The sequence below is a fragment of the Lactuca serriola genome, chromosome 3, assembly GCF_051521515.1.
Source record: "Lactuca serriola cultivar US96UC23 chromosome 3, Lser_US96UC23_V15, whole genome shotgun sequence".
Taxonomy (NCBI): Eukaryota; Viridiplantae; Streptophyta; class Magnoliopsida; order Asterales; family Asteraceae; genus Lactuca; species Lactuca serriola.
Window position 1 is genome coordinate 81343630 of NC_136410.1, and position 144179 is coordinate 81487808.

A 144179-nucleotide genomic window follows, 5' to 3' on the forward strand; every position below is an offset into this window, starting at 1 on the left:
TTTTTCATAAAAGGGGTTTTTGATCGAGTTTTGGAGCTTCAAAGTCGAAAAATCGTTGTTTTTCACGTAATCTTAAAGGGTTTTCGGCCGGAGCTTACTGCCGGAAACAGTTCACGGCCGGAGCTTACTGCTGGAAACAGTACACGGCCGGCGGCGGGATTCGGGTTTACGGCTAGGGTTTCCGGAGTTTGCGGCTCGGCTCGGCGGCTTGCGGATCGAACGCTTTCGGCTCGGCTTGGCTCAGTGGTTTGCGGCTCCTGCAAGGGCTTCAATAAAAATTAAAGTCGCGAAGGTGCAGGTGCCGGGTTTCGAACCCGCGACCTCCAGATCAAGAGCACATACACCTTACCAACTCGGCTAGCTGATCATCTGTTACAACCTCTCAAAATTTAAACTATAACCCGTTTTTCTCGGTTTCTTTTTCACATTTTTTACACTTTTAACCCCAAAACTCAATTTCTTTTAATTTTAAACTCCTTTTTCATCCAAAAATAAAAAATAAAAATAAAAAAAGGGCATTTTAAGTTTGACTTTTAAATTTTATTTTAGCTTCTAGTTTTTTTTAATCGATTTTAAGGTCTACGAGAGAATTTGAAAACATGAAAGAGAGTCGTCAGGAGACACTAAGACAAAATTTCAACTTTTTCAATTTTATCCCTGGAGAAACCCTCGAAACTCAGTTGCAGCGATTCACCAGACTCACTACTGAGATGAATATAGCCGGGATCTTCTTGACTAAGTCCGAGATAAACAAAAAGCTACTAAATTCACTTCCAAAATCGTGGGATATGAATGTAGCTATCATCAAGAAGACAAAAGATCTCAATCGTCTTAGTATTGCTGAAGTTATTGAAGAGCTTGACGCTTTAAAGAGTTCTGTAAACCTTCCGGTCAATGAAGTGTCATGTTCTCATTCATGTGAAGTTTCATGTTCTCAATCATGTGAAGATGCGATTAAGTTTCTTCGAGAACAAATTAAGTTATTTAAAAGAGAAGTTGAGGACCTGAGATATGAAGGATATCAACTCAGGAAAGAACAGAAACCCCTAAAGGCTGAGTTGGAAGCAAAAACCAAGGACTTTAGGAAACTTCAGGAAGTGTATAGCAACAAGTGTGAAAATTATGATTATGTTAAGAGTCAACTTGCTGCTGTAACTGAAGAACTTGACGCTTTAAAAATTAAGTGTGGAAAAACTGATGTCAGTTTCAAAAATTATACTGCGTCAAGTCAGACAGTCGAGTCCTTATATGAGACCCAGTTAAAATTCAAAGAAAATCAAAGCAAGGGTCTAGGGTATGGTAGTGTACCTCCTCCTTACAATCATAACTACACATCCATCCCTATGAAACAAGAAGAAATTGACAGGGAGGCACATCTTAAATACGGAAAACCAGCTGGATTTGTGTCAGGAGGAGTTATTAATGTTGAAAATATTGATGTTTCTGTTACATGTGCAGGTAAAGTAGCAAAGGATGAGAACAAGGAGAGTTCTTCTAAACAAACCAATGACTCCTTGAACTCTAAATTTGTTGCTTCGAACTCGGCTGCTTCTAACAAACCTGCAGTTGAAAAATACAGGCCACCAATTCCAACGCAACAGAGTTCTTGTGGCAAGTGTGCATGTGGGAACAACAAGAAATGAGGCAAGGATACGCCACCAGGGGCAGGAAGAGACAACTCCCCAGTGAAGAAAAGGACATGTTTTCACTGTGGAACACCTAGACACATTGCCAGAAATTGTCCTAATCGCGCGTATGTTCCCTACTACGCACAAGGCTGGCAGAACGCGTCAAGAGGGAGACACTCCAAAAGATACCCCTCAAGATCACGATCAGACATTGACGACTGCAATGCCAAGAAGACCAAGAATTCAACTCCCAAGGCTAAGCATCCAACCCACAAGGCAAAGAATTTAAATCCCAAGGGCAAGAAGGGAATGCCGGCCAAGAAGCCCATTCCAAGAGATGCTCCTGTGAAGTCAAGACCGGTTAGGTCAAAGTTATCTCGGCAGCCGGCTTCAAGTTCCAAATCAAGTGCCGAGCCATCCATCGGATCGAAAAAGAAATGGGTTAAACCCAACTACAAATGGGTTCCGAAGGCTCAAACTCCCAAAATTCCTAATGCTTCTAACGTTTCTACATCTTATGTTTGTGACAAGCAGGATATGTCATGGGAGAGGGTATCGTGCAAGGATGACAAAGGTCGACCCAGTTTCAAAATGGACTGGGTTCCAAAAACTAACTAATCCCGCTCTGTGTCGGAGCAGCTATGGAGGCATATCATTAGACTTCGGTTTGTTGGTAGTGGCTGCTCCTGGCATATGATTGGGGACATCTCTCAACTGTACAACACTCAGAACATTGTTTGAGAGTATGTGTCTTTTTGCGGGAAAGGAAGAAAAGAAGGGATCAAACGGGGTTAGTGCTTAATGATATGAAGAATTTTCGGATCTGTTCTGAGATTATGCTTGTTGTTCTCAGACCTTCTGAATGCAGATTCAATCGGTGACTTACGGTTTGCGTTTTCTTCTCTATACTCCTGAGTTTTTCTTAAGCTGATTCACTTTAAAGACTAATTTTTGTTTAGCATAGTTTAAATTTGCACATTTACTTTCATTTCTCTCCTATGCACAAATTTAGGGGGAGAAATAAAAACAAAACAAAAATTAAAAAAAATCCAAAAACATTAGAAAATCAGAAAATAAAAAAATATGGTGTTAATAGAATGTGCTTACAAGAGATGTTTTGGGAAGTGATATGATAATGTGATAACAGGCAACCTGAGTATGCGTAACGTACCCGAAGTTGAAGGGTCTATGCTCTGACTTGATGTGTCGGTAGGCACGAAAATTTTTAAAATGGACTTGACTAGGTAGAGTTGAACTTAGGAAATTCATAGACTTGACAAATCTTGACCTAGTTAGATCCGTTCAGCCTGACAATACGACGCTCGGATAGGTTGAGCAGGGAGATATATATGAGAATCTACTCGTCACATTAATTGAACCCGTACTTGGAACCGTGGTTTAACTTTTCCTCAATGTGCGGATTCTGTCCTTAATTCCGGTTGGATGGGCCGACTGGTAAATTCCGATAAATTAGGTCTGTAGAATATCATTTTCTTTCTTTCCGTCTGTTGGTCATATGTTGTCTCCTTTGCGTGACTTCCAATCCGACCTGATACACAACATATGCAACTCTATTTCTCTGCAGGATATATATATGTGTGAAATACTTCTTATCTGTTAGCCATATGTTGTCTCCTTTGCGCAACTTCTAATCTGACCTGGTACACAACATATGCAACCTTCTTCTTCTCAACCCCTCTGAAGTAGTTAGCAATAGAATTCTGAATCTCTTCTCTCTCTGAATGGTTGTCTGCTCACCCGGTGTAAGGAGTACTCTGGAAGTTCTTGATGGCTGGGGCATATCAGGAAGCGGGAAACATGTTCCAGTACAATTAAAATTGAACTCATACAGATTGTCTGTAGATCTCGTTGCTCAATTTAGGTGGACAACAATATCCCTGGTCGTCGTCAGCTGAATGGTCCTTAAGATATAGTATCTAGGAACTTAGGATCAGATATAATATCTAGGAACTTAAGTTCACCTGTCTTGTAACAAATAGTATGTCCTAAATTTGTCACAATTTTTCGTGTTTAAGTGGACAACAATACCGACGATCGACCAGACAAAGATGTGAATATGGAAGGTACCGACAAGTGGATAAAGGCTGTCTAAAAACTTTGATCCCAAATCACTCTTAAAGTTAGATATCAATTTTATTTTTGTTAAATTTGTCATAGTTTCTTCTAATTTAAATATTAGGGGAGAATTAAAAATTAAAAATAATAAAAAAAATCAAAAATCAAAGAAAAATTAAAAATCCAATAATAGTGTTATTTCTGTTTTATTTCTTGCTCAGAAAAATCAAAAATCCAAAAATATTTTTGTTTCTATTTTAATTTGTGTGCTAAGTTTTCTTTTAGTTTTGTTTTTGTCTTGAATAGTGATTTCAGGTATAGATAAGACTCATGGACTTTGTGTTGAAGATTTTTGAGCCAAAGCCTCGTCTAAGAGCATCGAAGAATTCGCATTCGAAGGAGCAAGAAATGAAGATTATTCTTTCAACATTCAATCCTTCGACCCCAGAAGCAAGGTGAAGTTGCAATTGAAGATTATGTGATGGATTGCATTGAAGCCTCCTCAATCAGTCTGCTGCTATCTTTGTACCTGCTGAAGTGATCCAGAAGATTTGTTCTCTCTGATGTTCTCTCTGAAGATTCTCAAGCTGAAAGCATTATTTTTCAAGAATCAGTACAAGAAGCCTCCTCACCCAATGTGCGTTCAATGCGAAATTCTGAAGAAAACCTCAAGTGCTCAAGATGAAGTCATTCATTGAAGATTCATATGTTCATCCTGATGCTGTGAAGAAATTGAAGATAAATGTTGAAGCCAAGCTCTCATTAAAGATTGACAAGAAGAGTCAGCTACCTTTTAGGGGGAGCTTGTTGGGTCATTAAGAAAAGAAAGCTATAAACCAAGGGAGAGATTGTTGGGTCAAAATAGGGTTTATACTTTACTTTTCTAGGCAATTGTATTTTACTGTAATATTTATGAATTTTCGGTCTAGTTTACGGCTGAGTTTACGGCCGTAAACACCTTACGGCCGTAAACACCTTACGGCCGTAAACTCATTTACGGCCCATGTGTGTCTGGCCCATATTCAAGTATAAATACAGGTGTTAGGGTGAGGAGTAGAGATTGATGATTTGATGAACACGAAGGAGTTTACGGCCTAGAGAGAAGAGAGAAACTAGAGAGCATTTTGTGTGAATCTTTTGTATCCGGAACTTTAATTCATATCAATTCATACGAAGATTCATATTATTCTTCTTCTCCTCTTCTATTTGATCTGACATCATCCGTTTGATTGGGATTCCGCACCATCAAACGGATCTGATTGATACACAGGCAAATTAGGGACTTACACTGTCACACGTCAATCAACTCAGGAACCGATTCGTTTTTTAAGAAGATTTGGGGGCGGATTTTTCTCTCTCTTCTACACACAGTATAAAGGGTAAACCCTAAGTTCTTTTACCTCTTTACTGCACCCAATTTTCTGAGAGCAAACAAAGACACTTTTCTACCACTGTTCATCTCCTTCTTCAAAGCACTCATCAATGGCGGATTCCTCCTCTGTTCATGAAACCTCCCACATTCTCCCGATCCAACCCCAGCAAAGCTTGGTCATTGATCTCAACCCATATTCCTACGATGCCTTCATGTACCCTATAGTGGAGTGTCTTAAACACTCTCCACTGGTTCTCGCACTAACCAAGGTCGAAATCGTTCCTATGGAGTGTTTATCCCAAATTTTCTCTACTGCCTACTACGACAAGTCTGTTGATCGCATTTTCTTCGACATTCTTGATACCAAAACCTCCATCTCCAAACAACGATTCTGCTCACTTCTAGGGTTTGAACCTGATGAGTCGAGGGTTAACCCTGAATCGATTTCTGTAGGACAGTTGTTCTCCATGTTTTACAACATGGGTTACATTGAGATTCTGATCACCGTCATGAAGTTCAAGAAATCATGTCTTCCTCCTCAGTGGAATGGCTTCTTCATGATACTGTTCAAGGGTCTATCAGAGAGAAGTGCAGGTTCTAATGGGGCTAGTCGTCTGTTCATGACGATTCTCTACGGGCTATACACTGGTGTCAATCTCGATTATGGCTCAGTTTTATGGCAGCAGTTAATCCAAAGCCTTGCCTCTACATCTCGCCATTCTGAAATTTCATATGCAAGGTTTTGGACGCTCGTCACCAAATGGGATATGGACAAGTACCATGTCCCCATTGTGGCTACATCTCCACTCTCCTCTATTGGCGTCTTCCACACTACGAAGATCATTGTGACAGATCCTTCCAAGTTTCAGTTTGTTGGTTCTATTCCAGAATCAATGTATGCGTGTGTTTCAGGGGAGAGTCGCATTATCAAGACCTACAAGGAGTTTCTTTCTTCGGGTCCCAGAGAGCTCACTCCAGAGATTATTCAATCTATCCATGACGCTGACAAGCTTGCTCCCAGGGGCAAGAAACCAGAAAAGGGGAAAGACAAGAAGGTGGTCAAAGGGGCAAAAGGTCCTTCTCCTAAGAAGCGAAAACCATCGAAGGCAGCCCAATCACCTCCACCAAAGAAGAGAAAAACCCAACCCAGGCGAAAACTCATTCTTGCCTCTTCCTCCATTGAATCTAAGGATGAGGGTTCAGACTCAGAGGATTCGTTTTGTGGTGACACTCCTCCCCGTTCGCCTTCACCTGAGGTACCAGTTTCAACCAAACCTGTCTCTCATCCCCAATCACTATCTCTATTTCCATTCCCCCCATAACCTCCACTACTCAAATTCCACCCACCTCTATTCCTGTACCACCTCCCATTTTCTCAGACACTACAACAACAACAACCTCTGGAGTTCGAACCAACGTATCTGATACGGGGGCTCATACTTCAGCACCCAAACCTACACCTGCAACCGAACATACCTCTACACCCGAACCTACTACCACAACCGAACCTCCACCTTCGCCTTCATCTCCCAATCACTCCGCAGATACCGAGACTTTTCTTGGAGGGGAAGACATGACATTTGATTCTGTCTACTACAGTCCATACCAGGTTCAGAGCGATGATGACGATGATGCTCCTGTCACTAAAAATCACATCAAGGAACTTCATGAGAAAATTGATAGTCTCATCGCTTCCTCCTCCTCCTCTCGGTCCAATATCTCAGAGGCTTCCATTCAGGGGCTAGTTGATTCTTTCACCAAGACACATGAAGCCTCCATCAACTCTGCCACTGCTGCTATAGAGGCATCTACAAAGGCCTGTGATGTTGCGACCGAAAAAGTCGAAAAACTATTTCATGATGCTAACAGTCTTTTACAGTCTTTATAGGGGGCTGCTGAATCCAATGCAGCGAAGGTCGATTCCATTGTTGAGAAGATAGCTACTTCTTTTGCATCCGAACAGCAACTCTTTGCCGGTCTTCGTCAGACTCTTGAAGCTGACAATAAATCTTTTCAGGCAGTCGGTGAGGAGCGATTGACCAAGCTCCAAGAAGACCTTGCTTCGGAGAACTCTGTGATGGATGCGCTTGCTCACAAAACCACTCCTCTTAAGGTCAAGAGTCTTCAGCTTTCCCAATCAGAAAAGGAAGTTGTGTCTCTTCGATCTGAGCGAGCGGTCATTTCAACTTGTGTTTCCGATGTCTACGGCGCCCTCTCCAACATATTGAAGCACACGACCCAATCCTGAACTACTCAATAAGGCGAACTCTAGCCGAGAAGCTTGCTCCTGCCCTTGACCTGCTCAACAAAATTGAGGGGCTTCCTGAGTTCGTGGCACATCCAAAACAAGGGGGAGAAGGAGTTTCAAAGGGCGAAAATCAATCTCAACCGCCTCCTACCTCTACATCAGCTTCAGCTAAAGCAATCAAACCTCCAACAACTGGTCAGGCTTCAGGTTCGGGTGCTCAAGATAAAGGGAAAAAGGTTCTTGGTGACAGTGATGGTGATGATGAAAAAGAGACCATTGCTGATCTCTTGAAGAAATATGCCAGGGATAAAGATTCAGACATGAGTGCTCGGATTGCTAGAGAGGCAGAAGCGAACAAAAGGAAGATGAAGGAGGCTCATGATCTCCTTGAAAGTCGAAAAACCCTATTCCCTCCATGGACTCTCGAGAAGCTTATCAAAGAAGCTATCGATACCCCAAGCATCCTCTGGCTTGAACCGGTGATTTCCTTGGACAGGGTTAATTTTGTCGACTCTCAGTTTGACATGCCCTTGACCAGAAAGGTCTTCATATTTCATGCATTTTCCCACGTTGCTGATGTCCCTCATCCTCACCCGAAGGTTGATAGGGAGCTTGTTGAATTCTATCTGAGGTCTGCTCAGCCTCAGTATCAAACGTGGAGTGCGCATAAGATCATCAACGTTCGGGTCCTCAAACCCTTTCGGGAGGGTAACTTCACAAATGTCAAGTTCAAAGTGTTGAGGGGGTCAGCTAGAAATGAACACGACATTTCTCTCGCTGATCTTCCTAACCTGAATCCACATGATTGGATCATCCTGCATAACATCCTCCTTACAATTGAAGCTGAATATGGGCCGATCATAGATCACTTCAAGAGGATGTTGGTTTGCTACATCATGGAGGTTGCCAAGATGGATCAGGAGATTGCAAGTGTCTTCAAGAAGAAGCCCACCATCTCCCCAGTTGGTTCTGCAAGCGATTTGAATAAAATGCAGATGGGGAGGATCGATCCAAAGCGGAACTCAGTCATGTTCACCAGGAATGAAGGCCAAAAATGCATGTTCGCCTTGGCAGACAAGCATCTATATACCACTTCGTGCTTAGAACATGTTCTGGGGATCATCAATCGATGCAAGCAGAATTCTGAAGATGACAAGAAGTATTTCGATGATATGATCCAGTGGTACATTTGTTTCAGACAAACCATCCTTGCCATCATTCCTCGTCTGTTTGACACCACGAAGAAAGTTCCTGCAGCTGGACCCAGCAAGTCGAAGTAGAGTCTCGCTCCAATTGACGCAAAGGGGGAGATTGTAGGGTCCATTAGGTGTTGCGTCTTGGGCTCGGTTCATAGTCCAATTTTGTATCCGGATTGGGCCTGTCCACCCGTGATTTATTTATTAGGGTTTAGTATTTATAGATGCCTGCATGCATCTTTGTACGTAAGATTTTGGAGTCGATTATTCACAGCTAATATCTTTTATCGAGTGTAACCCTAAACAACCTCTACAGCGGAAGTTCTTTATCGAGCTCTGCTGAGGCGTGAATCTATTGAATCATTCAGCATATTTTGATTCATTCTCTTGTTTGATATTTCTGTGTTGCATTATTGTGATTAACCTGTTTAAAGATCTAAACGATCAAAGAGTTTTTCAACTCATCAATGCTAGTGGTAGGCGGGGATTCACAAGATTGCATAAATGTGTTACAGTAATTCGGTTAATGGCTTACAAGGAGTCACCATTTTGTTGACAATTATCTGAAAATTTCGGAAAGAATTGGAATAAAAAGTTTCTATAGATTGCCAAAATATGTTTTTGAAATATTTCGTGATGTTTATTTGTGGAAACCTTCGTTGAATAATATGCAATAATTATTTGTGGCACATGAAGAGAGACATTGATTTCCTGATATGCTTGGAAGCATTGATTGCATACATTAGGATCATAGAAATTATCCACAGGGGTGGAGAAGTGAGTTTGCAAGTGGTCATCAAAGAACACCCTCGTTGGTATTAGGGTTTGTTGCTTCCCAAAATTTATGGTTTTGATGTCTTTTGGTTTTTGGCTCCAACAGCGATATCAACGTTCTTGATCAATCATTAATATTCAACGATATTTTATAAAGAAAGAGACTGAATGTTTCTTTTATAGTGAATGCAAACGAATATAACTTTGGGTATTACCTTATGGATGGAATATGTCCTACATATTCCACATTGTTGAAAGCATTCAGAGACCAAATGGAACAAATAGAAAAACTTCAAGAAAAGACATGAAGCAAAACGCAAAGATATGGAACATGTTTTTGGAGTTATAAAGTCAAAGTGACAAATAGCAGAACATGTGACACGTCCATATGAGATAGAAACTTTTACGATATATTATGTATGCATATATCATAACGTATAATATGGTAATGGAAGATAAAAGGGAAAATGACACAATTGCCCAATTAAGTTTCTAGGGTTTACCCATTTAGCCACTTAACTTATTTTGTGGTTTTATGAGGGAACAAACTCGTTTTTGTCGGGTCGATTACGTCCTTTTTAAAGTATTGAAGGAGTAAGTTGGTCACAATTTTTCCGCATCATTTATTAATGCCACGTAACTATACCCCACACCCCATGGTTGTCTTCTTCCCCTCCTTATTTCTCAAATAGATACCTGCAACATTAAAACTCATTATCAACACTATCTCCTTCTTTCAATTCTTCCACTCAACCAAATCACTGGATTTACCACCACCACACACACCCCGCAACCCCAAAACACTCTTCCTTCTAAACCTAAAACCCCTCTCTCCCTTCACGATCCCCTCGTCCTTTCGCCTTCCCCTGCCAAGAGATCAAAAACCAGACTTGATGTTTCTGGGGAGGTCACCGACCTATATGGGTCTCGTCACCGCTACAACAACCGATTTTCTAATATCGGTTCACCCAGAAACACTAGAAGACACATGTGACAGATAGAAGAGATTTGAGAGGATAAAGATCTGGTTGTTGTTGATGAGTCCATCGTTGTTAACAACAAACCAAGGAAAAGGAGACATAGTGGTAGATCGAAGAAGGAGAAATCAATTTCTTTCTGTTTCATTCCATCCCGAAGTAAGAATAAACAAATTTATCTTGCTTCACTTCTAGTTCTGATCTAGGGTTCTATTGATTTACTTTTCATCTTGATTGTATTGTTATTTCAAGAGAAAAAGATGAGGATTACGAGTACACTTTCGATCAAATTAGATTCTTGATAAATGATTTGATAACGTGGAATGATGTTGCAAAATCAATCCTCTGGTTTGGGTTCGGTTCACTCTGTTTTTTTCTTCATATTTCACAACATACATTAGCTTTAGGTAAGCCAAGCACTTTTACCCCTTTTGAATTTTACAAACTTCAACACCACTCAAAGATTTGATTTTCGTTTTAAGCATGCTTTCTTCGATATCTCCTCTGAGTCTACACCTTTTGAATTTCTCAAATTACATTATCTAAAGGTCATAAAGCAATAGAAAACTTAAGCTTAAAGAAGATGGCATTCTAAAAGCTGATGTGCCAAATACCGTGATCAAACTATATTTATTGGAGCTAGTAAGTGTGCATATGGTTTATTTGCCGATGTCGGAGGAGCTAGTACAGTGGCAAGTTGAATTGAAACATGTGTTGACTTTCAAAATAGTTAACCAGTGAAATTAAGGTCCAAGTTTGAATGTTGACTTGAATGATGTGGCAAATAATGTAGATGTGGCAAGGATACCGATTAAAACAAGTCTAGGGGACTAAATTGACAGGTTGCCCACAAGTTCGTTCCCTCATAAAGCCAGAAAATAAATTAAGTGGCTAAATGGATAAACCCTAGAAACTTAATAGGGCATATATGTCATTTTCCCAAGATAAAATGCATAATATTGCACAATATATGTCTGCATGCAATTTGTATAATGTTCAGCGAAACAGTTGCATAAAATCGTTGACATTCAAGATGTACAAAAACACGAGTGGCTTCGACAAGATTTAACGAATTATATCTATGACACTAACGATGATGACGGATAGTGTTTTTAGAAAGAAAAAACAATTATGTAATTTATTTTAATTTTATGTTTTATAAGAGTGTTTTGTATAAATTATGCAATTTATTTTTAAAATTATCTAAATATGAAAAATGAAATAAAAAAAATTAAAACTGAAAAAGTATATAACATGAAAATTAGTTTGATGTGGTGATCATACGTAGCTAAAATGATATGGGGGTGGAAAGTAAAAATATTATATGAAATGGTAAAAATTTAATATGGATGAGAAAACCATACTCACCAACTACCAAGAAGATATTTCTATCTAAACCTCAATAAACCTTCTGTTTGGGCGGGTTGTGTAGTCCGGTAGTCCCTATCCTTCTTAATCTTATTGGCCAAAATTGGAAGGAACGCAAGGGTTAGGTTCGTGATATGATATCATAATATGTGGTCTTTAACAAAAACTTAAAGAAAGCCACCAATTTCTCAACTACTACCTCCAATAACTTTCAATATCTGAAAACAACATAAATCATATATAAACATATAAACATAAACAAATAATAATAATACCAAATTCTTTTTGTTTTATGAAGAATACGTAAGGTTACAATCATGTAGAGACGTATAATAATATTACGTTGGTTTTTAATAAAGACAAACTGTTTTTCTTTAGAAAAGAAACTTGATGTCTTATTGTTTGGGCTAACTTCTTGCTGGTTTATTTATTTTATTTAATAAAATTCAATGGTTCTAAAAAAACAAACACTCATTGATCAAATCAGTACTTTTTTTTAAAACGACTACCTCATACATGCCCTGATATGTTCCTAGATATATACGTTTCGTCCAAATCAAAAGAATTAAAGCCTCATACACACTTCCAGAAACTCTTTCATACTATGTGTTATACCTTCATTTCTCGTATGTGTTGTCTAATGTGGCCAACGGTGCCAGTTGGGAACGCAACGCCAGCCAAGGTGGCACATGCAAATTGGAATCAAGCCGAGACAGTTCTTTTTCCTATGTTTCTACTTATATGACCGTTGAACGATCATAAATCGGAAAAAAAAAATCCCTTATTTATATATATTAACCTTAATTTATTTTAGCAAAACTCATTTCTAAACATCTATCAAAATAATATAGATTTTTAAGAGATGGAATGTGTTTTTGTCATCGGATGAGGCGAAAAATGTTTTCATAACTATCAAAGTAACAAACAAAGTTTTGTCAATACACATTGCAAGTTCGTATCCCTGAACAAGAAAAATTGCCTTTAACATAAATCATCAAGTTACACACCATCGACCATTAGACTATTTTGTCGAGGACCCTACATATGATGCTCACAAAACTAAACAGTTCTTATTTGAATTATATATATATATATATATATATATATATATATATATATATATATATATATATATATATATATATATATATATATATATATATATATATATATATATATATATATATATATATATATATAGGTTCAGGTTCATTTGAGACCATTCTAATTTTGTGAGACCGTGAGACCAAATCTAAAAATAATTTTAAAATCCAAAATAAATGGAAAAATCCAAAAATTCTTTTTTTAAATGTTATTTTCGGAACTTGAATTAACTAAAAAAAATATAAAAAAAATCCGTTTTTTTTTTAAAAATACGTGAAATATTCTAAATAGAATATTTCACTGACATATTCTAAAAAATAATTTTAAAATGCAAAATAAATGGAAAAATCTAAAAATTCTTTTTTTAAATATTATTTTCGGAACTTGAATTAACTAAAAAAAATAAAAAAAAATTAAAAAAAATAAAAAAAAAATTCTATTTTTTTTTAAAAATACGTGAAATATTCTAAATAGAATATTACACTGTACATATTCTAAAAATAATTTTAAAATGCAAAATAAATGGAAAAATCAAAAAATTCTTTTTTTAAATATTATTTTCGGAACATGAATTAACTAAAAAAAATAAAAATAAATAAACAAATGTGTCTCACGGTCTCACAAAATATAAGTGGTCTCAAATGAACCTAACCCTATATATATATATATATATATATATATATATATATATATATATAGAGAGAGAGAGAGAGAGAGAGAGTGAAGGAAGGGTTATATGGAAAATAAATTATTAGAGCAACACATATTTGAATCAATGAAAACATGACAACACATCACTTTAGGGTAACTACATAAATAACTCCACAATGCATTACTTGTGAACAAAGAAACGGACACATGCCATTTGATTATTGTTTTCACCATATGTTGCCCTAACTATTAGTTTTCCATAGAACTAATTTCTATCTCTCTCTCTCTCTCTCTCTATATATATATATATATATATATATATATATATATATATATATATATAGGGAAGAATTATATGGAAAATAAATGATTAGGGCAACACATATTTGAACCAATGAAAACATGACAACACATCACTTCCACAATAACTTCCACAATACATTACTTGTGAAGAAAGAAATGAATATGTGTCATTTGATTATTGGTTCCGGTAGATGTTGCCCTAGTTATTTGTTTTCCATAGAACTCATTCCTATATAAGGTTAGGTTATTATGTTTTAACTATATATTGTGTGCATGTAGAATTTATTCTAAACCAATCAATTTAGGTATTTTAATAAATTAAAGTAATTAATGCATATTACATGTTAAAGATATAATGAATATTAATTAAATCATAAACATTTATTATAAATTATTTACTTTCTTAAAATAACTAAAATAATTTGTCCAGAATCAATCTTAGATGCATACAATAGATAGTAGAAACATTTGAACCTAACTAACTAACTAACTAACTATATATATATATATATATATATATATATATATATATATATAAACTTTTATATTTATATTTTTTTAATTAACTCATTTAATACATAGGTCTTACACCTAATGTGTGTGTGTATATATATATATATATACACACACACACACACTAGGTGTAATAAACCCATGTATTACATGAGTTAATTAAAAATATTTAAATATAAATGTTTAAATATTTAAGAACTTTGGATTTATAAGAAAATAAGAAAAATAATGAATTACTAAAATTGATTTTTTATCTTTTAAATTTAAATAAATAAACAAAACAAACTAATTAGTTTTAATTTGAGAATTTTGAAATAAGAAGGTAAGTTCATTAATGAAATTGATATTCATTTATTACTATATTTATTATAATTATTACATTAAATGATTATTTGGAACTTATTAAAATAGAAAAACCCATAAAAGTGCTTGTGAAAAAGAAATTAATTCAAAATAACCACAAACTGACATTTGGCAAATTGAATGAGTGTGTAACATGTGACAAAAAACCTTCATTTATTAGAGTATATATATATATATATATATATATATATATATATATATATATATATATATATATATATATATATATATATATAAGAAACCATTTTAAGCCATGAAGCCAAAGAATCATTATTTTTTCAAGTTTTAGATCTTATTATTTATCGAAAAAAATTCTAAAAATATAGAAATTCATAACCTTTTATCTTCTTTCCAGTGATATCAAATTTGATAAAAAAAAATTACTTTTTTTATCTATTCAGATTCACATTGTGAATCTGCACTATAAATCATTAATTTTGTATAAATTCACTGTATGAATTTGCATAGATTCACAGTGTGAATCTGCACAGATTCACAGTGTGAATCTGCACATATTTCACATGGTGAATCTATTCAGATTCACAATGTGAATCTCAATGTAAATCTGAACAAATTCACAGTGTGAATCTAAACAGATCAATTTTATTTATTTATTTATTTATTTATTTATTTTGTTTTTATCAATTAGATATCAAAGGATGGAGGATAAAAAGTTATGAATATCTATATTTTTAGTTTTTTTTATGCAAAATTTGCTCTAAAAGTTGAGAAAATATTGGTTCCTTGGTTCTAAGGTTTAAAACGGTTTCATATATATATATATATATATATATATATATATATATATAGGATCGACTGAGGACTTATTTTAAAGTGAGGACTCGTGAGGATACCTTAAAACAATTTTAAAAAATCTTAAAATAATACAAATCATAAAATCGAGCATAGATCTATGTCCGGGAGAAAAAATATTGGAAAAAGATTTGGATCATTAAAATTGAATCATAGATGATAATGATGCAAAATAAAAAATTAAAATTGAATCATGGATCTATTTTAATGATGCAAATTTTTTTCCAATTTTTTTTCTCCCGTACGTATATCTGTAACGCCTGTGTTTCCGGGCTTGCCATTTTTAGCAATATAATAGTCTAGGTTAACCTTTGTAACCCGTTTTGAAATAATAAGATTGTATTATTTAAGTATTGTGTGTTTTGTGCTTAATTGCTTAATTATGTGGTTTGATTAATTAAGAATAAAAATAAGCGTCAAAAATAAACTTAATATCTTTGAATAATGTTGTAGTAGTTGAAACGAGGTTTCCGAATATATATAGAACGCCCAAATCTGACTTCGTATGAAGAAGTTATGATTTATCGAAGTTTCGGCTTAGCGGTGTGCAGCCCGAAATACTCGATTTGAGATCGAGCGGTTTTTAGCCGAAGCAATCTAAACAAGGATCGAAGGTCTCGTTGTTGGTATCAAAGCGATAAAAAGTTAGGCGAGAACGGACGTCAAACGAAGAAGTTATGAATTTATAACGAAGTTTTTCTGTCGCGGCCTATTAAAAATAAATAATAAAAATAAAGTCGAAATTAGCCGACGGAGTCTAAACGAAAGTTGTAGAGCGTAGTCTCACCTTCGCGTGGATATAAAGAACGTCGAAAACGGAGTTTGTATGCGAAAGTTATGAATTTCCGAAGTTTATTAAATATTTTGTAATTAAAATTAATCTTTTAATCCGACATTATCCGAAGACGAGTCACCGGTCCGATCCGACGTACGCCCCGCGTACTCCGAAGAGTGTCGACATTTCGGATGACGCATGTAGTGACGATTTCGGAAGCAGTACGCGCTGCGTACTACAGTACGCCCCGCGTACTCCGAGGCTCCAGCCTCCTATAAATAGGAACCGAAGGCAGCCGAGTCTTTTGCCAATTTCCTCTCTTCTCTCTCCCGTTTTGCATCGTTTTGCGTGCCAGAAATATCCCGAAGCCCCGGTATCATACTCAAGCCCAGAGGCAAGTCCCGAGATCCCGAAGATCCTGAGAAGTGCGGTTCCCGAGCCGAAGCTCTGCCCGCGAGAAGTTCGATTTTCATGAAGATCTTTCAGATCTGTTGAGGATTACTACTTCTGCAAGTCGTAGTGCTGTCCGATCATCTTCTGATCAAGTCAGTGTGTAGTTACCTTCTTCCAAATACAATAATATGAAGTATTTTATATAAAATACGTGTTATGTGTATATATTTGGTTGTGTTATGTGTGAATGTGTATTCACTCTCTTCTATCTTATAGATCTGATTATTTCTCTATGAAATACATGTTGTGTGTGTGTGTGCCTCATCTGTTATGTGGAAAATGTATTGATCGAGCATGCTATACAGGTTTTGAAACTATGTATAAAAATGTATATTTTTATCTACTAATATGTTGGGTAGAACATGGGTAGATAGTTGGTGTGTAATAAACAGATGAGAGGCCTCGTTGTTGTTTGGTTTAGTCATCTAGCGGAGTTTAGATGACGACCACGGACTTTTCTAGACAGTCTTGTGGAACACTAGCAGGCTCACCACCTGTAGGTGTTAATGAACTCGGGTGTTCATTTGTTGTACTGCATCCCCCTCATGGTTGCCTTATTTGACTTATATTGCTGAGGTACCCCCGAAGCATGTGTTGTCGCCCCGATGAAATATTCTTAGACTAGGTCCCTTGTGTTAGTTGTTTTAGGGACATAAAGTGAGAATAACGGGAATGGGTAATTGGGTTATTGTTGGTTGGTGAAAATTAAATATGATTATTTATTGTGGGTTGAAAACCCTCTATGCTCACCAGGCTCCCAAGCCTGACCCACTCAGTTTTATTTGTATTACAGGAAGTGGCGGGAGGGCATGAGATGGATGAACCATCAGTTGTTTTGTTTACAAGTCTGTATATGTATATATTTGTTGAATGACTTGTAATGTTATCGTTTATGCTTATTGGTCTGTATCAGAACATGACACCCCGAGTTTTGATTATATAATGAAAAATACATTTCTTTTATGAAATGCTTTGGTAAACATTGTTTTATCATGTTTTGTTTTTGGGAACAAATTCCGCAACTCTTTCAAATCAAAAGGATTTACTCTGAAAATATTTTAAAAGCATAAATGAGAAACGGTCTTTTCTGGCCGAGATTTTGGGGATGTCACAATATCTATGCTCGATTTTATGATTTGTATTTTTTTAGATTTTTTAAGGTGTCCTCATGAGTCCTCACTTTAAAATGAGTCCTCACAGGAACCGAATCATATATATATATATATATATATATATATATATATATATATATATATATCTATATATATATATATATATATAGAAAGAAAGAAAGAGAGAGAGAGAGAGAGGAACGATTATTTGAAAACCTATAGTTTTCCGAGAATGTGAGAAGTAAATTGGAATGTTAGATCAAAACTTTTAATGGCCTAGATCAAAAATGACATATTTGTAAATATGATTAACTTTAATGGTATATTAGTATTTTAGAAATTTATCATAGGGGAAAATCGGGTATATGAAAATTTTATCCTAAAAGTCATTTAAAACACTCTTTCTCTCTCTCTCTCTCTCTCTCTCTCTCTCTCTCTCTCTCTTCTTCTTCTTCTTCTTCTTCTTCTTCTTCTTCTTCTTTTCTCACTACACAAACGCTAGATCAGTTTCACACATCTTATTCACCTACGATCAACGAGCACCTCCTCTATCCTCCATCAATCGCCTCCCTCTTCCTTTCGTCAGTCGCCTCTACCTCTCTCCGACGACTTTATTCTCTCCGTCTCACATCAACATCACTGCCTTACAGCATTACAACATCGCATCTCTATCGTCTGCTCTCACGTCGACTCCTTCCACACTCGTCGTCGTATGTTGGCGTCACCCCTGTGAAGCGACCAGAGGGGACTCCAAATAATTATTCTTCTTCCTCAATATCCCCTATTTCATCTCCTTCTTCCGTCCTCTATGTCGATTTATATGGAAAACACCGTCAGCTTGCCAAAGTTCAAGTACTCGAGCAAGAATTAGCTTGCTATAGGTTATATAAATCCAACATTACTCTTTTCAATATGATTCTCTGTTTGCAACTTTAATTTGTGCATGTTATTGGATGATTTCGATTCAATTTTAGCATAAAATGTGATTTAACCGATAACTATTGCGAATTAGTTAAAAAATGTGATTATGGACTCAACATCTGCCTCTAATTATCCAGGGTTTCATAATTTTGATCATTATAGTTATATTATTATAAACAGGAGGAGATAAAATCAATTACAACTTACTTCTTCATAGGAATGGATTATGTTATCTGACTCTTTATTGATTGGTGCCTAAAAAAGATAGTTTAACAATGACATTTGAAATTTTCTGTAGGCACTTCTTGTTCCTAATTGATTTTAGTAGACCTATTGTGTAACATCCATGGAATTTCAAAAATTTTGAAACTTTTACATAAAATCAAAAAACATCATTTATTAAATATTGTTTTCAAAATAGGTTTCACATCAGTTTTTTCCCAGAAATCATGACACAAATACGAGGAGGTGCACGATCAAGCCTTCGCCTTTTCGCGATCATCTGAAGTACCTGAAACATAACCAAAAACTGTAAGCCCAGAGCTTAGTGAGTCTTCCCGAAAATACCATCACATAACATAACATACAACATCAAGCATTAATGAGGCTTCAGCAAGACTGGACCGCCTCGGTTGTGGTCTCGGAGGCCAAAGGGTAGGGGCGATTCGGTCTTTTATGGGTCTCGGGTTTATTTGGAAGGTTTTAGACTTAGAGGTGTGGCTAGGAGTGCAGGGTTTCCCGCCACCTTTTCGTGGATATAAAGTTCGTCGAAAGCGAACTTAGAACGAGGAAGTTATAGTACTTTGAAGTTGTTGGCAGAATTGGTCCTTGAATGGAAATGTTTGGCAAGTAAGTACCATGCATGCAAGGTGGTAGGCGTGAGGGTACGCCCAATGTAAGTTGGGTTACTCCCAGTGTATAAGGGCGAATGGACGCGGGTGCAGAGAGGCGTACGCCAAACGTACGCTCAGAGTCCCTAAACCCTAATTTTTAGGGTATCTCCTTATATAAAGAACATAACACCCTATATAACAGCGTCCCTCTCATCTTTAGACAACCACCATGAAACCCTAATCCTCCCTTGAGAGTTCTTGGAGCTTTGGAGGCCATTAGAGAGCATTTTGGTGTTGTGAAGCCATTTTTCAAGCAAGTGAAGAGTATAGCAAGGTGGTGGATCAAAGGGGAAGCGGTAGATCCAAGATTGTGGTTCCATTTCAGATCATTTTGAGGTATAAAGTCTGAAACTTTCCTCAAGTATGCTTAGATCTATGTTAATGGAGTTTTTAGACCTTTTAGGTCCCAAGAATGGACCTTTATGACTCAACTCGTTTCCTAGGTTTAGGGTTGCCACCATTAGTGTCATATGAGCCCCATAAGCAGTAAAGTTTCAATCTTTACGGTTCACTTGTGACCATGCATGAGATCTAGCCCTTTCCATGGAAGTTGGTTGTCACATTTCAATTTTGGACTCTTTTGGTGGGTTGCAAGCCACCAAGTAATCAACTTTATGGATTGAGACGTTGAAGAGGACTTGGATCTGTAATTGTAGCTTTTGGAATATAGTATTAAACACTTAATGGGAAAAGTAGCTTAACAGAGGAGTACGTTGGTCGTACATGCAGGTGCGCGTAGTGTACACCACCTTCAGCCAGTACGCTTAGCGTACAGAGGAGTACACCCTGCGTACTCATCAATTATGGCTCCTGGCACATTGTATGCTGATTAGCTAAGTAGAGTTGTATGTATGCTAGCTGTCTTTATGATGCTTGCATGGAAGACCAGGAGGTGGCTCTTGGCACTTGTCTGTAAGACCGAGGGGGTGGCCCCAGGCTTGGCAAGAAAGACCACGTGCGGCCCATGGCATAATGGCAAGACTATGTTTGCCACATAGCACCTTACTTGTTTATGGATATGCTTGATATGTATGGCTCACAGTATATATGGCCCAGTTCGTATGTATGGTATGTGGTATTTGGGGAACTCACTAAGCTTCGTGCTTACGGTTTACAGTTTTCGTTTCAGGTATCTTCGGTTTTCAAGAAAAAGGAGCTCGGGATGATCGCAGCACATTCACCCATGTTATTCCGCATTATGTGATCTTTGGGATTAGACGCTGATATTTTTTTTAATTGAAATGTTTTCAATGTCTGGAACAAAGTTATTAAAGGTTTTCTTATATTAAAAATGAAATTTTTAGCCTAAAATTTTGGGATGTTACACCCAAAGAGGCTACAAAACATCCAGATCTAAAGTGGCAACTTTTAGAAATGCCCAATCCCAAGAATGACTCTAAAATGAACCAAAAATGACAATAAAATTCCAAGGAGAAGATCTAAGCAATAAATGATCAAGGTATCGACTTTATACCTCAAATGGCTGCAACAACAGAGAAGATCTCGGATCTATTGCCTTCCTCTCAATCAAACCTCTTCAAACTCCAAGCTCCTGCAAAATAACACTAAGAATCACTCTACAAGCTCTCACACACACACACAAATGGGAGAGGATGCACGAATTAGGGTTTTCAGAATAGAAGGGGCGGGTAAGGAGACCATCCAAAAGCCATAAGGCCTTTAAATAGGGTGCAACACCCTAACAATTAGGGTTTCATATTCAGTCACCAACTCATCGAGTTGGTCCAAAAGATCCGCGGCCCAAAGATTTTCAATACACTGAGTTGAGGCCATCAACTCGATGAGTTCTAAGGAAAAATTGTATGTAACGCCTCAAATTTCAAGACATTTTTTTTTTCATTTTTAACTCTCAAGATATTACTCATAAGTTCAAGTCATCACATATATTATAAGTTATTATCAAAACAATATCAGAGTGTCCCAAAATCCTCAAATCTCCATAAGTCGACAGATGTGTACAATCATGCTTCTGCCTTCCCGGAATCCACAGAAGTACTTGAAACACATTTTACACGAACACTGTAAGCACGAAGCTTAGTCAGTTCCCCAAAATACCACATACACAAATAATAAGCCTCTCATGGCTATGTCTCAATATGGATCCTCTGGTTATGTGTCTCAGTGAAGACCCTCTGGTCTCACGGCTCGATATGGACCATCCGGTCATGTGTCTTAGTGAAGACCCTCCGGTCTCACGACTCGGTATGGACCCTCCGGTCATAGCTCAACATATATACAAAATAACATAACATAAGTCACAAAGACAATTTGCATAATAACACATAAAGCAGATAAGACCCTCCGATCAGTAATACAAATAAGACCCTCCGGTTAATAATATAAATAAGACCCTCCGGTCAACAACATAAATAAGACCCTTCGTTCACTCATGCATTACCACATAGGTAAGTATAGTGAGAAGACTCACGTCTATGCATCGCAATTAATCCCACATTGTCGCTGCTGCTAACCACTCCTCGATCTAAGCCAAACACCCAACACCATAATCAATAACTGAACAAGGCTAGATTCTAGCCCTAGGCCCAAAAATAGCCCAGATAAGCAAGCCCACTAATAAGCCAAACCCTTTGGGCCTACCAAGGACCAAAACCAAAGGATACACAATGGCTCACTAATGGCCCAATTTTCCAAATTGGGCCCAACCCTATATGGATCTAAACCTAAGCCTAATAATCCTTAGTCCCAAAAAGTTGATCTCAGATGGCCCAAAAAGGCCCAACTCAACAAAGTGGCCCAAGAACGCAAAGCCCAAAACACCTTAAGCCTAAGCCTAGCTGAACAACGTACGTTGGGTGCATGTTCAGCTACGATGGGCGTACACGGCGAACCAGATCGTGATTCATACACGGTACGCTGGGCGTACTAACTCTTACATGGGGCGTAACTCGACTTAACTAAAATTGATTTCTTGACTTAACCACTTAAGCTCTTTGCACCCAAACCTTAGGGAATCTTAAAAATTCACTCTTAATTGATAAAGTTGGAAACTTTATCCGTTTGCATGTCTTAAAGAGGCCCAACAATGCAAATTAATCCTTAAGTCCCATAAAAACCACCTTAACACATGCATGGTCCATCCATAAGCATCAAGCAAACACCTTTATGAACTAATGACCTCAGAGATACTAATAGTAGCAACTCAAAGCCCTGGAGTGGTGGCAAACCACTAGATCTCGCCCATGAGACCAAAATGGGACCAAAACTCATATAATAATATATCTAAGTTTCAAATGAGCAAGGTTGGAGCTTTATACCTCTAATGAGCTGGAAATGAAAAAGAGAGTTCAGATCTACACGCCTCCCCTTTGATCCACCAACTTGCATCAAGTCCCAAATCTTAAATGAACACCAAAACCCATTAAAAATGCACACAAGGAGCTCACAATACTCTTGGGGAAGGCTAGGGTTCATAATTAGGGTTTTAGAACCATGGAGGCTGATACATAAGGGAGTCTTGAGGTTATAATGATCTTTATATAGTGCCTAAACCCGAAAAAATAAGGGTTGGTATCCTAATCATTACGCAAGGCGTACCTTTAGGTATTTTGGGCGTACCAAGTTCATCCACGTGTCCCTTTGTTCGGCACATGGGACTAATCTGCCAAATTATTCCAACAAGGGCCAAACTTCCCAAAACTTCAAACTATCATAACTCCTTCATTATAAGTCAGTTTCCAATGAACCTTATATCCACGGAAAGGTGGCGAGAATCCCTACGCTTCTAGCAACACATCATAGACTTAAAACTCCTCTAACAAAAACCCAAGATTCATAAAATACCGAGCCAATGCCTTCACCGATACTCTTGGGCTCTAAAGCACAACCCGAACCATTTCATCACACAACCTACCTTATCCATATCCCAAAAAGGGCCTAAACCTTTATCCTTTAAAGCCTCAAAACCTTCTCATACTCGGATTACGGGCCACGAGCCTTGAATCGCAAAAACGATCCAAAATAGGAGTTTACATTGCCCTTTTTAATAAAGTTCTCATACATGGGAATCGGGATGTTACAAATCTCCCCCACTTGAACTAGGCTTCATCCTCGAAGCCTGTTGCGGTGAACAAATCTGGATAATGCTCCCGCATCTCTGCCTCTAGCTCCCAAGCCCACTCGGATCCCCTCTGATGCTGCCACTATACCTTTACTAAAGGTACCTCCTTGTTATGCAAAACCTTTACCTTCCTTTCCAGAACAGCCACCGGCCTCTGAACATAGTTCAGGCGCTCATCAACCAATATATCATCCAATGATACCATTGCATCCTCGCCCAAAATGCACTTCCGCAACTGCGAAACGTGGAAAGTACTATGAATCTGACTAAGCTCCTCCAGAAGATCCAGTCTGTAAGAAACCTTGCCAAACCTCGCAATAATCCAGAATGGTCTGATATATCGAGGGCCCAACTTCCCCCTCTTCCTGAAGCAAATCACACCCTTCTAGGGTGAGACCTTCAGCAACACCATGTCACTGACCTGAAACTCCAACTCAAAACGACGCCGATCGGCATAACTCTTATGCCTACTCTGAGCATACTGTAATCACTGTCGGATCTGTTGAATCATCTCTGTAGTCTACAGAACCACCTCAGTCCAACCCATGACCCTGTGACCAACCTCGACCCAACAAACTGGGCTACGACACCTCCGCCCATACAATAGCTCAAAAGGCGGAGCACCATTACTGGAGTGGAAACTATTGTTGTAGGAGAACTCTGCAAGAGGTAGGTGGGAGTCCCAACTCCCACCAAAATCAATGACGCAGGCTCGCAACATATCCTCGAGAGTCTGAATGGTCTACTCGTTCTGTTCATCGGTCTCCGGATGATAAGTTGTGCTGAAATACAGCCTTGTGCCCAGTTCCTCATGGAACTTCTACCAGAAACAGGAGGTGAAACGAACATTACGGTCTGAAACAATAGAGACCGGAACCCCATGGCGAGCAACGATCTCGCGAGTATATACACCAGCCAACTTCTTGGCTGACGAGCTCTCCCAAATTGCCAGAAAATGGGCACACTTGGTCAATCGATCCACGATAACCCAAATAGCATCAAAACCCTTTGCCGTCTTCGGAAACTTGGTTATAAAATCCATTGAAATATGCTCCAATTTCCACATGGTAACGTCCATAGGTTGCATCTTGTCATGTGGCCTCTGATGTTCGGCCTTGACCATCCTGCATGTCAAGCACCTCTCAACATACCAAACGATCTCTCTCTTCATGCACGGACACCAATAACTCAATCTCAGATCCCGATACATCTTGGTGGCCCCTGGATGGATAGAAAAGCGAGACTTATGAGCCTCCTCCAACACAATCTATCTGACCCCACCAGACACATGAACCCACACCCGACCGACGGGTCAACAAACCCTAAATGTACGAAAAAAATCTGGTAATCTCACTCCTGATCCTCTCAATCTTCCGGTTCACCTCTCAAACACCCTCAGTCTGAACCTCCTTAATAAAACCCACAAGTAGAGAATCCTCATATATCCTCATACATGTCACTGGAACAGAAGATCCAACCGACCTGCGGCTCAAGGAATCTACCACCACATTCGCTCTACCCGTATGGTAAAGGACCTCCCAGTCATAATCCTTGACTATGTCCAGCCACCTGCGCTGTCTCATGTTCAGGTTCGGCTAATCCATAATATGCCTTAAACTCTTGTGATCCGTGTAGATGGTACAATGGACCCCATAAAGGTAATGCATCCAAATCTTGAGAGTGAAAACCACCGCTCCCAACTCAAGATCATGTATGGGATATCTCGTCCCATGCGGCTTCAGCTGCTGCGAAGCATAAGTTATCACTCGTCCCCTCTACATGAGGACTGCTCCCAAGTTGGTGATAGATGCATCACGAAAAACCAAAAAATCATCAATTCCCTCCGGGAGGGCTAAGACTGGGGCCTCGAAAAGTCTCTGCCGAAGGGTATCAAATGTCGATTGCTGCTTAGGGCCCCACCGGAAATCCACCCCTTTCCTCGTCAGACGAGTGAGGGGTACTGCAATCTTGGAGAAATCATGAATAAATCTCAGGTAGTACCCTGCCAGACCCAGAAAACTCCTGATATTCGAGGGAGATTTCGGAATCTCACACTACATCACCGCCTCGGGAGTGAGCTGAAAAGCACGACCTCGAGCCCTCGGGGGCTCCATCCTGCCCTGTCTCCCGTCAATGATCCTCAATGTAGTTAGCGCTGGAGCTTTTTCCGACTTGGCGGTGAGCAACGAACAGTTGACCTTCACATGGACAACCTGATCACAATGATAGAAAATCCTCATACATGGAACCGGGGTAAACTGCCGACAGTGCCTCGCAAAATTCCCCTCCTTTCCACATTTATGGCACCCACTACCAGATTGAAATGCTCTAACATGAACCTTCCTGCACATCCCACAAGTGCGGCCACACTGACCCCCAGACCTAGAATTGGCGACCTTTAACCGCTTCAGCGCCGGCTGCGACTATGTCGGTGCCTGCCGCTGCTCTCTCAACTGAAACTCTATCTCAAGCTCACGCCGCCTGACGGCCTCCTGTAACTCCAAAAAGGTATCACATTGTTGAGTAGAAACAAACTTTTTGATGTCTATATTAAGAATGCTCAGATAACGGGTCATCTGAGCCTGCTCTGAATCAAACTCAAAGCAAACCATTGCGCTCTCAGTAAACATCTGGGTGATCTCCGTCACCGACTCCGATCCTTGCCTCAGGTCTAAAAACTCCTGAGCCAACCTCTCCCATCTAGGTCCGAGGAATGTAGCGAGTACGAAACATCTCTCTAAACTGATCCCAAGATACTGCAGCCCTCTGCTCATCAGAGTACAATCCTGTAACAATTCTCCACCAATCCTTCGCTCCAGACCTCCAAAGGTTCAGAGTGCACTTGACCTTCTGGTCAGCAGGGCATGAACACGTGAAGAAACACCATTCCATATCAAATAGCCACCTCATGGCCACAATTCAGTCATGGACTCCATCGAAATTCGGGGGCTTAATATTATCAAAGTCTCGATACTGAAAGGTGTAGGATAAGGTGTCTAAGTCCATAACTATTTCTGGTATGTAATTGACCCGGTTGGCATGGTCCATTTGGGTTGCATGGCATCATGCATTTGGATAGACTAAAATGAGAGAAATAACACTTATGGCTTATTAATATATTATAAGTTCTAATATATTAATAATATTATTTAATTAATATTGATCAAGAATTAATCTATAATTAATTAAGTGATCAAAAGATAACTAATTAAATATATGGATAGATTATGTAAATTATCCATAACTTGTATAGTGGGCTAAAGGATCCATGGATTATCAAGTTGGGCTAACACCCATAGGATGCTCCATGGATGCTCCGTGGAGTTTAAACCCATGGGTCATGGAAAAGAAGAGCCATGTTACGTTAGGGTTTACATGGTGTAACCCTAATTGTAACACATTATATAAACAACATCATACTCCCCATTTTTGGCTACACTTGTAATACAAGAGGGCAAGGTCAAAAATAGAAGTGTTCTTATTTCTCTCAAGTTTACTCCAAAAGCATTTGGTGTTGTGTGAAGCATTTGAGGCATCACACTTGGGGTGCTAGGTTCTCAAGGTTTTCAAGGAATCAAATCATCAACAAGGTATGTTATTCTAGCCATCTTTTAAGTTAAAAGTTCCCCATGTATGCTAGATATGATTATGAACCTTGGAAATCATATTTTGCATGAATTTTAGACAAACATAGATCCAAGGTTTATTAGGGTTGCACGTACACTTAGGATTGTTAGAATGCTCAAAACACAACAATGGTATTAGAGCTAGGTTTGTTTGTTTGTTATTTGTGCAAAATCGTGTTCAAAACTGAACTTGGTTGCTGTCTGGACAGTGGACTTGCCGACTCCATGGGGGGACTCTACGAGTCCAAGGCAAAATTCATCCTACTCATCGAGTAGGTTCATGCACTCGACGAGTAGGAGGCTCTAACAGTAGATTTTCGACTTTTGCTGCTGGAAATGGACTAGAAACACTACCCTAAACTGTTTTGGTGTTTTAAAACTTGTTTTAGTTGGTGTAATGGTTGTTCTAATCCATTTACAATGGCTAATATCAAAATTCCATGATTTTATGTGTTCTTGAAGTTTTATTATTCATATTCATGTTCTTATGAGATAAGATGATCATAAGAATTATTTGTAACTTCTTGTTAGTTTTAATTCTTGATCATTATGTGTTTTAATGGAATCCATTATTTGTCCTCAAGTTATGGATTACCAAAAGTCTTTATCTTTTAAAGTTCATTAAAATCACACAGGTTACATAAAATGAAGAGACACTCATTTTAATAAACCCATTAATCTCATAAGTTATGAATTGAAGAGTTTTGTAAAGTTACAAAACTTGCCCTCAAGTTTTGGAACATGTAAAGTCATCATAAAAAACTTTAGTTCCAACCCTTAGAATTTTAAAAGTTAAAATTCAACCCTTATACTTTATAATATTACAAGTTAATAATATATATATATATATATATATATATATATATATATATATATAAGATCAAGTCGTCTTACCATTAGTAGGCCTCATTCACGAAGCCGGTTTATAAGGGGGGTATAAGGTTGTTGCCTATAAAATGGCAGCTTAATGGGTGTCCACTCTCACCCACCGCTTCTTTGATTGGTAGAGGGTCGTTAGCCGAACGGGTAGGACACGGACTTATAAAATTCTCAATTAAAGTATAATGATTATTATAAAGTAACTAAATATTTTATTAAATTCCCAATCTTAGTTACTTTAGGAAAATGTGAATAAGGTGCTATCCCATGATATTACACTATGCACTTTGTCAAAGTCGTTAGTGGAGCATGTGTAGTTAACCGGTACACTAACCTGGACTTAACAAGGTAGGTAAAGGGTGACTTAAGGTTTATCATAGGTCGGTGGAGCGTGTGTGGTTAACCGACGCATCGATTGAGTGATAAACCTTAAGGGTACCAAGTAATTTGCATTGTTACTTCACACCTCGTTTTGTGATCCTCGGTATCCCAGTCACAAAACTTGGAGGGCACACTCGAGATTGAAACATGCCTTTGAAAATTTCATTGAATCTCAAAAAGAATCTAGGAATTTCTAAAGACCAATTAAAACCTAATAGTTTATATTTCGTTTTTATGGTGGAAATTGGTGAATCGTCATTCGCCTACCTTCAAATATTCTATAGCTTGGATTACGGCATCCCTCTTCCAAGTTATTAAATATTGTGTTGGGTCCTAGCCTTAATATTTCAAATTGGGTGTTATATTAAGGATTTTAATCGACTAACTTGAATTTCTCCCATTGTAGATGTCTGGTTCAGACAACAATGATTTTCCCAAATCTTATGAAACAAACTTTCCTAATGAAGATGACTTCCTGAGTTTGGCTCATGGAAATCATACTTCTCTTCCTCTTCCTCCTCCTCCAATTGTTCTCCCTGACCCACAAGCTTAAAGACTTGAAAAATTCAAGGTCACTCAAGCCCTACTAGCAATGAAACATGAAGATGGAAGACCGGTGTGAACTCATGTCTTAGAAATGAAGTCACGCATTGACAGGTTGAGAATGTTGGGTGTCATTGTCCCAAGGAAGTTGGCTATTGACTGGGTCCTTTAGTCACTTCCTGAGTCATATAGTAAGTTTATTAAAGACTACTATGTGTCAGATCTCGACATGACCCTAATAGATCTTTCTTAGTTGCTTATTGCTGCTGAATCAGAAATGATTTGGCGCAATAGTTAAGCAAATATGGGTGGAAGGTCTACTTCTCAAACTTTCATGGACATGGACAATGGTAACATTGGAAGTCCAGAAAAACTTTCTCTTCCCAATGGAAAGGGATCAGCCTTGGTCAACCTAGTTGACCGGAAGGTAAAGAGAAAGTTTAAATCTGGAATAGCCTATTGTACCATTCCCGAAGAGTCTATATGTTTTCATTGTGAAGGAAAAGGGCATTGGAAGCAAAACCTCCCTAGCTACCTGAAGGATCTGGATGAAAAGAAGAATCAAAAAGTTTGACTCTGATTCAGGTAAGTCCACTATCTAACTCTGTTAACTTCCTAATTGCTGATTGTTATTACATGATGTGACTAAGTTACATTTTGATGTTTGGCAGGATCAAGCAAAGGGAAGGAAACTTAAAGTAAAAGCATGTTGAATCTGATCGTGAAGATGGATTTCTATCGCATGGTTGAAGATCAGATTTTTGAGCTACTACTTAGGGGTATGATAGATTGCTAGAAAACATGTAATAGCGTAGTTTTTTTAAGTTGCATTGTAAGGAAAAGTTTTTCCGCATCTTTATAAATAAATAAAAATTTTGATTTTATTTTAGTTTATATCTCCTTGTAATGACTTTAATTGGAAAAAAATGATCTTTATATGTTTCTAGCAATAGTGGAAATGTAAATTTGATTCTTTTCGTTTGTGGTAGGGTCTAAATTTACCAAATAAGGAAAGCTTCTCATCACCCAAGTTTTCAGTTGGATAGAAACTTGGAATCATACAAGTTGTACAGTATGATGAATGAGAACTTTCATCTTTGGAAAATTAAGACTAGTTACTTGTTCACATGTATATGTGAGTCAAGTGAAGGACTAAGGGATCGAGTACACATTCGTATGCATTGATCAAGGTCCACCACAAAAGGTTGATAAGACTATTCGTCATGATTTACTAAGGTTTAGTAAATATGGCTATACTTACAAGGTTAAGTAAAATTATGAATCATTGGAAAAATAATTTTTAGTGTATGGCAGGACGAATGAGAAGAATCAAATTAGGCAGAAGGATAAAAGTTTCTCAAATCTGAAAAGATGGGAGAGTACTTAAGTATCATGTTATGTGTTCATCTTAATGATTAAGAAATCATGTCACAATTGGTCCTCTAAAGACATCTTAGTTCATTCATATGGCTAAGAAGAGGAATCAAGAATTGCTGAAATGGTTTAATCAAGAAGATGAGTCAAACTTCGTTCCAAAAACAAATCTTAGAGTCATACTCTAAGATTGTAACTTGAGTGACATATCTTAAAGAAAGGTTTATAACACTAATCAAATGTAAGAGTAAAGTGTGTCCCACTCTTGTACGTTTGAAATTGGTAAGTTTTGATGTTTTGGGTAAAACAGAGACCAACTTAAGGCCAATTGTGTGAAGTGTTTGTCTTGATAGAGAATCTGCACTATCTCTTGAAAAATTGGCAAGTGAGTCTTATATGTCAAGAGGGCAGTGGGAGTCTTAAAGATCTTGGAAATACTTCCAGATCTAATCAAGAAGGAAAAACCTATAGTTTATCACTAGCACACGACTTGAGGTTTATAGCCTATCGTGTTGACATATTCCTATTTCTGTGCCCATTCCAGTTAGAGTTGGCTTTGTATATGAGTTCTAAGAGTTCTCAACTAGTTGCATAACAACTTGGAAGCAAAGGCAGGCCCTTGAGCTGCTAGGTGGCAAGAAGTTAAGACTACACAAGTTCAATCCATAAGAGTTTGGATTTGTCACTAACCTTGTCTTGTAATTATGGTTTCGAATCCCTAAACTTTCAAAGAAGTGGCATAAAACACCCACTTTCTACATGGGGGTCAAAAACTATGAAGAATGCTGAGTTTTCATTTTGAATACCTGCAGTTTATGCAAGTTGGCAGAATTTACCCAGTTACGACATTAGGCTAAAATTTCTGTGAAATGAGAAAATTTTCGAATCAGGTCCCTGCAGTTGATGTGAATTAACACTTTATGCCCAGTTTCGCATTTAGGGTAAAGTTTCACATTTGAGGTTTTTTAGGCACAAAGGGTCCCTGTGTAATTTTAAAATTGACAGTTTCTAACAAGATTTTTGAATTTTAAGCCAAGGCGGTCCGTGAAGTATCGAATTCAAAAATTGAGATATTTTTAGATTTTCTAGATTTATGCAAAACGTTTATGCCATGTGTTAAGTGGGAGTTTTGTATGGAAAATTCTGAATTGAGCTCTTTCTCATTCCTTTTCGGTTTTATAATCATTTTCTGATTATAAAAATAGGGAGAGATTTAAATATGAGAATTCGAAAGTTGTGAATTTTTCATATTACCTAGACTGGAAGAACGATGTGACCTTGAGAAATCAAAGTTTATGAAGTGATTCGATTTGAAATTTTGAAGTGATTTGGATTTTCCAAGTTCATAATGGGTTTGGATTTAATGAAGATTTTTTGGGGTGTGCTTTTATGCTCAAATTTGGGTAATCTGTTATGGATGTTTGGATACTCAAAATTACCTTTTGATGCTCTGTTTGTAAGGTCTCACACTCTAGAACCCATATTGGAAATTCATTGAAGAATAAAAGATTTGATGTTCATTTCTACATTTGTCATGCTTGAGGCTTAGTTTGTGGAGTTCCTCATTTTGGAAGATTGAAGCGGGTCATCCATTCTTAACTTTGAGGGGTAGAATGTTGGGGTGCAAATTTATTCATGGAGTGAATTTGTAATGCTTTGACTTGAAGACCCACTTGCATATGGGATTGATGCCTTGTGACATGAGAGAGAGAGAGAGAGAGATGTTAGCACCTCTATATATAGTGGGTTGCATACCACTTGTAGAGTGTGCTTGAGAGATGTAGTTCATTGTGATTAGTGATTAGGATTTTATGTAGAACTCAATCTAGATCCCTTTTGTACTCATTCTTATTATTGAATACATCTTTTAGCACCCAAATCACTATGTTCTTTGTGTTCTTACAATTCTGCATGCCAAATCAAATGCTCATATTTAACTATAGATAATGATGCTTATATATGGGCAAAACCCTAAAAATTAGGGTTTGGAGTTTCTCCACGTATGTCATGCGTACGTGGTGTACACCCAACATACTAGGGTCCGCCCCAGTACGCCTAGCATACACAACGTACGATCAACGTACTAACTTCCTTGCCAAAATTACCATAATGCTACTATGGGCCATTATTGCAACCTTCCTCAACCCAATGGTCAAAATGCAACATTCTTTCATACTTATGGCTGAAATTGAAAATACCTCATCATCGGGATGTTACTATAAAAAGTCATTACTAATTAATACCCATTAGTTAAAAAAACTTATAAGTTGTAATGATTAATTACTTTAAACTTAAAATTATAAGTACATATATATTAGAAAACTTTTAAGTTGTAGTGAGAGTTTCAAATGAATAAGATTAAAATATTTTCGCATATATATATATATATATATATATATATATATATATATATATATATATATATGATAGTTCAAATAAAAACAATAAATAGTGTGAGAACGTAAAAACACTATTTTTATGTTATTATTCTGCAATGAATTTTGTATCTACAATTTTATGTCATTATTCAGCAATGAATAACAGATTAGTCACAGGTTAAAACTAAAATTAGAATTTATGAAACATAAATTTATAATAGAATAATAACATTATAATGAATATATGAATAATCAAACATTAATATTCTTATTAGAATTACTTCAACAATACACATATACAACATTCAATACAGAATAATAACATAAACATAGTGTTTTTACGTTCTCACACTATTTACTGTTTTTATTTGAACTGAGTTCTATATATATATATATATATATATATATATATATATATATATATATATATATATATATATATATATATATATATATATATATAACATCATTATAGAACCAAAACAAATTCATATAACCATAAAACTAACATTTTATGTTTTAGATTTAGCTATCAATGGATTAATTTAGAAGGGTGCACAATAAAATTGTACACCCTTTACTCATGGAATCAAATCATAAACAAGGGTATAATAGGGATTTTTAATATTACATTTAAATATAATAGCTATCTTTTAGGGTTTTCTAATAAACTGATATGGGTAAATTTAAGATAAAATAAATCACGTTCCTACAAGTTTGTCAAAGTGGACTTGGTATTAACTTTCTTTTTAACCCAACGACCAATAATCTCCCTCACACATAATCATCGAATTCTCCCTGCCGTCATCCCTTGATCAATTTCTTGTTACTGGAAATCACCACAACCTTACATCGCCTGGTTCTTCGACTTACACATTCTCTTCTTCTCTCATCCCCTGTATACCCACCTCCATAGATAGACTCATCCTCGTCGTATCTCCTGCTCGCCGTCGTCGGACGACCGTCACCATTGGATCGTCCGATGTTGCATCGTTCGCATGAATTAACAATAAAAACTATAATAGAGTGAATCATTTGTTGTGATGCCCAGGTTCTATGGAATTCTTTCCCACTGGTTCCGATTTGGATAAAATTGGATATGTTATAACATATATTACAAATTCCCAATTGAAAGTCAGAGCAAATCATGGTGGGACCGAAGCTTTCCACAAAAAGTGCACGAAATCATAGGATTGTTAAGATTTTTGGTGATCCCTCTTAATGATTGTGATTATAACCCAGGTAATTATTATGGTTTATCAATTTTGGTAATTGTTTCTTGAATCATTGTTTTATATCTTGTGACCATCTGCCAAGTAGTGTCGTCAATTGGATGCTAGATTCTATAAACCTTTGACCTGTAAACACTGGATTGAAATAAAACTAAATTTATGGGTTTTTTATTTCATTTACATTTGTGTTTCAGGTGATTCTACTACCAGTGAGTATTTTTTGGTTTCAAGGATGTATTCAATTCAGTACTGCAACATTAGAATCACGATGAAGAATTTTGGTAATGTAACACTATTTATTACATTAGTTGTTGATAAGTTTTTCAAAATACATGTAGTTGTGTATGCTTGTTAGAGTCCACATTTGCCTAAACAAAGTGTAGTGTTTCTAAATAATAGCGATTTGTTCTTACTTTATTTGTATTTTTTTTGTAGACCCTCATTACTATCCCAAAGGTTAAAGGGTTAAAAAGTAAAAGTTTTATTGGACGAGTCTATTGTTTTTTAGAAAGGTGAATGATTAATCTGTGATTTCGGTTTGCATCCAAGAATTCTGATTGTTGCTCACTCTAGTGTGATTTTTCTTGTTGATTTTTTATCAACACATATGATTTTGTATAATTTTGTAGTAAAATGTATAATTTTGTATAAATATTCAATTATGGACATGTGTTATTTAGTATAAATGTTCATAATATAACAATATGGAAATTGCAATATTTTGCTTCCTTTCTAAATTATATTTCATATTCTTGTTTGAATGTTATATGTTCATGTATGAACATTAAATCTATTATGAATATTAATGTTCATCTATGAACATGTATGAACATGTAATATTCGTTCATGAAGATATGTTCATCTATGAATATATATTTACAAGTAAACATGAGAAAATGCATGTAGTTGATATTTTGATCATATTTTTTCATACATGATAATATTTTCATATATGTTCAACTACGAATATGATCAATTTTTGAGTTTTTATAAATAAAAAAAATCTTCATTTATGAACATTTCTAATTTCTAGAAAATTTATTCATATTTGATCATAGTTTCATATAAGTTGAGTTATGAACTTCTAGACATTAATGGTATTTATTTCAGATAAATATTATAATTTAGGAAAAATCATTAATAACTATTATTTCTTTTTTATAATTTAGGAAAAATCTTTAATAACTATTATTTCTTTTTTCAATCAAAATTATTAGTTTACCATCATACACTTTTGTTCATAAAGTGATTTAATGGTAAAAAATGGTTCTATGGTTCTATGAAAAAATTAGGTTTTATGTTGAATCCACCCCTATATATATATATATATATATATATATATATATATATATATATATATATATATATATATATATATATATATATATATATATATATATATATATATTTTCTAATTATAAAATTTATATATACCTTAACAAAAATCAATATGTCTAATTATAAAAGTGACAAAAAAAATTTATTGATGATGATTAATTGATTCATTGAAATATAATAATTATAAAGATTACATGTGTAGCATCCCATTTTCACAACCAAAATTTATTTTGTAATTAAAGTACAAAGTCATTTTTGTATAAAACCCACATTAAAAAAACTCATTTGTTCAAAGTACAGCTATATGAAAAGTAAGAGTGATATAATAAATGCGGAGCTCCAGTGCAATTGATGAGTGTGTATAGTCACGCCTTCGCCTTCTCACCATCATTAACATTACCTGAAAAATATTTAATCCATAATTATAAGTCAAATCTTAGTGAGTTTTCCCAAAATACCACAAACAAAAATATACATAGAAGCATACATGCATCAGCCTTCAGTCCATGACTTGCTCGCCTCCCATGCCTATAGCATACAGATGGTTCGCACCTGGCCTATAGCATACCGTTGACCCACCTAGGTATCTTGGCCTACCGCACAAAGCAGGACCGATAACTAACGAATGCACATCTATATATAATCAGAGGTGAGATAGAAAGCCAAATAGCTTATCCCACTCTAGAGCCATAACTAAACACGGAACATACAAGAAAGCCTAGATCAAGAGTTCTCAATCTATCCTACATGACTACATACAAACCCTAGGGCACTCAACTAGACGATCCCTGAATCACTACCCCTTATAGCCTACCATACAAGGATATACATCGTAATATATAGTATACTAAGGAAACTCACCTTAATCGAAGACACGGATAAGTACAACAACACTCTCAATTCCTCACACTGATCGAACTCGTGAACCAGCTAATCATTGAATAAAGATCAAACATCAATCAACAATCCAAATCCTTCAAGTTTAACCCAGGGTCAAATTGGTCAAAAGTCAATGGTCAATGGTCAACGGTCAACAAAAGTCAATGATCAACAAAACAACAACCACCACGTTACACCAAGGTCTTACACAAGTTGTGGCAAATTCAGGACAAAACAGTCGAGAAGCTAAGCACCACTACATCATGGCAAGCCCTTGGCCACGTCATGATTTCTGGTAGAATGACATATTCTTCATTAAGTGCTTAATCCTTACTAATCTAAACCCATACTTAAGATCTAGCACTTTTCAATGACTTAATGGATAAAGTTTCCAATTTTATCCTTTAGGACTTCATCACAAGGCTAGATCTACAACCCTAAGTCCACTAAGTCCATAATGTGACCAAAAGTTGTGCATGGACACAAGGTGACTCGAAACATGACTCTTTTCTCAATCATTAGAAGCCTACTGACCATTAAAGAGCCATAAAAAGCTCTGGAGTTCCTCAAACTCCAAGAACATCCATGGAAAGGACCAAAACCATCCAAAAATGAGCTCAAACTTTCATCTAGAAAAAGAAATGTTAAGGTATGAACTTTATATATACCTTAAATAGATCAGAAGTATGAATAAGATGTTGGATCCAAGCTTTATCCTTGCTTCCTTGCAACAATATGGACCCCCTCCTTTCTCAAGCTTCACCAAAGTTTAAAGAACAAGCCCAAAATCAAGCAACCAAGCTCTCAATCATGCATGGAGGCTAGGGTTTCGTGTTGGAGGGTTGGAGGATGAAGATGATGCCCTAATCTAGGAGTTAAAGCCTTTCAATATGGAAAAAAAAAAACCCTACATTTCATTGGCTTCGGTTGAAGCTTTCACCACGTCATGGAACCTATCTTGCCACATCGTGGTGACAAATAAAACACATTCTTCATTAACCATGCACCATGTCGTAGCCATCACTCTACCACGTCATGTTTCTCCTAGGCCAACAATCCCAAAATTTAATTCAAGCTCAATGCCTCTCACAGCTTAAAGTCTTAACACAAAGCCTACAAACCTTATTCATCAAGGTCTAAACTTCGTCCGACTCGTGACCTTCACCAGGTCAATTTCCACCCGAGCCCACAAGTTAAGGCGATCACGAAACAGGATGTCACAACATGAGTTTATCTTTAAATATAAAACTTAGATTGAAAAGCTAAAGTTAAAAAAAAAATTATATACTAATGAAAATTTTCAACAAAAAAGGTAACTTTTTAATTAATTAAAATAATAAAAGTTTAAACATGAAATCAAAATCAAAATTATATCAATTATAAAAAAATGCATTTTTTCCTTGAACCTTATATGTATTTGAAATTTTTATAACTTTTCACCTTACTACTACAATTCAAAAAAATATTAATAATCAATTGATTCATTGAAATTTAATTTAATGTTAGTTTTAATGATTGGTTAATCTTTAAATATAAAACTTAACTTTAAATGTCAAATTAAAAAAAATTATCAAAAAATATTGTTATAATAATAAATTTTTTCTGAGAAAGATAGTTTATTGAATATTTAACAATAATAAAAAATTAAAATATAATATTAAATATCAATACTGAATCCAAATATCAAAATGCACACACTTACAAATAGATTACATTTAATTGATATAATTACAAAAAGATATATACCTAAATTGATTAATTAATGATGGTTAAGAATTGTTATAAATCGAATAGTAAATTTATTTTTATTTGTAACTTATGGGCAGCGACTATTAAGATCATGGTTTTAATATGTACATATTTTATCACATTATATAAAATAATTAGAATGTGTTATAATAAATTAATGTAAACAATTATTAACTTATTTTTAATATCATACATCTATCATCTTTTAATTATAATATCTTACTTTGAGGATTTTCATGGAAAACATCACGCCATTACTCCCTATGGTTTGAAAATTTTTCGGAATGGTCCTCCTGGTCATTAAATCTAACTTTTCAACTGTTAGATATTTATGAAAAAGACTATTTTACCCTTGTACCAAATTTACAATATACTACAAACGTCAAGGACCATTTGCATAATTTTTTAAACATGTAAATTATAAATATAAGTTTATATATATATATATATATATATATATGTATATATATATAGTTTTTCTAATATTTTTATTTATTTTGATTCAAATAAATGAAAAAAAAAACTTCAATTTAAAATATTTAAGATATTGTAACAATTTTTTTGTAGAGTCTGACTATTATTATTAATTTTATTCTTTATTTTAGTCTATTATCGAATTGAAAACTATTATCCTGAATTTAAACTATTGATATCTCATATAGAATAGGATTAAATTTGCAAGCTACATTTCAAAAATATTAGCTAGTTTTCATATTTTAATAATTATAAATCACAAATACCACATATTGAAACATTAATTCTCAATAGACAAACCGTTTGATTTTTTTAATTTTAGTTTGTCATAACATATATAAAATAACCACTTAAGAAGAAAAAAAATATAAAGAAAAAAAGTGAACCGAAATTAAAAATATAAATATAAATTATTTATTTACTTGGATCAATATAAAAAAAGTTACAAAAACCATAAATAATCAAAATTATAAAAAATATATATATAAAACCAAAAAAACTCAAACACCAAAATTGTAATATACTCTAATACATTCATACAGTTTACACTTTTTGAAAAATGTCACCAAAAAGTTATCAAATTGATGAAAAATAAAACAAAACAACGAAAATAATTAGGAAAAAATAATACGAATTTTTTTAAAAAAATAATACGAAAAAAATTAAAAAAATACAAAAAAACCAAAAATAGGTGAAAAGTGTAAAATGTATTAATATATTAGAGTATATTACCATTTTTGTGTTTGAGTTTTTGTTTTTTGTTTTTCTATTTTTCTTTACTTGAATCAAAATAAATAAAAATAATAGAAGAATAATAAATAACTAAAATTATAAATAAAAAATAGAAAAAAAAGTGAAATAATGATAATGATAAATGCAAACATAAATTTGCTAACGATATTAACTATGGAGCATCCAAGTAAAAAAAATATAAATTGTAACGGTATTAAAAAAACATTAGCACTTCAATTCAAAAATAAGAAAAATTAAAGAAAAACGGTTTCGATATGGTTTATCGAATTTAAGTTTATTTATTTGAATCAAAATAAATAAAAACAGTAAAAAAAACCATAAGGACCGATGGCTTGACGTTTTCGTAAAAGTCTTCAAAATGAGATATTTTGCACACCAAAGGGACCATTTATGAAATTTTGTCTAAAAACTATAAGACTATTAAAGAATAAAACATTGTAGGTTGATAATCACCATTAGAATGGTTATGAATAGATCTAGTACTTTCGATTCTTTACTTTATAATCTTCATGAGAATGGTATTGATCTTCGCGTTACAACCGATTTTCCATCACATATGTGCTTTGTTGTTTACCTTCTATTTTGCAACCCAAGTCATCTCTGATTTTAGACTTGCAATTTAATTTTTGGTATTGCTCTGGTTCGATTAAGGTAAAGAAGAAACTGAAATCAATTTTAGGAAAGAGATCACAATACCTTAGGTTAATAACCATATTTTTTTAATAACAGGTAAGTAGATATTCTTATATAATGAAAAAAGCCCGACCAAAATGACAAAAACGTTATGACATAATACAAACTATAACATGTTTGAATACCAACAAATTAAAATTATTATCATATTATATTATATTATAAGACCTAAGAATCTTATTCTTAGAGAATATAAAACCATTACTATATAAACAAATTTGTATTTGCATAACCATTTACAATAATGCTATTTATTGTAACGAATTCTTACAACATTTTATTTCAATTTGTGTCATTTTAACTTTACTAACCACAAAATTTGAGAATGAAATAAATTCATATTCTTATAGAATCACATACCAAATCATAGTTGTAATAATCACGTCAAGTTATAACAAATAAAGTCATATTCTTATAGAATTTGAAACACTTACCATATAAGAATATGTATTTGCATAACCATTTACATGTCTTTTTTTTATTGGAAAACCACACTCAAACACCATCAATTCTTATTGAAAAAATAAAACCCCTTCATTCATCATGCCACAATTAATGGAAAAAATAAAATCCTCATTTAGAAAACGATACTATTTTGTTCACATGAATACTTTAAGAATTTGTACTTGCAGTTTGCTTTATTTAAACACCCAAATACTAAAATAATGAAGAAACCAAAAAAAACACAAAATTGACATTTACATTAACATGGGTTGCATAAAATCACCATCATGGTCAAGCAACAACCATGAGTAACGTATTCGTCAACCTATTTTTGGGTTTTTCTCAAAACTTTAAACTTGATCTTCATTCTTCCATGATTCTCTTCAATTCTAAAAAAATGAAGTTGATTCTTGATCCCATGATGTCGATTTATATTCACATTAACCTATTAAAAACTCAAATTGATATTTAATTTTAAAAAAAAACACAAAAAAAAACAAAAAAATATAGAAAAACACTAGCATCTTCAAGTATGTAGTAAAGATAATAAAAAATAAAAAAACGAAAAAAATACAAAAAATATATATAAAAAAAATAAAAAAAATGTTAAAATTGAGTATATATCTGTTTAATTTTTTTGAATTTAAAATAATAAAAAAAATAAAATAAACCAAAATATCCAAAAACAAATAATAAAACTCACTTAAATGACGTTCCATTGACGTTCGTCACACGTGATTAAATCATCGAGTCCATATTAATTACTACGAACGTGGGTCATCTAGGTATTGAGTTTGATGTTTGTGCTCTTGACGAAATGGATGGTGGAGAATTGTTCTCGCAGTCCTCATCATTTTTTGAGTTCTTACCAGAATCGGACTATATATATATATATATATATATATATATATATATATATATATATATATATATATATATATATGTATATATATATATATATATATAGAGAGAGAGAGAGAGAGAGAGAGAGATGTTCAACTATTCTAACTAATTATTGTGTGGGTGTAGGATTGATTGTGAGTCAATCATTCCAAAAGGGTATTTGTGTAATATTACATTTTAATTAATATTTTTAATTTAATTAATTTAATCTTAAATATAGTTAATTAGGATAAAAAAAAATAACTTCCATACTTAATTCCCTATAATTATGCTAAAAAATTGACTCCTTAAAAAACCTTGCTATTTGGCCTTTTATGTGATCAGCCACACAACGCATCCACGGATACTGTCATCGCCTTCTTCTTTGATACCACATGCCTTCTCAGATGCTTCTCGATTCTCTATGCTTCGTGCCTCTGATGTTATATGCCGCTCGGTTAATATTAAGATGCATGGACTTAAGGAATAGTGTCAAGTTTTGAAAATGTGGTTTTCGATTTTCACTGTTTGTGGCTAGGTTTCGGTGGTCGTCAGTTGGATTCAACCCGACTGCTTATTCTTATGTTGTTTGTTGGTGATGTGGTTCCCTCTCTTGCATCTTCGTCTGCTCCAATTGATTTCTTCCACTGTATCTATGCACCTTCTTATGTACCTTTCACTGAACCCTCCTATTCTCGATCATCATTCATCAAAGGCGAGATCTACTTTATACCATGTGAAACACACACACACACACACTCTCGAATGGTTCGACATAGAGCGATCATATATGACAGTGTTGACGAACACAAGTCTAGGCGGAGGTGCCAAAGAATTTGACTTATCCTGACCACCTGAGCACACCGAAGAACAGTGTCAAATGTTGTCCTGGCACACCTAAAAGGTGAAATCTCTAACATTCATGTGCACTTAGCATACTAGTATTTTCCAAAAGTTCATACACGTAAGCTTTGACATATGCTGGAGAGCTTGAATCTGGATTCATGTAGAATTGGGGATAAATGCCTTGTTCACTTAGCAGGTAATTACACCATATTAAAAATTCTTTCAAGTTTATAATAAATTGTGTACTTGTCTAAAATGTGTACTTGTCTAGAATACATAAAGTGTCATTGTTACCTTCTACTAGTTCCATTTTCGCCACCAGGTAGGGTTTTGATTTAGGGAACGGGGCGATGGTAAATGGGTTCCACTTTACGTTTAGTGTTCTTCTTGATGAACCACATGTAAGTTTCCTCTTTCTAGCTCTACAATTTTCTCAACTTATTTGTTCCTTCTCTACTAAACAACTTTTGAATTCTATAAAAAAAATTGAGTTGGCAGATTATATTTAACATTGTGTCAGTATGAATTGGAAGTGGAGATGCTATTGGAAAGTGGAACATGTATACCCATTATGGCATTATTTCAATCTTCTATTGTTGGATAAATTACAAATATTTTTCATATGATATCGGGTATCCCAAAAGTTTACTTGGATATTTGTTGACTGATTTATGCATATTCTACCGATTTACTGATTTATGCATTTTTTTTACTTGGATATATTTCCAACAGAATGCATACGGTAATTGAATCTTGAATTCCAATTCTATCAAAATGAAATCACGAATTCTAGTTCTGTTGGAATGGAATATAGATATTTTCTCACTGATTTATGCATGTTCTACAATTCTTGGTTATTGGTTTTGGTGCAAGTCACAAGTCTGCATATTTTTCCAAAGAAATTTAGTTTTTTATTTTTCATTTGCTAATGCGTTATTAGATTTTAAACTACAATTGGATTTGTTTTCACAGAAGTTGATGCTTGAAGAACGGACCATAAAATTGAAAATGATTCTTAGTAACATTATTATGTTAGAATGTATTAGTGTATTTGTTAGATTTTGATGTTTTTTTTTTCCGATTTGAAAGTTTTTTAGTTTTATTCTTTAACAATAAATATAATTCTTAGCAATTGTTACTCGTATTCTATAAGAATTAATTTAATTTTTGTTTTTATTCTTGAATCGATGGTTCGAGAATTTGTTATTCTACAAGAAGTTTGTAAAGTCATGATCAAGAAATAGGTTCAAGAATATTTTTATTATTTTATGGTTAAACATATTATGTTAGAATGTTTGAATTAAAAGAATTATAATTCGTAAAATCGGATTTTTTAAATTAATAAAATTTATGATCCCTTAAAATATGCAGTTTTCCTTTATTAAATCTATATTAAGTGACCAAAATACCCTTATAATTAAATTAGATGATATTTTTCAATTATATTTAATTCAATAATATGTATTTTAATCATTTTCTTAAAATAAGTAAAATGATTATTCCTACGTTTATATGGTGAGGTTCAATAGAAAACTATTATTAGCAACGAAACAAGGAGCCAATCACGAGCATCAAAAATCATAATGATTAAGAGTGAAAGGAATGAATGTACATTTATGAATTGGACGCACATACACCGAATTATACTAAACTCAACTCTTTACAAAAAAAACCCACATTTTTTTTGTTTAAAATTTTTTAAGCCATGTTTTTTATATCGGAAAAAAACCAAATATACCGTTCTTCACGATTTTCCGCCCTCTTTCCATAGAGATCTATGTTGATATATAAATAACAAACTTTTTTTCGAAAAAAACCACTTCGTTTTGTTTTTTTTTTCAATATTTAAGTTTATTTTTATAAAAAAAACTAATTATACAAAAATTCCCATTTTTTTGACATTTATTAATAGATATCAACATCGATTTAAAAAAAAATATCGATCAGCTCAAATTTACACTATGAATCAAAATTCTAAACTATAAATATTTCAATTTTAACATTTAGAATATGAATCTGAGTACCTCACTAGCTATTTCAACTATTTGATCATTCACAAATTAAGTGAAATTTACAATTGAACCGAAATATATTTCCATATAGTTTTATAATATTATAATGTTTTAATTACTCTTAAAATAATTTTTTTAATCAACAAATGAAGTTATTTACATTGTGAATCTAAATTTTGTATAATTTAGTTTTCAAAATTCATAATGTGAATTTGACTTACTATTATTCATACCGTGAATCTGAACTGAAATTTTGATTTTTTATTTTAAACATCAATATGAATCTATTTTTAAAAGTACAAAAAAATGAATTTTGATATATTTATTAAGTTTTTTTTCAATAAAAAATAAAACTTAACTTTTCAAAAAACAAAGAAAATAAAGTGGGTTTTTTTTTTTGAAAAAAAAAGTTTACTTTTTATATATAAATATGGATTTCTATGGAAAGATGATGGAAAACCATGAACAACGGTATATTCGGTTTTTTTATATATAAAAACATGGCCTAAAAAAATTAAACTAAAAAAAGAAACTGAGTTTTGTTATAATCCGGTGCATGTGAGTCAACTTTAAAAGTCTACAATCTTTCAATTTGTTGTTGATCGTTTTAAATTCTGACATTTTTGATTGGTTCCTTAGTTACTTGATTAATAATGCTATTGTATTATATATGGTTAGATTCATTTGAGACGAGTCTAATTTTGTAAGGTCGTGAGACCATTTTTTTAGTGAAATATTTTAATATTCTGTTATTCAAAAAATTATAATACATGTAATATTATGATATTCTAAAACAATATTTTTAACATATATTATATTAAAATATTCTAAAAATATATAATGTTAAAATACTATACATATTATATTTTTACGAAAACTAGAATATTAGAATATTTCATTAAAAAAATTGGTTTTACGGTCTTACAAAATTATGTCCGTCTCAAATGAAACTTTACCGTATTATATATATATATATATATATATATATATATATATATATATATATATATATATATATATATATATATATATATATATAATATTTTGGGTTTAATATTTAAATGAAACTTTTATATCAAGCACTTTTAAATACTGTTATGGGATCATATTTATCATAAAGATGCTCTATCGTCTCAAAATTAAAAGCCAAAGCCCATATATAGAAAATTAAAGAAAGCATTCGTGTTTTTATTTTCATGAAGACTATACAATAATGATATTTTATTGCACCATAAAATAATATAAGATATCTTCCGATAAAAAAAAATATTGTAATTCAAAAAAACAATAACTCTGAATATTATAATAGCCATCATTGATAAGCATCACAGGTGTCAAAATTGAAGATTCGAGATAGATCATAGAAGGTCTAAAACAATTTGATTTCTGGATGTCGGGATATGTCGACGTGCTGTTTTTTCTATTTATTTTTCATGTTCCAATAATAATTAATAAATTAATTTTGATTATAAAATGTATTTAATAAAATAGCTCTCCAAATCTTAAATAATGTATTTTGAAAGCTTAAAAACACTAGTATATACATATCGAAACACTTCTAGACTGCTCCACATATATACTTTATTTTATTTTTAATCATTTTTCTATTATATTAATTCTTAATCAATTAACAATAAGATATAACATTGGATCCATCTCACATCATATGAAAAGATAAAGCTAAACTGAGAATATTGATTGGATCACACAAGGCCCAAAAAAACAAGTTTATTAGTGGACTAAGTTTTATTCAATTTGGGCCACAGTTATCTGCATAGAGCCCAGTATATGTTTCATGTATATGGGCCTGGCCCAATAATCGCGTGTAATCACTATAGATATCTGGCGCGTGGCCATGGCAACTCAACCTTTTCCCCTTGCCTTGAGAAAGGGGGTATACCACCGTATACGCCCCACACCCTTCTCGCACACACACAGACGCACAGAAGACGAAATCGGTGAGTATGCTTTTAATTTGTTTTTCGCATTATCAAGTTTCCGATTGCTTGTTGGCTTATATAATCTCTGATTCTCTCATCTTTGGTTTTCGTCACGTAATTCGATAGCTTATTTGATTCGAGTTGTGACTGTAGACGACAAATTGAAAGATGAAGGTTTTTGTGAAAACATTGAAGGGGACTCACTTCGAAATCGAAGTAAAATCCGAGGACACGGTTCGTCTCGTTTCAATTCTGCTTCTTTTGTTTCTTTTTTTAACGAATCGTGATGGTTCTATGTGTAATCGATTGGAAGCTAGGGTTTTATGCGTTGTTTGATCTGAAGTTTTACTCGATAATGTTTATAGCATGATTTTTGCCTTTTGGATTATGAAATTGATTCCTTAGGGTTTAAGTTGCGGTATTCCGTATTAGTAATTATATTGTGTTTTTTTTTTCGTTCATGTCAATTGATCAGTTTCAGTGAAAATATTAAGTAATCATAATCGAAATACTCCAACGCATCTAACTCTGTGTACTTTTGTTTTATTCATCTAACAGGGAGTTATATGAATTGTGAATCGCTATGAATTATTAGAATTGATATGTGAAATTGTTGGATGAAGCATGTTTCATGCTTACATGATTGTTTATTTGTTTTCAAGAATAGTAAATCACTGCTCCTTTGAACTGGAATGGGAAGTATGTGGTTGAAGCTGCCACCTTGTTAGAGAAATCAGCTGCTCTTATATTCAGTATAGTCTATGAACTCATTAAATTGATCTAGTTACTATCCACAAAGTGATTACTTATTTACTTTAGAAAACAGCGACAAACGAGTAAATGGCATTTGACTTTTTTCAGGTTTAACAATTTAATGCTGGAAATCAATTAGTTGAATGTTTCACATAGCTATATAAAGCTATTTTACGTAAATACAATCTATATATAAGGCAATCATTTAAACTGTGGATTTCTTGAAACGGTTTTTATATTGGAGTTCTGAATAAAGATATGATGATTGTTGATTCAGGTTGCTGATGTGAAGAAAAATATAGAAAGTGTTCAGGGAGATGTTTATCCTGCTGCACAACAAATGCTTATCCATCAAGGCAAAGTGCTTAAAGATGCCACCACCTTAGAAGAAAACAAAGTGGCTGAAAATTCTTTCATTGTCATCATGTTATCCAAGGTAAAAAACAAAAAAAAAGTAACCCCATACAACATTTTCACATCATCATATCCAATATTCAAACACAATCTAATTTATAATTAATTACAGACTAAGCCAACCTCTGGTGAAGCTTCAACAGCAGCATCCGCCCCAAAGGTAGTACTTTCTTTAAAAAAAAGTTTATATCTTTTTTTATCCAACTTTTAATGTTTATTGTCATATTGTCATGCAATGAAGGCACCTCAGACAAGCGCAACTCCCCCTGCACAAGCAGCCACTCAGGCTCCGCCACCTGTCACACAGTAGATCTTTTTCTACATCTTTAATTTCTTTATTTATATTTCGGATTCGTTCAGCTAATATTTTTTACATTTCCAGGCCTGTGTCTGCTCCTTCACCTGCTCCTCCAGCTTCCGATCCAGCACCTGTTGTGAATGCCACGTCAGCATTTCTCTCATAACCTTGAAATACAATTAGTCTTTATTATTTATTAATTAATGAGTGATAGTTTTTTTTTGTTTTTTTTTTTTGATATAGGACTGGGAATGTATATGATCAAGTAGCATCAAATCTTGTATCAGGAAGTAATTTAGAAGGTACAATTCAACATCTTCTTGATATGGGAGGAGGAAACTGGGATAGGGATACAGTTGTTCGAGCTCTTCGTGCTGCTTTCAATAATCCAGAAAGAGCTGTTGAATATCTCTATTCTGTAAGTCTTTTTTGATTTTTTTTTTCTATTTCTATTTTAATAATTAAATATAAAAATGTATTAAATTTATAATTTTACCATGTATGTTGTCAGGGTATACCAGAGCCAGCAGAACTCCCACCAGCTGCCGGAGTTTCACCACTCCCAGGTCTGCAGGCTGCTCAGCCCCCGCCAGCTGCAGTCGTTCCTCCAAGTGGACCAAATTCAAACCCTTTGGATCTCTTCCCTCAGGTATTCAATATTTTTCTTGACTTTCAGTTTGTCAATTTTCGTTTTAGACCCTGTAGATTGTAAACTTGTCGTGTTTGGTCCAGGGACTTCCTGACATGGGCGCAAATGCTCCTGCTGGTGCTGCTGGCAACCTGGATTTTCTTCGTAACAGTCCACAGGTATTTATTTATTAGCTAGTCAAACATAATTAATTATATTATCAATAAAATGAAAAAATATAATTTATATTTGTGTTTTCAGTTTCAAGCACTTCGAGCCATGGTGCAGGCTAATCCCCAAATCTTGCAGGTATTTATTTGGCAAATTTGTTTACAAAACATTTATTATATTTTTAGAAAAAAGAATATGGTTATATAATTAATAATTGTGATGTTGATTGATAGCCTATGCTACAAGAGTTGGGGAAGCAAAATCCACACCTGGTGAGACTGATTCAAGAGCATCAAGCTGATTTCCTTCGTTTGATCAATGAGCCTGTTGAAGGGGGAGAGTAAGTTATTCTTTTTTTTTCTTCATAAATGATAATGTAGTTTTAAATTTTACACTTTAGTCCTTGAAGAATGAGATGGTTTGAATTCCAGGAACGTACTTGGAGATCTTGCTGCAGCGATGCCACAGGCTGTGACTGTTACTCCTGAGGAACGTGAAGCCATTGAACGCGTGAGTTTTTATATTTGTATTTTTTAGTTTTCCACTAGTAGTTTGTTATATATGAATTGAAAATAAAAATGATATTTGTTTTTATGTGAAATATATATATTTAGCTTGAAGCAATGGGATTTGATAGAGCACTAGTGTTAGAGGTGTTTTTCGCATGCAACAAGAATGAAGAGCTTGCAGCTAATTACCTGTTAGATCATATGCATGAGTTTGAAGACTAGTAGACTCCTTGTTTGTTGATAAATGGTGGTGGGACCAGAACCAGAACCAGAGACCAGATCAATCTTCATGGTTATTTCTTTCTACTTCTGTTTTCTTGGTTTGCTTTTTTTTTTTTTCTATTTTTTTTTTTAATTGTCAAGTGCGTATACTAGTGGTGGTGTTGGGAAAGACAGAAATTGAATTGTTACTCTCTCTCTCTCTCCTTTGTTATTTATTTGTATTTTGAACCTTCACATTTTGTCTTTTTTCTATCACAATAGTTGTTCCATTTGGTTAAAAATCGTTGCTGCTATTTTAGTCTTGGTTGTGGCATACAAGTTTGTGATAATTAATCTATCAACCAAAAAATTGCTATGAATAGTCTATCTCCTACTCTATTGAGTTTTTGCTCTTAATTTCAAATGTGGTCATCATTTGTTCGTTTGTCTATGTTGCTGATTCCACTAGAGGTTCAAAGATTCAAGATGTGTGTGGGTCATAGATCTTTGCTAGTAATTAGAATAGCGAGTACTCGTCTCAAAATAATGTTATGTTTGAACAGTTTAAATTCGTACATTGTATTAATATTGGTAAAAACATTCCAAGGAATTCGTAACACACCAACCTCTCTCTCTTTCTCTCTCTCATCTTTATTTTCTCCCACATTTTCCTTTAGAGTTCGATACAACACACCCTCGCTGATACGTCCATGTATAAACCAATAACTTGTGGGCGTAATGTTGTTTTCCTTTGCCTCTCCTCTCCAATTTACTCAAAAAATTCAAACTACTCACTATTCAATTCAACAAAGATGAAATATTAACTCCCAATTGAAACGTACCCCATTATGTTTTTGCCTCAATCGTGATTGTGGGGGTGGATGGAGATGATGGTTATGGATGAGGTAAATAGAAGTAAAGGGAGAGAAGAAAGAAGAGAATGAAAACAAAAACAAAAAGAGGGGGTGGGGGATTTTTTTTAATAATTAAATTTAGTTTAAGAAAAGATAAAAGAAAGACAAAACTGCAAAAATGGTCCCTGTGGTTTCTCATTCTATGTGATTACGGTCCAAACGTTTGAAAAGTTGCAGATATGGTCATTCTCAACAAGTTTTGTTGTGGTTTTGGTCCCTCATCTGTTAGTTGGCTGTTAACTTCCTTAAAATGACAATTTTACCCCAGGGACCATTTTCTCAGTTTTGTCTTTTACCATACTATAAGGACCATTTTTGCATACATTCTTTTTTATTTTATTGAATTATTATATATTAATAGCTATTATTTTTAATAAATAATATTATATATTAATAAATATTCTTTTATTGGATTATTAATTTATTTTAGTTGATTTCGTATAATTTTTTTTGTTGGAGTAATTCCTTTTTATTGAATTATTATATATCAATACATATAGTTTTTAATAAATAATATTTATGTCATAATAAATATTATATTATTAGATTATTAATTTATTTAGTTAATTTTTGTAATTCCTTTTCTTAATTATTTTTCATTGGATTATTACTTTTAATTTATTATTTTATTCATATATTAAATATTGTTTTTTTATTATTAATTTATTTTAGTTAATTCTATTTTTAAATTTTTTTTTTCGAGGTAATTCTTTTTTATTGAATTATTATAAATCAGTACATATAGTTTTTAATATATAATATTTATATCATAATAAATATTATATTATGGGATTATTATATATAACAAAACAATATTTTTTTTGAATTATTAATTTCTTTTTTGTTGGAGCAATTATTTTTTATTAGAATATTATATATCAATAAATATTAATTTTAATATATAGTATTTATATTATAATAAATAATACATTATTGGATTATTAACTTTTGTAATTTCTTTTTTGTTTTTTCGAATTATTAAATTATTGAATTATTACTTTTAAATTTATTATTTTTTTAAGATAATAAATATTATCGTATTGGATTTTTATTTTATTTTTAATGTATACTATTAATTGTTTTTAATTTTATTAGCACTACAAAGTTGCCGAAATACATAAAAGTATCACTTATCATCCTCAAAAATTGGCAGGTTCACCTCCAAACACCTACATCGGAGGTTCAATAGATACCTTATCCTATTCCACCCAGCGTTGCTGGTAGCCACCTGCGACAACCACTTCATAATCCACTGGAATCCTTCATATCCTACATATTACACAACAAACCCCTATAACAATTATAAGTGGTGGTGGTGACCGAGTGATGGTGGTGATATTTTCCCTATGGTTTCTCATTATAAGCTACATGAAATGAAAGTGTTTGGAAGTGGTCCTAACGATTTCGATGATGAGAGACGACGATTTGGCGTATCCCACGATTTTGTGGTAGAACCAATAAAATTAACAAGAAGTATTATTATAAATTAAAAATAAATTAATAATCCAATAAAATAATATTTATATATGAAGAAAATAATAAATTAAATGTAATAATCCAATAAAAATAGTTTAAAAAAAGAAATTACAAAATTAACTGCAAGAAAATAATAAACCAATAATCTAATATTTATTATGATATAAATATTATATACTAAAAACTAGATGTACTGATTTATAATAATTCAATAAAAAAAAATTACTTCGACAAAAAAAAAATTTAAATAGAATTAACTAAAATAAATTAATAATCCAAATAAAACGATATTTAGTATATGAATAAAATAATAAATTAAAAGTAATAATCCAATAAAAATAATTAAAAAAAAGGAATTACAAAAATTAACTAAAAAATTAATAATCCAATAATATAATATTTATTATGATATAAATATTATTTATTATAAACTATATGTATTGATGTATAATAATTCAATAAAAAATAATTATTCCAACAAAAAAAATAAACGAAATCAACTAAAATAAATTAATAATCCAATAAAAGAATATTTATTAATATATAATATTATATATTAAAAATAATATCTATTAATAAATAATACTTCAATAAAATAAAAAAGAATGTATGCAAAAATGGTCCTTATAGTATGGTAAAAGACAAAACTGCAAAAATGGTCCCTAGGGGTAAAATTGTCATTTTAAGGAAGTTAACAGCCAACTAGCAGACGAGGGACCAAAACCACAACAAAACTTGTTGAAAAGGACAAAATCTGCAACTTTTCAAACGTTTGGACCGTAACCACATAAAATAAGAAACCACAGGGACCATTTTTGTAGTTTTATCGAAAAGAAATTAAAAAATGACAATAAGGTCATTTTCTCTAAGACCATTTGTGCAAGTTGTAGAAACCGCAGGGACCATTCATGCAAGTTTAAAAAACCATAAGAACCATTCATATAAAAAGATTAACTGAAACATTTGTTCAACCACATGGACCATTTATGAATCTTTGTCGAAATTTTTATTCTCATTCTAGAATGTTGGTGAGGTCGTCGCAAGTTCTATTTTTTGTCCACCAAATTACTTTAAGAGTTTTAATCAAAACAAATGAAGTTCATTGTTGAATCTATAATACCAAAAAATGGTAGGGAAAAAGTATATAAACATCTAAAACGAATAAGATTTGACTTCTTGGGGTTTGTGACGTTCGATCGACTTGATTTTCGTATAAGGGATCTTTTGTCATTAACCAAAACACTAGGGGTAAATCATGTTACGTGACCAAATTACAAGGTCCATTTATATATATATAACTAAATTTGAACACTCAATCTGATTTTACACGCGCAAACTCACGTGTGACGTGTCCCATGGAGGCGCGAAAAGTATAATAAACAGAAACCGCCACCTCCCTTCATATATTCCTCCCCTTTATTGTTGGGTTGATCAGATTTGATAACTTCAAAAGCATTTTTTTTTAAAACAGAGATATTTTTGGAAAGTTGCCTTTTACTAAGTTTATTTCTCAGATTTAGAGTTTGAATAGGATACTGTCTTAATTACTATAAATAGTTGTAATCGTTGTTTTGTTTAAAGTTTTACAGAATATACTTAGGCTCCAAGTAATTCTTCTTTCTCCTGTTTTTATACCTCTGTTTCGTTCTCCCTGTCATCCCCTGTTCTTGTGATCAGCAAGTTTCAAACACTAGCAAATCTTACATTCATCAACCTCCCAAATCTATCCGACAATATCATACGCTTTTGGGGCAAATCTGGATCTTAGCAGACGCAAAAGATAAATTCAATGGCTTTTTTTTCCTACTTCAGCTCCACCAACAGGAGCACGGAATGGTATGTTCGTCGTTAATTCGCGATTTCTCTTACGATTTTTCTTTAGTTTTTGCAATTGATGATTCGGAAACTGCGTTTTGTTGCTTATGTCAAATCGTGTGATCTCAGGAGCAACTTTAAGAGGATGGATTATAGCGTTGGTGATGAGTTTGAAGACGCTGGAACAAGGACCTCTCTTTCTTCGATCGCTGATGCATTTGAGGAAATTTCGGATCTGATTATAGCAGGAAGAAATGGTGATTTTGCTGTTTTGAAATTAAAGCCTTTTTGTGATGCGTGTTCTTTCGTTTCTGTGCTCTTCGGTTCCCTTGGCATCGCTTTTAAATTCGCCGAGATGGAATACACCTCTAAGGTTTGTTGTTTTCTCTTTCTGAAACTCAACTGACGATTTTTAAGGAGTTCAAAACCCTAAATCTGGTAGTTAAAATCAATTCATTCAAATTGCTCGATTTGGTTTTCAGGTGCGTGATCTAGAAGAAGCATCAGAACGCTATGTGAGTTTAACCAGTGTCGTTGATTATGATGTAAAATGCAAGACAGTGAAGTCACATGGTAGCCATACTCGTAATCTTCGCAGAGTTAGACAGGGTCTTGACCTAATTCGAGAATTATTCCAGAATTTTCTATCAACCAAGTATGTTCTTACGACTTATTACACCTGATTGTATTTATTAATTCTAGTGTTATTAATTGCATATTCTTGTGGTGATGATTCAGCGATTACTCCCTAAAAGATGCAGCTTCATCAGCATATCAACAAGTGTGTGCGCCATATCATTCATGGGCTGTTAGAACTGCCGTTTCTGCAGGAATGTGTGCTCTTCCATCAAGGGAACAACTTCTGCTCAATTTAAATGAAACTGGTTAGTCATCAAAATCTTTTTTTTTTTTTTTTTTTTTTTTTTTTTTAAATAAAATCTTGGGAAATGAGGTTTGACTCATTTAATTACTCTTTAATCTTGGATCCTAAATCTTATGACAGAGCAATCAGCAGCTGTGCAAATGAGAAGATATATAAAAGCTTCACTTCCGGTGATTAAGTACATAGATAATTTATACATTTCAAGGGGCATCAATTTAGATTGGTGATTTTGGGGATTGTTTTTTGTGACACAAGTTTTTGAGAGGGAGATTATGCATTGTGTCCATGAAAGATGTTTAGTTTTGTAATTTGGGGATTTTAACATGTTTAATTTAGTTAAAACTTTACTAATTGGGTTTTGATCGATGTTGGTTTTGGATTGTGGTGTTGGAATGAATAGCGAGAATCATTTGTTGTATGGATATATTGTCCTTCACATTTGCAATTATAGTATTTATTATACAATGTATATAGATGTGATGATTCTTTGATCTTAATGCTAATCATTTATGTAAACTAATAGCTTGTTTAATTTATGACTGCGATGAAGGACTAAGAAGGATTTTAAGAGCTTATTTGATTTGTTTATACTAAAGGAAGAATCTAGGTTATTTAGACTTTGTAAATAAGTATAGTCAAATTGAAATAAACTAACCCCAATGCACCATAGAAGTTTTGATGACTAACTAGTTGGATTTATGGTTGAAACTCGATGTGAATATCATATTTTCATCACTTGGTATTCCATAAAATTAAGGTATTTTTTTTTTATTGAGTAGTCTTTAACTTTCTTTTTGTCGTGCTTGTAATTCTTCCTCAGTCAGGATGGGGCATAATAGCAAAGCCTCTCGGATTGCTACAAAAAACACCATCGGATTTCTTCACTTTTATTTCACAAATTACTTTTAATGCATATAATATAATTTAGGGAAAATAGTATAAAAGTCAATAAATTTACATCAAAATTCTGATCACTTTTATTTCACAAATTACTTTTAATGCATATAATAGAATTTAGGGAAAATAGTGCAAAAGTCAATAAATTTACATCAAAATTCTAATCATTTTTATTTCACAAATTACTTTTAATGCATATAATATAATTTAGGGAAAATAGCACAAAAGTCACAAATTACTTTTATTTCAGTTTGTTACATTCCTGATTACTTGACCGGTCAACCCGATTGCCTGTTGACGTGTCTAAATTGAAAAAAAATGTTACAAAAGACATTAAATTTTCTTTTTTTTTTACAAATTTTACACTAAGTTTTCAATTTTTTTTTTTATAATTTGACACGTAGATTTTTTTTTTATTTTCCAATTTGATCATCATTTTTTTTATTCCAATTTTGTTCATTTTTGTTGACGTGACATTTCATTTTTTTGTTTCAAATCGGATATCATTTTTTTGTTCCATTTGAAATCGTATAAATTTATTTTTTCATTTAAAACCCATATTTTATATAAATGCAAGGTTTTTACATTCAAAACATAATGTTATGTATAAATATGTAATAATTATATTATAACAATATTTTTTATGCACTATTGCAATGTTAAATGAAAAAGAAGTATATCTGTAAGAACCAAAAATCACGAATATATCAACGAACAGTCCCTTGGTAATTAAAGCAAACAACAGACCATTGTGTTTTAGATATTAAATTAGTTTATATAATTGTGCATTCCACACCTCCAAACTCATTTTAAAGTTGTGTATTTAATATAATATACCGTTATAATTTAACTATCACATATTTATATATAATATTATTGTTTGATCGTAAAAAACCTTGTATTAATAAAAAAAATGGTTAATGAAAAAAAATGTATTTATCTGGTTTTCAATGTAAAAAAATTACGGTTTCAAATGAAAATTGGTCAACATCAAACAAAATTGAAAAAAATGATGTTCGATTTGGAACAAAAAATGAAGTGTTAAAAAAAAGCTTTGTGTCAAAATTGAAAAAGATGAAAACACAGTGTTTTTTGTGAAAAAAAGCAATTTTAACACCTAAGCATCTTATATCATCAAAAGTGACACGCAATCATATCACGTCAGAAGATAACCGGTTTGATCGGTCAAATGTTCAGAACTATAACAAATTAGGATATACAATGTTAAATTTAAGTCAAAAAAATACAAAATATCAAATTATAATTTTGATGTAAAACTAGCGATTTTTATGTTCTATAAATAAATGAATCGTAACAAATTGGAACATACCCCCTAAAATCCTTGTTTTTTACAAAACAACAAAGAGTGAATGATAATTTTTTTGTAAATAAGTCTACTAGTATCCTTTAACTATCAAAGTTTTCTACTTTTCATCCCTTGACTTTAACACTATTCCTGTGAAAACTTACTAAAGGTTGGAGATGACAACTGTTGTGGTAGGTAAGTTTTGCCTTAGTAACATCTTGTAACAAGAAATGCCAAATATCTAATGATGATCAAGAATCTCCCTACTATGCATTTAATATTGTATTAATTCATCCAAACAAATAAATAATACAAATAAATCTAACACACATAAAGTATCTAAATTGATAAGAAGAAACATAACCACATATAGACCACGGATGTTTTAAGGGGTTCCCAGTATGACACTGTGTTTCAAATATAAATCTATATTATTCAAACTTTTTAAATAAGTATAGTCAAATTGAAATAAATTAACCCCATTTTTTATTTTAAACTTATTTTTACAAATAGATTGCCTAAATTTGAAATGAATCGGTCTATGTGGTTATGTTTCCTTCTTACCAATTTGCATAGTCTATGTGTGTGTTAGATTTATTTGTTTGGATGAATTAATACAATATTAAATGCATAGTGGTGGATTCTTGATCATCATAGATATTTGGCATTTCTTGTTACAAGATGTTACTCAAGACAAAACTTACCTACTACAACAGTTGGCATCTCCAACGTCTAGTAAGTTTTCATAGAAATAGTCTTAAAGTCAAAGGATGAAAAGTAGAAAACTTTAATAGTTGAGGGATAGTATAAGACATATTTACAATTTGCTGTATTTACAAGAAATTGATCTTTCACTCTTTGTTGTTTTGTACGCATCTTAACCCATGGTGGTGGGACCCCACCAAGCAAATTTTGACATTGATATCATGATATCATAATTCCTTGAACATAAAAAATGGCAACCCTTTTCCAAGCTCAACACTTTCCATACTTTAATAACTCGTACTTCATGCCTTACAACTTGTACCTTACCATATTTTTTCGACTATTTCACAGTGAAACTGTAAAAGTAAACCTTTTAAAGATAGGATTCCCTTTTCTCTTTGCCCTTTCGCATACAATAAAACACAGATACCATTCTCGAGAAATTTACAGTAGCTGAAGACATGGCTGCTGTTCAAGAAGAAGAAGAAGATGATGAAATGAAACTGGAAAAGTCAAACAACTTGGTCAAACTTCCGACCACACTTGCCTCCATTGAATCCTTGACCTTTCCTTTAGTAAGTAATGTTCTTGTTTTCTGCATTTTGGTTTAGATTATGCATATGTTTCTGTTCATCCTCCATCGTATGTAATGACCAAATTGTTGTTGTAAAAATAGATTCAAGAAGTTGTTTTAATGGCGGATTTTCGATGCAAAATGTGTCAAGATAGAGTTGCAAATATTGTTTCCAAATTTAACGGTAAGTGTTTCCTTTTTCAAGATTTCTTGATTTTCCGGTGGCCGGTTTTTTTAGCCACCGTCGTAGAGGCTAGAGACACCACCAGTAGCTAGCCGTTGAACAGGCAGTTGGGTGTCAGGATATGCTAATATTGGGTCCTATTTTTCCTATTTATTTAAATAAGGAAATGTCGATGGATAAAAATAAAATATCATGTCTTCTTTTTTTGTTGTTGAATTATATATTCGAAAAATCTAAATATTATAAACTTATATTCTTACACTAACTAATGATTATCTTTGAGTTTGTGGAGTGTCATGATTTTGAGGAGGAAGATCTTCTTTGAAATAGGAATGTTTTTTAAAATAGCTTATACTAATTCTATCATTTTTTTTATAAAAATAATTGGAATACATATTGAGATGGTTACTATTGTTTTTCCAAATTGTTTTGTTTTTCTTTTTCTCCTCTTGTTCCAAGTGAAGTTTCTTTTATGTGATTTAACTTCTATAAAATTGAATGAAATATGATCTAGGAGATATAAAATGTTACATTAATAAAATATTGTAAAAATGAATATGTTTGTATCCTTACCATTTGATTTTGATATTTACTTACAATATATATAACTCATCCAATCATGTGAAAAATGCTACTTTTTTTTTCTATAATATTTTCTGAAATTGTAGCAATTTAACCTTATTTTCTTATATTCGTATGGAACAAAGGTAGTGCTACAATTTAATATTCTATTATTATAAGGTAGAGTCCACAGATGACATTAATGATCGGTTATTGTTGGCGTATTATTGTTTGACTTTTGCATTGACATATAATGTTCATTTATTTCTTTATTTTCTTATTAATATTATAAATATTATAGTTCTGACAATTTATATGAGCAACCAAAATATTTGTTTTGTCAACACTACTACTGAATTAGCTAGAATGAATGCTTCACATTTATAACTTTTAACTACAAGTCAGGTATATAAATTACTAATTGGTAAAGAATAAATTAGTAATCAGTAAGAGAACCATTAGTGGATGGTTTCTACTTTCTACCCATCTCTAAATATAAAATAATAGCTCATTTAAGTGTAAAAGTTCGCTTAAAGGAAGCTAAACTTTCTCCAAAAATGTTATTCATTATTCTAAAATAATATTTTATCTTTTTAAAATTATTTGTTTATTGAATTTATATTTTAGTATATTATTGTATTTTAACTAATTTATATTTATCATAATCACAAAATTGATGTTAAAAATGAGGATATTATCTTATTATAACTAACTTTTGAGGCATTTATGAAAATGTTGGTCCGTCCATAATGAGACATTTAAGAATAGATCAAATTTGTTTTGGATTAACTTTATGTCTTATCAAAATTATATTTTTTTGACAAATAAATATATTTTGGATTCCTGATGACTACGTATTGGGGAAAGAAGACTATGTAGTTGAAACATCAATAATATTAAATATTTAAGATTTTAGAGATAAATATACTTTTGAAGTGTTTGATGTAAATGATAAAATCAAATACACCTTATATATTCTATATATCATTGAAATCTGATATAGTTATTTAAAAAATAAGTTTTTTTTTTTTACAAATGTTCAAAAATAGTCATTTTTTATATATCTTCCAGAAACATATGGTTAACTTTATGATTATTCCATTAAATAAAATATTTATATATTAATTTTAATAAATAAAGTAATTTGATTAAAGTAAACTATAGTATAAAATTAGAATTAATTTTTAGAGTAGATGGTTAGTGATAAAAATGATTAAAAGATGAATCTTAATTAAAAATACTACTTTTCTGTAAACTCGAAACTAACAAATAAACATCATTGAAAAAAAGCCAACACTTTATTCATATGGTATTTTCAGTTTGAAAGAGTAAATTCTATATTACTACTTTATTCATATGGGTGGATACCAATAAGTACAAGAAATTGGACATTTTTGACATGGGATACCTTTTAAAATCGGGGTCCATTTGCACTTTTTCAATAATCAATATGTTGTTTTTCCTAAAAGTCGATACGTTCTTGTCAGATTTCCTACCTCTTGTGTCGTGGCCATTTCTTATTGGTTTATATTTTCTAGCACAAAGACCTATGCGGAAACTATCATTAAAAAACCTACACACAAAGAAAGGGGAAATGGATCAATCCATGGAGATAATAAATCAACTAATATCAAACTTAATGTCATTGAAGTTTCATGCAATAAAATTGCATTCAATATACATATAAAATAAGCTATGATTTTAATATGGTTATGAGAATATAAGTATATGTTTATAATTTATTTTTGTTTTATTATTGATGAACTAAATATCTACTTTTCTAAACGTGTAGGGGAGATGGAGTCCATGGAGATAATGATCAAGGAGAAGAAGGTAATCCTCACATTTACAAGTAGGTACTCGAGAGTAAAGAAAAATGGGAAAAAACTCGAAGTTGCTGCATTCTATAAGGATATTGCCAATAGAATTTCATGTGTCAAACGATTTTTACGGTTTTCAAGTACTCGATTAGTATAGTATTGTGATGGAATGTGTATAAAATTGAATGTACATGTCAAAAATACATTTGATAGGTTAACTAGTACACAAAATAACCACACCGGTTAATCCACAAGTATGAAGTTCATGTGTTTTTTTTTTCTTTTGTATTAACCATCTATCACTATGGTTGGATGACCAACTCTATATATTACAGATGTAACTCAAAATTCAACTGGAATCATGTATGCTTATGGATGTAGTTTCTTATTTCATTTGTGATATCCAATCGTTTAGCAAACTATGTTCATATGATTCAAGTTGCTACCATATACACTTGAACTGGTTAAAGCTCTCTCGTATAGGAGATTGGTGTTAACATCCCAAAATGTATAAAAACAACTATATAATCTTGGTAAATACACACATAAAGAACCATGTAAAGATTATATAAATTCAAAATCATTCCTAAAACACACATCATAAAAAAATGGTGTTTAAAAGTCTATCAGGTTGTGTCTTATACATGGGAAGATTCAACATCTAACGCCCTTGTAGTTGGAGGGAAATTATGAAGAAACTCATGCTTATCGATTAAAATTAGTTAGATCTGACAATGAGTCGGTCTGGGTTTGGGTTCAACTCATTTATTAATTGGGTTGAAATTTTCAACCCAACCCAACTGGTTTATTTAAATGGGTTGATATTTCCAACCCAATCCAACCTTTCAGATAGGGATGAGCATCGGAACCGGCCTGGGAACCAAACTTGGTGGAAAATAGGAACCGAACCGGCCCGCCGGTTCCGGTTCCTACCGGTTTTTGTCGTGTCTTTAATGTTGGAACCGGTCATCGAGAAATAACAACATACGGTTCCGGTTTTTGCCGGTTATACCAAATCATGTTCAATCGGTTCCGGTTTCAAAAATCAACAAGAATATCGTCTCGGTCCCGGCCCGATCAGTTCTATCCGATTTAAGTTCCGGTTTCGGCCGGTTCCCCGGTCCAAATGTCATCCCTACTTTCAGATAAATGAGTTGTCATCGGGTTGACCCGTTTATGTAGTTTCCAAGTCAACCTATTAAATAAATTGGTTAAATTTGGATTGACCCATTTAAAATAAAAATAAATAAATAAATTAACTAAAATTTACACCACTTAAATTAGTTATAAACTTAAATAAAATTTCAAAGTATGACAAAAACGCAATCCTAATTAATATATACAAAGAAATTGTTCAAATAACATTAAATATATCTAATTTTTAAGTGATTTTTTTAAAATGGCTAGTGTTGTCCATACCAAGAGAAAATATAGGAATTAGGATTCCATTTTTTAAAACATAAATAATAACAAACATTGTAATTTATAAACTAATACTTAGATTAATACATGATAATATCTAAATAATTATTAAATTAAATATAAATTAAAGTTAAATGAGTTGGTGGGTTGAAAATGGTTTGATAATTTTTATTGGACCCAACCTATTTAATTAAATGGGTTAGACGGATTGACCCGTTTAACTTAAATGGGTTGAAAATCTCAACCCAGCCTGCTAATTTTAGGTTGGGTTGGTGGGTTAGATCGATTTTTACTAGTTCTAAAATTAGTGAAATAACATTTAACATCATTAAAATTAGTGAAATTCTTATACTTATGAAACTTTTAAAAACAAGATTGTTTGTCTAAAGCAATACGAGATATGTTCCAAACATATTAAATAAAAATTATAATATAAAGTGTCTAATGTTATTTTTAGGGAAAATGACTTTGAAGAGTAACGAACTATTGGTTTTGTTGATATTTAGTCATTTTTTTGTACTATATTATTTACCATTATACTTGTTTTTAATGTTCATAAAAACTATTATGACCGGTTATTGTAAGTTTAGCGGGTCAAGTTAAATTTTCCGGCTAATATATGAATTTTCTGACAAAAATATGAATTTTTCAGCGAATGTATGATTTTTCCAGGGAAGTGATTAACACTATGAATGACTTAAACTTGTTTTTCACATCTGAACACTATGAATGTGAATATGAAAAACATATATAAAAGAAAATTGAAACCCTTGTGAAAATCTGAATCTGCACAAATAGGAACACTATGAATGTATGAATTTGCAAACATACAAGAAATCAGTGGGGTTCCCTTGCAAAAAATCTGAATCTGCAATCAGACGAGAAATAAGAGGGGTTCCAAATCGAAAATCTAAAAATGTATGTGTTTTTAGTTTGTTATTGTTCTTGGGAATAAAACCCTAAAACTTGAACTTGAAGCTTCCGTGGAAATCGAAAATCACATAATAGGAAAGTGAAACTTTATGCAATGATTGGGATTGATTAGGTCATTATTTGATAACTTTTGTGCTGGATTTTTAAGGCACTAGAAAACAAATGAAATTTATAGTTAATCTGCAACCTCACTATCTTTATCTCTAAGATCAAGAACCCAAATTACACATGAAATAAAGCTACAAAATCCATAACTCAAAGACTATTACAAATACTAACAGATGCAAACCAATGTGAATGTCGACTACAAACATGAGTGTTGAAAAAAGGAACATATGCAAATCTTTTGGGAATGGAACCTTAGTTTTTGTTAGTATAGTGTCTTCGTTTTCGTCCTTGAAAGCTTCCTGTAAAGAAAAAATTAGATGCAAACGATGTGGCTGAGGCTCGAGTTGGACTCGATTCCCTTAAACAAATTCGCCGTCTATTCCCAGGGTACAAAAACCTAAACAGTATTGTGTACTGCCGGATATCACCACTTGCCTGAAAGAATCGCCAGAAGCAGGAGTGCAGAGAACGAAGAAGAAGAAGAGTAATTTCATTCGTGTGTTTGAATGAGAAGACAAGGTCTTCTTTTGTAGTTGAATTGTGAAACGGAAACAAATCACTAAATGATTGAGCGTTTAATGGCAATAAATGTCATTAATTACGCAATTAATGCATCCGTTACAGAATTCAAAAATAGGGACCAGAACTGTCAAGTTTAGCAAAAATGAGGGTAGCGCACGCCCGAGTTTTCGGAGCTGCATTCGTGTCCGCAGGTCACGCCCATGCACGAGTTCGGTGTTTTTGGTCTACGGAACCAAGATTTGCACCCTCCCTACGCGTGGGTAGGAATTGTAGCATAACCATAGACACAAGCTTGTAACCCTTCCATGCAATGAAGCTTATAAACCTTGTTGAGTTTGGTCTCTCTACCAATGTGAGACTCATTCCCACATTCCTCTCTTTTGCTAAACTTATTATCAAATACCCATCTTTGAGTATCGATATCTCATTCACTTATACTCTATTTTGGACATATAATATATCGTTTCGAAGTCCTCATGGAGGACAACACAAACCCACTTAGAGTTCGTTATACATACAACATATGTATATATTTATATATGTCCAAAGTTAGTAAAAAAATATAAATATTTATACTAAATTTCCAACAATCCTCCACATGAATGGAGATCGATCTCTGCACATCCAATTTCCAGACGAAATTTTCAACAGTTGAATCCTGCATAGGATAGGTAGGTATTGCCCTTTGAACACTTCCTTAAGAAGTTACACTTAATCTCCTAGCAGTTAGTAGATCTCGATGTCTTTGAACTAAGCTGCCATTTATGTAGACGACAATGTAAATCTCATAGGACTCTCCCTAACAAGGTCATATCCTCATAGACGTGTTCGTTTTGGTCATGAACACTAACCTGGTTCTGCAAGAGCTTTAGGAATTTTTGCCCCTATAATTCCCTTCAAAGCGACCCCACTTCTCTCTCACATAGGTGATTCCAAGAATCATTAAAAAACATATGTTCAGCCTAATTTTGTCACTAAATAAAGGAATGGACTAGGAAGAAATGTTAACTCCCCCCCACAGTGACCTGCCCCACTCCTACAATTAGGTTATCCTTTTGAACCCAGATCTTGGGATCTCCAGTCTTCTGGGTAAGGTTTCCTTCATATGAATTTATTCATTCATGGGCTTTAGTCCCATTCCTCTTGACGACTTATAAACTACATCTCTACTCAAGCCTTTTGTAAGCGGATCCACAATGTTATCCTTTGACTTCACCCAGTCAACCGTGATAACCCCCGTAGAGATTAGTTGTCGTATCGTTTTATGTCTACGTCTAATGTGCCTTGATTTCCCATTATACATTGTACTTTGAGCTCTACCAATTGCCGATTGGTTATCATAATGTATACATATGGCCATTACTGGCTTAGGCCATTCGGGAATGTCCTCTACAAATTGACGTAGCCACTCCGCCTCTTCAGCACAAATATCTAAGGCGATAAATTCAGATTCCATCATGGATCTAGATATAACTGTTTGCTTAGATGATTTCCATGCTACAACAGCACCTCCAAGTGTAAACACATGTCCACTTGTAGATCTGGAATCTTTTATGTCAGATATCCAATTTGCATCTATATATCCTTCGATAACTGTTGGATGTCTGCCATAATGCAGTCCATATTCTCGCGTGTATCTCACATACCTAGTAATACTCTTCCAGTGTTCAGAACTGGGTTTACTAGTGTATCTACTTAGTCTGCTCATAGCACATGCTAAGTCAGGTCCGGTACAACTCATTAGATACATCAGACTGCCAATAATTCTTGAATATTCCACTTGATTAACACTATCACCTCTATTTTTACGTAGATGTTGACTAGTGTCAATTGGATTTCTAGCTATGCTAGTGTCTCCTTTAGCAAAATTTTCAAGAATTTTATCCACATAGTGTGTTTGACTCAAAATCAAACCACTTTGGATTCTTGTGATCTTCACTCCAAGAATCACATCTGTTAAACCCATATCTTTCATGTCGAACCTGGATTTCAACATATCCTTCATGGATCTTATTATCTTGTCATCACTACCAATGATAAGCATATCATTAACATACAAACACAAGATGACATAACCATGAGTGGTGCTTTTCACATAGATACACTTATCACACTCATTGATTCTAAAGCCACTTTCCATCATGACTTGATCGAACTTTTGATGTCATTGTTTAGGAGCTTGTTTTAATCCATATAGAGACTTAACAAGTTTACAAACCTTGTTCTCTTGTCCTGAGGCAATGAATCCCTCAGGTTGCTCCATATAAATTTCTTCTTCCAACTCCCCATTTAGGAAAGCCGTTTTCACATCCATTTGATGAACTTGCCAGTTTCTGATAGCTGCAATGGCAAGAACTAATCTAATGGATATTATCCGCATTACCAGCGAATAGTTATCAAAGTAGTCTAGACCTTCCTTTTTTCTATAACCTTTGATTACTAGTCTTGCCTTGTATTTATCAATACTGCCATCAAGTTTCATCTTTCTCTTAAAAATCCAACGGTAACCTAGTGGCTTGCTACCTGGAGGTAGATCTACTACTTCCCATGTATGATTTTGTAAGATAGATTCTACCTCATTTTTGATGGCTTCTTTCCATTGAGGTCCCTCAGAAGAAGTTACCGCCTCTTGGTAGGTTTTAGGTTCACTTTCCACCACATAGGTGAAAAAATCATCACTAAATGATTTTTCAACTCTAGCCCTCTTACTTCTTCTGGGTTCTATCTCTTCCTCCTCGGATTGAGCTTGTTCTTCCTCTTGAACAACTTCGTTATTTGGTAAAGATGGGATTTCAACTTCCTTGTTCAAACAGGGAAACACATCTTCAAAGAATGAAGCATTCCTTGATTCCATTATGGTATTCTTGTGTATTTCAGGATTCTTAGAATCATGCACAAGGAACTGATAAGCACTACTACTTTGTGCATACCTAATGAATACACAATCCACTGTTTTAGGCCCTAACTTTTGTACCTTAGGTGGTGGCACTTCAACTTTAGCTAGGAACCCCCACACTCGTAAGTACTTATACGATGGCTTTCTTCCCATCCAAAGTTCATACGGTGTTTCATTATTTTCTTTGCGAGGTGTCTTATTTAAAAGATAGTTAGCCGACAAAATAGCTTCCCCCACATTGATTGGTTTACACCCGAACTAATTATCATGGCATTGACCATTTCTTTCAAGGTACGGTTCTTTCTTTCAGCAATTCCATTGAATTAAGGTGAATAGGATGATGTGAATTCATGATGAATTCCATTTTTAGCACAAAAATCAGCATAGGTAGAAACATATTCCCCACCCCTATCACTTCTAACCACTTTAACTCTCTTGTTGAGTTAATTCTCAACTTCATTTTTGTACAAGACAAACTTGTCTATTGCTTCATCTTTACTTTTAAGTAAATATATGTAGCAATATTTCGTGCTATCATCGATGAATGTAATGAAGTATTTGTTCCCACCTTGAGTAGGAATTGACTTTAGATCACACACATCAGTGTGAATTAAATCAAGAGGTTCAGTGTTTCTTTTGATTGTTTGGAAAGACAATCTAGTTTGTTTGGCTTCAACACATGTGGGGAATTTGTGATTTGAGTCAATATTAAGTTTTGGTATGTATTCTAGTTTAATTAATCGCTTAATTGAATTGTAATTTACATGTCCTAAGCAACCATGCCAAACATTTGAACACTCAAGCAAATAAGCAGAACTAGAACTTTCATTATTCATTTTGTTTGTCACCATTACATTCAATTTGAACATGTCATTCAAGGTATATCCTTTTCCCACAAACATACCATTTTTGGACAAAACAAACTTGTCTGACTCAAACACTAGCTTAAAACCAAATTGGTTCAACAAACCACCCGACACTAGATTCTTACGAAGTTCAAGAACATACAAAACATCCCTAAGCTTCACTTCTTTCCCCGAAGTCATTTTTAGAATGACATCACCAACACCTTTGATATCCGCGGTAGCTGCATTTCCCATGTAGAGCTTTTCACCATATTCAACTTCTTTGTAGGTGTTGAAAACACTTTTGTCATGACACACATGACGAGTAGCACCCGTGTCAATCCACCACTCCTTTGAATTTGTATTCATGAGATTCACTTCAGAAACCATAGCCGTGAGATCAGTTATCATGGCCACCAACTTCATGTTATCATTCACCATGTTTGCTCGATGGTTTTCCCTCTTAGGTTGAGGGTACTCCGAAGCCTTGTGACCCGGTTGGCCACAGGTGTAGCACTTGAACTTCTTTTTGAAAGTTCCTGCCTTGGGGCCTAGGTTTTTGCCCTTTTCTTTCCTTTTGTGAGGTCCCTTGCCTTTGATTTTGGAAGTTTGACCAGCTTCCACCATATGAACCTTAGAAGATTCAACTTCACTGCCTTTCTTGAAGGCCATTCTATTGTCTTCTTCAATGCGAAGACGCACCACCAGTTCCTCCACATACATCTCATTTCGCTTATGCTTAAGGTAATTTTTGAAGTCTATCCAACCAGGAGGAAGCTTTTCAACCATTGATGCAACTTGGAATGATTCATTAAGATCCATCCCTTCTGTATTGTTATCATGTATGATGACCTGAAGGTCTTGGACTTGACTCATAACAGATTTCGAGTTAATCATTTTGTATTCCAAGAACTTAGCAATAACATGCTTCTTAGTTCCAACATCTTTTGTCTTATACTTCCTTTCCAACGACTCCCATAGTTCCTTAACAGTTGCAACTTTACAATAAATATTGTAAAGTGCATCTGTTAGCCCATTCAACACATAGTTGCGACATAGAAATTTTGAATGCTTCCATACATCCACTGCATTCACAGATTGAGCATCAGCCAGCCCCTCAGCAATTACAGGAGCAGTTTCTGTTAGGAACCGAGCCAGGTTCAAGGTGGTCAAGTAGAATAGCATCTTCTGTTGCCACCTCTTGAAATTCAGACCAATTTTTTTTTAGGTCTCTCAGCATGATTAGCCATGATGTTTGGAACCGGTGCATTTGAGTTCACAGCAGGGGTAGCACCAATAGCAGGAGTTCTAGTACCAACGAGAGTTGCAGACATTCTGAAAGAATCGTAACCACAATCAAATATATTATTACAGGAAAAAAATCGATACAAACTCGATTTTAGAATAAAAGAACAGAAAAAGAAAGTTTTACAAAGAATAAATCTATTTAAGACTGTTAGTATAGTGTCTTCGTTTTCGTCCTTGAAAGTTTCCTATAAAGAAAAAATTAGATGCAAACGATGTGGCTGAGGATAGAGTTGGACTCGATTCCCTTAAACAGATTCGCCGTTTGTTCCCAGGGTACAAAAACCTAAACAATATTGTGTACTGTCGGATATCACCACTTGCCTGAAAGAATCGCCGGAAGCAGGAGTACAGAGAACGAAGAAGAAGAAGAGTAATTTCATTCGTGTGTTTGAATGAGAAGGCAATGTCTTCTTTTATAGTTGAAGCGTGAAACGGAAACAAAATCATCACTAATTGATTGAGCGTTTAATGGCAATAAATGTCATTAATTACGCAATTAATGCATCCGTTACAGAATTCAAAAATAGGGACCAAAACTGTCAAGTTTAGCAAAAATGAAGGTAGCGCGCGCCCGAGTTTTCGGAGCTGCATTTGTGCCCATGCACGAGTTCGGTGTTTTTGGTCTACGGAACCAAGATTTGCACCCCCCTGCGTGCGGGTAAGAATTGTAGCATAACCATAGACACAAGCTTGTAAGCCTTCCATGCAATGAAACTTATAAACCTTGTTGAGTTTGGTCTCTCTATCAATGTGGGACTCATTCCCACATTCCTCTATTTTGCTAAACTTATTCTCAAATACCCATCTTTGAGTATCGATATCTCATTTACTTATACTCTATTTTGGATATATAATATATCGTTTCGAAGTCCTCATGGAGGAGAACACAAACCCACTTAGAGTTCGTTATGTATACAACATATGTATATATTTATATATGTCCAAAGTTAGTAAAAAATATAAATATTTATCCTAAATTTCCAATAGTTTTCAGGTCCACTAACATCAATGGATACTCAATTATCCAGTTTAGCCATATGAATTAACGTGGGCAAACTTTTTGGCTAATGACAATAGACGGAGGATGTTGTTTCCACTAGAGAAAAGAGAGGTTGTGGTGATAAAGGCGGTGGGTGGTGTTAGGATTGAGCAATGCATGTAACTTAGATTAAGAATTTTATTTCATTTGTATTAATTATAGAAACAACTATCATTTTTCACTAATACCACCACCATCCTATACAAACACCAATTGTTTTGGTGGTGGAGAAGAGTACGAGAGATATATTTGTGGCCGGATTGTAGGCGAGCAAAGAGGGTGAGAGTTTAGGGGTTGAAAATGAAGGAGAAGATATGCATGACAAAGGGAGTGGTTGGTAGTGGTTCTGACGTTGGCGTCAGAGGTAACATGAGGCATAATAGATGATCTTGGAAAATCGAAACCAAGGAGACATATGAATTATCGATGGGGGAAGCTGATGGATTTTAGGCTTCTAGTGCAAATTTTTATATTTTATAGAATTGGTCTCTAAAGTTTATATTAATGTCAACAAAACAGAAAAGACGAAAAGAAGGGGTATAATTGGAATTTTACTTGCGTTTAATGGATGAGAAATGACAGAGTTAGTTTAAAGGACGAGGTAAGCAACTTTTGGAAACCACATGGATAAGCCATGACAAAAATTTAAAAGTTGGACTTAAACTACAAATGAGTGTAAACCATAAGGTGCAAAACTGTAATTTATTCTAAGTTAATATTTGAGAGACAATCATTAATTAGAAGGGTAAAATGGAAAATCGAAACCAAGGAGACATATGAATTATCGATGGGGGAAGCCGATGGATTTTAGGCTTCTAGTGCAAATTTTTATATTTTACAGAATTGGTCTTTAAAGTTTATATTAATGTCAACAAAACAGAAAAGACGAAAAGAAGGGGTATAATTGGAATTTTACTTGCGTTTAATGGATGAGAAATGACAGAGTTAGTCTAAAGGACGAGGCAAACAACTTTTGGAAACCACATGGATAAGCCATGACAAAAATTAAAAAGTTGGACTTAAACTACAAATGAGTGTAAACCAAAAGGTGCAAAACTATAATTTATTCTAAGTTAATATTTGAGAGACAATCATTAATTAGAAGGGTAAAATGGAAAATCGAAACCAAGGAGACATATGAATTATCGATGGGGGAAGCTAATGGATTTTAGGCTTCTAGTGCAAATTTTAATATTTTATAGAATTGGTCTCTAAAGTTTATATTTATGTCAACAAAACAGAAAAGACGAAAAGAAGGGGTATAATTGGAATTTTACTTGCGTTTAATGGATGAGAAATGATAGAGTTAGTCTAAAGGACGAGGGAAGCAACTTTTGGAAACCACATGGATAAGCCATGACAAAAATTAAAAAGTTGGACTTAAACTATAAATGAGTGTAAACCATAAGGTGCAAAACTATAATTTATTCTAAGTTAATATTTGAGAGACAATCATTAATTAGAAGGGTAAAATGGAAAATCGAAACCAAGGAGACATATGAATTATCGATGGGGGAAGCTAATGGATTTTAGGCTTTTAGTGCAAATTTTTATATTTTACAAAATTGATCTCTAAAGTTTATATTAATGTCAACAAAACAGAAAAGACGAAAAGAAGGGGTATAATTGGAATTTTACTTGCGTTTAATGGATGAGAAATGACAGAGTTAGTCTAAAGGACGAAGCAAACAACTTTTGGAAACCACATGGATAAGTCATGACAAAAATTAAAAAGTTGGACTTAAACTAAAAATGAGTGTAAACCATAAGGTGCAAAACTGTAATTTATTTTAAGTTAATATTTGAGAGACAATCATTATCAGAGGGTGTTTGGCTTAGCTTTTATATGGCAAAAGTCCTTTTTGCAAAAGTTCTTTTTGTAAAAAAACTTTTTGTAAAAGTTGTTTTTTAAAATGTGTTTGTATTAGCTTTTGAAGGGAAAAAATCAAAAATTAAAATGTTTGGTTTAACTTTTACATGTAAAATGATTAAAAATGACTAAAAATGAGATGGTTTAACTTTTAGATGGGGTTATAAATGTAATTTAATGTTTTAGCCGGTGAAAAGTCAGGTTCAAAAAGCTGGAATTTACACTATAGCAAAAGTTGATTAAAAAGTCATTTTCATTTTACCCAAACACCTTTTTGGACTTTTTCTAAAAGATAAAGTCAAAAATCTATAAATGTTTATAAGAAGAAGGGTAAAATGGGAATTGTACTGTTAGTATCCAAGTATCCTACCAACAACTCGAAGAACACTTGAATCTACGAGCACCACGTTGGCCTAAATTCCGTCATTCTACTCCTAACTGTGCAAACACCACCAAATCATTGCAGTAATTTTGGTGGAGCAGGCCCCTTCAGTAACCGGAAAATGGCTACGATGACGGCGACGCTGATATCCGCCCTTAGCAGAGATTTACCGCGGCCTGCAAGTTTCCTTCCGAAGACCCCATCGTTGTTCAGAAGGCGAGAAGTAATCGCATTGAAATCCAAACCTTGGGAGTCGCGGAAACAGATTTTGAGGGAGAATGCTTTTATTTGCGCCGCCTCTCGCCGGAATTCCAGCAGCACCACCACCACTGATCTGTCGGTTCCGGAACTGGATGATAACACACGGAAAGTCCTACAATTTGTCCTGTGGGCGACTGAGGGGGTGTATATAATTTGGCTGTTCTTGCTTCCATATGCACCTGTATGTATCAATCAGTTATCTCAACATTATCCGTTTTGACAAATTAAATTCACTCATCATTTGTGTTGATTGATTTTACTATATTTATATCCACACACACAATCTGCTATCAATTTTCCCTTAATTGCTTGTTAGATTACCTTTAGAAACAAATAATCTGTTGATTTTTGAACAAAATGTGGATTCAGATGCTTGTTTGATTACAACTTTTGTAGACATGTTTCATGATTTCAGGGAGATCCATTTTGGGCTATTAGTTCAGACACTATCAATTCCCTTGTTGGCCTTTCTCTTAATTTCTTCTTCATTCTACCCCTAATGAACTCAGGTATATCTTGACCTCTCTTTGATCTAATGAACTATGTTTATAACAATCGGTGTTAAAACTCAAAACAAACACCATTAAATCTTTAATTCTCTTTGATCTAATGAAGTATGAACTTTCCCAAGTTAATTAATGAGTTGATTTTTGGCAGAGTAGTTGGAATTCGTCTAATTGATGCTCCTGTGCTTCACCCTGTAAGAAATCAAACCACCCAAAAAAATCTTTCCTTTTTTTTTTCTATGAAATTCATATCACCATAAATTTTTCCACTTTTCACCAGATGTCAGAAGGATTGTTCAATTTTGTTATCGGGTGGACATTAATGTTCGCTCCATTGTTGTTCACCGACCTCAAAAGAGACAGATACAAGGGATCACTTGACATCTTGTGGAGCTTTCAGATGTTCCTTACAAACAGTAAGTTCCTTTTCGATTAGGGTTTAACAAATCTGAATGACACAGAGCTGAATTAACATGTTGTATCTTACTTTTTTATATTGTAGCATTCTTGATACCTTACATGGCTATTCGATTAAATAAGCCAGATACTAACTACACTCCAAGAAAAACTTCCCAACTTAGGTCAACCATGGTCAATGGTGCAACCGTGGTTGGAGTTGTTGGTGGTGCTGTTTGTGTTATATCGATATTGTGGGCCCTATTTGGGAGGCCAGAAGGGTATTTTGGGAATGTTAAGGATAGATTGGAGTTTTTGGTAAGTTATCTTGGGTCAGAAAGGCTTGCATATGCATTCATTTGGGATATATGTCTTTACATAGTTTTTCAGCCATGGTTGATTGGTGAAAACCTTGAAAATGTTGAGAAAAGGAAGGTGGGTTTAGTGAAATATTTAAGATTTGTGCCTGTTTTTGGATTAGTTGCTTACCTTGTTTGTTTGGATGTTGATGAGGAGGTGTAATTGAGTTCGTGATTTGATAAGATTAGTGTGAATTGAAAAGGAAAATGTGATTGAAGTTCATATTGTAATTTTATTGAGAATAGTATGTAACTAAATAAACATTTGTTATATTAGGCTATACTTGGTTTGGTATTATGTAGTTTCAATTTATTGAAGTGTACTTATAACTTGCTAGAATATTGTAGTGAAACATTTACCTGTTTTTGTAACATGAATTTATACAAATATTTACATTGATGTTGAGAAAGGGAAGGGATGCTAAGAAATGGGGGGGGGGGGGGGGGGGGGGGGGGGTTTCAAACTTGGGTATGGTGACTTGTTCAATCACCATCGGGTCAACTGGTTTCTATCAATTTCATCTTTTTCCCTATTTTCCTATACATATATAAATCATGAATTTTACGTTTACTAGTTCAAACATTAAAGATATACATAAAAATAAAGTTTTAGATCAATCCAAATACATTTAAAATAACACATAACTATAAGTTTTAGTGTTTTACATCAATCTATATACGTCAAAAAGAAAATAAAATATAATACCGGAAAAAATATAGTTTTAGATGAATACAAACACATCAAAAAACTTTATAATATTTACCATATGTTTTTATTTAAAAAAAACTAAATAGATTTGAAAAAAATCACCAAAGTTTATTATGAAAATAGTTCTTTCTTATGTGCTTTTTATTCGGTTTAACCGGTTCAATTGAATTTTTTTTTAAAACGACTGGTTCAATCCGGTTCAGAAATCGACATAAAACTGGTGATAGTTGAACCGTTCTCTCCCCGATTTTCGGTCCTACCGGTTTGATCGGCTGGTTCAAACTGATTTTTAAAACATTGTATTAAAGTTTGAGACTTTATGTAAGCTTACGAGTCACTGATTTGATCCACATTAACAAAAATATACATGTGACATTCATGTCATCAAAAGAAAAAAAAATACATGTGACATTCACATTAGACATTCAATACAAAATCACTAAATGAGAATATAATATATCCAATTGAAAGTAATAAAGAAAACTGAAAAAATCTAAAAGGTGTTTGAGATTGTGTTCAAAATGATTTATTGATTTAACGATTTATTGGTTTCTTAGCTAATAAGCTATTTTTTTTTTTTTCGGAAAGGCAACTTCTCTAACGAGAGTTTTTGGGTCAGCTTTTACGTACTGACTAATCCACCGCTGTGAATCTCCATGTGCTTCATGCCTTAGAGTCACTGTAGGCGAACCTCCATGGCCATAAGGGCTAAGTAATACTAGGATTTGAACACGAGTCAACCACCACAACCCAAGTGAAATAACTTTTCGTTGTGTGAGATGAATCATTCCCTCTCAATCCTTTTGTTAAATAAATGTTACATCAATTTTTTTTTCTCAGTCCTCTCTTTTTTATATTTCAGACTTTTTATCTGTTCGTAGACACAACCTCACTTTTGTCATATCAATCTAATTGAGTGGTCTTATCTTTTACAAGCACACTCCCCCTTAGGCTAATAAGAAAGTTTTAAGAAGTCACTCTTGAAACCTTTTATGAATTTTTGAGATAAAAAGACTATAATACTCTGATAAACCTCAAACTCCCTTTTCATTCCTTTTTTTAGTCATTTTATAACAAGCAATTTTGCTAACCAAAAAAAATATATATTTATAACTTGGTACATTTTTGCCATCATATAAATTAATCAAAACATTTCTTTTGTTTCGTTACCGTAAATACTTTTACCCAAAAATACTTTTATTTTTGAAAAATGTTCTCTAAAACCCCTTAAGTTGAAAGATTTTAATGTTAATTTATTAGGAAAAGTAAGAATGAACATTATTTCTTTATACTTATTGACTGTATGAAATATAAAATTACCTCTTGTATATAACTTTTAGTGCCGGAAATAGAAAAAGAACCATAGTTAAGGGGGCTTTCCAGAAGTTATGTAAATGTTCCCTGAAAAGTGCAATTTCTCCCATTTCTCTCTCGATACTGCAGCTACGCTCACGACAATACGTTAATTTCAAAACAGAAAAACGATATAATCTCTCTGGTAGTGAACGACGAAAAGCAGGCCATTAGAATCTTGATTAAGCTAGGTAGGAAGCGCATTCATCATCTCTGGTAAGATTCAGATCCACTCGTTGCATCGGTTTTTTCCTTCATTACAATCTATTTGCCGATTAAAATTCCCTTATTTGATCCAATTTTTCATAATTAACATGGTGAACCATATAAGTTTATCATCCAAATCACGATTCTGTAGTTGATTTCATGATTTACTTCTTCTTTTTTCGGGTTTGTTGTTTTAGGGTTAGTTTTAGATCTCATAGTTTATTTTTATATTTTTTCTAAATCTGATTTAATTTATAGCTTTTGAATTAATCTCTCCTCCTCTCTATTTCTTTTCAACTTTTCCTAATTTGAATGATTGTTCTCAACTAAGCAGCTTAAATGTGATTTACGCAATTACTTCTTTGTTTTGATAGATATGCACATATGTTGAATGCTGTTTCATTACATTAAATCATTGAGAAGCTAAAGCTTCATTTCCACGATGTTTGAAGACTAACCCTAGGAAGAGTTAAGCTTTATTCCAACACACTTTCACAATCCTATAAGATCTGAAATTATAGTCACAGGGAATTGATGAAGAAAGTTGCAAATTTTGGGGAGGAAAACTAATATACTATATATTCCACATAAATGCTTAGTCAACTCCATGATCATATTACATCTGACTTGTTTCTAAACTAGATTCAAACTACAGTAGCTTTGTGAACTACAATGTCGATGGGAGATGAACCTCTGTACCCAATAGCAGTATTAATAGATGAACTGAAGAACGATGACATCCAATTGCGATTAAATTCCATTAGAAGACTATCAACAATTGCACGTGCTCTAGGGGAAGAACGCACACGAAAGGAACTAATCCCTTTCTTGAGTGAAAACAATGATGATGATGATGAAGTTCTTCTTGCAATGGCAGAAGAGTTAGGTGTCTTCATTCCCTATGTAGGAGGAGTTGATCATGCCAATGTCTTACTCCCCCCTCTCGAAACCCTCTGCACTGTTGAAGAAACCTGTGTGAGGGAGAAAGCTGTTGAGTCACTTTGCAGAATTGGATCACAGATGAAAGACACCAATCTGGTTGAGTTCTTTGTACCTCTGGTTAAGGTAATTTACTTTTATACCCTTGTGTTTTTTTCCATTTTGGAGTTTATAGTAATATCCATGTTTACAGAGGTTGGCAGCTGGTGAATGGTTTACTGCACGTGTTTCTGCTTGTGGGCTATTTCACATTGCTTACCCTAGTGCCCCTGAAGCATTGAAGGCTGAATTAAGGTCTGTATATAGTCAGTTGTGTCAAGATGATATGCCTATGGTTAGAAGATCTGCTGCTACAAATTTGGGGAAATTTGCTGCTACTATGGAACCTTCTCATCTCAAGACTGAAATCATGCAAATATTTGAGGATCTTACACAAGATGGTAACTTTTTCTTACTTGTGTTATTTAGTAATACTTTTGTATTATTGATGTAATTTTGATTCTTGTTGTTATAGATCAAGATTCTGTACGATTGCTAGCTGTTGAGGGATGTGCTGCTCTTGGGAAATTGCTAGAGCCACAAGACTGTGTTGCACATATTCTTCCTGTCATTGTCAATTTTTCTCAGGTGAAGTTTTAAGAGTGATTTGGTTTTATAATTCAACAATGTTTGCCTTAATTTTCTTCTTTGTTGTAAATCAGGACAAGTCATGGCGTGTGAGGTATATGGTAGCTAACCAATTATACGAACTATGTGAAGCTGTGGGACCCGAACCCACCAAGTAAGATTCTTTCTAATCAAAGATTCAAATCTCAAAATCAAAATCACTTAATTTTTCATCATATGAATCTAACATATTGAAATATTGATATCTTTGATAGGTCTGAATTGGTTCCAGCTTATGTAAGATTACTTCGAGACAACGAAGCTGAAGTACGAATCGCAGCTGCTGGAAAAGTCACCAAATTCTCTCGAATCCTAAACGCAGAACTTGCGATCCAACATATTCTTCCATGCGTCAAGGTCAGAATCGTAATTTCACTATTTCCTTCTTTTTCAAACATTCATTCATGAATTCTTACTTCCTTCCCTTGATATGAATGTAGGAATTATCATCCGATTCTTCTCAACATGTTAGATCCGCTCTCGCCTCAGTTATCATGGGCATGGCCCCTGTTTTAGGAAAAGTAAGTATTCCATATTTTTTATTATATTTTACATTTGAAAAACAATTGATTATATTCACGAATCATGAATCGATGAAAAATTACAAATTACAGGAAGCGACAATTGAACAACTTCTTCCTATATTTCTTTCGCTTCTAAAAGACGAGTTCCCAGATGTACGTCTCAATATCATAAGTAAGCTGGATCAAGTCAATCAGGTATGCTATACACTGTTCGTTTTCGCGTCTTAAAAATTCACTTCCACTATCGATTCTTCTCAACAATCACGTAATGATTTGGAGTCTTGGTGTCGGAATTTTTTAGGTTATTGGAATCGATCTTTTGTCTCAATCATTACTTCCAGCAATTGTCGAGCTAGCAGAAGACAGACATTGGAGGGTCCGATTGGCAATAATAGAATATATCCCTCTTTTGGGTAGTCAATTAGGTGTAGGTTTTTTTGATGATAAGCTTGGTGCTCTCTGCATGAAATGGTTGCAGGACAAGGTTAGTTTCGTAATTTCCAACTTCCATTTCCCTTCCTCCTAATCTATTCACCATTTTTGTTTCAAACAGGTTTACTCCATTAGAGATGCTGCTGCTAACAACTTAAAACGCCTCGCAGAGGAATTTGGTCCCGAATGGGCAATGCAACACATTCTTCCACAGGTTTTATATTTATATTTCTTTGTTTTTATTTATTTATTTATTTATTAAGTTATATTTTTTTTGTTGGAAGGTATTGGAAATGGTTAACAACCCACATTATTTGTACCGAATGACTGTTATTCGTGCAATTTCCCTTCTTGCCCCTGTCATGGGCTCAGAAATCACTTGTTCTAAATTGCTTCCTGTTGTTGTAACTGCCTCCAAAGACAGGTGTATATATATTTATATGTATTTTTACTTTTCTTTTTGTTGTTTTTAGTTATTATTTATTTATTGTGTGTTGCTTTTTTTAGAGTGCCGAATATCAAATTCAATGTAGCAAAGGTGTTGCAATCGCTAATTCCCATTGTTGACCACTCTGTAAGTTTCTTTTTACACAAATTCGGTCCTATAGTCCGAGGGCAAAATGGTCAACAAAAAATGACAGGGACGATTTGTGTAATTTACAGGTTGTGGAGAGTACGATTAAGCCGTGTTTGGTGGATTTGTCTGAGGATCCAGATGTTGATGTTCGTTATTTTGCAAATCAAGCAATTCAGGCATTGAATCATGACATGATGTCAAGCTAAAGAAAACAAAGCTCATACTCACACTTGAATTTCATGGATGGAATTCTTAGGGTTACAATAATCGTATCGTATGTTGATGTTCATTATTTGTTTTGATTCGTTTGTGTGGTGTCTCATTGATTAATCAACTAAGTATATTTTGAAACCCATGTTTGGTTATAAAAAGATTAATTGTTTTAATGCTTCTTATTGTTTATAAATACATTATTGAATGTGATTATTTTATTAGTTTATCCAAAATCGTTTTGTATTTTATATGGATAAATAAAAATGGTTGAATTTCATAATCTGGTGACATTTTGTAATGAGATAAACTAAGAACTTATCGTTGAAAATTTAATGCCATCATAAGAACAAAGAGTTATTGTCATAAAATACATCAACTTTTGGCCAAAGTATCATGTGTCTACAATAAACTCATCATCAATTGTCCTCTCTCAACTTCAATATCCATCTCATTAGCTTCTATATAATGATACCTTCAGTATAAACTAAAAACTAATGATATAGTAGCACTTTTTTTTATAATGTATTAAATTTTATACCGGTTCCACGGGTTCATGTAAACCTTATTACCCTTCTAAATTAACGTCAATATCATGAGGTAGATATCTAGTAGCCTCAAGCATCCTCATATCTATATGCCTAATGAAAACTTGTTTTTATACTTCATTTTCAGGAGGACCCTCATCAAGCATACCTTATTCCATGTTTGCGTAAGATTTAACTTTAATGACATGTGAATTGCATCATGACTCAATACCAACATTTTTATCATCCATACTTGAACCTACCTCATATATCACATAAACACTTAGAACAATCTCATTAATGAAATTTACCCTTGGAAAAATACCCCATAACTCGTATCAACCTAAAAAAATGACATCCACACTTGGAAAAACCTAAACAATCTCATTGATACTTGGAACTACCTAAAAACCACATCCATATTCATCTTTTCACTAACACTAATTTGAATTGGAATCGATTCACTAACACTTATACCACCTTTTCTAGATTCTACTCCTTTCTCTGGTACATCGTACTTCTTCTCCTACTTGTTACCACCTTTATTTTCCCACACCACTTGGATTATTCCTAAATAACTTGCCTTCTTATGTGACATAGTTCTTTTATCAATGTTTTATTCTTGCATGACTTATTATTCCATATTTCATGATAGTTACCACACCTAACTGACATAAGAACCATCAATGTTAGATATTTAGATCACACTCAGTAACATGTCTTTTTTCCTTATTTTTTTAAATAGAGCCTTACAAGAAAATTTCTAATTAATTAAGATAATGACTTAATAAACTTAGTGTGAGGCCACATGTTTCTTCCATTAATAGGAAAAATGTTTGCCCTATAAACATCCCTAATTTTCTTTGATAACTCGCTAACTAATGAAATCACATGGAGTCAAATGGATGTAATTAAGGGAAGCTTTTGCAAGAACACAAATCACATGGAATCAAATGGATGTAATTACGGGAAGCTTATGCAAAAACTCACCGTATAGCTAGCAATTTCCGAATTATACAAATGTAATAATGATAATCCGAGTTCCATTTTAAAGTTGAATAACCATACATGCTTTCAAACACATCCCCTATTACCATTACCTTAATTTGTAATCAACCATACCAAAAGTAAATTTAATGATATAGTTGCAATTAATTGAACTTATAACCTATATAGACATGTATAATTTCCCTTCCAAATTCCATCACGTTCTTTATAATTCATGTAAAACTTTTAGATCTCTATGTTATATATATATATATATATATATATATATATATATATATATATATATATATATATATATATATATATATATATATATATATATATATGTCATACCCTAATACTTGTCCACCATGTAAATTCTTATTTGTCCATGCATATGGTAAGATTTGTTTGTTTGTTTGTTTTTTTCTAGAATCAATTATTATGGCAAAACACTCAGAAATGCGATTTTCCACATGTTCATATGAATTTCCTTATTGAATGAATGTCCTACACCACGATCTTAGGTTCTTTGACATGTGGTAATCATAGGCATTTTGACTTATTTTTCTATTTTACACATCTTAAACAAGAAATCCCTTTCCAAAATACTTATTACATGCAACCCAAAAACAAGATTTTTTTAACTCTAATCTAGGATATGTATTCACGAAGTTTGAATAAATGTGCCTTGCATATTTCCTATGTTAAACATGAGGTAGGATTTATTTCATAAATTCTAAAAAACTTTAAAAGGAACACACACACAAACAACACATAGTGTGTTCACTTGTTTGATACGTACATAAAAGAAATAAACAAAGGAATTATGATTACCTTTTGCTTGTCTAAAACAAAAACTAGGCCCCTTCTACCATCAAATTCTACTACAATCCATGTTATTCATACACATGAGTGTTGGTATATCTTCCAATAAAAGTAACAAGATCACCTTTAACTTTGACCTTTAAGAAACAATCATCCAATCCTATTATGCCTACTATGTCTTGTAATATCCGTTTTTCATAACATGTATTATTTTGAGGGATTTGTTTATAAGACAAGTAGGGGAAATAAAGCATGGAGTTTGATTTAAGTTGATTATATAATGTTTGTTGGTGTTAAGTTGTGGAACTGAAAGAGGAAAATGGCAAATTATAAGTAGATTGTTATTTTAGAAACCCGCGGCGCGACTTAATATATTGCGCAAAGTGATGGTCGGGTCAATTCGTAGTCAACGAAAGTTAAGAACTGGTCGCGACGCAAAGTGTGGTTTGTCACGACGCGATAAGGTGTTCAGTGTTGGTCACATGCTCACACATGCTGAGAGGAGACGACACGTGTCAAGCGAGTGAGACATGTGGCAACAAGAGATGACACGTGTCCATGGAACAAGGACTACATTGTGAAAAAATCAAATACATTATGATATGTTGTACAACCGAAAATGCATCACATTTATTACATCCACCATGGTCGGTAGAAATAAGAGGTCAAACCCCAAAATCAAGCGCCCCTCCAGACATAATATTCTCTCAAATACTCATATCGATCATAATCACATACTCTCTCTAAGTAGTTACTAACTTAACCATGTAAACTAGTTTAGAAAATCCCTACAGAATACAGTTTGTCGTCAACCTGTGTAATTGTTAATTGTTACCGGGCTATGGCGTTTGGTTTCATTCCAAAGTGACCAAACCATATGTATCATCATCATTTAATATCAACTACTAAATATTTGATTTTATAGTAGCACGTTTCATATTTTCACTTGAAATAGAGAAAGTAACGATCTCAAATACCCAGGAATGGGTAGAGAAAGAGTATATATATACAATAAATTTACAAATAAGCACCCTCACAAATATGAAATTTACAAGATATTAATTATGACTGATATCCCCCCGCAAGCAAAACAGGGGTGGACCAAGAAAAAGCATATTCTAGAAGAGTTCAAACTGATATCGAGGTAGACTTTTGGTAAAGATGTCCGCCACTTGAATCTTGGTAGGAATGAACATTGTATGAAGCTTGCCGCTTGCAACTAGTTCCCTGATAAAATGATAGTCAAGCTCAATATGTTTGCCCCTCTTATGTGACACCGAATTTTGAGAGAGAAATAGCGCACTTTGGTTGTCACACAAGAGTGTCGACCGACCATCAGGTAAGACATGGAGCTCACGTATGAGATGAGTGAGCCATACGATTTCCACAACTATATTTGCCATTGCTTGATATTCAGACTCACAACTTGAGCGAGAAACTGTAGGTTGCTTTTTAGTGCTCCATGATATAAGACCCCCCCCCCATGAATATCGAGTATATATAGGTGGAACGACGAGTATCAATACACGGAGCCTAATCAGCATCAGAATACCCAACCAAATTGGTTGAATTAGGGCGAGAGAATGTCAACCCAAAATGAAGTGTGCCTTTAATGTAATGAAGTAAACATTTAACAACAAGATAATGGTCTTCTATTGGAGCTTGAAGAAATTGACTTACTTGATTAACATCATAAGATATATCGGGGCACGTGATAGTTAAATATTGAAGAGTGCCAACCAACAAGCGGTACTTGGTGGGATCGAAGAAAGGCACCCTAGCAACAACCAAGGGATCAAAGGATGATAGTGGCATGGCCACTGGTTTAGGTTCAAGCAGACCTGCCCGAGATATACTATCATGTGCATATTTGGATTGACAAAGAAAGAGACCCGAATCCGTGTAAACACCTCAAAACCAAGGAAATAATTCAACCACCCAAGGTCCTTAATTCGGAACTCATTATTCAATTTGCTAATGAAAGACCGAATAAGTGAGGATTGAGTGCCTGTAAGAATTAAGTCATCCACATAGACAATTAAGTATAATAAACATGTCCCACGTTTGAAGATGAAGAGGGATGGATCAACACGATTGCACTGAAATCCACCAGCCACCAGAAAAGGGTGAAGGTGATGAAACCAAGCTTGAGGAGCTTGTTTGAGACCATAGATTGCTTTATTGAGCATGCAAACATGATTCGGGAATCGAGAATCAACAAATCTCGGGGGTTACTGCATGAAAACCTTGTCATATAAGTCACCATGAAGGAAAACATTATTTACATCTAATTGATGTAACAACCAATTATTAATAACCGCCAATGACAAGACAACATGAATGGTAGATGCTTTAACAACCAGGCTAAAGGTATGCGAAAAATCAACATCGGGAACTTAACTGAAACCTGAGCCACGAGACGAGCCTTATGGCGCTCAATGGAACCATCAACAGGGTATTTTGTGTGAAACAACCACTTACACCAAACAATATTGTGAGTATCGAGACGTGAAACCAGTGTCCATGTATTATTGCGATACATAACATCCATCTCCATACGCATAGAATTTACTCATTTAGTGTCACTCATGGCTTGAGTGTGATGTATAGGATCACTTAAAGCAAATAACGCATGAGAGAGCCCATGCCATAGAAATTCAGAAAGATCAGCTCAATGCTTGGGTTTAAAAATTCTAGCATTCGCAAGAGTGACCATTAAGTGACCAGTTGGTGCCCATGTAGCAGTGACCGGCGGGGTGGTAGTGGGTGATGGTGGCTGGTTAGGAGATGAGGGTGTGTTGTGGATAGGAGTGGGACTATGGGTGCTAGGTGGTAAGGATGGGGAGTTGGGTGACGAAGGAGGATCAAATGAAGATAAGTCATCATCGGAGGAAAGTGGCTCGTGAAACACAAAAGTTGGTGGTTGAGGTGGACATAGGTTACATGGCGCAGTTGAAGTCGTATGGGTGGGTGGTGTAGGAGGGGAAGGTGACGTGGATATGGAGGGTAGAGGTATGTCATTGAGAAATGTGTGAAGGGTAAGGGTAGAGAGAGGTGTGTTGGAAGGTATGTCTTTATATAGGAAACTCATATCATCAAAACGTGTGTGTCAAGTGATATAAATTCGTGATGTAATCAGATCAAGACATTGATAACCCTTATATTAGGGTTTATATCCGATAAAGATACACACAATACTCCTTGAAGGAAGTTTGTTGGAGGTATAATCTCGTAAGTACGGATAAACCTGACAACCAAATGGTTTAAAATTGACATATGAGGGAACACGACCAAACCGAACTTCATAAGGAGACTTTTAAGAGAGAATCTTCATAGGCAATCGATTAATAATGTAGATCACAAATGTAAAAGTATGAACCCAATATGAGGCAGGTACATGGCATGAAATAGCATGGCAAGCCCTGTCTCAACAATGTGTCGATGTTTCCATTCGATGCAACCATTTTGTTGTGGAGTATACAGGCACGAAATCTGATGAAACGTACCATTGTCACTAAGTAACGTTTTTACATTATTGTTAAAAAATTTAGTTCCTCCATCACTTTGAAAAGTTTTTATTTTAGTGGCAAATTGAGTTTGAACAAACTTCATAAATTTATCAACCACACCAAAGAGCTTAGATTTTGCTTTGAGAGGATAAAACCAAGTGAATCTTGAGTGATCATCAACAAACAACACATAATAGAGATAAGAATTAACCGAAAGAATGGGGATGGCCCCCATAAATCATAATATACCATGTCCAAGACACGTAAAGCATGTTTTGGATTAAGCTCAAATGGTAAACGACAAGATTTAGCTAATTGGCAAGGTGAACATATGACTGGTTTCGGTAAAATAGAAGAAACCTCCAAATGTCCCAAATTATGTAATAATGAAATAGTATCAAATGAAGTATGACCCAATCTAGAATGCCATAATTCATAAGAGCCTTTATTTTTATGCTGAACAAAAAAAAGCTTGAACTTGTGTAGCCGCAGATATCACATATAGCCCATGATCGCACTTTCCTTGTGCTAGCACTTCCTTCGTTGGGCGATCTTGAATAGTAAACAGATTAGGGGGGGGGGGAACAACATTCACATCGTTGTCATGAGTTAGTTTACTGAAAGACAATAGATTTTTGGTAAGGTTGGGAACCACCAAAACATCATTTAAGCTAACATTATTTGCAATGGTGGAAGTACCAACATGAGAGATAGGAAAAGAAGTGCCATTACCAAAGAGAACCGAGGCATCCCCAACAGAAGGTGTAGAGTTTGTAACCAATGCGTAAGAATAGACCATATGGTCCGAGGCCCCGGAATCCACATAGCAATCCGGTGTTGAACTGTTCACATTACATTGCACATGAAAAGCACGGGCAAGATCAGAATCACGAGAAGGTGATACATTAGCAAAAGATGCAAGTTAAGTACATGAATTTGCATGGTGGCCATTGATACGACAAAGCTGACAGTGAGGTGGTAGACGACTACGACCACGACCACCTAGAGGGGTGCGACCACCTTTGCCATGAAATGCAGAAGTAGGAAAAGTGCCTTGTTGGGTTAAGGATGGGGCCTGTAAATGAGGTGGTTGAACAATAGTCTGAGGAGACGCCAATGGAGGGTGATGATTGTCCTGTTGAGAAGCAAAATCAACATGGGATGAGGATCCATGGATCGATTGGAGGAACATTTCATGCCCCTCAGCCTGTGCCAGAAGATCACGAAAAATAGGAGGAACAAGGGAGGCGCGGAAAGCTGTAGAGAAGGTCTCAAAGATAGCCCTAAGACCACAGAGAAACCAATGAGTCTTGTTTGATTCATCAACAGGTTGACCAATGGATGAGAGTTGGTTACACATATTTTTAAATCTTCTACCAAATTTAGAAATAGTGAGATTACCGTTGGTGAGATGGCGCAATTGATCATGAAGGGTTTGAATTCTCTCCATGGAGGAGTTGCCATAGGCCTGTTCAAGGGCAAGCCAGATAGTTCGAGCGATGGAGAGACCCATGATTTCAGAAAAAGCTTCCTCCGTGAGAGAGGCATGGAGAAGAAGTATGGTGCGTTGGTCTGTTGTAATCTACTCATAATAAGCAGGATCTGGAGTTGATTTTTCCGCATCACTAAATTCTGCTAGGAGAGAGGGAGATCCATCTATATGCCCTAGCAACCCTTGATAAGTGAGAATAGGCGTCATCTGGTTCGTCCACAGTAGGTAATTTATGGATGATAACTTGATAGTGATTAAGTGAAGAATGGTTTTCATAGGGAGATCAAAATCGTCGGTAGAGGATGAGGTAGAAACCATTATAGCAAGGGGAGAAAAGAAAACGGAAGTGGGAAGAAAGGAAAGAACCGATCAAGGCAGAGGAATCGGAAGGAGAGATTAAGAGGAGTATATATATAAAATAAATTTACAAATAAGCACCCTCACTAATATGAAATTTACAAGATATTAATTATGACTGATAGAAATCATAAAATATAATTAATAGAAAATAATACAAATATATATATATATATATATATATATATATATATATATATATATATATATATATATATAGAGAGAGAGAGAGAGAGAGAGAAAGAGAGAGAGAGATAGGTTCAAATGTTTCCAACAAATATTGTGTGCTTAAATGCACCAATCAGAAATTAAGAAAAATTAAATCATTATTAATTAATATAAGGGTATGATAGTAATCTTGGTTATATCTAATTATAGTAAATATTTAAACCATTTAATATCCCTTTAATTTAGTAAAATCAGTTTTAAAACCCTATATATCATCGATCCCTTTTACCGGCAACATTCACCTTCATTTCAGCGACTTCCCACTGCCGATTGCAGCCCTTCCTTGTGATCGATTAAGATTCACCGGCCATTTTCTGAATGTTTTTATGTTTCTTTCTTCTCCGATCTATAGAGGACCGAAGTCTTTCCCTCCCTGCGTGATTGTTGTTGGATAGAAGAGGGAGCAACCTTCACTGCCACTTGATGGCAGCACTGCTGCCTCTGTTCCTTTCCTTTCCACAATTGGTGGCTGACGGAGACGGAGATAGTGAATCAAGGGAACCCTGCCGGAGATTAGATCTCCCTTCCTTGCGATCTGTTCAACCACCGACGAACCCATTGGAGCTGCATTCAAGGGCTTTCTCATGGAAGTTGTTCTAACACTATATGTAAGTGTTTGATTTTCCCTAATTTTATTTACCCATTTGATACTATATTCTTGATTTTTTGATATCCATCATATAAAGATGGTGAAGTCATCTGACTTTAGGCACATAGAATTATAGAATAGTTTCAGATAACTATAAAACAATTACTTTATCATGTTTGTATTCTATCTTGTCGAATTTGATATTTGAAAAAGACATTGGCGGAAAATTTATCTCTTATCTTCCTCATGAATATCAAGCACCAAAGGAATAATCTTCAATTAGTAGCAGTAGCAAAATCACCTTAGTATCTAATATGATGAGGGTAATTCTGCCAGAATGGAATCACGAATTCCAATTCTGTTAGAATGAAATCTTGGATTCCAATGCTTAAGCTCCAATTCAACCTAAGCATTGAATTTTGTATGAGCTATCATGTCTAAAACTTGTTATTTTTTTGCACTTACTCATTGGTATTTGCATTTTCTTCAATTTTTAATGGGTTTTGGTGCAATTTACAACTTTCATTCTATGAGAATATAAATATTACACAAAACATGTGTTGCTAGTAATTCTGACAGAATACATTTATACATGCTTTAGAATGTTTATGCATATAGAAGAAAAGACTATGATTTAAGTGCATTCTGTAATGTATTATGTTAGAACAAGTATATTTGTTTAACTGATAATATTAACAAGTAATGTATCTTATTCTTTCATAATTGCATGGAGAAGGAATTCAATACTGATCATACAAGAGAAATATTTGGAATCGAGTTCAATAGCAAGTATATATGTGAAGATTAATTTGATTATATGGACAATTGAAGAGGATCAACTATATTTGTTTAATAATTGTATATGCAAGAATGCTATTGTTTAAGAATTTTATTCATTTTCAATGATATTCTGTTAGAATATGTATAACTATATTAAAATGTATAAGGATATTAGTCTGTAAGAATATGTATGCATTTTTATTTAATTTCAGATGTATATTAAGAATAAAATCATAGACCCAAGTTGGATGTATATGAATTATATCTTATTCTTAAATTAGGTCAAGTATTAAATATAACTGCATTGGAAATGTATTCTGCAAGAATAAAACCGAAAATATATTTACTAGTTTATGGTTGGCATTCTGTCATTCTGACAGAATAAAATCAGATTTTTAAATTTGAATTAATTTAAAATATTCAAAATTTTAAAAATAAAGGAATTAATTATCCATTAAATTCTGGAAATTTCCTTTTTAAATATAGGTAAATTGATCAAAATACCCTTACGCTGATAATTGTGTGATTATATGGTGCATGTTACCTTATTGTAATATCATAGACTCTCAGATCATGACATTTGATTCTATTCCATTAGATGGTCCGGATCTGTGCATTATGGCACACAATAGTTAGTAGAAACAAAATAACCTAAACACACACACACACACACACACACACACACACACACATATATATATATATATATATATATATATATATCAAACACCCCAAGCTTAGCAAGGAACTAAGTAAGGGAAACAAGGTACACAATGTTTAACTATCATAGAATGGGAGACACACGCCAAATCGCCCAATTACAAGAAAGCTTTTTTACTTCTATTTTTACACCACACAAAAGACAACGACATAGCATCATCAACGGTGTTTGTATGGGAAGAAACCACTCTACTCAAAATCTAACGATGTTTGTATGGGAAGAAACCACCCTACTCAAAATCTAACCGTTTATTGCTTTCCAAACACACCAAATAAGACAATAAAGAATGGAGATGAAAAATTTCCGTTTCCTTGGTCAATTGTCCGATGAGGTTGCGAAGTCAAGAAATTCACACATTTTATGCAAATTGTCTTAGAGGAATTCCATACCAATTGAAGACCCAATCTTGAATTTTGACTATAAAATCACAGTCGGTAAAAAATTGATGTGGAAATACAAGTAGAATCTATTGATCAAACTACATGTACACATGGAAAATCACTGTTTTAAAAATCGGTTTGAACCGGTCGGTCGAACCGGTTGGACCGGGAACCAGGAGAAGGAGCGGTTCAACTGTTACCGGTTTTACATTGATTTCTGAACCGGATTGAACCGGCCGGTTTTTAGAAAAAAAATCGGTTGAACCGGTCAAAATAAACCGGTTAAATCGAATAAACACACATGAAAAATAACCATTTACATAATAAACTTTGGTGAGTTTTTTCAAATCTATTTAGTTTTCTTTAAATAAAAACATATGGTAAATGTTATAAATTCATTTGATGTGTTTGTATTGATCAAAAACTATATTTCATTTCGGTATTATACTTTATTTTTCATTTTAACGTATATGGATTGATGTAAAACACTAAAACTTATAGTTATGTGTTATTTTAATGTATTTGGATTCATCTACAATTTATTTTTATGTGTATTTTTAATGTTTGAACTTGTAAACATCAAATTCATAATTTCTATATGTATTTATGTGTAGGAAAATAGAAAAAAACATGAAAAATATAGAAACCGGTTCACCCGACAATCGAACAAGTTAAACCAGAAACCGATCACTAAAAACCGGTTTTTAAAACACTGTGGAAAACCATAAAAGGAACATACTTTTGAGGGTGCAGATTCTACGTGTTCACACGGTGTGCACATTCTCCTTTTATTTGGGAAAGTCAATTGTTTACTTTCTCCAACTACTTTATCAATAATCTTAATTTGATTTTAAATCCTAAATCTATATTCATCAAAACAAAAAACATCGACATATATAAATATAAAACAATAATTTGACTTTTAGAATCTCTATATTATACTTATTTCCGATTGACAACCCTCCATCCTCCCCATTCAAGGAACTGTAAGCCTATAAACACGGGTTCGTATCTTTGGCAGTATCATTTCATAAATGACTTGTGAGTTTGTAACTTCCATTATCAATTTCTTTATTATTCCAAAATCCAAATTCTGCAAGTGGTTGTCATCTGCAATCTCCAGCCAACCACCTTACACACTTTGCGTTGACCAACTCACCTCCTTCTTTACCTATTTAAACGCCACCTTCCACCACCCACCAAAACAGAAAAGACAATCTCTCCAATGGATCAGGATTTCAACACCTCCACCCTAGGCGATGCCAATGATGATTTCTTTGCCGAACTCACCAGACAGATTCTGCTACTTACAGACGAAGATGATGATGTTCAAGTGAAGAAAAAGGGTGGTCGGAGGTTTCACCAGAGATCAGTCGGTGGTGGTGGATGGTCATTGATGCCGGGAAACTATTTTTTCAGTTGGTTGGAAGGCGGGGAGGTTGAGGTTCCTGGTTGGATGGAGAAATTGTGGGCGGCAAACGGTGGTGGCACCGGAGTGTTTATACCTCGTGCCGTACACCGGTCAAGAAGAAGACATAACAAACCAAGGAGGAACAATGGCAGGGGCAAAGCACATCCAGCAACGGGACTCGAGGATCTTGGATCATCATAGGACTCGTCCTGTTTACTTCACAACTTTTGTGTCAAGGGCATGCATGATGTTTGAAATTACATGAATTGTGGTCTATAACAGAAAGTGTGTATTTTTGTCAGTTTTCAAAATGTAGTAAGTTGACAAAACTGCCGTTAGGGTTTCACAGAAAAAATGTGGTTTTAAGGGTAATTATGTTATTTTCGAATTCAGCCAAGAGAATATAAGTTTGGGTAATTTCCCACTTTAGTCAATTACTTTCTCTTTGTTCTGATTCTAGTCCATGTACTTTCCATCCTTGGTCAACTTGATCCGTCACCCAAAAACGCTCACATTAAAAATGTAATTTAACCTAGTCTTGATGTTTTGCAAGTCAAATTAACAACTTAAAAATATTAAGAGCATGCTCACGAAACTAGTAGGAAGTTGTAAGCTTTTATTTTTATTTATGCATAAGTGTTGACAAAAGTAACTTTTATATTTTAAATTAATGTATAAAAATAGTTTAAAACTAAAAGTTATAAACTTCCAAAAACTATTTAAGGTAGCTTTAGGATTCAAGATTTATGTTTAAAATAAAAAAGTTATAAGCTACTAAAAGCTAGTTGAATTAACTTATGGATTTAGAGATTTTCACCGCCAAACATTTTTTTCGAGCTTTAAAAGCTACGTGCCAAAACCATAATCAACAAATCAAGAAAAATAATAAGTTATCACAACTTGTATTCCTGCAGTGAAATCCGAAAATTGTTATGGTCTTATGGATGTGTAAATTAAGTTTTCAATTTGATACAAACCTTACAATTGTTGCAAATCTTACCTACTAGTCATGGGTAGATGACTAGATGTAGACATGGATTGATCCCCTATCATAAGTTGGCATGTTGGTCCTTACACAATCATATTTTTTGTTAAAGGGAAAATGACCTATAAGGGTAACATATTTCTAGTTTTATGCCACGGCTCCAAATTATGAAACGACCCGAAACAGGGTGTTACATCCATGGGATAAGAGAATGTCATGAGAAGGTTGGATCTCATGGTGTAGAGTTCTGGTTATGAAATCCAAGGAGAAATCATGGCCACATGCATGATTGAGGGATCCTTAATTTGGATGTAACACCCTGATTGGGGGATCCTATAAGGCCACAAACATGATTGGGGGATCCTTAATTTGGGGATGGTTCGATAAGAGTCAAAATTGGCCCTTAATGGTCGAGGTTAGTCTTCCTAAATAAAATAAGACTTGCATTTGTGTAAATATTATTCTTTACATTCACACCTACTGAAGAAACGCATTATCATAATTGTATCAAGCAAGATTTAGGCTTATGGAGTTAATGTAAAGAAATAGTGTTCATCATGTGCTATATCCATATTATATTTCCTTCCTTCATCACAAGTACAAAAAATTATGGCCGCTACCCTGCATTATCTTCCATCTTTAGCAATACCAAAGAATCTGACAAAATTCATCCAAAGTCGAAGGAAGATTTTCTTTTACTTCCACCTTCTATGTATTGCTCGTTCCACATTCTAGAACTTGTTCATGCTTGTTGCATTATAAGCAACAGATGCTCAAATTATTGAAACAAGGTCTCGACTATGCTCAAATTGTTGAAGAAAACCTTAACAAAGGCCATCCATATGAAAACAATCAAAACATAGCTGCAAAATTGTGGGTTGAAGTGGATAGAAACCGTATATGGCTTGGGATAAGCTTGAAGAAAGTGGATTATCAGGGAATAGCACCACGTGACATCCTTTCATTGTTTTTTGTGAAAGAAGAAATGATTATGCAAAACTTTATGAGAAGTTTTGATGGAGATGAGAATTATGAGCTTCCTCATAAGATGGTTGTTGCTAATGCAATGCGACGTATTGTGGAACAATCTTCCGTCTTGGTATGAGAAACTTCACAGATGAAGAACTATTTTCGGGTTTAGAAATCAAGATTGCAGATATATTGGTTGCTTGCTTGGCCAACATACCGGAAGTAATTAGAAAAAAATGTTTTTATACCCCCGGAAATCAAAGACACAACTTAATTTTCGCAGCATAGCTGGTAGGGCAGCTCCGAACTAATATTAGGAGAAGTTCTTCAGCATGACATGCCATTGCCATTGCGACTTATGAATGCCAAAAAATGGTATTCATTAACGGATGACGTTCCTTTTTAGGCCATTAGATGGAAACTCTAGTCTAACATACACATGTGGAGAATTTAGCCTCTCGAAGAGCTAGGGGTTGTAAGCCCTTGGGCAAATTTGGTGTTTACCATCTTTTGAAGTAATCAGATTTTGAGTTGTTTTGTGAGATTTTTGCATTTTGAGTCTTAGTTCTAGAAAAGTTATTACAACCCCTAGCTCTTCGAGAGGCTAAACTCTCCACATGTGTATGTTAGACTGGAGTTTCCATTTAATGGCCTAAAAAGGAACGTCATTCGTTAATGAATGTCATTTTTTTGCATTCATAAGTCGCAATGGCAATGACATGTCATGCTGAAGAACTTCTCCTAATATTAGTTCGGAGCTGCCCTACCAGCTATGCTGCGAAAATTAAGTTGTGTCTTTGATTTTCGGGTGTATAAAAACATTTTTTTTCCTGATTACTTCCGGTATGTTGACCAAACAAGCGACCAATATATCTGCAATCTTGATTTCTAAACCCGAAAATAGATCTTCATCTGTGAAGTTTCTCATACCAAGACGGAGGATTGTATCTACAATACGTCGCATTGCATTAGCAACAATCATCTTATGAGGAAGCTCATAATTCTCATCTCCATCAAAACTTCTCATAAAGTTTTGCATAATCATTTTTTTTTACAAAAAACGATGAAAGGATGTCAAGTGGTGTTATTCCTTGATAATTCATTTTTTTCAAGCTTATCCCAAGCCATATACAGTTGTTATCCACTTCAACCCACAATTTTGCAACTATGTTTTTGATTGTTTTCATATGGATGACATTTGTTAAGGTTTTCTTCAATAATTTGACCATAGCCGAGACCTTGTTTGACGGTTTTCAAAAGATTATTAATCTTCGGAATCGCCATTGCCAGACATGTTAGGATAACAACCGACAAACTCCAACCTTTAGCAACATCAAAATATATTTTTTTAGTTACATCAAGATTTTGTACACCATCAAATGTTGTAGATTTTTCAAAAAACTCTGTGAAACGGATATCTTTTTTGTTTTTATTATTTCCGATCAAGCAACGAACAGTGTAGAGACTTGCTCTTACTGTTTCCCTCTTAATTCCCATTTTATTTTCCACTAACAGTATATCTTGGTTGAATCGTGGATTTCCACATTCAATCCTTAAAGGTGGAGTACATGACATGATCAAGTTGAGAAACATAGCGAACAGTGCCACCAATAACGTGACTCCTAGAACATAGAATAATACAAACAAAAACAGAGGTCATACAATGAGATTTCTTGATTGATAAAGACTTCTTCTGATTCTATGGTTGTCAGGTTAAGAGGGTAGAGGACTCTCATTTCACTCATACAACCACTCGGTCCAGTAGTCGTCTAATTTGAAGACATGTAATTGTCCCATTTCAAATTGACAAAAAACTTGCTCCTCAGTATTGTGAAACATCTAAATATTGGTGAAATAGAATCGATTCGAATTGCAATTGAATTTCCTATAAAAATGTACCATGCTGGCACATCGTACACCGTTCGCGATGATTTCCCAAATCGGTCAAAATAACCTGGTCTTAAAAGCTTCAGCGTTGCATATATGAAAGTGGCTAAATTGGCTACACAAAGCAAACCCGTTAAAAATGATAACTGATCTGTTGCGAGAACATACTCTGGTTGACAAGCTTCTGACATTAGCCAGTGACTTTCCACAAGCCTTTGTAGACTCTTAAAAGAGAATCTGTCTGCCTAATTTTGATCATCCAGAAATCTCTTGATTATACATTGGTACTTCCTTCCAAAGAACTTCTTACATGATGTTTTTGTAACAAAATGAATAGAGATACCTATTGTCATCAAACAGTTCATAATCACAAAGTATTTCATTAATATCGCTTCTAATATGCAAACAAGCATTAAAAACGACACCCAAAATCAGAATACCAATACCTGAATCTGACCATGTTTCTTTCTCATGTTTTGATGCCAAAGAAGGCATTAGATGTTCGACAAAGGGATAAACAGGGCAATGTTGCAAATTTAGCTGCTTGATCTAATATATTATACATTGGAGTAGTATTATGTGAACACAATCCCAATGTTAGAAGAATGATTTTAAGAGTTGCACTGTTGTAAGAGAAATATCTGGTTGGAAACCAATATTTCTTTTGGTGGAAACCACTCCACAAGTCGGTTGCTATTATGAGACTGCAAGCTAATGACATTAATGCAATTATGAATCCTACGAAAACCATAAACCGATCATAACCGTCTTGAACTTCAGCAATATATTTATCAAAACAGAAGCCTTTGAAACTGTTCAGTGTGTCATTCAGTCGAGTTAAATTTATTTCGGAACAAGATTGAACCATGCTGTAAACTTGATCCATATCCTTATAACAATCGTATGATGATTTTTTTTTTTTTGTGTGTGTGTGTGTGTGAGAGAGAGAGAGAGAGAGAGAGAGAGAGAGAGAGAGAAGTGAAAGAATGGTCGAAAAGTTCAAATGAATGGTGGTTGATCGGTGAAAATTAGCTGAAAATGTGGGGTTTCAGAAAATTAGTCTCTTGAGGTACGAGAGAGAAACTATGGAAATCAAATAGAGTATTTGGTCAATTGGTCTACTTTAAATAAGAATGCTTTTAATTTTTCTATTATTGTCAATATCCTTTTATCCAATTCTAGAGTAACCTGCATCATGAAAGTTAAAGTCTAGTGATTATATAAGTTTTTATGTTGTATATGTGCATAATATATCACTACCAAAAGATAAAAAAGTAATGGGGCATAATAATTTTGATATCTAATAAAATACGATTAAACATACCTATAATGTTTTGTCCAAGCTTATCCGTACATACAAATCAGAAAATTCGGCAACATAAGTATACAATTGCTCGACTAAATGCTTTCAATCTGCATAACGCACCACACAAATGTAATACCGAACCAATTAATATATATGTGAAATAAAGACAAACTTTGTTTTTGTTCTGTTTTATATAGTCGTTCGAATTTTATTATGTCGTCCAAAGTTATTATGTCGTCCGTATTTTAAAATGTTTTCCGAATTTTATACGGTTATCGAAATTTAAGATAATAATAAGATTAAAATAAAAATATAAAAGAATTAAAAAACAACAAATAAAACAAAATAGAAAAAAAAAAAACAAAAAAAACAACGAAAGACAAAAAAAATCACATTAGGGCCATGCTGTAAACTTGATCCATATCCTTATAACAATGAACTAATTTTTTTTTTGAGAGAGAGAGAGAGAGAGAGAGAGAGAGAGAGAGAGAGAGAGAGAGAGAGAGAGAGAGAGAGAGAGAGAGAGAGAGAGAGAGAGAGAGAGAGAGAGAGAGAGAGAGAGAGAGAGAGAGAGAGAGAGAGAGAGAGAGAGAGAGAGAGAGAGAGAGAGAGAGAGAGAGAGAGAGAGAGAGAGAGAGAGAGAGAGAGAGAGAGAGAGAGAGAGAGAGAGAGAGAGAGAGAGAGAGAGAGAGAGAGAGAGAGAGAGAGAGAGAGAGAGAGAGAGAGAGAGAGAGAGAGAGAGAGAGAGAGAGAGAGAGAGAGAGAGAGAGAGAGAGAGAGAGAGAGAGAGAGAGAGAGAGAGAGAGAGAGAGAGAGAGAGAGAGAGAGAGAGAGAGAGAGAGAGAGAGAGAGAGAGAGAGAGAGAGAGAGAGAGAGAGAGAGAGAGAGAGAGAGAGAGAGAGAGAGAGAGAGAGAGAGGAATAATTTTTGGCATGGCATATGATCATGGTATCAGATCAAGCATGTTGATGAGTTTTTATTGCATCATCTACATCCTACACGCCACTTTGGCTCCACCATTATGAATATGAGTGATATGAAGTTCCTCCACCATTATTTGAATATGATTGATATGAAGTTCTCCAATGTTCCGTTCATACCGAGTCCAATTCAGATTTTGTTGCTTCAACATCATTATTCTCAGGTAAACACGTACCAGGCTCAATAATTTGACATTGATGCTACTCTAGTTTTTTCACTTGGGTTTCAGGTTTTACAAGTTTTGTTACGACTAATTTTCTAATGTCACTCAAAATTCTATGCAGACCCTAATAGATAAACGAACATGTTCCATTAACATGTGTTGCACAAACATTGGATTTGATTGGAAAGACCAAATCGAGGAAGGATTACCCATGGTGATCGATGCAGGCCTATGTGGTAGGCCAACCGGCTAAAGATCTAACAACTACAACCAGGCGGTGGCCGGTAAGGGAGAAAGAAACACGAAGAACTGCTCATCGGGAAATGGGAATCAAAGGAGGCAGTAGCTCAGCCGGCGAAAAAAAGAGAAATTGAGTGGGGGAAGAAAAAGCGTGTGCTATTAAGTAAATATCTTTTAAACTACCATTGATTGGTAAATAATTTTTTCAAGTACAACTTTTAGTAAAAAACTCCTCTATTACTTATGTTCTAGATCGACTGCACTTTACACCAGAATTACACCATATTCTTTTGATAAAAACCAAACATCCTGCAACCATTTATCATCCTACTACTTATTAACAGTAATAAACACAATTAAAGTAAATTGTAATGATTTGTTATTTTCTTCGTAATACATCAAATCTAATCTACTTTAGTATTTTGTTCAATATACAACAGATGTACAAATATTTTTGCATCTAATTCTTCCATAACTAAAGACGCATATTCCTCTGATGTTTTTTCAACTTTAACAGTCCCATTGCACCGACACCTAGCACCAGTACTTGCAAAAAATGTAAAACAATCGATGAAAAAGATCTTTAAAAGTTTATACTACCACTATTCAATAAAATTCCATTATTTTCATTTAGGTAACAATGGACCCAAATTTGAACACTCTTGCACAATTATGCATATCATTCAGAGATTTAATCTGGAATGATTTTTCACTGCTCATCCAGGTTGCACACAACCTAAAGTGACAACCTTTACCCTGTTTATTTGTCTTACCTTTACAACATTTTACCAATAACCTTTCATGATCACTTTTCTCATACCATAAAGCATATTCATTTTTTACTGCATAGTTGGTGATACACAACTTCAATTCCAGTGGATTAGAAAACTTCATACCCAAAAATTGCACCATTTGCTCCCATTCTTGATTCTCATTATGGACAGGGAACACAACATTCTTAAGCTTCCCATTGTTTGCTTCCTCTTCATCATCATCACTAATATGCCCTGAAAGTTTGTCCAAGAATGGGTCTCCAACAGTTTTATCAAAAGTATGTTCCTCTTCATCATCCCATTCATGTTCATATTCCATTGTCATTGAAACTTCAGAATCCTTGTCATCCTCTTCATCCAACTCATCCGACTCATACCCTTTACCATCTGCTAAGAACTCGTTATCAGCTCAATCAAGAATTGGTTCATTTCGGTGGTCAATGTACACATCTAACTCACTCTCAAGACTATCACTCTCTAGACTATAAACAGTTTCCACAAACTCCCATAATCAGCATCATTGTCGATTCTTCTAATACCCTCACACAAGCTTTCCTCTCTCATACAGTAGTAGACATTATCACAGGCTCCATTGGTTAATTTCGTAAGCCACAAAAGAAACTCTTTATACGTAAATCCCCCAAAATCCACATCACGTACATTTGTTTTTACGAGGTCTAAGTACACCAATAGGTTTGGCGAAAAGAATCCATTGTAATGAAAATCTACATATACATACATACCTGTAGATGAGGATGCCATGCTAGCAGTCGACTTCAATTCCAACTTCAATTCCAAGCCCTAATCGTCGATTTGATGTATCGATTGATTTCTCACAGAAGAAGGTAATTGAGGTGTGTTAGCTGACGATGACGAACCCTAATTAAATGAGAAAGGGGTGTAATGGCCATGTAAGATTCCACGTAATGTTTTCAACCGAGCTAAATCAATTTTACTGTCTAAAACAGGTAATAGTCGGTAATGTTGGTTATTTTTGAACGAATGAAAAAAGTTAATTGGGTAAATGAGTACCAAAAAAAACAATATTACTCATATGTGAACATTTGAAATACTTAATTACCTTAATAAGTCAAAATCCCCTTAATATATGGTGATAAATGATGTTGTTAGTGACCAAATTTTAGGCCGTCACTAGAATAATGGTCACTAATAAAGACTTTTTTTTAGTGTTTCTTCTATTCCTTTTAGGACCTATTTAAGCACTTATCTTATGCTAATTTTATGGATAGGTGTTACTGTAGGTTAACTCAAAGTAGGATATTATGACCTTTGAAGCTCTAAACAACTTACTACAGCTGGTTTACTTTCATCTAAATTCTATAATTCTTACTTAATACATAAAAACTGTATTATAAGTATTAAAATATATTTAATGTCTAAGTTTATCATTAAAGACGGTTTTTATAACTCATTTTCACCTTAATGATTTTTGGTGGTGATTATTTTATTTTCACCCGGGTGTTGCTAATAAGACATCCCTTGGACACCTTATTGACCACTTTTTAAAAAGTCAACCATTAATTAACTGCGTATAATCAGCTTTTCTGGAAAACAATGCAATTTCAGCCAATAAAAATATTTAAAAAATTAATTAGGGTGTCCATATTGCAATATGGGGTGTCTTTTTAGCCAACCCCTTTTCACCCTCCCCGCTTTTACAAGTGAAGTTGAGCTTGAGAATTACAACTCTAGATGGGTATTTAGTAGCACCAAATCATGAGAGTTATTATTGCATCTAGTCTACCCGTAATGGCATGGTATGTTCATTATTATAGATAAATCTGCTAGAATCTTTCTTAATCAAACAATCAAGTACCGAAAAGAAATTGAGAGAAAACTATAAGACTTTGGGAATCATTTAGCAAGTTTCTCGTCTTACTTGTGATTAAGAACATTCTAAAGTTAATGCATGCAGGAAAAAATGTTCATACGGACATCGGGCATCACTAATTACAATACATTTCTATACAACTACTCCAATTTGCATATTACTTTCTCTTTTATACCCTTTTCCGTTCCTATATTTTTTTGATTGATTCTCATTTATTCAATTTGAAAGAATAGAATGCAAATTTAGTTCTTATAACTAGCATTGGCCAAGGGTTTTGACGCTTTAGTTACATATAAACCTTTTATTTTATGACTATTCAATAAAATTCCATTATTTTCAACTTTCACATATGAGTAATATTGTTTTTTTTGTACTCATTTACCCAATTAACTTTTTTCATTCGTTCAAAAATAACCAACATTACCGACTATTACCTGTTTTAGACAGTAAAATTGATTTAGCTCGGTTGAAAACATTACGTGGAATCTTACATGGCCATTACACCCCTTTCTCATTTAATTAGGGTTCGTCATCGTCAGCTAACACACCTCAATTACCTTCTTCTGTGAGAAATCAATCGATACATCAAATCGACGATTAGGGCTTGGAATTGAAGTTGGAATTGAAGTCGACTGCTAGCATGGCATCCTCATCTACAGGTATGTATGTATATGTAGATTTTCATTACAATGGATTCTTTTCGCCAAACCTATTGGTGTACTTAGACCTCGTAAAAACAAATGTACGTGATGTGGATTTTGGGGGATTTACGTATAAAGAGTTTCTTTTGTGGCTTACGAAATTAACCAATGGAGCCTGTGATAATGTCTACTACTGTATGAGAGAGGAAAGCTTGTGTGAGGGTATTAGAAGAATCGACAATGATGCTGATTATGGGAGTTTGTGGAAACTGTTTATAGTCTAGAGAGTGATAGTCTTGAGAGTGAGTTAGATGTGTACATTGACCACCGAAATGAACCAATTCTTGATTGAGCTGATAACGAGTTCTTAGCAGATGGTAAAGGGTATGAGTCGGATGAGTTGGATGAAGAGGATGACAAGGATTCTGAAGTTTCAATGACAATGGAATATGAACATGAATGGGATGATGAAGAGGAACATACTTTTGATAAAACTGTTGGAGACCCATTCTTGGACAAACTTTCAGGGCATATTAGTGATGATGATGAAGAGGAAGCAAACAATGGGAAGCTTAAGAATGTTGTGTTCCCTGTCCATAATGAGAATCAAGAATGGGAGCAAATGGTGCAATTTTTGGGTATGAAGTTTTCTAATCCATTGGAATTGAAGTTGTGTATCACCAACTATGCAGTAAAAAATGGATATGATTTATGGTATGAGAAAAGTGATCATGAAAGGTTATTGGTAAAATGTTGTAAAGGTAAGACAAATAAACAGGGTAAAGGTTGTCCCTTTAGGTTGTGCGCAACCTGGATGAGCAGTGAAAAATCATTCCAGATTAAATCTCTGAATGATATGCATAATTGTGCAAGAGTGTTCAAATTTGGGTCCATTGTTACCTATAAATGGATAGCAAAGCATTTCATGAATCATTTACTTCAGAAACCAAAGATGAGTATAAGGAGGTTGAAAGCTAAAGTCAGCATGAAATTTAATTTCATCGGAAGTGTTGGTCAATGTAGAAATGCAAGGAAGTATGCATTTCGAGAGATATCGGGTACTTTGAAAGAGCATTATGCAAAAACATAGAGCTATGGAGAAGAGATAAAAAGGACTAACCCTGGATCAACAGTGAAGATGGATGTAGATGTCATGCCTGATGGAACCACATATTTCTCAAAGTTTTATGTATGTTTCAAGGGATTGAAGGATGGATGGATTGAAGGTTATAGGAGGGTAATTAGACTAGATGGTTTCTTCCTAAAGGGCATATGCAGAGGTCAGTTTCTCTCTGATATAGGTAGAGATGCAAATAACCATATATATCCCATTGCTTGGGCTGTTGTATTAGTGGAAAGTAAAGAAACATGGAAGTGGTTTATTGACCTTCTAATTGAGGACCTTGGAATGGGAGTTGGGCATGGACTAACCTTGATATCAGACCAACACAAAGTAATCAATTTCTATTATTTCCATCTTTATTTTAGCTTATGTTATGTTTTCGTTGTTTAAGTTTTCTGTCTATTGTTAACAGGGATTACTTGAGGCTGTGAAGGAAAGGGTCTCAGCAGCAGAGCATAGACAATGTGCTAGGCACATATGTGCTAAATTCATGAAAAGGTTTAAGGGCCAAATGTTTAGAAAGCTTTTCTTGTATGCTGCTGCAGCTACTACCCCTGCAAAATTTGAACAACACAGGAATGAAATCAAGAAATTAGAGCCACTAGCTTATGACAATTTGATGGAAAGGGACCCTAAAACTTGGAGTAAAGCATTTTTTCAGACTGATAGGGCTTGTGATGCATATGAAAATGGTATATCTAAGAGTTTCAACTTTGTGATTGAAGTTGCCAGGAAGAGACCACTAATCACCATGTTAGAAGAAATTCGAATTTATGTGATGGAGAGACTTTATAGACAGAAGATTAAGGGGCAATCTTAGGATTTAACCATATGTCCTACCATTAGGCTGAAGTTGTCCAAGCTTAAGGATCTGCAAAGGTAAGTGCTTAAAAATGTTTGTCCTTATATATGTTTGTCTTTTAACATGTTTGTCCTTATATATGTTTGTCTTTTAACATGTTTGTCCTTATATATGTTTGTCTTTTAACATGTGTATATGGACATGTTTTGGAAAGTAATACCATCTGGTTATCAACAGTATGAAGTCAGAGTTGGGTATGATGCATATGTTGTGGATATTGGTAGCAGGACATGTGCCTGCATAACTTGGCAGTTACCAGGTTACCCTTGTGTGCGTGGGTATGCTTGCCTTGCAAGTCTCAACAGGGATGTAGAAGAGTATGTGTCTCCATGGTTTACCACATCAATGTACCTAAATTGTTACATGTATACCATTAACCTACTAAATGGTAGTGACATGTGGCCTCATGTAGACTACATCAGCCCATTTCCCCCTAAAAGGAGAAGGCTACCAGGAAAACCATCAACAAAAAGGAAAAGGGATCAGATTGAGAGGGAAAACCAAGGAAAAAAGCATTCAATCACAAAAAGAGGTAGTGTGATGAAATGCAACATATGTAGGGAAAGTGGGCATAATAGAACAACCTGTCCTCAGAAACCAATTGGGGAATCATCAAATGCAAGTTCAAAGAAAAAGAAATCCAAGAAAGCTGGTATGTTTGATATATTTATTTATATATAACTTGTATAACTTAACATATTTGGCATAACTTAACTTTTCAAGTAATGCAAAACAGGTAAAGTGAAGGTTGCATTGGCACATGAATTTGATATTGACAATGACAGTGAAGTTGAAATAGAACCTGAAAGTGATGTTGACTCTTTTGATCTTGAATTTGAAGATGATGTGCAACCTAAAGTTGAAGATGGAGTAGAACCTGTAGTCCAAGAAGGAGTGCGACATGAAGTTCAAGATGAAGTGCAAGTTGAAGTTGAACCTGAAATTCATCATGAAGTTCATGATGCTAACCAAGTTGAAGTTCACCCTGCAGTTCAAGCTGAAGTTGAACCTGAAGTGAAAGTTCAAGTTGAAGATGCTAACCAAATTGTAGTTCAAGATCAAGTGGAAATACCAACTTTTCAAGTTGTAGTGGGAAAGTGGGCAAGGAAACCTTCAGAAAGAATTACAAAACTAAAGATAAGAAAGATGTGGGAGGGAAAACAGGGAAGCAGTGATGACAATCCGTATGAGTTGGATTAACTTTTGGCTTATTGTACTGTTGTTAATGTTTTTGGCATCTTTGACTGACATCTTTTAACTTTAGAATCTTTTGGCACATCTTTTGAAAACTAGTTGGAATAGCTTAAATGCATGTTTAAGTGTGTAGTGTTTAACTTTTTGCAGATCTTTTGGGTGTAATGAATGTTTAACTATGTTATGTAAAACTTTTGACACATCTTTTGAAGTTAATGTTCCCTGGAATGTTTATAATGTATTACCATCTTTTGCACATCTTTCTAATACCATTTGTATTCTTTATAATTTATTACCATCTTTTAGAATATCAACTGTAATCACAATTCCATTACAGTGTAATCACAATTCCATTACATTGTTTGAATAGTTCCATTCCAATGATTCACAATAACATTACAAGTTTTGTACACTACCATTCCAATGATTCAATTCCATTACAATGTTTATTACTATCTTTTATACTGCCAAGTTTAATAACAATTCCATTACAATGTACAATTCCATTCCAAAGATAGAATATAACCTTTTTCATTGAAAACATCACAAAAGCATACATAATTTAGTCATACTGTTGGGTCAAAAATATGGTTTATACTTTGCTTTTCTAGGAAAATGTATTTTTGTGTCTTGGACTGTAAACTCATTTACGGCCCATGTTCACCAAGCCCATATTCCCTCGTATATGTATAGGTGTTAGGGGTGAGGAGTACAGATTGATAAACAGTAAAGAGTTTACGGCCAAAGAGAGAGAAAGGAGTGTATGTGTGTAACTGTGTGAATCTTGTGTAAAGGAACTTCATTCTAATCAATTCAAACAAGATTCATAATATTCTTCTTCTTCTCTTCTATTTGATCTGACATCATCCGTTTGATTGGGATTCCGCACCATCAAACGGATCTGATTGATACACAGGCAAATTAGGGACTTACAATTGGTATCAGAGCTTGGTTGTATTAGTCAATTTTGTCAGATTTGGAGCATTATTTGATCTTATTTTCAAAAGATTTTTGCGTTTTTGGATAGATCTCTGAAAAATAAGGGGGGTTTGTTCTTCGTGTTTTTCATAAAAAAAGGTTTTTGATCGAGTTTTAGAGTTTCAAAGTCGAAAAATCGGTGTTTTTGGTCGAAACCTGTGAGCGTGTGGCGGAGTTTGCGGCCGGCGGCTAGGGTTTCGGAGTTCACGACTCGAGGTTCACGGTCCGGAGTTTGCGGCCCGAGGTTCACGGTCTGAGATTACGGACCTCGGTTTACGGCTCGGTTTGCGGTCCTCAGTTGCAGCCAGCGTCACATAGGGTCCGAAGTTTGGACCTCATCCTCGCACAGCATCCTCGCCTCGTAGCCTCGTCCTCACTCCGTAGCTGTCTTCGTCGTCTCGCTTCGCATATATAAAAAATAGGAAACGAGTTTGGGGACTGCCGAGAATCGAACTCGAGACCTCTGATTCAGAGACCAACGCCTTAACCAACTCCTCTAGGATCACCTTTGCTCCTTTCCTCCGCATTCTTTATTCAAAAACACTCATTTTCGGTTCCAAGTTTCGTAAAATTGTCATTTTTAGCCCAAAAACTAAATTTCTTTTATTTTTAAATTCCTTTTTCATCTAAAATAATAATAATAATAATAATAATAATAATAAAAATAATAATATAATAATAATAATAATAATAGTTTTTTAATTTTCGACTTTTATTTTTGACTTTTGACTTTGACCTTCAAGTTTGACCTTTGACTTTAAACTTCGACTTTTTCGTTTAACTTTTAAATTTTCAAATGTAGCTTTTCGGTTTGACTTTTAAGTTTGACTTTTTATATTTGACTTTTAAGGTTGACTTTTGAAGTTTATAGTCCGAAGGCAATTTTTTTTTAAATTTTAGTTTGTCGTTTAAGTTTTATTTTAGCTTCGAGTTGTGTTTTTAGTGGCTTTTGAGGTCAACAAGGGAATTGAATACATGAAAGAGAATCGTCAGGAGATGTTAAGACAAAACTTCAACATGTTCAATTATATTCCCGAAGAAACCCTGAAAACTAATTTGAAGCGATTTACTACACTTACTACTGAGATGAATATAGTTGGGATCTTCTTGTCCAAGTCTAAGATTAACAAAAAGCTACTGAACTGACTTCCGAAATCGTGGGATATGCACGTGGCTGTCTTCAAGAGGACAAAAGATCTCAATAGTCTTAGATTGCTGCTTTAATCGAAGAACTTGACGCCTTGAAGTGTGGAAAAACAATGAGTTCTGAAAACATCCGGTCAATGAAGTTACATGTACTCCAGCTTTTGAAACTACGATTAAAAGGAGAAGTTGAGGACCTGAGATATGAAGGATATCAACTTAGGAAAGGACAGAAACCCCTAAAGGCCCAATTAGAAATAAAGATAAAGGACTTTAGAAGACTTCAGGAAGACTACAGTAATAAATGTGAGAATTATGACTACATAAAGAGACAAAACGTTGAATTAATTGCTGAACTTGACACATTAAGGAGCAAATTTGAGACTGTTGATTTCGATTTTAGAAAATTTGATGTATCAAGTGAATTAGTTGCCAACATGATAGACCACTGCATGCAATTTAAGCATAATCAGTCAAAGGGTCTAGGGTATGACAAAGTGCCTCCTCCTTTCAACCATTCATATCAGTTTCAACCTTTGTCCAAGGAGGAGATTGCCAATGAACCATTCATGGTTTATGGCAAGCCATCTGGATTTGTTTAAGGAGGTATTCAGGTTGAAGATTCTTATGTTTCTACTTCCAATGCAGATTCGTTAGTAAGCAAGGGAAAGGAAAAGGATGAAAAGATTGTGTCTGATAATGAGACTGTGTCAAAGACTGATGACTTGTTTGATAATCCTGATGCTCCTGATGTTATTGTTACATGTGCAGGTAAAGTAGCAGAAGATGCGAACAAGGAGAACACTACTGAACAAAACAACATCTCCTTGAGCTTTGAATCTGTTGCTTTGAGCTCAACTACTTCTGATCAACCTGCCGTTGAGAAATACATGCCTCCAATTCTAGTAAAATAGAGTGCCTGTTGCAATTGTGCTTGTGGGAACAATAAGAGACAAGGCAAGGATACGCCACCAGGGCCAAGAAGAAACAACCTCCCAGTGAAGAAAAAGACATGTTTTCACTTTGGAACACCTGGACACATTGCCAGAAATTATCCTACTCGCGCATACGTTCCTTACTGCGCACAAGGATGGAAAAATGCGCCAAGTGGGAGATACTTCAAAAGAAATCCTTCCAGTTCACGTTCAGACAATGTTGACTGGAACGCGCAGAAGGCAAGGAATCAAACCCACAAGGCCAAGAATCCGAATGCCAAGGGCAAGAAGGGAATGTCGGCCACGAAGCCTATTCCAAGAGATGCTCCAGTGAAACAAAGACCAGTTGGGTCAAAGTCATCTCAACGTCCGACTTCAAGTTCAAAAGCAAGTACTGAGCCACGCATTGGATCGAAAAAGAAATTGGTTAAACCCGACTACAAATGGGTACCAAAGGTTCAATCTCCCAAATCAATTAATGATTCTAATATTTCATCGTCTTCTGTTTGTGATAAGCAGGATATGTCATGGGAGAGAGTACCTGCATTGATGACAAAGGTCGAACCAGTTTCAAAATGGACTGGGTTTCAAAGACCAACTAATCTCGCTCTGTGTTGGAGCAGCTATGGAGGCATATCATCAGACTTCGGTTTGTTGGTAGTGGCTGTTGCAGGCACATGATAGGGGACATCTCTCAACCGTACAACATTCAGACCTTTGTTGAGAGTATGTGTCCTTTTGTGGGAAAGGAAGAAAGGAAGTGATCACATGGGGTTAGTGCTTAATGACGTAAAGAATTTTTGGATCTGTTCTGAGATTACGCGTGCTGTTCTCAGACCTTCTAGATGCAAATTCAATCGGTGACTTATGGTTTGAATTTTCTTCTCTATATTCTTGAGTTTTTCTTAAGCCGATTCGCTTTAAAGACTAATTTTTGTTTTACGATAGTTTAAATTTGTGCATTTACTTTCGTTTCTCTCCTATGCACAAATTTAGGGGGAGAAATAAAAACAAAACAAATATTAGAAAATTTTAATTTAAAAAAATCCAAAAACATTAGAAAATCAGAAAATCAAAAATATGGTGTTAATGGAATGTGCTTATAGGAGATGTTTTGGGAAGTGATATAATCATGTGATAATAGGCAATCTGAATCTGTGTAAGGGACTGAATCTGAATTGTCTAGGCTCTGTGTTCGATGCACTGGTAGGCACGAAAGATCAAAATGGACTTGACTAGGCATAGATGAACTTAAGGAATCTAGAGACTTGAAAAATCTTGACCTAGATAGATCCATTTAGCCTGACAATACGACACTCGGATAGGTTGAGCAGGGAGATATACACGGGAATCTACTGGTTACACTAAAGAACTTGTATCTAGAACTGTGGATTCACGTTTCCTCGATGTGCGGATTTTATCCTTAATTCCGGTTGGATGGGGTGACTGGGGAATTCCGATAAACTAGGTCTGTAGAAGGTTATTTTCGTTCTTTCTGTCTGTTAGTCATATGTTGCCTCCTTTGCGTGATCGAGAGATCCGACCTGGACTGTAACATATGCAATTCTATCTCTCTGCATCTTCTCTCTATGCAATTCTTTCTATCTGTTAGTCATATACCGTCTCCTTTGCGTGACTTACAATCCGACCTGGTACACAGTATATGCATCATTCTTCTTCTCAATCCCTCTAAAAACTTCAGTTAGTCATATGTTTCATCCTTTGCGTGATTGGAAGAGATCCGACCTAGATGTACATCATATGCATTCTAAATCTATCTTCTCTCTTAATAATTGTCTGCTCACCCGGTGTAAGGAGTATTCTGGAAGTCCTTGATGGCTGGAGCATATCAAGAAGCGGGAAACACGTTCTAGTACAATTAAAATTGAACACATACAGTTTGTCTGTAGCTCTCGCTGCTCAATTTAGGTGGACAACAATATCTTTGGTCGTCGTCAGTTGAATGGTCCCAAAGGAATATTATCTAGGAACTTAGGGTCACATTGTCTTGTCACTTATAGTATGTCCTAATTTTGTCACAATCTCTCGTGTTTAAGTGGACTACAATACCGACGATTGACCAGATCTATTCATGAAGGGAGAGGTACTGATAAACAGATAAAGGTTGTCTAAAAACTTTGATCCCAAATCACTCTTAAAGTTAGCTATTATTTTTGTTTTTGTTAAGTTTTTTCATAGTGTTCTTCTAATTTAAATATAAGGGGGAGAAGTAAAAAAAAAAACAAACAAAAATCAGAAAATTCAAAATCAAAAATAGTGTTATTTCTGTTTTATTTCTTGTTCAGAAAAATCAAAAATCCAAAAAATATTTTAGTTTCTGTTTTATTTTTGTTTAGAAAATATGAAAAACCCAAAAATATTGTGTGCTAAATTTTCTTTTAGTTTTGTTCTGTCTTGAAAAGTGAATTCAGGTGAAGATGAAACTCATGGAGTTTGTGTCGAAGATTTCTGAGCCAAGGCTTCGTTCGGGAGCATCGAAGAATTCTCATTCAAAGGAGCAAGAAATTAAGATTATTCTTTCAACATTCAATCCTTCAACCCCAGAAGCAAGGTTAAGCTGAAATTGAAGATTATGTACAAACTGCATTGAAGCATCCTCAATCAGTCTGTTGCTGTCTCAAACCTGCTAAAGTGATCCAGAAGATTTGTTCTCTCTGATGTTCTCTCTGAAGATTCTCAAGCTGAAAGCGCTATTTTTCAAGAGTCAGTACATCAAGCCTCCTCACCCAATGTGCATTCAAAGTCAAATTCTGAAGAAAAGCCCAAGTGCTCAAGATGAAGTCATTCATTGAAGATAAATGCTGAAGCCAAGCTCTCGATGAAGATTGACAAGAAAAGCCAGCTAGTTTTTAGGGGGAGCTTGGTGGGTCAATTAAGAAAAGAAAGCTATAAACCAAGGGGGAGATTGTTGGGTCAAAAATATGGTTTATACTTTGCTTTTCTAGGAAAATGTATTTTTGTGTCTTGGACCGTAAACCCATTTACGGCCCATGTTCACCAAGCCCATATTCCCTTGTATATATATATATATATATATATATATATATATATATATATATGTGTGTGTGTTAGGGGTGAGGAGTACAGATTGATAAACAGTAAAGAGTTTACGGCCTGAGAGAGAGAGAGAGAGAGAGAGAAAAAAAGGAGCGTATGTGTGTAATTGTGTGAATCTTGTGTAAAGGAACTTCATTCTAATCAATTCAAACAAGATTCATATTATTCTTCTTCTTATCTTCTATTTGATCTGACATCATCCATTTGATTGGGATTCCGCACCATCAAATAGATCTGATTGATACACAGGCAAATTAGGGACTTACACATACTACATCATAATACATATTTTAAAACAACATTTTGACATACAAGAGAAACAAGAAAATTAATGCTAGTCTATGGGTAAACAATTTCCAATTGACTTTGTCAAGTTCGTGTTTATTCCTGTTCTTCTCTTCTTCAATCTTCATCTTGCATATGCTGATTTCATACTCCAAGGTACAAATTTTCAAGGTAAGATTGCAGTTTTCTTCTGCTTTCATGATGTAATGCCCTCTTCCATCTTTCCTCCCTTCACCCTTATCCAACCATTGCCAAAATTTACAACTTGGACTTTTTCCATTCTTCAAGAAATTTATAAAAACATGTTAAATTGAAGGATGAAGAAGAAGTAAAAAAATATGAATTACCAGTGAGTTTTGACAAACTCTGAATTTCCTTACAGGATTATCTGGGGTTCTTGGTGTCTTCACACGAGATGGCAAGTCGCAATCACATGGATGATCCGGTTGCAATTCGTCTTGTCGTTTGGAAGAAAAGGATGAGGAAGAAGATGCCATCGATCGATCTAGGGTTTTAATTAATAAGCAATCGTATCTCACCCTTCTTATAATGTAAACACTTCTCAATGCCAAGTAGGTGATGAGTATTGCAGCATACAAGCCACGTAGATGCCACATCACCCAAAACCTACAATAGCCGGTAAAGTTGGCTATTTGTGATCGGCTGAAACAAGTTAGTTGGGTAAATGAGTACAAAAAAACAATATTACCCATATGTGAACATTTGAAATACTTAATTACCTTAATAAGTTAAATTCCCTGTATTAAGTCGTCACTAAATTCATTAATCCTAAAAATTTAATGACCAATTCCATGTTTTCGTCACTAAATTAGTTACTAAACCATGAATACAATTAAAATATATGTTTTTTGATATCATAACAAGTATTAGTGACTAAAAATAATTGTCGCTGTTTTAGAGGCCCAGTGACAAAAAATAATGGTCATTGCATTGGAGGTTAAGTGACCAAAAATGGTGGTCACTAACTATTCGAAACCACCTAAATGCTATGTGTTATGCGGATAAGCTGTGACCATTCAATAATGGTCAAAAATAGTGACAAAAATAAAAAAAAATTAGTGACAAAAATAGTGGTCACTGACAATTAGTGACAAAAATAGTGGTCACTTGCTAAAAAAAAGTGAAAATAAAATAAAAATTGCAAAATCCACCTCCACTTACGTACTTGTCAATGTCACTCTCCAAAAACCTTACAAAATTCACAATATTTTTTTTAGGCATTCTTTTTATTTCATCATAAATACACCCATATTTAATTGCTTAAAAATATTTCATCCACTTTGCAAAGAAACACCCTTTCATCATAAATGCACCCAGGTATCCATCAGCAAGACCCGACCCATGAAACTGATCCCATTGGAACATACACTATCCGACCCAACTCACAAACCTTTCACAACCATTAAAAGAAATCGAATAAACACAAATTTTGAATTGCAGCAATTAGTTCTCTTCAAATTTTGACATAAGCAGCCCTAAATCAAGGCATACACACCTCTTTATTCGGTCTACCGGCACGCTCAACCCTCTCCCGTCGACCGTCTATGGACCTCGGTATGTTTTCGGTCTCACCCCCTCTCTATCATATTTCGCATGTCTCTTTGTTCTTTTACGCCATTAGATTGGAATATACCAAAGGATCCAGTGGTTGCGCCTTCACATCCCTTCGATGGATCAGATGGCGGTCGTAGATCCTTTTGCAAACAGCTTCCCGCCTTAGGCTTAGCTCATACCGCAGTCACCATGCTTCTGTACCATGCTTCCATCATGGCGGACATCTGTTTGGTCTAATTGAATTACTTGGTGCTTGATGTTTATTGACCGCTTCAACCACACACCGCGTGACAGATTTTTCATTAGTTGGGGCTTTTCTAATTAGAGCGCAACACAAGAGCTTTGGTGTACAGGTTAGTTATCTCGTTGCTTTTCTCAAAATTAGGGCTCATTTCTTTTATAGTAAGCGTAAACTCTTGACTTCTCTCCATATCTTTCCTATCATAAACAGCATCACCATTATTGTTTCCCCTTTTAGTTGTCTCTACCTAACATCAAGCATAACAATGAAAGACATATATTTCTGAAATCGACGACCTTTTTGTTGAAAAATGGAATAGGTCGCTCCAGATATGAAGCTTGTAGTAGGATGGATTTTATGATTCAAGCCTCATATAATTTAGGCATTTTTTCTAAATTGGAGAATATTTTGATTAAAACATCATATAAATTAGGTAGTCTTACTAAATTTGAAGAATTTTCTGATTAGAACATTGTACCTTCTATAAGAATAACTTAGTCATCTTTGTGCTATTGGTTGCACACTTGCACTCCATCTGTTCGACTAAATGCTTGTCAAAGGATGATCATCAGCTCATTATTTTACCATCCTTGGTAGTATGTCATATTGAAAGTTTAACCCTGCTATTTGAATTTCAGGCATCTCGCCAAGGCTTAAGTTGTTTCCACTTTATTTGAGGTTTTCATTAAATTAAGGAGAAAGGAGAATATAAACATCAGGTAACTTTCTGCATATGGCTAAAATTTCTACTATATTTTGTTATGTTGATACTCTACCTGGTGCTAATCTGTTTATTTATCACACCCCTCAAGAATTTGATGATGAAGAGATTGCAATGCGTTTCAATCATTTGGAAGGAGTTTTTAGTTCTAAGGTTTTTGTTGGAAAGCTAACCGGTGTTACAAAGTGCTTCGGTAATCTCGATTTCTCTTATATACCCTTGAATTAGAGCAATCCTTTTGCACAAATATGTATTACATATGCTTGAAAATCATTTGAAATGGACTTTTAGCTAAATGACTAAGATGCCCTTGACCATGATGTGATGCTCGTGCAGAATGTCCAAGATCCTGTTTTGTGGGGAGAGTATGAAGCAGAGAAAATGATTGTGGAAGAATACGTGACCCTTGTAGTTTTTTTTCACCAGGTGAACTTCTTTGGTTTGTGTTCAATTTTTTGTAGCTATTGATCCTGTTTTAAGGGGTAAATTAAACAATTATACCTAAATACATACATGAAATATTATAGTTGACATTATCCAATGTAATTAGCACAAATATACATAAATAAGATGCATCTGACAATTTTACCATATTTGGGTAAATTAAACAATTTTACCATATTTGGGTATTATTGGTTTAAGAAACATAGTAATTAATTGATATGATTAGGTTAAATAGGATGATTAAAAATCCCATTTATTTTGTGTTAAGATTGAAAAGATAAAAATTTAAGACATATGTGATGGGTTTTATACAAACAATCCTATGTGTGCATGTAACCCTAGATTTGGATCTATGTTTTCTCTATAAGATACACAACTTTATGAACACAAGAAGAAACCTAGCATACACCTAGGTATTTTGAAATCTATGTAGTAGAAGTGATTACATACCTCTTGTTGTTATATTGCAATAACAACACAAATCTTCAATCTCTTAGTCTTGAAAGCAAGTACCACAAGTGTAGTACCTCAAATGGCTCACAAAAACCACAAGCAATTGGAGAGGCAAGAGAGAGAGAGAGGGGAGAGAGGCAGGAAATCTGCTCTGAGTCTTCTAGGGATCAAGTGGCCGATTTCCTAAGGCCTAAGGGGTCTTTATATAGGGTATAGATTAGGGTTTCATTCCTTATCCTCATCTGGTTGCTTGCCCACCAAGCAACCCATAAGATAAGCCTAGAAGCCTTATCCTTGGACGAATTCTAAGGCCTTATCACCTTGAATTCGTCCACCCTATCCATAGGTCATCCATTGCCCTAATTTGCAGCTATCATATAATTACAATTTAGCCCATCTAGTTTAATTAATTACATTTGATCACAAAATTAATTCTTAATTAATTATTGACCTATATTAATTAAACAAATATGATTTCTCCTTTAATATATTATTCTTATAATATATTAATAAATCATAATAACCTCTTTCTCTATTATTTCTCCAGTCAAGTTGCTTTGGTGAAGGCAACCCAAAAGGACCATGCATAATCGGGTCAATTACTTACCAATATGGTTACAAGCTTAGACACTAATCCAAAAGTCTCCCACTTGGGTAAGTCTAGTAACCACAAATGCAAGTATAAATCGATTAGCAATCATAGCTCTCAAAGGCGCTGTCAAACTCTGATCTTATCAGTAACTTGTCCTTCAGATAAGGGATGGTACAATCCTGTGTTTTAGATATCGTGTGGACAATCTCATGGAAGATAGTCATACTTATTGTCCAGCAGTTTATTTCTCGATCTCGGATTCATTTAACATAGAACTTAATTGAACACATCAATTCAGTCCTGACCGGGCCCGACACATAAGTCAAATCAAATCATCGAGGGGCCCTGATATCGCTTTTACCCTCTTAGGAAAAAAGAAACAGATAAACTTCGACTTATATGCATTTACTACTCACTAATCAAATTATACACAACAATGCATTTTATGACATCAATTACTGATGCGGTTTCACATTATCAATGTACAATCAATTAGCAAACAATAAACCATATATCTTGGTTTTAAGACCATATGATATTATCGTCTTGCAATCACTCGTGGTAAATTCCATGAAGTGATTCCAGCAAGTGCATGTTTATTCCAATGCTCAAAACTCATTTATAAGAACTCATGAACATTGTAACAAACCTTTGTTATGTCTAATACCTTTCATACAATCTACACACCAATTCATGACAGTCTTCATTCATACCTACTTCCAACATATGAACGACTGTGGATCGTTTGAATAATTCGATTATTCTTAATTGACTCAATTATTCAAGAAGTCAAAACATACAAATCAAAATAATAGTTAAACAATCAACATAAGACAGTGATTGTACTAATAAATAATACTTCTTTATTTATCATCAAATGTCAATTACATTTATCTATTACATGTTTCTAAACTATCTAATCCAAACTAACATCGTCCTTCATCCCAATACTCCTAGCATGCTGCAAGTGCTTAACTCTACTCAGTCCCTTCGTAAGCGGATCTGATAGGTTATCCTCTGACGATATCCTCTTAACTAAGAGGAGTCCTTCTTCTACCTGATGTCTAATAAATTGATATTTTCTGTCGATATGTCGAGATCTACCATGATCCCTCGGTTCCTTGGTCAAGGCAACCGCTCCTTCATTATCACAAAAAATTTCCATAGGATCCTTTATGGCAGGTGCAACTCCAAGGTCTCCAATGAAGTTCTTCAACCATATCGCCTCCTTTGACGCTTCGCTCGCTGCAATGTACTCTGATTCGCATGTTGAATCAGCTACGGTTTCTTGCTTGGAACTTTTCCATGTCACTGCTCCTCCATTAAGGGTAAAGACCTAGCCCAACTGTGAACGGTAGTTGTCCCTGTCGGTCTGGAAACTGGTGTCACTATACCCTCGCACCTTTAAGTCATCACTCCCTCCGAGGACTAGAAACCATTCCTTGGTCCTCCGAAGGTACTTAAGGATATTCTTGATTGCGGTCCAATGTGCTCTGCCAGGGTTCCTTGATATCTACTGACCATGCTCAAATCGAAGGCCACATCAGGGCGAGTACAAGTCATAGCATACATGATTGAGCCAACTGCGGAAGTCTAGGGTACACGGCTCATCTCTGCTATCTCGGCTTCGGTACTCAGAATTTGAGTCTTACTCAACTTGGCATTACTTTGTATCGGTAATTCTCTCTTCTTCGAGTATTCCATACTAAAATGTTTTAGTACCTTGTCCAAATAAGTATTCTGACTAAGTCCTATTAGTCTCTTACTTCACTTTCTCACTATCCTTATTCCCAAAATATAGGAAGCCTCTTCGAGGTCCTTCATAGCGAAGCACTTCCCGAGCCAGGACTTAACCTCCTGCAGAGTCAGAATGTCGTTTCCTATGAGTAGTATGTCATCGAAATACAAAACGAGGAAGCTAACTATACTCCCACTGGCATTGACATAAACACATGATTCATCTTCGCTTCGTACAAATCCAAACTCTTTGACTTTCTCATCGAAGCAAAGATTCCATCTACGAGATGCTTGCTTAAGTCCATAAATGGACTTTTCAAGCTCGCATACTCTATTGGGATGCTTCGTATCGACAAAACCCTCTGGCTGAGCCATGTAAACATCCTCAGCCAACTTCCCATTAAGGAAAGCGGTTTTGACATCCATTTGCCATATTTCATAATCATGAAATGCAGCAATGGCTAGCATCACCCTAATAGACTTTATTTTAGCAACTGGTGAGAAGGTGTCATCATAGTCAACTCCGGGAGTGTGAGTAAAGCCCTTCACAACCAATCGCGCCTTATACGTGTGCACATTCCCATCCATGTCAGTCTTCTTCTTGAAGATCCACTTGCACCCAACCGTCTTACATCCGGGCACATGGTCAACCAAATTCCAAACTTGGTTGTCATACATGGACTGAATCTCGTTGTCCATCGCCTCTTTCCATTTTGCAGACTCCGGGTCTGCCATAGCTTCCTTATAGCTATTAGGTTCATCTAGATTTACTAGTTTACTATCACTAATATACGTGTCCCATTCGGTAGTAATATGAAAACCATACAACTGGAGTTGAACTCTAACTCTTTCGGAACGTCTAAGAGGTAAGGACTCGTCAATCGGTTCAACCGGAGTTTCCTCCTCAGGTTGAGCGCCAGCGTTAGAGGTTCCTTCATCACTCGACTCTTGAATCTCTTCAAGATCGATTTGCCTCCCACTGTCCCCTTGGCTTATGAGTTCTCACTCTCGGAAAACCCTTATCCTCGCAACGAAGACAACATTGTCACTCGGTCTATAGAAAGATATCCAAAGGATTTCTACGGGTAGCTGATGAAAATACATCGCTCACTACGAGGTTCGAGCTTGTCATGAGTCTCTCGTCTTACGAAAGCCTCGAAACCCCAAACCTTGATATGTGCCAACGAGGGTGCTTTCCCTATCCACATCTCATGAGGTGTTTTGGCAACCTTCTTTATAGGGACTAAGTTAAGGATATGGGTGGCAGTCTCTGAGGCATACCCCCAGAATGAGATAGGTAGTGAAGCACGACTCATCATGGAACGAACCATGTCCAACAGTGTTCGATTATGCCTCTCAGCCACACCATTCAACTGTGGTGTCCTAGGCGGCGTCAATTGCGAAACTATTTTGCATTCCTTGAGATAGTCATGGAATTCAAGACTTACGTACTCTCCTCCTCGATCGGATCGAAGCATCTTGATTTTCCTGCCCAATTGATTCTCCGCTTCTTGTTTAAACTCTTTGAACTTTTCAAAGGTTTCTGACTTGTGCTTGATTAAGTAAATATACCCTTATCTACTATAATCATCGGTGAAAGTCACATAGAAGCGGTTCGCGTCCCTTGTGGTGGATCTAAAGGGCCCACACACATCGGTGTGTATGAGATCCAATAAACCCTCACCCCTCTCACAAGTGCCACTGAAGGGTGACTTGGTCATCTTTCCAAGTAAACAGGACTTGCACACGTCATCGTCCCTAAGGTCGAACGACTCCAACACTCCATCCTTTTGGAGTTGGGTTATGCGTTTCTTGTTGACATGTCCAAGACGACAATGCCACAAGGATGCTTTATCCATACTATTGGAAGAATCCACACACAATACATCATTTCTTAGGTTATCTACAACCATAACAGTTTCATAAATTCCATTACAAGGCAATGCTTCAAAATATAAAACACCATTTACGTAAGCATAAATCGAACCTTTCTCATTATCAAACGAATATCTAAATCCTTGTCTAAACAAACCATGAAATGAAATGATGTTTCTTGCCATATCTGGCGAATAGCAACAATTATTTAAATCTAAACCTAATCCATTACTAAGCACTAGAGAATACACTCCAATCTTGGTGACAGGCGACGATCTTCTGTTCCCCATGATTAGATTTATTCTTCCACGCTCCACATCCCTATCTCTTCTTAGTCCCTACAAATTAGAACATATGTGAAAACCACATCCTGTATCAAGAACCCTAGAAATAACATGTGATGAATCATTAGATTTAATTGTGTAAATACCTGCGAAGGACGGATTGATCTTCCCATCCTTGATAGCTTGCAGATATTTCGGGCAGCTTCTCTTCCAATGCCCTATTTTGTGACAGTGGTGGCACTCTGCCTCCTTTGGGTTTGATTTGGGCTTAGCAGAGCCAACTTTGGTTCCACTAGAAGAGGTACCATCTTGGGGCTTCCCTTGTGGTGACTCTTTGAAGGAGCCTTCCTCTTTTTTCCCTTCCCTTGCCCAATGGCCAAAATAGGAGCAGCAGGTGGAGTGGGAGTTAATGCAACAGACTTGTCCTTGAGGTTGCTCTCAACAGTCCTTAGGAGCCCTTGGAGTTTGCTTAAGGTGACATCTTCTTTGTTCATGTGGTAGGTCATCCTAAATTGGTTGTAGCACGAGGGCAAGGAGTGAAGAATGATGTCGATTGCCAAATCTTCCCCAAAGTTAACATTTAACTTGCGAAGACGATCAACATACCTCTACATCTTTTGCAAATGCGAGGTTAGGGATTCTCCACTTCCCATATTAGCGGTGATCATGTTGGTGATGATCTCATAGCGCTCTTGCCTTGCGCTTTGGTGGTACCTCTCCAGCAAATCTTGGTGCATTTCGTATGGATACATGTCCTCATAGGACTTTTGGAGTTCAAGGTTCATTGTGGCTAGCATAATGCAATGAACTTTCGTTGCATCACGCTCATGGGTCTCAAAGATGGCCATTTCTTCGGGAGTAGCGATTTCCGGATTGATCTTTTCAAGCTTCTCGTCGAGGACATATTCCTTGTCCTCGTAGCGAGCAATCATGCGAATGTATCTTATCCATTCGTTGAAATTCGATCCGTCAAATGTCAGCTTTTGACATAGGCTCATTAGTGAGAACGAACCAGCAACAGTGTTGTTGGTATTTGCGTTAGACATCTGCAAATAGAAAGGAACAAGGTTTGATTAGAATTGAATCCCTAATTAAACACCCAAAATGAGAAATTAAGGTTGGGATGCAACAACATTATTTACATATTAGAAAAGGGATGCCATAATCCAACATGCAATTAAATAATTTGGAGGTAAGTGAATGACGATTCACTAATTCTTCACCATGAAAAACATAAAAGGGTTAGGTTTTAAATGTATTGAGAATTCCTAGATTCCTTTTGAGATTCATTGAACTTTTCAATGGCATGTTTAAATCTCGATATGCCCCTCTCGTTTGTGACTGGGATGCCGAGGATCATAAAGCGGGTGTGAATAACCATGCAAATGTACATGGTGCCCTCATTGTTATAGTCACCTATTTGATGTGCTGGTTAACCACACACGCTCCATCGAACTATGACAAACAATGAATCACCCTTTGCCACCTTTGCTTAGAACCAATTAGTGTGCCGGTTAACCACACACGCTCCACTAACTTCTTAGCAAGGGTGCAAAGTGTAATTTCATGGGATTGCATCAATTCATTTTTGCCTAAAGTAACTAGGATTGGGAATTTTGTAAAAACGTTTAGTTACTTTATATAGATTTATTAAACTTATTAATGAAGAGATGATTGCCCTATCCTACCCGTTCGGCTAACGACCCTCCACCAATCAAGGAAGCGGTGGGTAAGAGTGGATACCCATTAAATGACCATTTTATAGGCCATAACCTTATACCCCCCCTATAGATTGGCTTCGTGAATGAGGCCTACTAACGGTAAGACTAGCATTTTAGTTATACATACATATATATATATATATATATATATATATATATATATATATATATATATATATTAATCTTGTAATAATATAATAGTATCGGGTGTATTTTAAACATTTTAAAAGACTAGGGTTTTAATTTCAATTTAAAATTTTCGAAATTTTATAACCTTTAAATTAAAATTTTAAATATTAAGACTCTTGATTTAATAATTATCTAAATTAAACAATTAATTTGAATTACTAAATCATAAAGGATTATCTTAAATTAAACAATTAATTTTATCCTAATCCTTTAAATCCCTCTAGATTTCGAAAATCATGGGATGAGATAATTCAAAATCTTTAATTACCATATTTAACCATTAAAAGATAATTACAAGATATGAGATTATCCAAATGCCTAAAATTTAGGATCTTATCTTGGGGAGGAGGCAAATTTCGAAAATCCTAGGGTTTGCATGTGACATCCCCAAAATCTCGGCCAGAAAAGACCGATTTTTCATTTATGCTTTTAAATAATTTCAGAGTAAATCCTTTTGATTTGAAAGAGTTGCGGAATTTGTTCCCAAAACAAAACATGATAAAATAATATTTATCAAAACATTTCATCAAGAGATGCATTTCATTATATAATCAAAACTCGGGATGTCATGTTCCGATACAGACCATGAAGCATAAACGATAACATTACAAGTCATTCAACAAATATATACATATACAGACTTGTAAACAAAACAACAAGATGATCCATCCATCTTACGCCCTTGTGCCACTTCCTGTAATACAAATAAAACTGAGTGGGTCAGGCTTGGGAGCCTGGTGAGCATATAGGGTTTTCAACCCACAATAAATAAATTATATTTAATTTCACCAACCAATCACTATCCCGATTACCCATTCCCGTTATCCTCACTTTACGTCCCTAAAACAACATCTATCTCAAGGGACCTAATCTAGGATTTTCATCGGGACGGACATCACTGCTAAGGGGTTTCCTCAACAATAGACATCCTAAAGGCAACCATGAGGGGGATAGAGTACACCGGTGAACACATCGTTCACAACACCTATAGGTTATGAACCTGCTAGCATTCCATTGGACTGTCTAGAAGGAGTCCATGGTCGTTATCCATACTCCGCTGAATAACTAGATCAACAACAACAACAACAACATCGAGGCCTCTCATCTGTTTATTACACACCAACTATCTACCCATGTTCTACCCAACATATTAGTAGATAAGAATATATATTTTCATACATAGTTAATAACCTGTATATCATTTTCATTCAATATATATATATATATATATATATATATATATATATATATATATATATATATATATATATTCCACATAACAGATGAGGCATACCACATAACACGTATTTCATAGAAAGCAATTCAGATCTATGAGATGGAATAAAGTGAATATCCATTCATGCATACAATCACAAAATATACACATAACAAGTATATCGCATAAAATACTTCATAGTTACTTGTTAGAAGAAAGTAACTGCACCCTCACACATATAAACCACAATTTACTTAATACATTCAAACCGCACTTGTATTATTATCGTGTTTATGAAAGGTAGTATACACTCACTTGATCAGAAGATGATCGGACAACACTACGACTTGCAGAAGTAGAAATCCACAGCAGATCTGGAAGATCTCCACAAAAATCGAACTTCTCGCGGGCAGAGCTTCGGCTCGGGAACCGCACTTCTCGGGATCTTCGGGATCTCGGGACTTGCCTCGGGGCTAGAGTATGATATCGGGGCTTCGGGGTATTTCTGACACGCAAAACGATGCAAAACGGGAGAGAGAAGAGAAGAAATTGGCAAAAGACTCGGCTGCCTTCGCATCCTATTTATAGGAGGCTGGAGCCTCGGAGTACGCAGCGCGTACTGCTTCCGAAATCATCACTGCATGCGTCATCCGAAGTGTCGACACTCTTCGGAGTACGCGGGGCGTAAGTCGGATCGGACCGCTGACTCGGCTTTGGATAATGCCGGATTTTTGGTTTAAAAATAAATACAAATTATTTATCAAACTTCGGAAATTCATATCTTCTTCATACGAACTCCGTTTTCGACGTTCTTTATATCCACGGAAAGGTGAGACTACGCTCTACAACTTTCGTTTAGACTCCGTTGGCTAATTTTGACTTTATTTTTAATAGGCCGCGACAGAAAAACTTCGTTATAAATTCATAACTTCTTCGTTTGACGTCCGTTCTCGCCTAACTTTTTATCGCTTCGATACCAACAACGAGACCTTCGATCCTCGTTTAGATTGTTTCGGATAAAAACCGCTCGATCTCAAATCGAGTATTTCAGGCTGCATACCGCTAAGTCGAAACTTCGATAAATCGTAACTTCCTCATACGAAGTCAGATTTGGGCGTTCTATATATATTCGGAAACCTCGTTTCAACTACTACAACATTAACCAAAGATATTAAGTTTATTTTAAACTTAAATTTTGACGCTTATTTTTATTCTTAATTAATCAGACCACATAATTAAGCAATTAAGCACAAAACACATAATACTCAAATAATACATTCTTATTATTTCAAAACGGGTTACAAAGGTTAACCTAGACTATTACATTGCTAAAAATGGCAAGCCCGGAAACACAGGCGTTACATTGCAAACCCTAGATTTCGAAATCTTGGGCAAAAAGGAAAGGGTTTGAAAACCCTTATCAAAAAATTCGAAAACTAGGGTTCAACAACCCTAATTTTGAAATCCTTGCCTCCTAGGGTTTATTGGCCATAAACCCTAAAGTGTCAAATTTATACAATTGAATAATCTAATAGAAAAAAATAACCATAAGCTTTGATACCACTGATGGGTTTTATATAAACAATCATATGTGTGCATGCAACCCTAGATTTGGATCTATGTTTTCACTATTAGATACACAACTTTATGAACACAAGAAGAAACCTAGCATACACCTAGGTATTTCTAAATCTATGTAGTAGAAGTGATTACATACCTCTTATTGTTATATTGCAATAACAACACAAATCTCCAATCTCTTAGTCTTGAAAGCAAGTACCACAAGTGTAGTACCTCTAATGGCTCACAAACACCACAAGCAATTGGAGAGGCAAGAGAGAGAGAGAGGGGGGGGGGGAGAGGCAGGAAATCTGCTCTGAGTCTTCTAGGGATCAAGTGGTCGATTTCCTAAGGCCTAAGGGGTCTTTATATAGGGTATAGATTAGGGTTTCACTCTTTATCCTCATCTGGTTGCTTGTCCACCAAGCAACCCATAAGATAAGCCTAGAAGCCTTATCCTTGGACGAATTCTAAGGCCCTATCACCTTGAATTCGTCCGCCCTATCCATAGGGCATCCATTGCCCTAATTTTCAACTATCACATAATTACAATTTAGCCCCTCTAGTTTAATTAATTACATTTGATCACAAAATTAATTCTTAATTAATTATTGACCTATATTAATTAAACAAGTATGATTTCTCCTTTAATATATTATTCTTATAATATATTAATAAATCATAATAACCTCTTTCTCTATTATTTCTCCAGTCAAGTTGCTTTGGTGAAGGCAACCCAAAAGGACCATGCATAATCGGGTCAAGTACTTACCAAATATGGTTACGGGCTTAGACACTAATCCAACAATATGGGTATTATTGTCTTATCAAATTTGTACCTAATCCAGTCTACCTTATTGAACACAGTTGTATTCATAGGAAACATTGGTTTTTATTATTCCCAATTTTTCCCATAACCACTTCACATGTATGTTGCTCCCAAGTCCTACTTCTTTCTAATGTTTGCTTAGCTACCTTTCGTCAATCACCAAATCAGATCACAAGGGTTGTAAAGGATATAGTGCACAAGAGATTGCATTATTTTTAAGATGAGATAGCATGCTTGCTTACTGTTATTTGTTTGACTCAATCAAGATGGGATAGTAGCCTTGATGTTTTGAAAGAACTCTTCACCAAATTTTACACAAAGGTGAGTCACGACATAAAAAAAAAGAACATTTAAATTTCTTGATTTAATTTGAGTTATTGATTGAATGATCGATTGATTTCAGGAGGGATAACGCCAATGGACAAGAGAAGTCAAAGTTTCTTGAATATTAGAAGGCGATTAACTTCTACATATGTTTACAGGTTGATGTAATCTTTTTATTTTTTCATGGTAAAGAAGAGGCCGAATCCATATTCTTTGAATATCATGTATGATCCTACTTTGTACAAAGGTGAATATATGTGTTTTTACCTTTTAGCCATTTATGTATTGTATGTTATGGGTTTTGCTTAAATTTTAGAGCAGTTTATGCTTATCATTGGATGACATATATTTATGTTCAATGCTAATTATTTAAATGGGTTTAAATGTAATAAATAGCAACCTGTGACAACTTTTTATTGTCACTAATTGGACAAAAAAGTGACCACTTTTTCTGGTCACTAATTGGACAAAAGAGTGACGATCTTTTATGGTCACTAATTATATAAAAAGTGACGACTTTCAGTGATTAGTGACAACATTTAGTGACGAAACAGGTCATCACTGATTTAGTGACCATTAAATTTCAGTCACTAATTAGTGACCACTTTTATATTTTGGTCACTGATCTACTTTTGTGACGAACCTATAGTGACGAAAAGTGACGACTAGAAGTTTGGTCACTAAATCATTTAGTGATGACACCTTCTATTGTTAGTGACTATTGCGTTTTCGTCACTAATTGTCATTTTTTGTAGTGAGAAAAAGTCTCTATCAATCAAGAAATCTCATTGTATGGGCTCTGATTTTGTTTGTAATGTTCAATGTTCTAGGAGCCACATTATTGGTGGCACTGTTCGCTATGTTTCTCAACTTGATTATGTTATGTACTCCACCTTCAAGGATTGAAGGTGGAAATCAAGAATTCAACCAAGATATATTGTTAGTGGAAAATAAAATGGGAATTAAGAGGGAAACAGTAAGAGCAAGTCTCTACACTGTTCGTTGCTTGATCAAAAAATATAAAAACAAACAAGATATCCGTTTCACAGAGTTTCTTGCAAAATCTACAACATTCGATGGTGTACAAAATCTTGATGAAACTGAAATAGTGCATTTTGATGTTGCTAATGGTTGGAGTTTACCGGTTGTTATCCTAACATGCCTAGCAATGGCGCTTCCGGGGATTGATGGGGGCACCACAAATAGTCTTTTGAAAACTGTCAAACAAGGTCTTAGCTATGCTCAAATTGTAGAAGAAAACCTTAACAAAGGTCATCAATACGAAAACACTCAAACCATAGCTGAAAAATTATGGGTTGAAGTGGATAACAACTGTACATGTCTTGAGATAATCTTGAAGAAAATGGATTATCAAGGAATAGCACCACGTGACATCCTTTCATCGTTTTTTTATAAAAGCAGAAATGATTATGCAAAACTTTATGAGAGGTTTTGATGAAGATGAGAATTATAAGCTTCCTCATAAGATGCTTGTTGCTAATGCAATGCGATGTATTATGGATTAGGGATTAGAGTGGGTTCAAACCTAGAACGGTATACCCGGACCTAAAAAACCCGAGAACCGGTTAACGAGATTTGGTAGGACCAGAAACCGGACCGATATATAGGAACTGATTTCGGGTAAGGTACTAGGTAAAGTGGGTCTAGAACCATAAAACTCGGAAATATCAAAATAGGTCGAATGGAACCGGGTAAAGTGGATCTAGAACCGGAAAACCCAGAAAAACCAGATTTTTTTGGTAATTACTTACTGGTTGAACTTTGAAAATTTTCAACTTTGATATCCCAACTTCGAGGGACTGTAAGTCATTGAATATTAAACCAAAAATGACAAAATTATAGTCTAAAATCATGTACAAACTCTAAACTACACGTTTCAAAAAACCTCATGATAATTCAACTTCAAACGAATTAGATATGCATGTTTTAAAATTTCACAGAATACAAAAATAAAACTGAGAAAAAGAAAATTTGCAGCTTTGGTATCCGAACTTTGGGAGACTATAAATCAATGAATATGAAACCAAAAATGATAAAATTATAGTCTAAATCATGTAAAAAATCTATACTACACTTTGGAAGAAAAAAAACCTTATGCTATTCCGACTTTAAACAAATCATATATGCATATTTTAAAACTATCACTCAATACAAAGAAAACTGAAAAACATAAAATTTCCAGCTTTGATATCCCGACTTTGATAGACTATAATTCAATGAATATAAACCCAAAAATGACAAAATTATAGTCTAAAATCATTTACAAACTATTATCTACACTCTTGGAAAAAACCTAATACCAATCCGACTTCAAATTAATGAGATATGCATGTTTTAAAACTATCACAAAATACAAAAAAAGCTAAAAAACATAAAATTTCTGGCTTTGATATCGCGACTTTGAGAGACTGTAAGTCAATGAATATAAAACCAGAAATGACACAATTATAGTCTGAAATCATGTACAAACTATTAAATACATCTGGAAAAAACCTCATTCCAGTCTGACTCCAATCACATGAGATATGCATGTTTTAAAATTTTCACAGAAACCGGTTTCGGCCCCTAAAAACCGGTTTTGGTTCCTATCACGGTTCCGGTTCTTAAATCCTGTTTACCCAGACCCGAAGGACCCGAAACCCAGATAGAGCCACTTTTTAAACATGGGACCTGGACCAGTTTTACATATTCTGGTTCTAACGGTTTCGGTTCTGGTCCGATTCCGGTTTTGGTCTGGTTTTCCGGTTCTAAAGCTCATCCCTATTATGGATACAATCCTCCGTCTTGATATGAGAAACATCACAGATGAAGAACTATTTTCGGGTTTAGAAATCAATATTGCAGATATATTGGTCACTTGCTTCGCCAACATACCAGAAGTAATCAGAAAAAATGTTCTTATACCCCCGTAAATCAAAGACACAACCTAATTTTCGCAGCACAACTGCTAGGCAGCTCTGAACTAATATTAGGTGAAGTTCTATAGCATGACACGTCATTGCCATTGCCCACTTATGAATTCAAATAAAATGACATTCATTAACGAATGGCGTTCCTTTTTAGGCCATTAGATGAAAACTCCAGCCTGGCATACGCACATGGAGAGTCTAGCCTCTCAAAGATTCAACATACTTTTGTTATTCTTATCATTTTGATATTAGAGAGTTTAGCCTCTCGAAGAGCTAGGGGTTGTAAGCCCTTGGGCAAATTTGGTGTTTATCATCTTTTGAAGTAATCAGATTATAAGTTGTTTTGAGAGATTTTTGCATTTTGAGTCTTAATTCTAGCAAAGTTATGTTAGCTTGATGTATATTTTTAGATGTGGTCTTAGCCTTTTGCTTCTGTATCTCTACAACATTTTAAATTTACTAGAATGTACATGTTTATCTTGATTGAGTTTTGTGGTTAAAAATTTGGTTCTTAATTATAGATAGAGATGGCAAAAAATCCCATACCCGATGAGGAACCTGAAACCCGCACCCGTTTTGACTGGGGAATCCCCAAGTTGACCGGGGATGGGGGCGGGGATGGGGAATCCCCGAATAAAAAAAGTGGGCATGGGGATAACCCTAATCCCCGACCCTAGACCCGCCCCCGATATCTATTAATATAAAAAACAATAAAAATATATTTTTATAGTACAATTTACAATATATAAAACTTGATCCAAAATAACCTAACTCATTAGTAATTACTTGGTTGAAATTATACTTTTTTTTTTTTTATCTAATTTAAACTCGTGTATAATTTTTTCTCTATTTGGTTTATCTATTTTACCTCAAATATCACTCTGATAACTTTTTTCTATTTGATTTTTCATGTATTTATTTAAATTTGGTAGAAAATTTGTTTATATTTTTTATGAAATCTATGTATATTTTTATATTTTGTAAAATTTTTAAACTTGTGCTGGTAAAATTGAAAATTAAAGTTTTTCTTTACGTAAAAGTTTTCATACTAAATAAGAAAAAAAAATCTTCGATTCCCCGCTGGGGATCCCCGGTCCCCGTTGGGGGTGGGGATGGGGGTTTATTTATATTCCCCGATGGGTATGGAGATGGGGATGGGGATTGGGGTCCCCTGTATTCTCCGCCCCCGTTGCCATCTCTAATTATAGATAACAGAGTAAGTTGGAAATATTGTGTTCTTATATTGTTTGATTTCATCATGTGTACATTGGGTGTACAAAAATTTATAATGATAGATAAGGGACAGTTGGAAACATAAACAAGAATAAAGTTTTATATGCAAAAGATGTTCTTGGAGCTTTCAAAAATATTGATTACATTAGCCTGCACGTAGATCAAGTGCAAGTTTCTTCTTTGATTGCTTTCTTAATCTCTTAGGAAGATCTGGAAGCTTCATTCTCAGGATTTGGTCCAAGAGATTGTCTTTTTCCCTTATGAAGAATCAGACATTCACACCATCATAATGGAATTGATGATTCCGATTGAAGGTAAGCTGAAAAGTTTATCTCGTCGAAATGTTGGAACAAGGGAGTTGTCCATGTAATCGATTGGAGAAGGAATGGAGTGAAAATTTTCCAGTTTCTTCAAAGGAAATTGACTTATTAAGGTAATTAACTTTTCGTTTTGTTCACATCTGGGTAACTATCCTTTTTTGTACACATCTTGTTAACGAACTTTTTGGAAGTGTTCACATATGACCATTATGACCTGCTGTAACAGGTTACATCCGGTCATAATGGTCATATGTGAACACTTTCAAAAAGTTTGTTATCTAGATGTGTACAAAAAAAGATAGTTACTCAGATGTGAACACACCGAAAAGGTAAAAGTAAATTACCCGAATAGTCCCTGTGGTTTAGGTAATTTGCACGTTTGGTCTCTGTCTTACCTTAAAAGACTATTGTGCCCTTTTTAATTTTAATTTTTAATTAATTTTCTTATTTATGTATTTATTTTTAATATATTAAAAAAAATTATAGACCCCACATTTTTGTATCTCTTCACCCTAAACCTAAAACCATATTTTGAGAAATTTAAGTTGGGTCCCACCAGTCACCATCCCGTCTCTTATCCTCCTCAACTTTCAGCACCCAAATGGTCAAGTGTGTTCACCAAAGCTTTGCTTGCATAATCTCTTAACGTTTCAACTACTTTGTAAAAAAGTTAAACTGAAATTACAATGCTTTTTAACTATAACTAATTACCTTGATGAATTAATTAGCCACAATTATTTTTGGTCGTCATTGGTGTAAGATATTCAAAGTATTCAGCAGCTGCATACAATTGTTTTCTCAGAATCTTTAAATCCTGAAACGATATCAACAATTACAACACGCACAACAGAGAATCAACAACATGAGATGATGAATTATGTTGCATAGCCATCTCATCATAGTTGGCCGGAAATGCAACAGATGAGGTTAGTGTTTCCATCAAAAGTAACATTTTTTTCTGAAACCGATGAAATAATCAATTTGGTTGTTAGATGAATATATCCAATAAAATATTGTCCGATGAAGATTTTGTTGTTAAATGGGGTGGAGAATTAAGTAATTTAAAGGTTAATTGTTTATAAGGAAAAACAATGAAAAAATATTAAACAAACCAACGCAGCATATAATAATTTAAAATAATATGTATGACAAATTCCACGTATATGTATGACAAATTCCACGTATAAAACAAATTTCTCAAACTAATGAGAATCATGAACAAAGATTCCCGTAGGGTATCCCTAAAACAAACCTCAATGAATTCTCTGAAAAGGAAAAAGAAGTAAAATTTGAACCCATACAAGCAGTGTGGTAAGAACACAAGTATCTCAAATTTCTTCCAATATCTAGGTACAACAACAAAAGCCCATGACTAAAACATCATAATTTGTAACATCCTCACTTTAAACAATCCCATTTGGTTTAATGCTAAGAAATTTATGAAACAATTAAGCAAAAAAATGGCGGAATTTTGGAATTAAATTCAAGTTATATTGATAGATAAAATATGAAAATAATGAAAAATTTTAAGAAATAATTCATTAATGGGATCGACATTCTCGAAATGGCTTCCACTTCAAAAAGCACTGTACTTACATTTTGCATCTATCACTAAAGAAATGTAGCTATGTTGTTATTATGAGTAAAGAACTAAAAGTATGTGGCTATTATGTGTAAAGAAAGTGGAACTACGTTGCTATTATTATGGATAATTAATTTTAAGTATATTGCTATTATGGGTATAAAGCAAAATACATTTTCGATATTGGTAAAAAAGAAAGAAAGAAGTAAAGTACATTGTTATTCCTGCAAATTGCTCTTATTTTTATTGATTAATGTTGAACTCAAGGTTTATAGGTGATGTCTTATTGATTATTTTTACTGGTGGTGGTTGCGTTAATTTTGGAAGTTACTAAACAAATTACTAAATTACCCTTATCTATTTATTTAATTATTTAATTTTTTATTTAATTTTGATTGGCCCACATTTATGCATACAATAACACAATAAATACTTTTGATTGGCCCACAACACATTACTTCCACAATAACTTCCACAATACATTACTTGTGAAGAAAGAAATGGACACGTGTCATTTGATTATTGGTTCTGGTAGATGTTGCCCTAGTTATTTGTTTTTCATAGAACTCATTCATATATATATATATATATATATATATATATATATATATAGAGAGAGAGAGAGAGAGAGAGAGAGAAAAGAGGTAAGAGTTCATTTGAGACAAACATAATTTTGTGAGACCGTCAGACTAAATGTTTTTAGTGAAATATTCTAGTATTCTATTGTTCGTAAAAAAAGAATATGCAATATATTCTAACATTATATGTTTTTGAATATTTTAATGTAAAATATGTTAAAATTATTGTTTTAAAATATTATAATATTACATATATTTAATATATTCTAACGATCTGACACCCTATTTAATCGCCTTAACTCTTATTTCTACTCTTCTTAAGATTCATTCTTTCTCTTAGATTCTACAAAACATCAAAATGTGACTATCACATCATGTATTAAGAATATATGAATAGGAACTTAATAAAATAATCGAGTTATATAGTGGATGTACCTGAAGTGGAGTCACACAACTTGACTTTACTATCTCTAAGATCTTTTAGGTAGTCTGGGCAGCTTCGCTTCCAATGCCCCTTCAATTGGCATTTGAAACACATGGACCTTTCGGGATTAGCAAATGGAACTATCTTAGAATTAACCTTTCTCTTTACCATATGGTCAAACGGTTTGACCTTGGACGATCCCTTTCCATTGGGAAAAGAAACCTTTTTGGATTACCAATATTGCCATTATCAATGTCCATGGACATTTGGGAGACAGATCCTTCAAACATATTTGCTTGACTTGTGCTATTATACATTTCTACTTTAGCAACAATCAGCATATGTGTCAGATCGATTAGGGTCACATTGTGGTCCCTCATATAGTAGTATTTAATGAACTGACTATATGATTCAGGAAGCAAAACTAGAACCAAGTCAATGGCCATCTCCCTTGGGAAAACGACACCCAACATCCCCAATATGTCAATGTGCAATTTCATTTTTCAGAACATGCGCACACACAGACTTTCCATCTTGATGTTTGCATAACAATAGGGCTCGAGTAACTTCCTACTTTTCAACTTGAAGAAGAAATGACTTAGGGACAGTCACTGGAGTAGAAGGAGGAAGAGTTGGAGAAACATGATTCCAGTTCCACCATTGCTTGAATAAGGGAACATTCTTTCACCTTGATCAACATGTGAAAGATCATCTTCAAAAGGAAAAACATTTCCCGAAGGACGAGGAAGACCATTGTTGTCTGAACTTCACATCTATAAAGGTAGACTAAAGAATTCAAGTTAGTTGATTTTAATCCTTATTTATTAACCCAAAAAATTTAAATTAGGTCTAGGATCCATATTTTAGATTCGAATTTTGAATAGGGATGTCGTAATCAAATTTGAATCCATTTTAGGTAGGTAAAGCATTTACCAATTTCATTCTTATGATACTCCTAGATCTTTTCAGATCCATTGAACTATTCAATGGCATATTTAATATCGATTATGCTCTCACTTTGTGACTGGGCTGTCGAGGATCACAAACGATATGTGAATAACCATGCAAATTATCTTGGTACTCTCAATGTCATTTATCATCAGAAATTAACATGTAGGTTAACCACATGCACTCCATTAATTCAATGATAATTTACGAGACACCCATTGCCAACAATATCAGTCACATATTAGTGTGTCGGTTAACCACACACGCTCCACTAATGACCAATAAGGTGCGATGTGCAATTTCATGGTTAGCATCAAATTCACATTTTTCCTAAAGTAACTTAGAATATGATTTTAGAAAATGGTTTAGTTACTTTATCATTATACTTTTAATGAGGATTAATTTTCCTATCGGACCCGTTCGGCTAACAACCCGCCATCATACAAGAGAGCGGTGGGTAAAAATGGATACCGAATGACGGTCATTTACAAGTCGCTTCCTAAAACTCTCATTATAGTGTGTGTGTGTGTGTGTGTGTGTGTATATATATATATATATATATATATATATATATATATATATATATATATATATATAGTAATGTTAGACCTTTAATGCTACATATAATATAAGGGAGTATTTCAAAACATTTTTAAAATATCAAGGTTTTAATCTTTATAAAAATTAAACTTTTAATTTAATTAAATTTAAACCTTTTATGTATTTATTGATTATCTTTTAATTAATCATTTAATTAAATTATTAATAACATCCATAAGGATGTAATTTAAACATTTTAAACTACTAGTGTTTTTAAATATTATTTAAAATTTCGAAAAATTAAATCAATTTAAATTTAAATTTCAAATTTTAAAAACTTTGATTTAATAGTTATCTATTAATTAAACCCTTAATTAATTTATTAAATCAATTATGGATTATCTATTAAATTAAACAAATTAATTTAACCTAATCCCTTGTCCCCTAATTTTCGAAAATAGGAAGGGATTTATATGATTCCATAATTATCTAGTCAAACAAGGAAGATAATTAACAAATATAACAACCGTATCAATCCCTAGATTTTCAAAATCTTGGACTTGGAGTGGAAGATAAGGCTTTCAATCCTCGCCTTAATTTTGAAAACCCTAGGGTTAGGAAACCCTAGATCTCAAAATTTTGGAGACCAAAGGAAAGGGTTAGAAAACCTTTTGCAATTTTCGAAAACAAGGGTTATGGAACCCTTTTTGCGAAAATGACATGGCTTAGGGTTTAATTGCCATAAACCCTAATCTTGTCAAATTCAATCAATTACATCAAATCTATATGAAAACAAAAAACCAAAAGATCTGATACCACTAATGGATTTTGAGCATAGCAAACAATCACTATGTGTGCATACAACCCTAATTGTTGGATCTATGTTTTCTCTATTAGACATACAAGCATTGAACACAAAAACTAGAAACCCTATGAGGCACATGTAATTTTCGAATTAATAATAAACTAGGATTAGGATACATATCTTTAAGATTGTTATTGTAAACAATATTAAATTTCCTCCTTGAAAACCTTTGATAGCAAGCGCCACAAGTGTCACGCCTCTAATGGCTCACAAACAAACTCTAGCAACCAAGGAAAACTATAGAGAGAGAGAGAGAGGAGAAGCCAAAATTTCGTCCAAGGCACATAGAAGGAGAGCATGGACGAAATTCTACCCTAAGGAGGGTTTATATAGGTGTTAGGAAGGTGTGGGATAAGATATGTATCTCCAAGATATCCCTAGTCCCTTAACATCCTCCCTAAGGCATCCAAGGCACCCTTAGAGCCCAAGAAACCCTATGAGCACTCTAGATTTTGTTCCCATCCCACTCTTTAGGGATAAAAGAATCCTTCACTCGTTGCTAATGCGAACCGGCTCCACACACTAAGCCAAGCCAAACTAGTCTAAATTAATATCCAGGGGTAAACCCAAAACATAGGCCGAACGATGGCCCAATCTAACCCTACCCACTAATGGCCCAAACCAATGGGGCCTACTAAGGCCCAAACCAAACTCATTAGGCCCAAACTGGGCTATCCAACCAAATAAGTACAAACATGGCTCAAAACAGAAAGTCCAGCCCCAAAATCATGTCCAAAGCAAAAAGCCCAAAGAGTCCACTTGATGACCCAAACTGCGGCGTTCCCGAGACGTGCACAACTTTCCCGACCAATGTCCAAAAATTGCACCAATGACTACATACCTTAAGTCCAACGTCCAAATGTTTAAAATGGCTTCATATTATTGACTTAACCCAAATAGTTGTCAACTTGGCACCTTTGCATGGTCCAAAACGACCCAATCATGATTTCAAGCTTTCGAACTCCATAAAGAGGCCAAGATGCCAACTTATACCTTAAGACCTTAGTCCAAACTTCCAGATCTGATTCAAACGGACTTCTTAAGTCATAAAGTTCCTGACTTTATGAATTAGCAAGACTTAATGGGACCCAAATCAAAACCCTAAGTCCCAAGCTTCACCAGAAGTCTACCAAATCATGCATGGAAGGTTTATACTCATCAAGATCCAAACTTTATGACTCTGTGACCACAAAAAGGACCAAATATGAAACTCAAAGTTTCTAGAGTAACTTCTACTCACAAGAACCACCAAAAGGGACCAAAACCAACTAGCTAGATCTACATGAAAGAGTTGTCAAGGTTGAGACTTTATACCTCCAGAAGTTAGATCTAGGTGAGCAAAGTCTAGATCCAAAAGCTCTAAGTCAAGCATTGACTTTTCAAGAAGTTCCTTCTTTCTCTTCAAGCACCAAATCACACAAAAATCACCATGAAGCTCAAGAAATACACAAATGGGGGCTAGGTTTTCGTTATTAGGATTAGAGAGGATGGAGGTTGAAGGAAATAAGGGTTGAAGGTGAGTTAAGGTCTTTAAACAGGGTCCAAGACCCTAAATTAGGGTTTTAATCTGGCTTGAAGAACATAACATGTTCCCAAATGCTCCCGCATCCAAATTCATGTGTACCTCCCTTGTACGCTATGTGTACCCAGTTTAGTCAAAACCCTTCTAACTTCAAATGATCATAACATTTGCATCCCCTATCTGTTTTCGACGTTCTTTATATCCACGGAAAGGTAACGAGAAGCCCTACACTTATATAAACTTTAATTAGTTTGAAAACCCAGAGAAATTAAATCCAAAATTCATAAAAGGCCCGAACCAACGCCATTACCGATACCCTTGGGCTCCAAAACACAAACTGAATTCCCGGATCATCCAAACTACATCATTCACCTCCAAATGAGCACAAACTCAATTCTTCAAGGGTTCTAAGTCTGCTAATACCCACTACTTGATCATCACCCCGCAATGGGAAACGGTTCGAAACAGGGTGTTACAGTGCTGGTAGCCGGAGAGGGGAAGTCTCCGGTGGTTGGCGGTATCTCTTCTACTATGGGCTGTTAAATGAGGGAGAATCGTCGGAGCAAATAATCGAGAAAATCGAACAAAATAAGAGCAAAACGAAATAAAAAGAGGAAGCGAGTGGGTGTAATCTGCTTCGACCTTTAGCGGCGACACCCAATAGCAACAATAAATGAATCAATACCAGCAACACGAGTCTGTAGCGGCGACCTATGAAGAGGGAAAAGAAGGCGCATTTTTTTCGACCCTTAGCGGCAACAATTTTAGGTCTTTAGCGGCAACATATTATCGTCGGTATTGGTTTTGTGCGTTCCACGAGTTTCTCAGCCATTGGATTAGAAAAACAATCAAACAGTTGGTGTTCACCAGAACGTGAAAACGTAGATTCGAGTAGGTAGGCATTACCGGCGATAGAACCTTTAGTGGCGACTTTTCGATTTGTCGCCGCTATTGGTGTCGTCGGTAATGGCTGTATTTCTTGTAGTGCATTCAGAATCTGTGTGTTAGTGTGTTACATTCGTTAATAAACGACAACAATCACAATATAAAAATGAGAGATCGTCCAATTTAGAAATTAGAAATAGTGAAACACTTGTTTAATTTCAGTTGACGATTAAAAAAAACGAAAAACAAAACAAGAGTGCAATAATAAAAAAAAAAAAGATGGAGTCCAGTAGAATTCAGAAATCCAAGAAACAAGAAACGTTGTTTGAGTTTTATAGTTGTTACAAATTTGAAAGTTTGGAATTTGAACAATACGTAAGCTCTTGATTGGTCCAGATACATTTTTTAATTTTAAGCCCAATTTTCCAATTTTAAGCCCAATTTTTCAAAACATAAGTTGTAATTTTTAATTATAGCATAAGTTATTAGAATTAGAAAAAACATGAGTTTTGGTGTTTTTGATTATTAGATTGTCTGATGCTAGACAATGAACTGAACCATATGTAAAATCGGGCCCCCTTCACGACATGGACCATGTGCAGGCGCCACCTCGCACACCCTCAAAGATGCCCATGAATAGGTGTTTGTGTGTGTGTTATTCATTCTAAAAAACAAGCGAGATGCAGTACGGGTGAGCAAGATTACCGTACTTTACGATCCAAGCCCAAAAACGAAACGGCACCATATATGTGAATATGAGACACTATTTAGTACTTTAAAATCATAAAATTTAGGTTTAGATACTGGTGTTAATATCGAAAACCGATACCATGCCTATAACATTAGTTCGGTTCAATAGTACTCGATATCATTTTTCACCCATTTTATTACTAAGTATTCTCGGGTCGGTTTTGATTCCGTACCCATCCCTAGGATGTAGAACTAAAATCTTTCAATTAAACTACATACTTGAAGACGGTAAAAGGAACAAAGGAATAAACTTATGGAGGGTGCATATTCTACCGTGTTCCCACATGTGCACATTGATCCCTTTCCTTTCGGACGGTCCATTGATTAACTTTTGTCTTTTTCAAAGTACATCTCAATTATTTCAATTTGATTTTAAATATCAACCTTATTTTTTATTTTAGAATCTTATCATATATTTTTGGAAACATTTCATATATTTTTTATTTACAAACTCGGGTTATACCATACGTGGTATCTTGGTAGAAGTATTATTCCAGCAAATGACTTGTGAACTAGTAATCTTCCATTATCCATTTTTTATTATTCCAATTTCGCCAAGTGGTTGCCATCTCCAGCCTCCAGCCAACCACCTTTACACACTTTACGTTGACCAACTCACCTCCTTTTCCCCCTATTTAAACACCACCTTCCCCCACCAACACACCACCGCACTCAGCTGACAGCTCCCTCCCTCCAATGGATCACAGTTTCAGCAGCTCTACCCCAGATGATGATGATGATCATAATAACGATTTCTACGCTGCACTCACAAGACAGATATTGCTTCTTACAGACGAAGATGATGATGTTCAAGTGAAGAAAAAGGGTGGCCGGAGGTTTAACCAGAGATCAGTCGGTGGTGGGTGGTCAGTGATGCCGGGAAACTGTTTTTTCAGTTGGTCGGAAGGTGGGGAGGTTGAGGTTCCTGGTTGGATGGAGAGGTTGTGGGCGGCAAACGGTGGCGGCACCGGGGTGTTCATACCTCGTGCTGGGGTACTACACAGGTCCAGATCAAAAAGACATAAAAAAACACGGAAGAACAATGAAACTAGGGGTAGGCCACATCTAGTACCAGGACACAAGAATCTTGAATCTTCATAGTTCATAGGACTCGTGTACTTGTAGTTGTATCAACAGCATGCATAACGCAATATTGTTTTAAATGATATAGATACCCTTACTGTATAAGTAGGTATACGTTATAATCGACTGTGAGACTATGAGGGTGTTTTTGTTATTTCTAAAATGTAAATTGACAAAAATGCCATCCATGTTAAACAGGATATGGGTCGGTTTCAGACTTTCAGGGTATTTTGTCGTTTACAAAATCATCTAAGGGAATAATACTTTCGGTAAATCCCTACTTTAGTCCCTTACTTTCTCTTTATTCCGATTCTAGTCCATGTAGTTTCTCTTCTTGGTTAACTTGACCCCCTCATCCAAAATTCTTACACTTTAGACCAAAATCATAATTTAACCCATATGTAATGTATATCGACTCAGAATCACTAAAAGATTCTACTACATCGATATTAACACAAAGTTGCAAGGTGTTTGATGTTTTACTTTTCGTTGTAAAGTGACTCTACTAGAGGATGGTACAACCATGGACCAACTAAGAGAAAAGTTAGATAAAAATAAATGATAACATTTCGAATCATTAACCGTATAAAATGAACTTGAAGAATCCACTAATGATATGAAGTGGGTATATTGATTATTGATACATATATGTTTTGTAATATTTTACCCATAGTTTTGGAAATGTAAGAAACCAAGTTATGTCTTATTTAACTAGCTTGGAAATGTAAGAAACCAAGTTATGTCTTATTTAACTAGCTGGCTCTGAGATAGATTTTTTGAATGGGGTAACAAACATGATTAATAATGGTTTGGGACTATCTTTTAGGTGGTACCTTAATTTTAACACTTATTGTTGGAAAAAGTAGGGTTTGTAGTAGAGATCTGGATACCACTTGGATCGTGAGAACACTTTCGAAACTGATATTTCTACCATATGTCTGGGTTGCAAGAAATTCAGCCTGCGATAATCCAAGAGGACACTTACGATTCTAGGCACAGAAGTCGTAAGCCAAATTACTAGAAAGATTCTATGTTAGTTAGATGAAAACGAGAGTTTAAGAATTTTGTGTGTCTTTTCTCAAAGAAAAGAGTCGTTAATATAATAAACGATTCTAGGTTATGTCTTATTTAAGAATTTAACTAGCTTGGAAATGTAAGAAACCAAGTTATGTCTTATTTAACTAGCTGGCTCTGAGATAGATTTTTTGAATGGGGTAACAAACATGATTAATAATGGTTTGGGACTATCTTTTAGGTGGTACCTTAATTTTAACACTTATTGTTGGAAAAAGTAGGGTTTGTAGTAGAGATCTGGATACCACTTGGATCGTGAGAACACTTTCGAAACTGATATTTCTACCATATGTCTGGGTTGCAAGAAATTCAGCCTGCGATAATCCAAGAGGACACTTACGATTCTAGGCACAGAAGTCGTAAGCCAAATTACTAGAAAGATTCTATGTTAGTTAGATGAAAACGAGAGTTTAAGAATTTTGTGTGTCTTTTCTCAAAGAAAAGAGTCGTTAATATAATAAACGATTCTAGGTTATGTCTTATTTAAGAATTTAACTAGCTTGGAAATGTAAGAAACCAAGTTATGTCTTATTTAACTAGCTGGCTCTGAGATAGATTTTTTGAATGGGGTAACAAACATGATTAATAATGGTTTGGGACTATCTTTTAGGTGGTACCTTAATTTTAACACTTATTGTTGGAAAAAGTAGGGTTTGTAGTAGAGATCTGGATACCACTTGGATCGTGAGAACACTTTCGAAACTGATATTTCTACCATATGTCTGGGTTGCAAGAAATTCAGCCTGCGATAATCCAAGAGGACACTTACGATTCTAGGCACAGAAGTCGTAAGCCAAATTACTAGAAAGATTCTATGTTAGTTAGATAAAAACGAGAGTTTAAGAATTTTGTGTGTCTTTTCTCAAAGAAAAGAGTCGTTAATATAATAAACGAGATTAGGGTTGGCCGTCATGGGTTGCTTCAGAAGTAAGTCAAGCAAATCTGCCATGGGTTACTTCAGAAGTAAGTCAAGGAAATCCGGATTTTAATGAGGATTTAGGTTTTATATTAGGGTCAGCCGTCATTACTCTGCCCTTTAGACCCCGCTAGTGACCCTGCCCCTAGACCCGCCAAAGGGGCGCCGCCCCTTTGTAAACCCCGAACCCAGGGGAGCTACCCCTGGACCCCCGGCTTGTCATCGAGCAGGCTGTTAATTTGATCTTATACATGTGTGCACTCCGCATAAACCCGTACATATATTATGGTACAAATTATGAAGCCCCTTAGCTCACATGTTAGTTTCAGTTACATAAAATGACATTGTGACACTAAAATCACCAACACTTATTTGGTTCAAGATTTATTTAAGCTTTGAAGCTCTGTTTTGGTCTTGTGTTGCGACTCTAAGGAAGGATCATCCTAAGGGGAATGTAGTAAGATATGCAAATTAGGGCTAGTAGTTTTAACCTTTAAGTATAAAGTTTTGGAAAATGAATTAAAAGTTTATTGAATTTAATAACGTTAGTTAGTAAAAAAATGTTTATTTAACTGGTTAAAATTTAAACAATAAAGGTACAAATAGGTGTTGACTTATCAAGATTTCAAGTTGATGTGTTTTAAGAGTCCTAACTATTCCCACCACTGTTTTATTTGGATTGTTTTTACTTGAAGAAATGAGAGGGGTATCTTAAGTTTGAAAGGGAATCCAAATTTGAGAGAAGAATTGAAGTCATGTTGAAGTTCTTACTTAATAGGCGAAACTTGTAGGGTGGCAATTAATTCCATCTATTTGTTGGTTAAGCTTCTATTAATGGTGGAGTACTATGTTCATCAACTTTTAATCCAAGGATGAACATCATAATGGCAAGTCTGACATCAAATTTAAATTTAGGGATACGCTTCATCAAATTTGAATTTAGGTAGCAATCTGTCCATCTTTATTGCTTGTAATGGCATGTTTGATATCAAACCCATAGGTTATGTGAATTTCTTTGTTATCTACTCGGCCATGTATGATTGTGTGAAATTTCTTGAGATTTTATTTGACCTTAGACATAGGGTGATTTTTTGGTTGCTTTCATTACTTCCATAGGGTCATGTATTGAGTACTTATGAGTTGAAATTAGTCAAATGAATTTAGTAATTAACCTTAATTTTCTAATTATCGGTTGTTGTGTTAATGAATTAGTTTTATTATGTTTATTTAGGTGATCTTGGTGTTTATTTTAACTAGCAATGTAAGAGAAAAGATAATATACACGTTTAAGGTGAGTACATTACCGTAGAGGAGCTATCCATTATTATGAAATTGTATTTTGATATGATTTTTCAAATTTATTATGATACTATCCTCCCAAATAAATGAAAATATTTTAACACTTGTCATCTTCTAAAATATTATGCCACATGGCTTTTTCTTATTATTTTCATTTTTTTTCACATGTTTTCTTATGGTTTTTTCATTTTATTAAATTATACATAATATTTAAATATAATAATAAATGCATATTAATTTTATTAATGGATTCCTTTAAATTTCAAAATTACTAAATTAAAGTCTCATTAGTTTCCTTTGTTTATTTATCTAAATTATTTGTTTAAATTTAAAAGAAAAAAAAACACTTTAATTTTAATAATTCAATATTTTTCTCACATTTTTTTATAAATTCAAACTTCGAATGTTTAGAATTTCATATTTAATTTTTTTTAAATAAACTCATGTAATACATGGGTGTCACACCTTATATATATATATATATATATATATATATATATATATATATATATATATATATATATATATATATATATATATATATATATATATATTCCATGCTTTGAGAAAAAATAATTTTATTTTATTAATTTTTTCACAAAGAATTTTGAGTTTTTAAACCAGTATCATGTGCATTCATTTCATTGGGTGGGTTGAGACTTGTATAGTCTAGATAATGAAGTAGAAAGGAACAAAGTAACAAAATGGTAAATTATATTCTATAACACATGAGAGGTGTAGCTACATGGATATAAGAGTCGGCCTTGGCCCACCCCTCACATATTTGAGGTGAAATATATAATATATAGATTCTATATTTCTTTTGAATAAAAACTAATAAGCTGTGAATTGTAATATGGTTCGCTCTATTCTAAACTTAATTCATAACGAATGAAATAATTTACATGTTGAGACATATGGATTAAAAAGGTAAGGCAACAATTTTTTGAATAGATCAAATAGCATTTCAATCTCCATAGTGAATTACTTGTTCATTAGGTTTGTATATTAATATTTTTTTATTATCTTAATTTATCAGTTATTTCCAATATAAACGAACAATTTACTTTAAAATCATATATTGTTATATTTTGTTAACATTTTCAGTATTTTGCTACTTGCTCATATTTGGTAATTATTTGGCATACTCTAAAACAAAATTCTGGTTACGCCACCGAAACATATTCGTGTATGTTCGGTTTTCAAAACCTCCACATGGTTCATGTGTGATGGTTTATATGTAACATAGGTTAACAAAATAACGAAGTGGAGATCTCTATTTAGTCAATAACCATATTTTTTCCATCTCGTTTACTTTAACACCCCGATTGTTAGGGAATTTTAGATTTAATTAAATTAGAAATAATTAATTTTGAAGTTCAAGATTAATTAAAATAAATATGGAGCAAAATATTCAAATTACATTTGTTCATTGGTGTTAAAAATATTTTTTTTAATTGTATTGTTGCTAATCTTTTCGATCTGGTTATTTTGTTAACTAACTATGTTGAACATATGTGGGTTTATAATTATATTACTGTTTATCATAAATAATCAACTATTGAATATTTTAGACTTATAATATATATCGCACTTCACTTCACTTCAAATATAATTATGTAAAATATGTATAACTATTAGAATTGTAACATACAACTCAAATGTTTTTTTATTAAACTACACATGGAAAATGATATAAAGAACAAACAAAGTACTTAATGAAGGTTGGATATTCATTATTCCACCGTGTCCCATAGCGTGCATGTACATTATCCCTTTCTTTCGGACTGATTTAAGTATTTATCTTTTATCAATTGTTTTAATTTGACTTTACACATATTTTTATAATTTAAAATGTTTTAGTATATTTTCATTAACACCTCTCAGTCAACCGGTTCAAGAAACCGTGAATCCGTGAACCCACCCAGTAATCACGGCTCCAGCAAATGACTTGTGAACTTGTAATCTTCCATTATCCATTTTTTTATCGTATTCCAATTTCGCCTCCACCAAACCACCTTACACACTTTCCGTTGACAACCTCTCACCACCCTTTTCACCTATTTAAACACCACCCTCCACCACCAAAAACACCACCGGCCAACACTCCATCCCCCAATGGATCACAGCTTCAACACCTCCACCCCAAATGATAACGATTTCTATGCTGAACTCACAAGACAGATACTGCTTCTTACAGACGAAGATGATGATGTTCAAGTGAAGAAAAAGGGTGACTACCGGAGGTTTAACCAGAGACCAGTCGGTGGTGGGTTGTCAGTGATGCCGGGAAACTGTTTTTTCATTTGGTCGGAAGGTGGGGAGGTTGAGGTTCCTGGTTGGATGGAGAGGTTGTGGGCGGCAAACGGTGGCGGAACCGGAGTGTTCATACCTCGTGCAGGGGTACTACACAGGTCCAGATCAAAAAGACATAAGAAAACACGGAAGAACAATGAAACTAGGGGTAGGCCACATCTAGTTACAGGACACAAGAATCTTGAATCTTCATAGTTCATAGGACTCGTGTACTTGTATCAACAGCATGCATAACGCAATATTGTTTTAAATGATATAGATACCCTTACTATATAAGTAGGTATACGTTATAATCGACTAATACCATCCATTCTAAACAGGATATGGGTCGGTTTCGGACTTTCAGGGTATTTTTGTCATTTACAAACTCATCCAAGGGAATAATACTTGCGGTAAAGTCCTACTTTAGTCCCTTACTTTCTCTTTATTCCGCTTGTAGTCCATGTACTTTCTCTTCTATGTTAACTTGACCCCCTCATCCAAAATTCTTACACTTTAGACCTAAATCATAATTTAACCCATACATAATGTATTGCGACTCCAAAATCACTAAAAAATTCTACTACATCCATATTAACACAAAGTTGCAAGGTGATTGTTGTTTTACTTTTCATTGTAAGTGACTATACTAAAGGATGGTACAACCATGGACCAACTAAGAGAGAAGTTAGATAAGAATAAATGATGACATTTCATACCATTAACAGTATAAAGTGAACTTGAAGAATCGACTAATGATATGAAGTGGGTATATTGAATATCGATACATATAAGCTTTGTAATATTTTACCCATATTTTTGGAAATGTAAGAAACCGAGTTATGTCTTATTTGACTAGCTGACTCTAAGATAGATTTTTTGAATCGAGTAACAAACATGATTAATAATGGTTTGCAACTATCTTTTAGGTGGTACCTTAAGTTTAACACTTATTTGGTTCAAGATTTATTTAAGCTTGAAGTTCTCTTTTGGTCTTGTGTTGCGACTCTAAGGAAGGATCATCCCAAGGGGAATGTAGTAAGATATGCAAATTGGGGCTAGTGGCTTTAACCTTTAAGTATAAATTTTTGGAAAACGAATTAAAAGTTTATTGAATTTATTAACGTTAATTAGTATAAAAAAATTGTTTATTTAACTGGTTAAAATTGAAACAGTAAACGTATAGAAAATATATGTTGACTTATCAAGATTTGGAGTTGATGTGTTTGACTTAACCCGTGATGTTGTAATAATATTAACATTGTAGGGTTGAAACAGAAATCATAGACTAGAATGCTAAATGGAAGATCATCTTGGAATTAAATCAAATTTGTT

At 34.5% G+C, this 144179-nt stretch overlaps 6 protein-coding genes across 8 annotated transcripts; all 6 read left to right on the top strand.

The window, feature by feature from the left end:
* Window positions 1-45986: 45986 nt before the first annotated feature.
* On the top strand, window positions 45987-49338 carry LOC145092746 (ubiquitin receptor RAD23c-like). 2 transcript variants are annotated; one of them, XM_079030728.1, is made up of 13 exons: window positions 45987-46080; window positions 46216-46296; window positions 47093-47251; window positions 47342-47389; window positions 47471-47535; window positions 47612-47674; window positions 47771-47945; window positions 48039-48176; window positions 48260-48334; window positions 48417-48464; window positions 48560-48666; window positions 48758-48836; window positions 48941-49338. In XM_079030728.1, the coding sequence occupies exons 2-13, from the start codon at window positions 46231-46233 to the stop codon at window positions 49055-49057; spliced, it is 1140 nt and encodes a 379-aa protein (XP_078886854.1). In that variant the 5' UTR covers window positions 45987-46080; window positions 46216-46230; the 3' UTR covers window positions 49058-49338. The 2 variants fall into 2 exon arrangements, with proteins under 2 accessions (XP_078886854.1, XP_078886853.1); XM_079030727.1 differs by having other exon boundaries at window positions 45991-46080; window positions 46189-46296.
* A 3505-nt stretch (window positions 49339-52843) lies between these two features.
* Window positions 52844-54507, top strand: LOC145094547 (ACD11 homolog protein-like). The gene is made up of 5 exons (XM_079032700.1): window positions 52844-53262; window positions 53371-53614; window positions 53724-53896; window positions 53980-54125; window positions 54245-54507. Exons 1-5 carry the CDS (start codon window positions 53216-53218, stop codon window positions 54349-54351), a joined length of 717 nt encoding a protein of 238 aa, XP_078888826.1. The 5' UTR covers window positions 52844-53215; the 3' UTR covers window positions 54352-54507.
* Window positions 54508-57312: 2805 nt separating this feature from the next.
* LOC145092747 (uncharacterized) lies at window positions 57313-60547 on the top strand. The gene is made up of 3 exons (XM_079030729.1): window positions 57313-57607; window positions 57709-57790; window positions 60144-60547. The coding sequence occupies exons 1-3, from the start codon at window positions 57494-57496 to the stop codon at window positions 60326-60328; spliced, it is 381 nt and encodes a 126-aa protein (XP_078886855.1). The 5' UTR covers window positions 57313-57493; the 3' UTR covers window positions 60329-60547.
* Window positions 60548-71471: 10924 nt separating this feature from the next.
* LOC145092748 (uncharacterized) lies at window positions 71472-73313 on the top strand. The gene is made up of 5 exons (XM_079030731.1): window positions 71472-71938; window positions 72173-72266; window positions 72420-72457; window positions 72544-72679; window positions 72766-73313. Exons 1-5 carry the CDS (start codon window positions 71618-71620, stop codon window positions 73179-73181), a joined length of 1005 nt encoding a protein of 334 aa, XP_078886857.1. The 5' UTR covers window positions 71472-71617; the 3' UTR covers window positions 73182-73313.
* Window positions 73314-75157: 1844 nt separating this feature from the next.
* LOC145092749 (uncharacterized) lies at window positions 75158-78811 on the top strand. 2 transcript variants are annotated; one of them, XM_079030732.1, is made up of 13 exons: window positions 75158-75296; window positions 75930-76352; window positions 76420-76666; window positions 76741-76853; window positions 76928-77007; window positions 77108-77249; window positions 77333-77413; window positions 77507-77611; window positions 77718-77900; window positions 77970-78062; window positions 78133-78272; window positions 78356-78422; window positions 78512-78811. In XM_079030732.1, exons 2-13 carry the CDS (start codon window positions 75960-75962, stop codon window positions 78629-78631), a joined length of 1764 nt encoding a protein of 587 aa, XP_078886858.1. In that variant the 5' UTR covers window positions 75158-75296; window positions 75930-75959; the 3' UTR covers window positions 78632-78811. The 2 variants fall into 2 exon arrangements, with proteins under 2 accessions (XP_078886858.1, XP_078886859.1); XM_079030733.1 differs by having other exon boundaries at window positions 75943-76352.
* A 22568-nt stretch (window positions 78812-101379) lies between these two features.
* On the top strand, window positions 101380-102184 carry LOC145095440 (uncharacterized). Its single transcript, XM_079033321.1, has 2 exons — window positions 101380-101694; window positions 101777-102184. Exons 1-2 carry the CDS (start codon window positions 101380-101382, stop codon window positions 102182-102184), a joined length of 723 nt encoding a protein of 240 aa, XP_078889447.1.
* The last annotated feature ends 41995 nt before the right edge of the window (window positions 102185-144179 follow it).

Coding starts and splice junctions, on each gene's coding strand:
- LOC145092746 (XM_079030728.1), top strand. CDS start 46,231: ATGAAGGTTTTTGTGAAAACATTGAAGGGGACTCACTTCGAAATCGAA. Junction 47,390..47,470: donor CAGCAGCATCCGCCCCAAAG/GTAGTACTTTCT, acceptor CATGCAATGAAG/GCACCTCAGACAAGCGCAAC. Junction 48,335..48,416: donor TTCTTCGTAACAGTCCACAG/GTATTTATTTAT, acceptor TTGTGTTTTCAG/TTTCAAGCACTTCGAGCCAT.
- LOC145094547 (XM_079032700.1), top strand. CDS start 53,216: ATGGCTTTTTTTTCCTACTTCAGCTCCACCAACAGGAGCACGGAATG. Junction 53,897..53,979: donor CAGAATTTTCTATCAACCAA/GTATGTTCTTAC, acceptor GTGATGATTCAG/CGATTACTCCCTAAAAGATG. Junction 54,126..54,244: donor GCTCAATTTAAATGAAACTG/GTTAGTCATCAA, acceptor ATCTTATGACAG/AGCAATCAGCAGCTGTGCAA.
- LOC145092747 (XM_079030729.1), top strand. CDS start 57,494: ATGGCTGCTGTTCAAGAAGAAGAAGAAGATGATGAAATGAAACTGGAA. Junction 57,608..57,708: donor AATCCTTGACCTTTCCTTTA/GTAAGTAATGTT, acceptor TTGTAAAAATAG/ATTCAAGAAGTTGTTTTAAT. Junction 57,791..60,143: donor TATTGTTTCCAAATTTAACG/GTAAGTGTTTCC, acceptor CTAAACGTGTAG/GGGAGATGGAGTCCATGGAG.
- LOC145092748 (XM_079030731.1), top strand. CDS start 71,618: ATGGCTACGATGACGGCGACGCTGATATCCGCCCTTAGCAGAGATTTA. Junction 72,267..72,419: donor TCTACCCCTAATGAACTCAG/GTATATCTTGAC, acceptor TTGGCAGAGTAG/TTGGAATTCGTCTAATTGAT. Junction 72,680..72,765: donor TCAGATGTTCCTTACAAACA/GTAAGTTCCTTT, acceptor TTTATATTGTAG/CATTCTTGATACCTTACATG.
- LOC145092749 (XM_079030732.1), top strand. CDS start 75,960: ATGTCGATGGGAGATGAACCTCTGTACCCAATAGCAGTATTAATAGAT. Junction 76,353..76,419: donor TCTTTGTACCTCTGGTTAAG/GTAATTTACTTT, acceptor CCATGTTTACAG/AGGTTGGCAGCTGGTGAATG. Junction 78,063..78,132: donor TGCAACACATTCTTCCACAG/GTTTTATATTTA, acceptor TTTTGTTGGAAG/GTATTGGAAATGGTTAACAA.
- LOC145095440 (XM_079033321.1), top strand. CDS start 101,380: ATGGATGTAGATGTCATGCCTGATGGAACCACATATTTCTCAAAGTTT. Junction 101,695..101,776: donor TGATATCAGACCAACACAAA/GTAATCAATTTC, acceptor TATTGTTAACAG/GGATTACTTGAGGCTGTGAA.